The sequence below is a fragment of the Schistocerca americana genome, chromosome X, assembly GCF_021461395.2.
Source record: "Schistocerca americana isolate TAMUIC-IGC-003095 chromosome X, iqSchAmer2.1, whole genome shotgun sequence".
Lineage (NCBI taxonomy): Eukaryota > Metazoa > Arthropoda > Insecta > Orthoptera > Acrididae > Schistocerca > Schistocerca americana.
Genome location: NC_060130.1, coordinates 73,163,335 through 73,307,513, shown reverse-complemented (window position 1 = coordinate 73,307,513; position 144,179 = coordinate 73,163,335).

Sequence of the window (144,179 nt, the reverse complement as noted above, 5' to 3'; positions counted from 1 at the left end):
AAATTGCATCCGAATTAAATTCAAGAGGCACAGTGCCGACTTAAGTACAAGGTGACTGACACTCTAACTTTCTATGATTTGAACCTCTCCTGTGAGTCCAGTTTTAGCATCTGATGCTTCACTTCAGGTTTACTGAATCCCTTGGACCTTCTTATTGACGATGAAACACAGAAATTGCATCCGAATTTAATACAAAAGGCACAATGCCGACTTAAGTACAAGAAGACTGACACTATAACTTTCTATGATTTGAACCTCTCCTGTGAGTCCAGTTTTGGATTCCGATGCTTCACTTCAGGTTTACTGTATACCTTGGACCATCTTATTGGCGATGAAGCACAGAAATTGCATCTGAATTTAATACAAAAGGCACAAGGCCAACTTAAATACAAGAGGACTGACACTCTAACTTTCTATGATTTAAACCTCTGCTGTGAGTCCAGTTTTAGATTCCGATGCTTCACTTAAGGTTTACTGTATACCTTGGACCTTCTTATGGCCTTGAAGCACAGAAATTGCATCCGAATTTAATACAAAAGGCACAATGCCGACTTAAGTACAAGAGGACTGACACTCCAGCTTTCCATGATTTGATCCTCTACTGTGGGTCCAGTTTAAGATTCCGATGCTTCACTTCAGGTTTACTGTATCTCTTGTACCTTCTAATTGACGGTGAAACACAGAAATCGCATCCGAATTTAATACAAGAGGCCGAATACCGACTTAAGTACAAAAGGACTAACACTCTAAGTTTCTATGATTTGAACATCTCCTGTGAGTCCAGTTTTAGATTCCGACGCTTCACTTCAGGTTTAATGTATCCCTTGTACCTTCTTATTGATGATGAAACACAGAAATTGCATCCGAATTTAATACAAAAGGCACAATGCCGACTGAAGTACAAGAGGACAGACACTGCAACATTCTATGATTTGAACCTCACCTGTTAGTCCAGTTTTAGATTCCGATGCTTCACTTCAGGTTTACTGTATCCCTTGGACCCACTTATTGATGATGAAACACAGAAATTGCATCCGAATTCAATACAAAAGGCACAATGCCAACTTAAGTACAAGAGGACGAACACTCTAATTTTCTATGATTTGAACCTTTCTTGTGAGTCCAGTTTTAGCTTCCGATGCTTCACTTCATGTTTACTGTATCCCTTGGACCTTCTCATTGACGATGAAACACAGAAATTGCATCCGAATTTAATACAAGAGGCACATGGCCGACTTAAGTACAAGAGGACTGACACTCTAACTTTCTATGATTTGAACCTCTCCTGTGAGCCCAGTTTTAGATTCCGATGCTTCACTTCAGGTTTAGTGTATCCCTTGGACCTTCTTATTGATGATGAAACACAGAAATTGCATCCGAATTTAATACAAAAGGCACAATGCCGACTGAAGTACAAGAGGACTGACACTCCAACATTCTATGATTTGAACCTCACCTGTTAGTCCAGTTTTAGATTCCGATGCTTCACTTCAGGTTTACTGTATCCCTTGGACCCACTTATTGATGATGAAACACAGAAATTGCATCCAAATTTAATACAAAAGGCACAATGCCGACTTAAGTACAAGAGGACTGACACTCTAACTTTCTATGATTTGAACCACTCCTGTGATTCCAGTTTTAGATTCCGATGCTTCACTTCAGGTTTACTGTATACCTCGGAACTTCTTATTGGTGATGAAGCACAGAAATTGCATCCGAATTTAATACAAAAGGCACAATGCCGACTTAAGTACAAGAGGACTGACACTCTAACTTTCTATGATTTAAACCTCTCCTGTGAGTCCAGTGTTAGATTCCGATGCTTCACTTCAGGTTTACTGTATACCTTGGACCTTCTTATTGGCGATGGAGCACAGAAATTGCATCCGAATTTAATACAAAAGCACAATGCCAACTTAAGTACAAGAAGACGGACACTCTAATTTCCTATGATTTGAACCTCTCCTGTGAGTCCAGTTTTAGATTCCGACGCTTCACTTCTGGTTTACTGTATACCTTGGACCTTCTTAGTGGCGATGAAGCACAGAAATTGCATCCGAATTTAATACAAAAGGCACAATGCCGACTTAAGTACAAGACTACTGACACTCTAACTTTCTATGAATTGAACCTCTCCTGTGAGTCCAGTTTTAGATTCCGATGCTTCACTTCAGGTTTACTGTATACCTTGGACCTTCTCATTGGCGATGAAACACAGAAATTGCATCCGAATTTAATACAAAAGGCACAATGCTGACTTAAGTACAAGAGATCTGACACTCTAACACTGTATGATTTGAACCTCTCCTGTGAGTCCAGTTTTAGATTCCGATGCTTCACTTCAGGTTTACTGTATACTTTGGACCTTCTTATTGGCGATGAACCACAGAAATTGCATCCAAACTTAATACAAAAGGCACAATGCCGACTTAAGTACAAGAGCACTGACACTAGAACTTTCTATGATTTAAACCTCTCCTGTGAGTCCAGTTTTAGATTCCGATGCTTCACTTCAGGTTTAATGTTTCCCTTGGACCTTCTTATTGACAACGAAACACAGAAATTGCATCGGAATTAAATTCAAAAGGCACAATGCCGACCTAAGTACAAGAGGACTGACACTCTAAGTTTCTAAGATTTGAACCTCTCCTGAGAGTCCAGTTTTAGATTCTGACGCTTCACTTCAGGATTACTGTATACGTTGGACCTTCTTATTGGCGATGAAGCACAGAAATTGCATCCGAATTTAATACAAAACTCACAATGCCGACTTAAGTACAAGAGGACTGACACTCTAAATTTCTATGATTTGAACCTCACCTGTGAGTCCAGTTTTAAGTTCCGATGCTTCACTTCATGTTTACTGTATCCCTTGGACCCTCTTATTGACGATGAAACACAGAAATTGCATCCGAATTTAATACAAAAGGCACAATGCCGATTTAAGTACAAGAGGACTCTACACTCTAACTTTCTATGATTTGAACCTCTCCTGTGAGTCCAGTTTAAGATTCCGATGCTTCACTTCAGGTTTACTGTTTCCCTTGGACATTCTTATTGACGATGAAACACAGAAATTACATCCGAATTTAATACAAACGGCACAATGCCGGCTGAAGTACAAGAGGACTCTCTAACTTTCTATGATTTGAACCTCTCCTTTGAGTCCAGTTTCAGATTCCGATGCTTCACTTCAGGTTTACTGTATCCCTTGGACCTTCTTGTTGACGATGAAACACAGAAATTGCATCCGAATTTAATACAAAAGGCACAATGCTGAATTAAGTACGACCGGACTGACACTCTAACTTTCTATGATTTGAACCTCTCCTGTGAGTCCAGTTTTAGATTCCGATGCTTCACTTCAGGTTTACTGTATGCCTTGGACCTTCTTATTGATGATGAAACTCAGAAATTGCATCCGAACTTAATACAAAAGGCACAATGCCGACTTAAGTACAAGAGGACTGACACTCTAACTTTCTATGATTTGAACCTCTCCTGTGAGTCCAGTTTTAGATTCCGATGCTTCACTTCAGGTTTACTGTATCCCTTGGACCGTCTTATTGACGATGAAACACAGAATTTCCATTCGAATTTAATACAAAATGCACAATGCCGACTAAGTAAAAGAGCACTGACACCCTAACTTTCTATGATTTGAACCACTCCTGTGAGTCCAGTTTTAGATTCCGATGCTTCACTTCAGGTTTACTGTATACCTTGGACCTTCTTATTGACGATGAAACACAGAAGTTGAATCCGAATTTAATACAAAAGGCACAATGCCGACTTAAGTACAAGAGGACGGACACTCTAACTTTCTATGGGTTGAACCCCTCCTGTGAGTCCAGTTTTAGATTCCGATGCTTCACTTCAGGTTTAGTGTATACCTTGGACCGTCTCATTGACGATGAAGCACCGAAATTGCATCCGAATTTAATACAAAAGGCACGATGCCGACTTAAGTGCAAGAGGACTGACACTCTATCATTCTATGATTTGAACCTCTGCTGTGAGTCCAGTTTTAGATTCCAATGCTTCACTTCAGGTTTACTGTAACCATTGGACCTTCTTATTGATGATGAAACACAGAAATTGCATCCGAATTTTATACAAAAGGCACAATGCCGACTTAAGTACAAGAGGACTGACACTCTAACTTTCTATGATTTGAACCACACCTGTGGGTCCAGTTTTAGATTCCGATGCTTCACTTCAGGTTTACTGTATGCCTTAGACCCTGTAATTGACGATGAAACACAGAAATTGCATCCGAATTTAATACAAAAGGCACAATGTCGATTTAAGTACAAGAGGACTCTACACTCTATCTTTCTATGATTTGAACCTCTCCTGTGAGTCCAGTTTTAGATTCCGATGCTTCACTCAGGTTTACTGTTTCCCTTTGACATTCTTATTGACGATGAAGCACAGAAATTGCATCCGAATTTAATACAAAAGGCACAATGCCGACTGAAGTACAAGAGGTCTGACACTCTAACTTTTGATTTGAACCTCTCCTTTGAGTCCAGTTTCAGCTTCCGATGCTTCACATCAGGTTTACTGTATCGCTTGGACCTTCTTATTGACGATTAAACACAGAAATTGCATCCGAATTTAATACAAAAGGCACAATGTCGAAATACGTACAAGAGGACTGACACTCTAACTTTCTATGATTTGAACCTCTCCTGTGAGTCCAGTTTTGGATTCCGATGCTTCACTTCAGGTTTACTGTATCCCTTGGAACTTCTTATTGGCGATAAAGCACAGAAATTGCATCCGAATTTAATACGAAAGTCACAATGCCGACTTAGGTACAAGAGGACTGACACTTTAACTTTCTATGATTTAAACCAGTACTTCAAGTCCAGTTCTAGATGCCGATGCTTCACCTCAGGTTTACTGTATCCCTTGGACCTTCTTATTGACGATGAAACACAGAAATTGCATCGGAATTAAATTCAGGAGACACAGTGCCGACTTAAGTACAAGGTGAAAGACACTCTAATTTTCTATGATTTGAACCTCTCCTGTGAGTCCAGTTTTAGCTTCCGATGCTTCACTTCAGGTTTACTGTATCCCTTGGACCTTTTTATTGACGATGAAACACAGAAATTGCATCCGAATTTAATACAAAAGGCACATGGACGACTTAAGTACAAGAGGACTGACACTCTAAATTTCTATGATTTGAACCTCTCCTGTGAGTCCAGTTTTAGATTCCGATGCTTCACTTCAGGTTTACTGTATCCCTTGGACCTTCTTATTGAAGATGAAACACAGAAATTGCATCCGAATTTAATACAAAAGGCACAATGCCGAAGTAAGTACAAGAGGACTGACACTCTAACTTTCTATGATTTGAACCTCTCCTGAGAGTCCAGTTTTGGATTCCGATGCTTCACTTTACGTTTACTGTATCCCTTGGACCTTCTTATTGGCGATAAAGCACAGAAATTGCATCCGAATTTAATACAAAAGGCACAATGCAGACTTACGTACAAGAGGACTGACACTTAAACTTTCTATGATTTAAACCTCTACTTCGAGTACAGTTTTAGATTCCGATGCTTCACTTCAGGTTTACTGTATCCCTGGGACCTTCTTATTGACGATGAAACACAGAAATTGCATCGGAATTAAATTCAAGAGGCACAGTGAAGATTTAAGTACAAGGTGACTGACACTTTAACTTTCTATGATTTGAACCTCTCCTGTGAGTCCAGTTTTGGATTCCGATGCTTCACTTCAGGTTTACTGTATACCTTGGACCTCCTTATTGGCGATGAAGCACAGAAATTGCATCTGAATTTAATACAAAAGGCACAAGGCCAACTTAAGTACAAGAGGACTGACACTCTAACTTTCTATGATTTAAACCTCTGCTGTGAGTCCAGTTTTAGATTCCGATGCTTCACTTCAGGTTTACTGTATACCTTGGACCTTCTTATGGCCTTGAAGCACAGAAATTGCATCCGAATTAAATACAAAAGGCACAATGCCGACTTAAGTACAAGAGGACTGACACTCTAACTTTCTATGATTTGAACCTCTCCTGAGAGTCCAGTTTTGGATTCCGATGCTTCACTTCAGGTTTACTGTATCCCTTGGACCGTCTTATTGACGATGAAACACAGAATTTCCATTCGAATTTAATACAAAAAGCACAATGCCGACTTAAGTAAAAGAGCACTGACACCCTAATTTTCTATGATTTGAACCACTCCTGTGAGTCCAGTTTTAGATTCCGATGCTTCACTTCAGGTTTACTGTATACCTTGGACCTTCTTATTGACGATGAAACACAGAAGTTGAATCCGAATTTAATACAAAAGGCACAATGCCGACTTAAGTACAAGAGGACGGACACTCTAACTTTCTATGGGTTGAACCCCTCCTGTGAGTCCAGTTTTAGATTCCGATGCTTCACTTCAGGTTTAGTGTATACCTTGGACCGTCTCATTGACGATGAAGCACAGAAATTGCATCCGAATTTAATACAAAAGGCACAATGCCGACTTAAGTGCAAGAGGACTGACACTCTATCATTCTATGATTTGAACCTCTGCTGTGAGTCCAGTTTTAGATTCCAATGCTTCACTTCAGGTTTACTGTAACCCTTGAACCTTCTTATTGATGATGAAACACAGAAATTGCATCCGAATTTTATACAAAAGGCACAATGCCGACTTAAGTACAAGAGGACTGACACTGTAACTTTCTATGATTTGAACCTCACCTGTGGGTCCAGTTTTAGATTCCGATGCTTCACTTCAGGTTTACTGTATCCCTTGGACCTTCTTATTGACGATGAAACACAGAAATTGCATCCGAATTTAATACAAAAGGCACATGGCCGACTTAAGTACAAGAGGACTGACACTCTAAATTTCTATGATTTGAACTCTCCTGTGAGTCCAGTTTTAGATTCCGATGCTTCACTTCAGGTTTACTGTATCCCTTGGACCTTCTTATTGAAGATGAAAAACAGAAATTGCATCCGAATTTAATACAAAAGGCACAATGCCGAAGTAAGTACAAGAGGACTGACACTCTAACTTTCTATGATTTGAACCTCTCCTGAGAGTCCAGTTTTGGATTCCGATGCTTCACTTCAGGTTTACTGTATCCCTTGGACCTTCTTATTGGCGATAAAGCACAAAAATTGCATCCGAATTTAATACAAAAGGCACAATGCAGACTTACGTACAAGAGGACTGACACTTCAACTTTCTATGATTTAAACCTCTACTTCGAGTACAGTTTTAGATTCCGATGCTTCACTTCAGGTTTACTGTATCCCTTGGACCTTCTTATTGACGATGAAACACAGAAATTGCATCGGAATTAAATTCAAGAGGCACAGTGCCGATTTAAGTACAAGATGACTGACACTCTAACTTTCTATGATTTGAACCTCTCCTGTGAGTCCAGTTTTGGATTCCGATGCTTCACTTCAGGTTTACTGTATACCTTGGACCTTCTTATGGCCTTGAAGCACAGAAATTGCATCCGAATTTAATACAAAAGGCACAATGGCGACTTAAGTACAAGAGGACTGACACTCTAACTTTCTGTGATTTGAACCTATCCTGTGAGTCCAGTTTTAGCTTCCGATGCTTCACTTCAGGTTACTGTATCCCTTGGACCTTCTCATTGACGATGAAACACAGAAATTGCATCCGAATTTAATACAAGAGGCACATGGCCGACTTAAGTACAAGAGGACTGACACTCTAACTTTCTATGATTTGAACCTCTCCTGTGAGTCCAGTTTTAGATTCCGATGCTTCACTTCAGGTTTACTGTATCCCTTGGACCTTCTTATTGATGATGAAACACAGAAATTGCATCCGAATTTAATACAAAAGGCACAATGCCGACTGAAGTACAAGAGGACTGACACTCCAACATTCTATGATTTGAACCTCACCTGTTAGTCCAGTTTTAGATTAAGATGCTCCACTTCTGGTTTACTGTATCCCTTGGACCCACTAATTGATGATGAAACACAGAAATTGCATCCGAATTCAATACAAAAGGCACAATGCCAACTTAAGTACAAGAGGACGGACACTCTAATTTTCTATGATTTGAACCTCTCCTGTGAGTCCAGTTTTAGATTCCGACGCTTCACTTCTGGTTTACTGTATACCTTGGACCTTCGTAGTGGCGATGAAGCACAGAAATTGCATCGAATTTAATACAAAAGGCACAATGCCGACTTAAGTACAAGAGTACTGACACTCAAACTTTCTATGATTTGAACCTCTCCTGCGAGTCCAGTTTTAGATTCCAATGCTTCATTTCAGGTTTACTGTAACCCTTGGACCTTCTTATTGATGATGAAACACAGAAATTGCATCCGAATTTTATACAAAAGGCACAATGCCGACTTAAGTACAAGAGGACTGACACTTTAACTTTCTATGATTTGAACCTCACCTGTGAGTCCAGTTTTAGATTCCGATGCCTCACTTCAGGTTTACTGTATCCCTTAGACCCTCTAATTGACGATGAAACACAGAAATTGCATCCGAATTTAATACAAAAGGCACATTGTCGATTTAAGTTCAAGAGGACTATACACTCTATCTTTCTATGACTTGAACCTCTCCTGTGAGTCCAGTTTTAGATTCCGATGCTTCACTTCAGGTTTACTGTTTCCCTTTGACATTCATATCGACGATGAAACACAGAAATTGCATCCGAATTTAATACAAACGGCACAATGCCGAAATAAGTACAAGAGGACTGACACTCTAACTTTCTATGATTTGAACCGCTCCTGTGAGTCCAGTTTTGGATTCCGATGCTTCACTTCAGGTTTACTGTATCCCTTGGACCTTCTTATTGGCGATAAAGCACAGAAATTGCATCCGAATTTAATACAAAAGGCACAATGCCGAAATAAGTACAAGAGGACTGACACTCTAACTTATAATGATTTGAACCTCTCCTGTGAATCCAGTTTTGGATTCCGATGCTTCACTTCAGGTTTACTGTATCCCTTGGAACTTCTTATTGGCGATAAAGCACAGAAATTGCATCCGAATTTAATACAAAAGTCACAATGCCGACTTAAGTACAAGAGGACTGACACTTTAACTTTCTATGATTTAAACCTGTACTTCGAGTCCAGTTCTAGATTCCGATGCTTCATCTCAGGTTTACTGTATCCCTTGGACCTTCTTATTGACGATGAAACACAGAAATTGCATCGGAATTAAATTCAAGAGGCACAGTGCCGATTTAAGTACAAGATGACTGACACTCTAACTTTCTATGATTTGAACCTCTCCTGTGAGTCCAGTTTTGGATTCCGATGCTTCACTTCAGGTTTACTGTATACCTTGGACCTTCTTATTGGCGATGAAGCACAGAAATTGCATCTGAATTTAATACAAAAGGCACAAGGCCAACTTAAGTACAAGAGGACTGACACTCTAACTTTCTATGATTTAAACCTCTGCTGTGAGTCCAGTTTTAGATTCCGATGCTTCACTTCAGGTTTACTGTATACCTTGGACCTTCTTATGGCCTTGAAGCACAGAAATTGCATCCGAATTTAATACAAAAGGCACAATGGCGACTTAAGTACAAGAGGACTGACACTCCAACATTCTATGATTTGAACCTCACCTGTTAGTCCAGTTTTAGATTCCGATGCTCCACTTCTGGTTTACTGTATCCCTTGGACCCACTAATTGATGATGAAACACAGAAATTGCATCCGAATTCAATACAAAAGGCACAATGCCAACTTAAGTACAAGAGGACGGACACTCTAATTTTCTATGATTTGAACCTCTCCTGTGAGTCCAGTTTTAGATTCCGACGCTTCACTTCTGGTTTACTGTATACCTTGGACCTTCGTAGTGGCGATGAAGCACAGAAATTGCATCGAATTTAATACAAAAGGCACAATGCCGACTTAAGTACAAGAGTACTGACACTCGAACTTTCTATGATTTGAACCTCTCCTGCGAGTCCAGTTTTAGATTCCAATGCTTCATTTCAGGTTTACTGTAACCCTTGGACCTTCTTATTGATGATGAAACACAGAAATTGCATCCGAATTTTATACAAAAGGCACAATGCCGACTTAAGTACAAGAGGACTGACACTTTAACTTTCTATGATTTGAACCTCACCTGTGAGTCCAGTTTTAGATTCCGATGCTTCACTTCAGGTTTACTGTATCCCTTAGACCCTCTAATTGACGATGAAACACAGAAATTGCATCCGAATTTAATACAAAAGGCACAATGTCGATTTAAGTACAAGAGGACTCTACACTCTATCTTTCTATGATTTGAACCTCTCCTGTGAGTCCAGTTTTAGATTCCGATGCTTCACCTCAGGTTTACTGTTTCCCTTTGACATTCATATTGACGATGAAACACAGAAATTGCATCCGAATTTAATACAAACGGCACAATGCCGAAATAAGTACAAGAGGACTGACACTCTAACTTTCTATGATTTGAACCGCTCCTGTGAGTCCAGTTTTGGATTCCGATGCTTCACTTCAGGTTTACTGTATCCCTTGGACCTTCTTATTGGCGATAAAGCACAGAAATTGCATCCGAATTTAATACAAAAGGCACAATGCCGAAATAAGTACAAGAGGACTGACACTCTAACTTATAATGATTTGAACCTCTCCTGTGAGTCCAGTTTTGGATTCCGATGCTTCACTTCAGGTTTACTGTATCCCTTGGAACTTCTTATTGGCGATAAAGCACAGAAATTGCATCCGAATTTAATACAAAAGTCACAATGCCGACTTAAGTACAAGAGGACTGACACTTTAACTTTCTATGATTTAAACCTGTACTTCGAGTCCAGTTCTAGATTCCGATGCTTCACCTCAGGTTTACTGTATCCCTTGGACCTTCTTATTGACGATGAAACACAGATATTGCATCGGAATTAAATTCAAGAGGCACAGTGCCGACTTAAGTACAAGTGGACTGACACTCTAACTTTCTATGATTTGAACCTCTCCTGTGAGTCCAGTTTTAGCTTCCGATGCTTCACTTCAGGTTTACTGTATCCCTTGGACCTTCTTATTGACGATGAAAAACAGAAATTGCATCCGAATTTAATACAAAAGGCACATGGCCGACTTAAGTACAAGAGGATTGACACTCTAAATTTCTATGATTTGAACCTCTCCTGTGAGTCCAATTTTAGATTCCGATGCTTCACTTCAGGTTTACTGTATCCCTTGGACCTTCTTATTGAAGATGAAACACAGAAATTGCATCCGAATTTAATACAAAAGGCACAATGCCGAAATAACTACAAGAGGACTGACACTCTAACTTTCTATGATTTGAACCTCTCCTGTGAGTCCAGTTTTGGATTCCGATGCTTCACTTCAGGTTTACTGTATCCCTTGGACCTTCTTATTGGCGATAAAGCACAGAAATTGCATCCGAATTTAATACAAAAGTCACAATGCCGACTTAAGTACAAGAGGACTGACACTTCAACTTTCTATGATTTAAACCTCTACTTCGAGTACAGTTTTAGATTCCGATGCTTCACTTCAGGTGTACTGTATCCCTTGGACCTTCTTATTGACAATGAAACACAGAAATTGCATCGGAATTAAATTCAAGAGGCACAGTGCCGATTTAAGTACAAGATGACTGACACTCTAACTTTCTATGATTTGAACCTCTCCTGTGAGTCCAGTTTTGGATTCCGATGCTTCACTTCAGGTTTACTGTATACCTTGGACCTTCTTATTGGCGATGAAGCACAGAAATTGCATCTGAATTTAATACAAAAGGCACAAGGCCAACTTAAGTACAAGAGGACTGACACTCTAACTTTCTATGATTTAAACCTCTGCTGTGAGTCCAGTTTTAGATTCCGATGCTTCACTTCAGGTTTACTGTATACCTTGGACCTTCTTATGGCCTTGAAGCACAGAAATTGCATCCGAATTTAATACAAAAGGCACAATGGCGACTTAAGTACAAGAGGACTGACATTCTAACTTTCTGTGATTTGAACCTATCCTGTGAGTCCAGTTTTAGCTTCCGATGCTTCACTTCAGGTTTACTGTATCCCTTGGACCTTCTCATTGACGATGAAACACAGAAATTGCATCCGAATTTAATACAAGAGGCACATGGCCGACTTAAGTACAAGAGGACTGACACTCTAACTTTCTATGATTTGAACCTCTCCTGTGAGTCCAGTTTTAGATTCCGATGCTTCACTTCAGGTTTACTGTATCCCTTGGACTTTCTTATTGATGATGAAACACAGAAATTGCATCCGAATTTAATACAAAAGGCACAATGCCGACTGAAGTACAAGAGGACTGACACTCCAACATTCTATGATTTGAACCTCACCTGTTAGTCCAGTTTTAGATTCCGATGCTCCACTTCTGGTTTACTGTATCCCTTGGACCCACTAATTGATGATGAAACACAGAAATTGCATCCGAATTCAATACAAAAGGCACAATGCCAACTTAAGTACAAGAGGACGGACACTCTAATTTTCTATGATTTGAACCTCTCCTGTGAGTCCAGTTTTAGATTCCGACGCTTCACTTCTGGTTTACTGTATACCTTGGACCTTCGTAGTGGCGATGAAGCACAGAAATTGCATCGAATTTAATACAAAAGGCACAATGCCGACTTAAGTACAAGAGTACTGACACTCGAACTTTCTATGATTTGAACCTCTCCTGCGAGTCCAGTTTTAGATTCCAATGCTTCATTTCAGGTTTACTGTAACCCTTGGACCTTCTTATTGATGATGAAACACAGAAATTGCATCCGAATTTTATACAAAAGGCACAATGCCGACTTAAGTACAAGAGGACTGACACTTTAACTTTCTATGATTTGAACCTCACCTGTGAGTCCAGTTTTAGATTCCGATGCTTCACTTCAGGTTTACTGTATCCCTTAGACCCTCTAATTGACGATGAAACACAGAAATTGCATCCGAATTTAATACAAAAGGCACAATGTCGATTTAAGTACAAGAGGACTCTACACTCTATCTTTCTATGATTTGAACCTCTCCTGTGAGTCCAGTTTTAGATTCCGATGCTTCCCTTCAGGTTTACTGTTTCCCTTTGACATTCATATTGACGATGAAACACAGAAATTGCATCCGAATTTAATACAAACGGCACAATGCCGAAATAAGTACAAGAGGACTGACACTCTAACTTTCTATGATTTGAACCGCTCCTGTGAGTCCAGTTTTGGATTCCGATGCTTCACTTCAGGTTTACTGTATCCCTTGGACCTTCTTATTGGCGATAAAGCACAGAAATTGCATCCGAATTTAATACAAAATGCACAATGCCGAAATAAGTACAAGAGGACTGACACTCTAACTTATAATGATTTGAACCTCTCCTGTGAGTCCAGTTTTGGATTCCGATGCTTCACTTCAGGTTTACTGTATCCCTTGGAACTTCTTATTGGCGATAAAGCACAGAAATTGCATCCGAATTTAATACAAAAGTCACAATGCCGACTTAAGTACAAGAGGACTGACACTTTAACTTTCTATGATTTAAACCTGTACTTCGAGTCCAGTTCTAGATTCCGATGCTTCACCTCAGGTTTACTGTATCCCTTGGACCTTCTTATTGACGATGAAACACAGATATTGCATCGGAATTAAATTCAAGAGGCACAGTGCCGACTTAAGTACAAGTGGACTGACACTCTAACTTTCTATGATTTGAACCTCTCCTGTGAGTCTAGTTTTAGCTTCCGATGCTTCACTTCAGGTTTACTGTATCCCTTGGACCTTCTTATTGACGATGAAAAACAGAAATTGCATCCGAATTTAATACAAAAGGCACATGGCCGACTTAAGTACAAGAGGATTGACACTCTAAATTTCTATGATTTGAACCTCTCCTGTGAGTCCAGTTTTAGATTCCGATGCTTCACTTCAGGTTTACTGTATCCCTTGGACCTTCTTATTGAAGATGAAACACAGAAATTGCATCCGAATTTAATACAAAAGGCACAATGCCGAAATAACTACAAGAGGACTGACACTCTAACTTTCTATGATTTGAACCTCTCCTGTGAGTCCAGTTTTGGATTCCGATGCTTCACTTCAGGTTTACTGTATCCCTGGGACCTTCTTATTGGCGATAAAGCACAGAAATTGCATCCGAATTTAATACAAAAGTCACAATGCCGACTTAAGTACAAGAGGACTGACACTTCAACTTTCTATGATTTAAACCTCTACTTCGAGTACAGTTTTAGATTCCGATGCTTCACTTCAGGTGTACTGTATCCCTTGGACGTTCTTATTGACGATGAAACACAGAAATTGCATCCGAATTAAATTCAAGAGGCACAGTGCCGACTTAAGTACAAGGTGACTGACACTCTAACTTTCTATGATTTGAACCTCTCCTGTGAGCCCAGTTTTAGCATCCGATGCTTCACTTCAGGTTTACTGTATCCCTTGGACCTTCTTATTGACGATGAAACACAGAAATTGCATCCGAATTTAATACAAAAGGCACAATGCCGACTTAAGTACAAGAAGACTGACACTCTAACTTTCTATGATTTGAACCTCTCCTGTGAGTCCAGTTTTGGATTCCGATGCTTCACTTCAGGTTAACTGTATACCTTGGACCTTCTTATTGGCGATGAAGCACAGAAATTGCATCTGAATTTAATACAAAAGGCACAAGGCCAACTTAAGTACAAGAGGACTGACACTATAACTTTCTATGATTTAAACCTCTCCTGTGAGTCCAGTTTTAGATTCCGATGCTTCACTTCAGGTTTACTGTATCCCTTGGACCTTCTTATTGATGATGAAACACAGAAATTGCATCCGAATTTAATACAAAAGGCACAATGCCGACTGAAGTACAAGAGGACTGACACTCCAACATTCTATGATTTGAACCTCACCTGTTAGTCCAGTTTTAGATTCCGATGCTCCACTTCAGGTTTACTGTATCCCTTGGACCCACTTATTGATGATGAAACACAGAAATTGCATCCGAATTCAATACAAAAGGCACAATGCCAACTTAAGTACAAGAGGACGGACACTCTAATTTTCTATGATTTGAACCTCTCGTGTGAGTCCAGTTTTAGATTCCGACGCTTCACTTCTGGTTTACTGTATACCTTGGACCTTCTTAGTGGCGATGAAGCACAGAAATTGCATCGAATTTAATACAAAAGGCACAATGCCGACTTAAGTACAAGAGTACTGACACTCGAACTTTCTATGATTTGAACCTCTCCTGCGAGTCCAGTTTTAGATTCCAATGCTTCATTTCAGGTTTACTGTAACCCTTGGACCTTCTTATTGATGATGAAACACAGAAATTGCATCCGAATTTTATACAAAAGGCACAATGCCGACTTAAGTACAAGAGGACTGACACTTTAACTTTCTGTGATTTGAACCTCACCTGTGAGTCCAGTTTTAGATTCCGATGCTTCACTTCAGGTTTACTGTATCCCTTAGACCCTCTAATTGACGATGAAACACAGAAATTGCATCCGAATTTAATACAAAAGGCACAATGTCGATTTAAGTACAAGAGGACTCTACACTCTATCTTTCTATGTTTTGAACCTCTCCTGTGAGTCCAGTTTTAGATTCCGATGCTTCACTTCAGGTTTACTGTTTCCCTTTGACATTCATATTGACGATGAAACACAGAAATTGCATCCGAATTTAATACAAACGGCACAATGCCGAAATAAGTACAAGAGGACTGACACTCTAACTTTCTATGATTTGAACCTCTCCTGTGAGTCCAGTTTTGGATTCCGATGCTTCACTTCAGGTTCACTGTATCCCTTGGACCTTCTTATTGGCGATAAAGCACAGAAATTGCATCCGAATTTAATATAAAAGGCACAATGCCGAAATAAGTACAAGAGGACTGTCACTCTAACTTATAATGATTTGAACCTCTCCTGTGAGTCCAGTTTTGGATTCCGATGCTTCACTTCAGGTTTACTGTATCCCTTGGAACTTCTTATTGGCGATAAAGCACAGATATTGCATCCGAATTTAATACAAAAGTCACAATGCCGACTTAAGTACAAGAGGACTGACACTTAAACTTTCTATGATTTAAACCTGTACTTCGAGTCCAGTTCTAGATTCCGATGCTTCACCTAAGGTTTACTGTATCCCTTGGACCTTCGTATTGACGATGAAACACAGATATTGCATCGGAATTAAATTCAAGAGGCACAGTGCCGACTTAAGTACAAGTGGACTGACACTCTAACTTTCAATGATTTGAACCTCTCCTGTGAGTCCAGTTTTAGCTTCCGATGCTTCACTTCAGGTTTACTGTATACCTTGGACCTTCTTATTGACGATGAAAAACAGAAATTGCATCCGAATTTAATACAAAAGGCACATGGCCGACTTAAGTACAAGAGGATTGACACTCTAAATTTCTATGATTTGAACCTCTCCTGTGAGTCCAGTTTTAGATTCCGATGCTTCACTTCAGGTTTACTGTATCCCTTGGACCTTCTCATTGAAGATGAAACACAGAAATTGCATCCGAATTTAATACAAAAGGCACAATGCCGAAATAACTACAAGAGGGCTGACACTCTAACATTCTATGATTTGAACCTCTCCTGTGAGTCCAGTTTTGGATTCCGATGCTTCACTTCAGGTTTACTGTATCCCTTGGACCTTCTTATTGGCGATAAAGCACAGAAATTGCATCCGAATTTAATACAAATGTCACAATGCCGACTTCAGTACAAGAGGACTGACACTTCAACTTTCTATGATTTAAACCTCTACTTCGAGTACAGTTTTAGATTCCGATGCTTCACTTCAGGTTTACTGTATCCCTTGAACCTTCTTATTGACGATGAAACACAGAAATTGCATCCGAATTAAATTCAAGAGGCACAGTGCCGACTTAAGTACAAGGTGACTGACACTCTAACTTTCTATGATTTGAACCTCTCCTGTGAGTCCAGTTTTAGCATCCGATGCTTCACTTCAGGTTTACTGTATCCCTTGGACCTTCTTATTGACGATGAAACACAGAAATTGCATCCGAATTTAATACAAAAGGCACAATGCCGACTTAAGTACAAGAAGACTGACACTCTAACTTTCTATGATTTGAACCTCTCCTGTGAGTCCAGTTTTGGATTCCGATGCTTCACTTCAGGTTTACTGTATACCTTGGACCTTCTTATTGGCGATGAAGCACAGAAATTGCATCTGAATTTAATACAAAAGGCACAAGGCCAACTTAAGTACAAAGGACTGACACTCTAACTTTCTATGATTTAAACCTCTGCTGTGAGTCCAGTTTTAGATTCCGATGCTTCACTTAAGGTTTTACTGTATACCTTGGACCTTCTTATGGCCTTGAAGCACAGAAATTGCATCCGAATTTAATACGAAAAGCACAATGCCGACTTAAGTACGAGAGGACTGACACTCCAGCTTTCCATGATTTGATCGTCTACTGTGGGTCCAGTTTAAGATTCCGATGCTTCACTTCAGGTTTACTGTATCTGTTGTACCTTCTAATTGACGGTGAAACACAGAAATCGCATCCGAATTTAATACAAGAGGCCGAATACCGACTTAAGTACAAGAGGACTAACACTCTAAGTTTCTATGATTTGAACATCTCCTGTGAGTCCAGTTTTAGATTCCGATGCTTCACTTCAGGTTTAATGTATCCCTTGTACCTTCTTATTGATGATGAAACACAGAAATTGCATCCGAATTTAATACAAAAGGCACAATGCCGACTGAAGTACAAGAGGACAGACACTCCAACATTCTATGATTTGAACCTCACCTGTTAGTCCAGTTTTAGATTCCGATGCTTCACTTCAGGTTTACTGTATCCCTTGGACCCACTTATTGATGATGAAACACAGAAATTGCATCCGAATTCAATACAAAAGGCACAATGCCAACTTAAGTACAAGAAGACGGACACTCTAATTTTCTATGATTTGAACCTCTCCTGTGAGTCCAGTTATAGCTTCCGATGCTTCACTTCATGTTTACTGGATCCCTTGAACCTTCTCATTGACGATGAAACACAGAAATTGCATCCGAATTTAATACAAGAGGCACATGGCCGACTTAAGTACAAGAGGACTGACACTCTAACTTTCTATGATTTGAACCTCTAATGTGTGTCCAGTTTTGGATTCCGATGCTTCACTTCAGGTTTACTGTATCCCTTGGACCTTCTTATTGATGATGAAACACAGAAATTGCATCCGAATTTAATACAAAAGGCACAATGCCGACTGAAGTACAAGAGGACTGACACTCCAACATTCTATGATTTGAACCTCACCTGTTAGTCCAGTTTCAGATTCCGATGCTTCACTTCAGGTTTACTGTATCCCTTGGACCCACTCATTGATGATGAAACACAGAAATTGCATCCAAATTTAATACAAAAGGCACAATGCCGACTTAAGTACAAGAGGACTGACACTCTAACTTTCTATGATTTGAACCTCTCCTGTGATTCCAGTTTTAGATTCCGATGCTTCACTTCAGGTTTACTGTATACCTCGGAACTTCTTATTGGTGATGAAGCACAGAAATTGCATCCGAATTTAATACAAAAGGCACAATGCCGACTTAAGTACAAGAGGACTGACACTCTAACTTTCTATGATTTGAACCTCTCCTGTGATTCCAGTTTTAGATTCCGATGCTTCACTTCAGGTTTACTGTATACCTCGGAACTTCTTATTGGTGATGAAGCACAGAAATTGCATCCGAATTTAATAAAAAAGGCACAATGCCGACTTAAGTACAAGAGGACTGACACTCTAACTTTCTATGATTTAAACCTCTCCTGTGAGTCCAGTGTTAGATTCCGATGCTTCACTTCAGGTTTACTGTATACCTTGGACCTTCTTATTGGCGATGAAGCACAGAATTTGCATCCGAATTTAATACAAAAGCACAATGCCAACTTAAGTACAAGAAGACGGACACTCTAATTTCCGATGATTTGAACCTCTCCTGTGAGTCCAGTTTTAGATTCCGACGCTTCACTTCTGGTTTACTGTATACCTTGGACCTTCTTAGTGGCGATGAATCACAGAAATTGCATCCGAATTTAATACAAAAGGCACAATGCCGACTTAAGTACAAGACTACTGACACTTTAACTTTCTATGATTTGAACCTGTCCTGTGAGTCCAGTTTTAGATTCCAATGCTTCACATCAGGTTTACTGTATCCCTTGGACCTTCATATTGTCGATGAAACACAGATATTGCATCCGAATTTAATACAAAAGGCACAATGCCGACTTAAGTACAAGAGGACTGACACTCTAACTTTCTATGAATTGAACCTCTCCTGTGATTCCAGTTTCAGATTCCGATGCTTCACTTCAGGTTTACTGTATACTTTGGACCTTCTTATTGGCTATGAAGCACAGAAATTGCATCCAAACTTAATACAAAAGGCACAATGCCGACTTAAGTACAAGAGCACTGACACTAGAACTTTCTATGATTTAAACCTCTCCTGTGAGTCCAGTTTTAGATTCCGATGCTTCACTTCAGGTTTACTGTATCCCTTGCACCTTCTTATTGATGATGAAACACAGAACTTGCATCCGAATATAATACAAAAGGCACGATGCCGACTTAAGTACAAGAGGACTGACACTCTAACATTCTATGATTTGAACCTCTCCTGTGGGTCCAGTTTTAGATTCCGATGCTTCACCTCAGGTTTACTGTATCCCTTGGACATTCTTAATGATAATGAAACACAGAATTTCCATCCGAATTTAATACAAAATGCACAATGCCGCCTTAAGTACAAGAGGACTGACGCTGTAACTTTCTATGATTTGAACCTCTCCTGTGAGTCCAGTTTTAGATTCCGATGCTTCACTTCAGGTTTACTGTATCTCTTGGACCATCATTTTGACGATGAAACACAGAAATTGCATCCAAATTTAATACAAAAGGCACAATGCCGACTTAAGTACAAGAGGACTGACACTCTAACTGTCTATGATTTGGACCTCTCCTGTGAGTCCAGTTTTAGATTCCGATGCTTCACTTCAGGTTTACTGTATCCCTTGGACCATCTTATTGACGATGAAACAGTGAAATTGCATCCGAATTTGATACAAAAGGCACAATGCCGACTTAAGTACAAGAAGACTGACACTCTAACTTCCTATGATTTAAACCTCTCCTGTGAGTCCAGTGTTAGATTCCGATGCTTCACTTCAGGTTTACTGTATACCTCTGACCTTCTTATTGGCGATGAAGCACAGAAATTGCATCCGAATTTAATACAAAAGCACAATGCCAACTTAAGTACAAGAAGACGGACACTCTAATTTCCTATGATTTGAACCTCTCCTGTGAGTCCAGTTTTAGATTCCGACGCTTCACTTCTGGTTTACTGTATACCTTGGACCTTCTTAGTGGCGATGAAGCACAGAAATTGCATCCGAATTTAATACAAAAGGCACAATGCCGACTTAAGTACAAGACTACTGACACTCTAACTTTCTATGATTTGAACCTCTCCTGTGAGTCCAGTTTTAGATTCCAATGCTTCACTTCAGGTTTACTGTATCCCTTGGACCTTCTTATTGACGATGAAACACAGATATTGCATCCGAATTTAATACAAAAGGCACAATGCCGACTTAAGTACAAGAGGACTGACACTCTAACTTTCTATGAATTGAACCTCTCCTGTGATTCCAGTTTTAGATTCCGATGCTTCACTTCAGGTTTACTGTATACCTTGGACCTTCTTATTGGCGATGAAGCACAGAAATTGCATCCGAATTTAATACAAAAGGCACAATGCTGACTTAAGTACAAGAGAACTGACACTTTAACTCTGTATGATTTGAACCTCTCCTGTGAGTCCAGTTTTAGATTCCGATGCTTCACTTCAGGTTTACTGTATACTTTGGACCTTCTTATTGGCGATGAAGCACAGAAATTGCATCCAAACTAAATACAAAAGGCACAATGCCGACCTAAGTACAAGAGGACTGACACTCTAACTTTCTAAGATTTGAACCTCTCCTGAGAGTCCAGTTTTAGATTCTGACGCTTCACTTCAGGATTACTGTATACGTTGGACCTTCTTATTGGCGATGAAGCACAGAAATTGCATCCGAATTTAATACAAAAGGCACAATGCCGACTTAAGTACATAAGGACTGACACTCTAACTTTCTATGATTTGAACCTTTCCTGTGAGTCCAGTTTTAGATTCGATGCTTCACTTCAGGTTTACTGTATCCCTTGGACCTCCTTATTGACGATGAAACACAGAAATTGCAACCGAATTTAATACAAAAGGCACAATGGCGACTTAAGTACAAAAGGACTGACACTCTAACTTTCTATGATTTGAACCTCTCCTGTGAGTCCAGTTTTAGATTCCGATGCTTCACTTCAGGTTTACTGTATCCCTTGGACCTTCTTATTGGCGATGAAGCACAGAAATTGCATCCGAATTTAATACAAAAGGCACAATGCCGACTTAAGTACAAGACGACTGACACTCTAACTTTCTATGCTTTGAACCTCACCTGTGCGTCCAGTTTTAAGTTCCGATGCTTCACTTCAGGTTTACTGTATCCCTTGGACCTTTTTATTGATGATGAAACACAGAATTTGCATCCGAATTTAATACAAAAGGCACAATGCCGACTTAAGAACAAGAGGACTGACACTCTAACTTTCTATGATTTGAACCTCTCCTGTGAGTCCACTTTTAGGTTCCGATGCTTCACTTCAGGTTTACTGTATCCCTTGCACCTTCTTATTGATGATGAAACACAGAACTTGCATCCGAATATAATACAAAAGGCACGATGCCGACTTAAGTACAAGAGGACTGACACTCTAACTCTGTATGATTTGAACCTCTCCTGTGGGTCCAGTTTTAGATTCCGATGCTTCACCTCAGGTTTACTGTATCCCTTGGACATTCTTAATGATAATGAAACACAGAAATTGCATCCGAATTTAATACAAAAGGCACAATGCCGACTTAAATATAAGAGGTCTGACACTCTAACCTTCTATGATTTGAAACTCTCCTGTGAGTCCAGGTTTCGATTCCGATGCTTCACTTATGGTTTACTGTATCCCTTGGACCTTCTTATTGACGATGAAACACAGAATTTCCATCCGAATTTAATACAAAATGCACAATGCCGCCTTAAGTACAAGAGGACTGACGCTGTAACTTTCTATGATTTGAACCTCTCCTGTGAGTCCAGTTTTAGATTCCGATGCTTCACTTCAGGTTTACTGTATCTCTTGGACCATCATTTTGACGATGAAACACAGAAATTGCATCCAAATTTAATACAAAAGGCACAATGCCGACTTAAGTACAAGAGGACAGACACTCTAACTGTCTATGATTTGAACCTCTCCTGTGAGTCCAGTTTTAGATTCCGATGCTTCACTTCAGGTTTACTGTATCCCTTGGACCATCTTATTGACGATGAAACAGAGAAATTGCATCCGAATTGCATACAATAGGCACAATGCCGACTTAAGTACAAGAGGACAGACACTCTGACTTTCTATGACTTGAACCTCTCCTGTGAGTCCAGTTTCAGATTCCGATGCTTCACTTCAGGATTACTGCATCCCTTCGACCTTCTTATTGACGATGAAACACAGAAATTGCATCCGAATTTAATACAAAAGGCACAATGCCGACTTAAGTACAAGAGGACTGACATTCTAATTTTCTATGATTTGAACCTCTCCTGTGAGTCCAGTTTTAGATTCCGATGCTTCACTTCAGGTTTACTGTATCCCTTGGACCTTCTCGTTGTTGATGAAACACAGAATTTGCATCCGAATTTAATACAAAAGGCACAATGCCGACTTAAGTACAAGTGGACTGACACTCTAACTTTCTATGATTTGAACCTCTACTGTGAGTCTAGTTTTAGATTCCGATGCTTCACTTCAATTTTACCGTATCCCTTGGACCCTCTTATTGATGATGAAACACAGAAATTGCATCCGAATATAATACAAAATCCACAACGCCGACTTAAGAGCAAGAGGACTGACACTCTAACTTTCTATGATTTGAACCTCTCCTGTGAGTCCAGTTTTAGACTCCGATGCTTCACGTCAGGTTTACTGTATCCCTTGGACATTCTTATTGACGATGAAACACAGAAATTGCATCCGAATTTGATACAAAAGGCACAATGCCGACTTAAGTACAAGAAGACTGACACTCTAACTTCCTATGATTTAAACCTCTCCTGTGAGTCCAGTGTTAGATTCCGATGCTTCACTTCAGGTTTACTGTATACCTTGGACCTTCTTATTGGCGATGAAGCACAGAAATTGCATCCGAATTTAATACAAAAGCACAATGCCAACTTAAGTACAAGAAGACGGACACTCTATTTTCCTATGATTTGAACCTGTCCTGTGAGTCCAGTTTTAGATTCCGACGCTTCACTTCTGGTTTACTGTATACCTTGGACCTTCTTAGTGGCGATGAAGCACAGAAATTGCATCCGAATTTAATACAAAAGGCACAATGCCGACTTAAGTACAATACTACTGACACTCTAACTTTCTATGATTTGAACCTCTCCTGTGAGTCCAGTTTTAGATTCCAATGCTTCACTTCAGGTTTACTGTATCCCTTGGACCTTCTTATTGACGATGAAACACAGATATTGCATCCGAATTTAATACAAAAGGCACAATGCCGACTTAAGTACAAGAGGACTGACACTCTAACTTTCTATGAATTGAACCTCTCCTGTGATTCCAGTTTTAGATTCCGATGCTTCACTTCAGGTTTACTGTATACCTTGGACCTTCTTATTGGCGAGGAAGCACAGAAATTGCATCCGAATTTAATACAAAAGGCACAATGCTGACTTAAGTACAAGAGAACTGACACTCTAACTCTGTATGATTTGAACCTCTCCTGTGAGTCCAGTTTTAGATTCCGATGCTTCACTTCAGGTTTACTGTATACTTTGGACCATCTTATTGGCGATGAAGCACAGAAATTGCATCCAAACTAAATACAAAAGGCACAATGCCGACTTAAGTACAAGAGCACTGACACTAGAACTTTCTATGATTTAAACCTCTCCTGTGAGTCCAGTTTTAGATTCCGATGCTTCACTTCAGGTTTAATGTTTCCCTTGGACCTTCTTATTGACAACGAAACACAGAAATTGCATCGGAATTAAATTCAAAAGGCACAATGCCGACCTAAGTACAAGAGGACTGACACTCTAACTTTCTAAGATTTGAACCTCTCCTGAGAGTCCAGTTTTAGATTCTGACGCTTCACTTCAGGATTACTGTATACGTTGGACCTTCTTATTGGCGATGAAGCACAGAAATTGCATCCGAATTTAATACAAAAGGCACAATGCCGACTTAAGTACATAAGGACTGACACTCTAACTTTCTATGATTTGAACCTTTCCTGTGAGTCCAGTTTTAGATTCGATGCTTCACTTCAGGTTTACTGTATCCCTTGGACCTCCTTATTCACGATGAAACACAGAAATTGCAACCGAATTTAATACAAAAGGCACAATGGTGACTTAAGTACAAAAGTACTGACACTCTAACATTCTATGATTTGAACCTCTCATGTGAGTCCAGTTTTAGATTCCGATGCTTCACTTCAGGTTTACTGTATCCCTTGGACCTTCATATTGATGATGAAACACAGAAATTGCATCCGAATTTAATACAAAAGGCACAATGCCGACTAAAGTACAAGGGGACTGACACTCTAACTATCTATGATTTGATCCTCACTTGTAAGTCCAGTTTTAGATTCCGATGCTTCACTTCAGGTTTACTGTATCCCTTGGACCTTCTTATCGATGATGAAACACAGAAATTGCATCCGAATTTAATACAAGAGGCACAATGCCGACATAAAAACAAGAGGACTGACACTCTAATTTTCTATGATTTGAACCTCTCCTGTGAGTCCAGTTTTAGATTCCGATGCTTCACTTCAGGTTTACTGTATCCCTTGGACCTTCTTATTGATGATGAAACACAGAATTAACATCTGAATTTCAACCAAAAGGCACAATGCCGACTTAAGTGCAAAATGACTGACACTCTAACTTTCTATGATTTGAAACTCTCCTGTGAGTCCAGTTGTAGATTCCGATGCTTCACTTCAGGTTTACTGTATACCTTGCACCTTCTTATTGACGATGAAACACAGAAATTGCATCAGAATTTAATACAAAAGGCACAATGCCGACTTAAGTACAAGACGACTGACACTCTAACTTTCTATGCTTTGAACCTCACCTGTGCGTCCAGTTTTAAGTTCCGATGCTTCACTTCAGGTTTACTGTATCCCTTGGACCTTTTTATTGATGATGAAACACAGAATTTGCATCCGAATTTAATACAAAAGGCACAATGACGGCTTAAGAACAAGAGGACTGACACTCTAACTTTCTATGATTTGAACCTCTCCTGTGAGTCCACTTTTAGATTCCGATGCTTCACTTCAGGTTTACTGTATCCCTTGCACCTTCTTATTGATGATGAAACACAGAACTTGCATCCGAATATAATACAAAAGGCACGATGCCGACTTAAGAACAAGAGGACTGACACTCTAACATTCTATGATTTGAACCTCTCCTGTGGGTCCAGTTTTAGATTCCGATGCTTCACCTCAGGTTTTCTGTATCCCTTGGACATTCTTAATGATAATGAAACACAGAAATTGCATCCGAATTTAATACAAAAGGCACAATGCCGACTTAAATATAAGAGGTCTGACACTCTAACCGTCTATGATTTGAACCTCTCCTGTGAGTCCAGGTTTCGATTCCGATGCTTCACTTATGGTTTACTGTATCCCTTGGACCTTCTTATTGACGATGAAACACAGAATTTCCATCCGAATTTAATACAAAATGCACAATGCCGCCTTAAGTACAAGAGGACTGACGCTGTAACTTTCTATGATTTGAACCTCTCCTGTGAGTCCAGTTTTAGATTCCGATGCTTCACTTCAAGATTACTGTATCTCTTGGACCATCATTTTGACGATGAAACACAGAAATTGCATCCAAATTTAATACAAAAGGCACAATGCCGACTTAAGTACAAGAGGACTGACACTCTAACTTTCTATGATTTGAACCTCTCCTGTGAGACCAGTTTTAGATTCCGATGCTTCACTTCAGGTTTACTGTATCCCTTGGACCATCTTATTGACGATGAAACACAGAAATTGCATCCGAATTTCATACAATAGGCACAATGCCGACTTAAGTACAACAGGAAAGACACTCTGACGTTCTATCACTTGAACCTCTCCTGTGAGTCCAGTTTTAGATTCCGATGCTTCACTTCAGGATTACTGCATTCCTTCGACCTTCTTATTGACGATGAAACACAGAAATTGCATCCGAATTTAATACAAAAGGCACAATGCCGACTTAAGTACAAGAGGACTGACATTCTAATTTTCTATGATTTGAACCTCTCCTGTGAGTCCAGTTTTAGATTGCGATGCTTCACTTCAGGTTTACTGTATCCCTTGGACCTTCTTGTTGTTGATGAAACACAGAATTTGCATCCGAAATTAATACAAAAGGCACAATGCCGACTTAAGTACAAGTGGACTGACACTCTAACTTTCTATGATTTGAACCTCTACTGTGAGTCTAGTTTTAGATTCCGATGCTTCACTTCAATTTTACTGTATCCCTGGGACCCTCTTATTGATGATGAAACACAGAAATTGCATCCGAATATAATACAAAATCCACAACGCCGACTTAAGAGCAAGAGGACTGACACACTAACTTTCTATGATTTGAACCTCTCCTGTGAGTCCAGTTTTAGACTCCGATGCTTCACGTCAGGTTTACTGTATCCCTTGCACATTCTTATTGACGATGAAACACAGAAATTGCATCCGAATTTGATACAAAAGGCACAATGCCGACTTAAGTACAAGAAGACTGACACTCTAACTTCCTATGATTTGAACCACTCCTGTGAGTCCAGTTTTAGATTCCGATGCTTCCCTTCAGGTTTAATGTATCCCTTGGACTTTCTTATTGACGATGAAACACAGAAATTGCATTGGAATTAAATTCAAAAGGCACAATGACGACTTAAGTACAAGAGGAGCGACACTCTAACTTTCTATGATTTGAACCTCTCCAGTGAGTTGAGTTTTAGATTCCGATGCTTCACTTCAGGTTTACTGTATCCCTTGGACCTTCTTATTGATGATAAAACACAGAAATTGCATCGGAATTTAATACAAAAGGCACAATGCCGACTCAAGCACAAGAGGACTGACACTCTAACTTCCTATGATTTGAACCTCACCTGTGAGGCATTTTTTAGATTCCGATGCTTCACTTCAGGTTTACTGTATCCCTTGGACCTTCTTATTGATGATGAAACACAGAATTTGCATCCGAATTTCATACAAAACGCACAATGCCGACTTAAGTACAAGAGGACTGACACTCTAACTTTCTATGATTTGAACCTCTCCTGTGAGCCCAGTTTTAGATTCCGATACTTCACTTCAGGATTACTGTATACCTTGGACCATCTTATTGACGATGAAACACAGAAATTGCATCCGAATTTACTACAAAAGGCACAATGCCGACTGAAGAACAAGAGGACTGACACTCTAACTTTCTATGATTTGAACCTCTCCTGTGAGTCCACTTTTAGATTCCGATGCTTCACTTCAGGTTTACTGTATTCCTAGGACCTTCTTATTGACGATGACACACAGAAATTGCATCCGAATTTAATACAAAAGCCACAATGATGACTTAAGTACAAGAGGACTGACACTCTAACTTTCTATGATTTGAACCTCACCTGTGAGTCCAGATTTACATTCCGATGCTTCACTTCAGGTTTAAAGTATACCTTGGACCTTCTTATTGATGATGAAACACAGAAATGGCATCCGAATTTAATACAAAAGGCACAATGCCGACTTAAATACAAGAAGACTGACACTCTAACTTTCTATGATTTGAACCTCTACTGTGAGTCTAGTTTTAGTTTCCGATGCTTCACTTCAATTTTACTGTATCCCTTGGACCCTCTTATTGATGATGAAACACAGAAATTGCATCCGAATATATTACAAAAGGCACAACGCCGACTTAAGACCAAGAGGACTGACACTCTAACTTTCTATGATTTGAACCTCTCCTGTGAGTCCAGTTTTAGACTCCGATTCTTCACTTCAGGTATACTGTATCCCTTGGACATTCTTATTGACGATGAAACACAGAAATTGCATCCGAATTTGATACAAAAGGCACAATGCCGACTTAAGTACAAGAGGACTGACACTCTAAATTCCTATGATTTGAACCTCTCCTGTGAGTCCAGTTTTAGACTCCGATGCTTCACTTCAGGATTACTGTTTCCCTAGGACCTTCTTATTGACGATGACACACAGAAATTGCATCCGAATTTAATACAAAAGCCACAATGATGACTTAAGTACAAGAGGACAGACACTCTAACTTTCTGTGATTTGAACCTCACCTGTAAGTCCAGTTTTATATTCCGATGCTTCACTTCAGGTTTAGTGTATACCTTGGACCTTCTTATTGATGATGAAACACAGAAATGGCATCCGAATTTAATACAAAAGGCACAATGCCTTCTTATGTACAAGATGACTGACACTCTAGCTTTCTATGATTTGAACCTCTACTGTGAGTCTAGTTTTAGATTCCGATGCTTCACATCAATTTTACTGTATCCCTTGGACCCTCTTATTGATGATGAAACACAGAAATTGCATCCGAATATAATACAAAAGAAACAACGCCGACTTAAGACCAAGAGGACTGACACTCTAACTTTCTATGATTTGAACCTCTCCTGTGAGTCCAGTTTTAGACTCCGATGCTTCACTTCAGGTTTACTGTATCCCTTGGACATTCTTATTGACGATGAAACACAGAAATTGCATCCGAATTTGATACAAAAGGCACAATGCCGACTTAAGTACAAGAGAACTGACACTCTAACTTCCTATGATTTGAACCACTCCTGTGAGTTCAGTTTTACATTCCGATGCTTCACTTCAGGTTTAGTGTATCCCTTGGACTTTCTTATTGACGATGAAACACAGAAATTGCATTGGAATTAAATTCAAAAGGCACAATGACGACTTAAGTACAAGAGGACCGACACTCTAACTTTCTATGATTTGAACCTCTCCAGTGAGTTGATTTTTAGATTCCGATGCTTCACTTCAGGTTTACTGTATCCCTTGGACCTTCTTATTGATGATAAAACACAGAAATTGCATCGGAATTTAATACAAAAGGCACAATGCCGACTAATGCACAAGAGGACTGACACTCTAACTTCGTATGATTTGAACCTCAACTGTGAGGCCTTTTTTAGATTCCGATGCTTCACTTCAGGTTTACTGTATCCCTTGGACCTTCTTATTGATGATGAAACACAGAATTTGCATCCGAATTTCATACAAAACGCACAATGCCGACTTAAGTACAAGAGGACTGACACTCTAACTTTCTATGATTTGAACCTGTCCTGTGAGTCCAGTTTTAGATTCCGATGCTTCACTTCAGGATTACTGTATCCCTTGGACCATCTTATTGACGATGAAACACAGAAATTGCATCCTAATATATTACAAAAGGCACAACGCCGACTTAAGACCAAGAGGACTGACACTCTAACTTTCTATGATTTGAACCTCTACTGTGAGTCTAGTTTTAGATTCCGATGCTTCACTTCAATTTTACTGTATCCCTTGGACCCTCTTATTGATGATGAAACACAGAAATTGCATCCGAATATATTACAAAAGGCACAACGCCGACTTAAGGCCAAGAGGACTGACACTCTAACTTTCTATGATTTGAACCTCTCCTGTGAGTCCAGTTCTAGATTCCGATGCTTCACTTCAGGTTTACAGTATCCCTAGGACCTTCTTATTGACGATGAAACACAGAAATTGCATCCGAATTTACTACAAAAGGGACAATGCCGACTGAAGAACAAGAGGACTGACACTCTAACTATCTATGATTTGAACCCCTCCTGTGAGTCCAGTTTTAGATTCCGATGCTTCACTTCAGGTTTACTGTATCCCTAGGACCTTCTTATTGACGATGAGACACAGAAATTGCATCCGAATTTAATACAAAAGCCACAATGATGACTTAAGTACAAGAGGACAGACACTCTAACTTTCTATGATTTGAACCTCACCTGTGAGTCCAGTTTTATATTCCGATGCTTCACTTCAGGTTTAGTGTATACCTTGGACCTTCTTATTGACGATGAAACACAGAACTGGCATCCGAATTTAATACAAAAGGCACAATGCCGACTTAAGTACAAGAGGACTGACACTCTATCATTCTACGATTTGAGCCTCTGCTGTGAGTCCAGTTTTAGTTTCCAATGCTTCACTTCAGGTTTACTGTATCTCTTACACCTTCTTATTGACGATGAAACACAGAAATTGCATCAGAATTTAATACAAAAGGCACAAAGCCGACTTAAGTACAAGACGACTGACACTCTAACTTTCTATGCTTTGAACCTCACCTGTGCGTCCAGTTTTAAGTTCCGATGCTTCACTTCAGGTTTACTGTATCCCTTGGACCTTTTTATTGATGATGAAACACAGAATTTGCATCCGAATTTAATACAAAAGGCACAATGCCGACTTAAGAACAAGAGGACTGACACTCTAACTTTCTATGATTTGAACCTCTCCTGTGAGTCCACTTTTGGATTCCGATGCTTCACTTCAGGTTTACTGTATCCCTTGCACCTTCTTATTGATGATGAAACACAGAACTTGCATCCGAATATAATACAAAAGGCACGATGCCGACTTAAGTACAAGAGGACTGACACTCTAACATTCTATGATTTGAACCTCTCCTGTGGGTCCAGTTTTAGATTCCGATGATTCACTTCAGGTTTACTGTATCCCTTGGACATTCTTAATGATAATGAAACACAGAAATTGCATCCGAATTTAATACAACAGGCACAATGCCGACTTAAATACAAGAGGTCTGACACTCTAACCTTCTATGATTTGAACCTCTCCTGTGAGTCCAGGTTTAGATTCCGATGCTTCACTTATGGTTTACTGTATCCCTTGGACCTTCTTATTGACGATGAAACACAGAATCTCCATCCGAATTTAATACCAAATGCACAATACCGCCTTAAGTACAAGAGTACTGACGCTGTAACTTTCTATGATTTGATCCTCTCCTGTGAGTCCAGTTTTAGATTCCGATGCTTCACTTCAGGTTTACTGTATCTCTTGGACCATCATTTTGACGATGAAACACAGAAATTGCATCCGAATTTAATACAAAAGGCACAATGCCGACTTAAGTACAAGAGGACTGACACTCTAACTTTCTATGATTTGAACCTCTCCTGTGAGTCCAGTTTTAGATTCCGATGCTTCACTTCAGGTTTACTGTATCCCTTGGACCCTCTTATTGATGATGAAACACAGAAATTGCATCCGAATATAATACAAAATCCACAACGCCGACTTAAGAGCAAGAGGACTGACACTCTAACTTTCTATGATTTGAACCTCTCCTGTGAGTCCAGTTTTAGACTCCGATGCTTCACGTCAGGTTTACTGTATCCCTTGGACATTCTTATTGACGATGAAGCACAGAAATTGCATCCGAATTTGATACAAAAGGCGCAATGCCGACTTAAGTACAAGAAGACTGACACTCTAACATCCTATGATTTGAACCACTCCTGTGAGACCAGTTTTAGATTCCGATGCTTCACTTCAGGTTTAGTGTATTCCTTGGACCGTCATATTGACGATGAAGCACTGAAATTGCATCCGAATGTAATACAAAAGGCACAATGCCGACTTAAGTACAAGAGGACTGACACTCTAACTTCCTGTGATTTGAACCACTCCTGTGAGTCCAGTTTTAGAATCCGATGCTTCACTTCAGGTTTACTGTATTACTTGGACCTTCTTATTGATGATGAAACACAGAAATTGCATCCGAATTTAATACAAAAGGCACAATGCCGACTTAAGTACAAGAGGACTGACGCTCTAACTTCCTATGATTTGAACCACTTCTGTGAGTCCAGTTTTAGATTCCGATGCTTCACTTCAGGTTTAGTGTATACCTTGGACCGTCATATTGACGATGAAGCACTGAAATTGCATCCGAATATAATACAAAAGGCACAATGCCGACTTAAGTACAAGAGGACTGACACTCTATCATTCTACGATTTGAGCCTCTGCTGTGAGTCCAGTTTTGGATTCCAATGCTTCACTTCAAGTTTACTGTATCCCTTGGACCTTCTTTTTGATGATGAACCACAGAAATTGCATCCGAATTTAATACAAAAGGCACAATGAAGACTTAAGTACAAGAGGACTGACACTCTAACTTTCAATGATTTAAACCTCACCTGTGAGTCCAGTTTTAGATTCCGATGCTTCACTTCAGGTTTACTGTATCCCTAGGACCTTCTTATTGACGATGACACACAGAAATTGCATCCGAATTTAATACAAAGGCCACAAAGATGACTTAAGTACAAGAGGACTGACACTCTAACTTTCTATGATTTGAACCTCACCTGTGAGTCCAGTTTTATATTCCGATGCTTCACTTCAGGTTTAGTGTATACCTTGGACCTTCTTATTGATGATGAAACACAGAAATGGCATCCGAATTTAATACAAGAGGCACAATGCCGACTTAAGTACAAGAGGACTGACACTCTAGCTTTCTATGATTTGAACCTCTCCTGTGAGTCCAGTTGTAGATTCCGATGCTTCACTTCAGGTTTACTGTATCTCACTTGGACATTCTTATTGACGATGAAACACAGAAATTGCATCCGAATTTGATACTAAAGACACAATGCCGACTTAAGTACAAGAGGACTGACACTCTAACTTCCTGTGATTTGAAACACTCCTGTGAGTCCAGTTTTAGATTCCGATGCTTCACTTTAGGTTTACTGTATTACTTGGACCTTCTTATTGATGATGAAACACAGAAATTGCATCCGAATTTAATACAAAAGGCACAATGCCGACATAAGTGCAAGAGGACTGACACTCTAACTTTCTATGATTTGAACCTCTACTGTGAGTCTAGTTTTACATTCCGATGCTTCACATCAATTTTACTGTATCCCTTGGGCCCTCTTATTGATGATGAAACACAGAAATTGCATCCGAATTTAATACAAAAGGCACAATGCCGACTTAAATACAAGAGGTCTGACACTCTAACCTTCTATGATTTGAACCTCTCCTGTGAGTCCAGGTTTAGATTCCGATGCTTCACTTATGGTTTACTGTATCCCTTGGACCTTCTTATTGACGATGAAACACAGAATCTCCATCCGAATTTAATACCAAATGCACAATACCGCCTTAAGTACAAGAGTACTGACGCTGTAACTTTCTATGATTTGATCCTCTCCTGTGAGTCCAGTTTTAGATTCCGATGCTTCACTTCAGGTTTACTGTATCTCTTGGACCATCATTTTGACGATGAAACACAGAAATTGCATCCGAATTTAATACAAAAGGCACAATGCCGACTTAAGTACAAGAGGACTGACACTCTAACTTTCTATGATTTGAACCTCTCCTGTGAGTCCAGTTTTAGATTCCGATGCTTCACTTCAGGTTTACTGTATCCCTTGGACCTTCTTGTTGTTGATGAAACACAGAATTTGCATCCGAATTTAATACAAAAGGCACAATGCCGACTTAAGTACAAGTGGACTGACACTCTAACTTTCTATGATTTGAACCTCTACTGTGAGTCTAGTTTTAGATTCCGATGCTTCACTTCAATTTTACTGTATCCCTTGGACCCTCTTATTGATGATGAAACACAGAAATTGCATCCGAATATAATACAAAATCCACAACGCCGACTTAAGAGCAAGAGGACTGACACTCTAACTTTCTATGATTTGAACCTCTCCTGTGAGTCCAGTTTTAGACTCCGATGCTTCACGTCAGGTTAACTGTATCCCTTGGACATTCTTATTGACGATGAAGCACAGAAATTGCATCCGAATTTGATACAAAAGGCGCAATGCCGACTTAAGTACAAGAACACTGACACTCTAACATCCTATGATTTGAACCACTCCTGTGAGTCCAGTTTTAGATTCCGATGCTTCACTTCAGGTTTAGTGTATTCCTTGGACCGTCATATTGACGATGAAGCACTGAAATTGCATCCGAATGTAATACAAAAGGCACAATGCCGACTTAAGTACAAGAGGACTGACACTCTATCATTCTACGGTATGAGCCTCTGCTGTGAGTGCAGTTTTAGATTCCAATGCTTCACTTCAGGTTTACTGTATCCCTTGGACCTTCTTTTTGATGATGAAACACAGAAATTGCATCCGAATTTAATACAAAAGGCACAATGAAGACTTAAGTACAAGAGGACTGACACTCTAACTTTCAATGATTTAAACCTCTCCTGTGAGTCGAGTTTTAGATTCCGATGCTTCACTTCAGGTTTTATGTATCCCTTGGACTTTCTTATTGACGATGAAACACAGAAATTGCATTGGAATTAAATTCAAAAGGCACAATGACGACTTAAGTACAAGAGGACCGACACTCTAACTTTCTATGATTTGAACCTCTCCAGTGAGTTGAGTTTTAGATTCCGATGCTTCACTTCAGGTTTACTGTATCCCTTGGACCTTCTTATTGATGATAAAACACAGATATAGCATCGGAATTTAATACAAAAGGCACAATGCCGACTGAAGCACAAGAGGACTGACACTCTAACTTCCTATGATTTGAACCTCACCTGTGAGGCCTTTTTTAGATTCCGATGCTTCACTTCAGGTTTACCGTATCCCTTGGACCTTCTTATTGATGATGAAACGCAGAATTTGCATCCGAATGTCATACAAAACGCACAAAGCCGACTTAAGTACATAGGACTGACACTCTAACTTTCTATGATTTGAACCTCTCCTGTGAGTCCAGTTTTAGATTCCGATGCTTCACTTCAGGATTACTGTTTCCCTAGGACCTTCTTATTGACGATGACACACAGAAATTGCATCCGAATTTAATACAAAAGGCGCAATGCCGACTTAAGTACAAGAAGACTGACACTCTAACATCCTATGATTTGAAGCACTCCTGTGAGTCCAGTTTTAGATTCCGATGCTTCACTTCAGGTTTAGTGTATTCCTTGGACCGTCATATTGACGATGAAGCACTGAAATTGCATCCGAATGTAATACAAAAGGCACAATGCCGACTTAAGTACAAGAGGACTGACACTCTAACCTTCTATGATTTGAACCTCTCCTGTGAGTCCAGGTTTAGATTCCGATGCTTCACTTATGGTTTACTGTATCCCTTGGACCTTCTTATTGACGATGAAACACAGAATCTCCATCCGAATTTAATACCAAATGCACAATACCGCCTTAAGTACAAGAGTACTGACGTTGTAACTTTCTATCATTTGATCCTCTCCTGTGAGTCCAGTTTTAGATTCCGATGCTTCACTTCAGGTTTACTGTATCTCTTGGACCATCATTTTGACGATGAAACACAGAAATTGCATCCGAATTTAATACAAAAGGCACAATGCCGACTTAAGTACAAGAGGACTGACACTCTAACTTTCTATGATTTGAACCTCTCCTGTGAGTCCAGTTTTAGATTCCGATGCTTCACTTCAGGTTTACTGTATCCCTTGGACCTTCTTGTTGTTGATGAAACACAGAATTTGCATCCGAATTTAATACAAAAGGCACAATGCCGACTTAAGTACAAGTGGACTGACACTCTAACTTTCTATGATTTGAACCTCTACTGTGAGTCTAGTTTTAGATTCCGATGCTTCACTTCAATTTTACTGTATCCCTTGGACCCTCTTATTGATGATGAAACACAGAAATTGCATCCGAATATAATACAAAATCCACAACGCCGACTTAAGAGCAAGAGGACTGACACTCTAACTTTCTATGATTTGAACCTCTCCTGTGAGTCCAGTTTTAGACTCCGATGCTTGACGTCAGGTTTACTGTATCCCTTGGACATTCTTATTGACGATGAAGCACAGAAATTGCATCCGAATTTGATACAAAAGGCGCAATGCCGACTTAAGTACAAGAAGACTGACACTCTAACATCCTATGATTTGAACCACTCCTGTGAGTCCAGTTTTAGATTCCGATGCTTCACTTCAGGTTTAGTGTATTCCTTGGACCGTCATATTGACGATGAAGCACTGAAATTGCATCCGAATGTAATACAAAAGGCACAATGCCGACTTAAGTACAAGAGGACTGACACTCTATCATTCTACGGTATGAGCCTCTGCTGTGAGTGCAGTTTTAGATTCCAATGCTTCACTTCAGGTTTACTGTATCCCTTGGACCTTGTTTTTGATGATGAAACACAGAAATTGCATCCGAATTTAATACAAAAGGCACAATGAAGACTTAAGTACAAGAGGACTGACACTCTAACTTTCAATGATTTAAACCTCTCCTGTGAGTCGAGTTTTAGATTCCGATGCTTCACTTCAGGTTTTATGTATCCCTTGGACTTTCTTATTGACGATGAAACACAGAAATTGCATTGGAATTAAATTCAAAAGGCACAATGACGACTTAAGTACAAGAGGACCGACACTCTAACTTTCTATGATTTGAACCTCTCCAGTGAGTTGAGTTTTAGATTCCGATGCTTCACTTCAGGTTTACTGTATCCCTTGGACCTTCTTATTGATGATAAAACACAGATATAGCATCGGAATTTAATACAAAAGGCACAATGCCGACTGAAGCACAAGAGGACTGACACTCTAACTTCCTATGATTTGAACCTCACCTGTGAGGCCTTTTTTAGATTCCGATGCTTCACTTCAGGTTTACTGTATCCCTTGGACCTTCTTATTGATGATGAAACGCAGAATTTGCATCCGAATGTCATACAAAACGCACAAAGCCGACTTAAGTACATAGGACTGACACTCTAACTTTCTATGATTTGAACCTCTCCTGTGAGTCCAGTTTTAGATTCCGATGCTTCACTTCAGGATTACTGTTTCCCTAGGACCTTCTTATTGACGATGACACACAGAAATTGCGTCCGAATTTAATACAAAAGGCGCAATGCCGACTTAAGTACAAGAAGACTGACACTCTAACATCCTATGATTTGAAGCACTCCCGTGAGTCCAGTTTTAGATTCCGATGCTTCACTTCAGGTTTAGTGTATTCCTTGGACCGTCATATAGACGATGAAGCACTGAAATTGCATCCGAATGTAATACAAAAGGCACAATGCCGACTTAAGTACAAGAGGACTGACACTCTAACTTCCTGTGATTTGAACCACTCCTGTGAGTCCAGTTTTAGAATCCGATGCTTCACTTCAGGTTTACTGTATTACTTGGACCTTCTTATTGATGATGAAACACAGAAATTGCATCCGAATTTAATACAAAAGGCACAATGCCGACTTAAGTACAAGAGGACTGACACTCTAACTTCCTATGATTTGAACCACTCCTGTGAGTCCAGTTTTAGATTCCGATGCTTCACTTCAGGTTTAGTGTATACCTTGGACCGTCATATTGACGATGAAGCACTGAAATTGCATCCGAATATAATACAAAAGGCACAATGCCGACTTAAGTACAAGAGGACTGACACTCTATCATTCTACGATATGAGCCTCTGCTGTGAGTCCAGTTTTGGATTCCAATGCTTCACTTCAAGTTTACTGTATCCCTTGGACCTTCTTTTTGATGATGAACCACAGAAATTGCATCCGAATTTAATACAAAAGGCACAATGAAGACTTAAGTACAAGAGGACTGACACTCTAACTTTCAATGATTTAAACCTCACCTGTGAGTCCAGTTTTAGATTCCGATGCTTCACTTCAGGTTTACTGTATCCCTAGGACCTTCTTATTGACGATGACACACAGAAATTGCATCCGAATTTAATACAAAGGCCACAAAGATGACTTAAGTACAAGAGGACTGACACTCTAACTTTCTATGATTTGAACCTCACCTGTGAGTCCAGTTTTATATTCTGATGCTTCACTTCAGGTTTAGTGTATACCTTGGACCTTCTTATTGATGATGAAACACAGAAATGGCATCCGAATTTAATACAAAAGGCACAATGCCGACTTAAGTACAAGAGGACTGACACTCTAGCTTTCTATGATTTGAACCTCTCCTGTGAGTCCAGTTTTAGATTCCGATGCTTCACTTCAGGTTTACTGTATCTCACTTGGACATTCTTATTGACGATGAAACACAGAAATTGCATCCGAATTTGATACTAAAGACACAATGCCGACTTAAGTACAAGAGGACTGACACTCTAACTTCCTGTGATTTGAAACACTCCTGTGAGTCCAGTTTTAGATTCCGATGCTTCACTTTAGGTTTACTGTATTACTTGGACCTTCTTATTGATGATGAAACACAGAAATTGCATCCGAATTTAATACAAAAGGCACAATGCCGACATAAGTGCAAGAGGACTGACACTCTAACTTTCTATGATTTGAACCTCTACTGTGAGTCTAGTTTTACATTCCGATCCTTCACATCAATTTTACTGTATCCCTTGGACCCTCTTATTGATGATGAAACACAGAAATTGCATCCGAATATAATACAAAAGGCACAACGCCGACTTAAGACCAAGAGGACTGACACTCTAACTTTCTGTGATTTGAACCTCTCCTGTGAGTCCAGTTTTAGACTCCGATGCTTCACTTCAGGTTTACTGTATCCCTTGGACATTCTTATTGACGATGAAACACAGAAATTGCATCCCAATTTACTACAAAAGGCACAATGCCGACTGAAGAACAAGAGGACTGACACTCTAACTTTCTATGATTTGACCCTCTCCTGTGAGTCCAGTTTTAGATTCCGATGCTTCACTTCAGGTTTACTGTATCCCTAGGACCTTCTTATTGACGATGACACACAGAAATTGCATCCGAATTTAATACAAAAGCCACAATGATGACTTAAGTATAAGAGGACAGACACTCTAACTTTCTATGATTTGAACCTCACCTGTGAGTCCAGTTTTATATTCCGATGCTACACTTCAGGTTTAGTGTATACCTTGGACCTTCTTATTGATGATGAAACACAGAAATGGCGTCCGAATTTAATACAAAAGGCACAATGCCGACTTAAGTGCAAGAGGACTGACACTCTAGCTTTCTATGATTTGAACCTCTCCAGTGAGTCCAGTTTTAGATTCCGATGCTTCACTTCAGGTTTACTGTATCCCTTGGACATTCTTATTGACGATGAAACACAGAAATTGCATCCGAATTTGATACTAAAGACACAATGCCGACTTAAGTACAAGAGGACTGACACTCTAACTTCCTGTGATTTGAACCACTCCTGTGAGTCCAGTTTTAGATTCCGATGCTTCACTTCAGGTTTACTGTATTACTTGGACCTTCTTATTGATGATGAAACTCAGAAATTGCATCCGAATTTAATACAAAAGGCACAATGCCGACTTAAGTACAAGAGGACTGACACTCTAACTTTCTATGATTTGAACCTCAACTGTGAGTCTAGTTTTAGATTCCGATGCTTCACATCAATTTTACTGTATCCCTTGGACCCTCTTATTGATGATGAAACACAGAAATTGCATCCGAATATAATACAAAAGGCACAACGCCGACTTAAGACAAGAGGACTGACACTCTAACTTTCTATGATTTGAACCTCTCCTGTGAGTCCAGTTTTAGACTCCGATGCTTCACTTCAGGTTTACTGTATCCCTTGGACATTCTTATTGACGATGAAACACATAAATTGCATCCGAATTTGATACAAAAGGCACAATGCCGACTTAAGTACAAGAGGACTGACACTCTAACTTCCTATGATTTTAACCACTCCTGTGAGTTCAGTTTTAGATTCCGATGCTTCACTTCAGGTTTAGTGTATACCTTGGACCGTCATATTGACGATGAAGCACTGAAATTGCATCCGAATGTAATACAAAAGGCACAATGCCGACTTAAGTACAAGAGGACTGACACTCTATCATTCTACGATTTGAGCCTCTGCTGTGAGTCCAGTTTTAGTTTCCAATGCTTCACTTCAGGTTTACTGTATCCCTTGGAACTTCTTATTGATGATGAAACACAGAAATTGCATCAGAATTTAATACAAAAGGCACAATGAAGACTTAAGTACAAGAGGACTGACACTCTAACTTTCTATGCTTTGAACCTCTCCTGTGAGTCCACTTTTCGATTCCGATGCTTCACATCAATTTTACTGTTTCCCTTGGACCCTCTTATTGATGATGAAACACAGAAATTGCATCCGAATATAATACAAAAGGCACAACGCCGACTTAAGACCAAGAGGACTGACACTCTAACTTTCTATGATTTGAACCTCTCCTGTGAGTCCAGTTTTAGACTCCGATGCTTCACTTCAGGTTTACTGTATCCCTTGGACATTCTTATTGACGATGAAACACAGAAATTGCATCCGAATTTGATACAAAAGGCACAATGCCGACTTAAGTACAAGAGGACTGACACTCTAATTTTCTATGATTTGAACCTCTCCTGTGAGTCCAGTTTTAGATTCCGATGCTTCACTTCAGGTTTACTGTATCCCTTGGACCTTCTTGTTGTTGATGAAACACAGAATTTGCATCCGAATTTAATACAAAAGGCACAATGCCGACTGAAGTACAAGAGGACTGACACTCTAACTTTCTATGATTTGAACCTCTCCTGTGAGTCCAGTTTTAGATTCCGATGCTTCACTTCAGGATTACTGCATCCCATGGACCATTTTATTGACGATGAAACACAGAAATTGCATCCGAATTTACTACAAAAGGCACAATGCCGACTGAAGAACAAGAGGCCTGACACTCTAACTATCTATGATTTGAACCTCTCCTGTGAGTCCAGTTCTAGATTCCGATGCTTCACTTCAGGTTAACTGTATCCCTTGGACCTTCTTATTGACGATGACACACAGAAATTGCATCCGAATTTAATACTAAAGCCACAATGATGACTTAAGTACAAGAGGACAGACACTCTAACTTTCTATGATTTGAACCTCACCTGTGAGTCCAGTTTTATATTCCGATGCTTCAGTACAGGTTTAGTGTATACCTTGGACCTTCTTATTGATGATGAAACACAGAAATGGCATCCGAATTTAATAAAAAAGGCACATTGCCGACTTAAGTACAAGAGGACTGACACTCTAGCTTTCTATGATTTGAACCTCTACTGTGAGTCTAGTTTTAGATTCCGATGCTTCACATCAATTTTACTGTATCCGTTGGACCCTCTTATTGATGATGAAACACAGAAATTGCATCCGAATATAATACAAAGGGCACAACGCCGACTTAAGACCAAGAGGACTGACACTCTAACTTTCTATGATTTGAACCTCTCCTGTGAGTCCAGTTTTAGACTCCGATGCTTCACTTCAGGTTTACTGTATCCCTTTGACATTCTTATTGACGATGAAACACAGAAATTGCATCCGAATTTGATACAAAAGGCACAATGCCGACTTAAGTACAAGAGGACTGACACTCTAACTTCCTATGATTTGAACCACTATTGTGAGTTCAGTTTTACATTCCGATGCTTCACTTCAGGTTTAGTGTATACCTGGGACCGTCATATTGACGATGAAGCACTGAAATTGCATCCGAATGTAATACAAAAGGCACAATGCCGACTTAAGTACAAGAGGACTGACACTCTATAATTCTACGATTTGAGCCTCTGCTGTGAGTCCAGTTTTAGTTTCCAATGCTTCACTTCAGGTTTACTGTATCCCTTGGACCTTCTTGTTGTTGATGAAACACAGAATTTGCATCCGAATTTCATACAAAACGCACAATGCCGACTTAAGTACAAGAGGACTGACACTCTAACTTTCTATGATTTGAACCTCTACTGTGAGTCTAGTTTTACATTCCGATGCTTCACATCAATTTTACTGTATCCCTTGGACCCTCTTATTGATGATGAAACACAGAAATTGCATCCGAATATAATACAAAAGGCACAATGCCGACTTAAGTACAAGAGGACTGACACTCTAGCTTTCTATGATTTGAACCTCTCCTGTGAGTCCAGTTTTAGATTCCGATGCTTCACTTCAGGTTTACTGTATCTCACTTGGACATTCTTATTGACGATGAAACACAGAAATTGCATCCGAATTTGATACTAAAGACACAATGCCGACTTAAGTACAAGAGGACTGACACTCTAACTTCCTGTGATTTGAAACACTCCTGTGAGTCCAGTTTTAGATTCCGATGCTTCACTTTAGGTTTACTGTATTACTTGGACCTTCTTATTGATGATGAAACACAGAAATTGCATCCGAATTTAATACAAAAGGCACAATGCCGACATAAGTGCAAGAGGACTGACACTCTAACTTTCTATGATTTGAACCTCTACTGTGAGTCTAGTTTTACATTCCGATGCTTCACATCAATTTTACTGTATCCCTTGGACCCTCTTATTGATGATGAAACACAGAAATTGCATCCGAATATAATACAAAAGGCACAACGCCGACTTAAGACCAAGAGGACTGACACTCTAACTTTCTGTGATTTGAACCTCTCCTGTGAGTCCAGTTTTAGACTCCGATGCTTCACTTCAGGTTTACTGTATCCCTTGGACATTCTTATTGACGATGAAACACAGAAATTGCATCCGAATTTGATACAAAAGGCACAATGCCGACTTAAGTACAAGAGGACTGACTAACTTCCTATGATTTGAACCACTCCTGTGAGTTCAGTTTTAGATTCCGATGCTTCACTTCAGGTTTAGTGTATACCTTGGACCGTCATATTGACGATGAAGCACTGAAATTGCATTGGAATGTAATACAAAAGGCACAATGCCGACTTAAGTACAAGAGGACTGACACTCTATCATTCTACGAATTGAGCCTCTGCTGTGAGTCCAGTTTTGGATTCCAATGCTTCACTTCAGGTTTACTGTATCCCTTGGACCTTCTTTTTGATGATGAACCACAGAAATTGCATCCGAATTTAATACAAAAGGCACAATGAAGACTTATGTACAAGAGGACTGACACTCTAACTTTCAATGATTTAAACCTCTCCTGTGAGTCGAGTTTTAGATTCCGATGCTTCACTTCAGGTTTAATGTATCCCTTGGACTTTCTTATTGACGATGAAACACAGAAATTGCATTGGAATTAAATTCAAAAGGCACAATGACGACTTAAGTACAAGAGGACCGACACTCTAACTTTCTATGGTTTGAACCTCTCCAGTGAGTTGATTTTTAGATTCCGATGCTTCACTTCAGGGTTACTGTATCCCTTGGACCTTCTTATTGATGATAAAACACAGAAATTGCATCGGAATTTAATACAAAAGGCACAATGCCGACTGAAGCACAAGAGGACTGACACTCTAACTTCCTATGATTTGAACCACACCTGTGAGGCCTTTTTTAGATTCCGATGCTTCACTTCAGGTTTACTGTATCCCTTGGACCTTCTTATTGATGATGAAACACAGAATTTGCATCCGAATTTCATACAAAACGCACAATGCCGACTTAAGTACAAGAGGACTGACACTCTAACTTTCTATGATTTGAACCTCTCCTGTGAGTCCAGTTTTAGATTCCGATGCTTCACTTCAGGATTACTGTATCCCTTGGACCATCTGATTGACGATGAAACACAGAAATTGCATCCCAATTTACTACAAAAGGCACAATGCCGACTGAAGAACAAGAGGACTGACACTCTAACTTTCTATGATTTGAACCTCTCCTGTGAGTCCAGTTTTAGATTCCGATGCTTCACTTCAGGTTTACTGTATCCCTAGGACCTTCTTATTGACGATGACACACAGAAATTGCATCCGAATTTAATACAAAAGCCACAATGATGACTTAAGTATAAGAGGACAGACACTCTAACTTTCTATGATTTGAACCTCACCTGTGAGTAGAGTTTTATATTCCGATGCTTCACTTCAGGTTTAGTGTATACCTTGGACCTTCTTATTGATGATGAAACACAGAAATGGCATCCGAATTTAATACAAAAGGCACAATACCGACTTAAGTGCAAGAGGACTGACACTCTAGCTTTCTATGATTTGAACCTCTCCAGTGAGTCCAGTTTTAGATTCCGATGCTTCACTTCAGGTTTACTGTATCCCTTGGACATTCTTATTGACGATGAAACACAGAAATTGCATCCGAATTTGATACTAAAGACACAATGCCGACTTAAGTACAAGAGGACTGACACTCTAACTTCCTGTGATTTGAACCACTCCTGTGAGTCCAGTTTTAGATTCCGATGCTTCACTTCAGGTTTACTGTATTACTTGGACCTTCTTATTGATGATGAAACACAGAAATTGCATCCGAATTTAATACAAAAGGCACAATGCCGACTTAAGTACAAGAGGACTGACACTCTAACTTTCTATGATTTGAACCTCTACTGTGAGTCTAGTTTTAGATTCCGATGCTTCACATCAATTTTACTGTATCCCTTGGACCCTCTTATTGATGATGAAACACAGAAATTGCATCCGAATATAATACAAAAGGCACAACGCCGACTTAAGACAAGAGGACTGACACTCTAACTTTCTATGATTTGAACCTCTCCTGTGAGTCCAGTTTTAGACTCCGATGCTTCACTTCAGGTTTACTGTATCCCTTGGACATTCTTATTGACGATGAAACACATAAATTGCATCCGAATTTGATACAAAAGGCACAATGCCGACTTAAGTACAAGAGGACTGACACTCTATCATTCTACGATTTGAGCCTCTGCTGTGAGTCCAGTTTTAGTTTCCAATGCTTCACTTCAGGTTTACTGTATCCCTTGGAACTTCTTATTGATGATGAAACACAGAAATTGCATCAGAATTTAATACAAAAGGCACAATGAAGACTTAAGTACAAGAGGACTGACACTCTAACTTCCTATGATTTGAACCACTATTGTGAGTTCAGTTTTACATTCCGATGCTTCACTTCAGGTTTAGTGTATACCTGGGACCGTCATATTGACGATGAAGCACTGAAATTGCATCCGAATGTAATACAAAAGGCACAATGCCGACTTAAGTACAAGAGGACTGACACTCTATAATTCTACGATTTGAGCCTCTGCTGTGAGTCCAGTTTTAGTTTCCAATGCTTCACTTCAGGTTTACTGTATCCCTTGGACCTTCTTGTTGTTGATGAAACACAGAATTTGCATCCGAATTTCATACAAAACGCACAATGCCGACTTAAGTACAAGAGGACTGACACTCTAACTTTCTATGATTTGAACCTCTACTGTGAGTCTAGTTTTACATTCCGATGCTTCACATCAATTTTACTGTATCCCTTGGACCCTCTTATTGATGATGAAACACAGAAATTGCATCCGAATATAATACAAAAGGCACAATGCCGACTTAAGTACAAGAGGACTGACACTCTAGCTTTCTATGATTTGAACCTCTCCTGTGAGTCCAGTTTTAGATTCCGATGCTTCACTTCAGGTTTACTGTATCTCACTTGGACATTCTTATTGACGATGAAACACAGAAATTGCATCCGAATTTGATACTAAAGACACAATGCCGACTTAAGTACAAGAGGACTGACACTCTAACTTCCTGTGATTTGAAACACTCCTGTGAGTCCAGTTTTAGATTCCGATGCTTCACTTTAGGTTTACTGTATTACTTGGACCTTCTTATTGATGATGAAACACAGAAATTGCATCCGAATTTAATACAAAAGGCACAATGCCGACATAAGTGCAAGAGGACTGACACTCTAACTTTCTATGATTTGAACCTCTACTGTGAGTCTAGTTTTACATTCCGATGCTTCACATCAATTTTACTGTATCCCTTGGACCCTCTTATTGATGATGAAACACAGAAATTGCATCCGAATATAATACAAAAGGCACAACGCCGACTTAAGACCAAGAGGACTGACACTCTAACTTTCTGTGATTTGAACCTCTCCTGTGAGTCCAGTTTTAGACTCCGATGCTTCACTTCAGGTTTACTGTATCCCTTGGACATTCTTATTGACGATGAAACACAGAAATTGCATCCGAATTTGATACAAAAGGCACAATGCCGACTTAAGTACAAGAGGACTGACTAACTTCCTATGATTTGAACCACTCCTGTGAGTTCAGTTTTAGATTCCGATGCTTCACTTCAGGTTTAGTGTATACCTTGGACCGTCATATTGACGATGAAGCACTGAAATTGCATTGGAATGTAATACAAAAGGCACAATGCCGACTTAAGTACAAGAGGACTGACACTCTATCATTCTACGAATTGAGCCTCTGCTGTGAGTCCAGTTTTGGATTCCAATGCTTCACTTCAGGTTTACTGTATCCCTTGGACCTTCTTTTTGATGATGAACCACAGAAATTGCATCCGAATTTAATACAAAAGGCACAATGAAGACTTATGTACAAGAGGACTGACACTCTAACTTTCAATGATTTAAACCTCTCCTGTGAGTCGAGTTTTAGATTCCGATGCTTCACTTCAGGTTTAATGTATCCCTTGGACTTTCTTATTGACGATGAAACACAGAAATTGCATTGGAATTAAATTCAAAAGGCACAATGACGACTTAAGTACAAGAGGACCGACACTCTAACTTTCTATGGTTTGAACCTCTCCAGTGAGTTGATTTTTAGATTCCGATGCTTCACTTCAGGGTTACTGTATCCCTTGGACCTTCTTATTGATGATAAAACACAGAAATTGCATCGGAATTTAATACAAAAGGCACAATGCCGACTGAAGCACAAGAGGACTGACACTCTAACTTCCTATGATTTGAACCACACCTGTGAGGCCTTTTTTAGATTCCGATGCTTCACTTCAGGTTTACTGTATCCCTTGGACCTTCTTATTGATGATGAAACACAGAATTTGCATCCGAATTTCATACAAAACGCACAATGCCGACTTAAGTACAAGAGGACTGACACTCTAACTTTCTATGATTTGAACCTCTCCTGTGAGTCCAGTTTTAGATTCCGATGCTTCACTTCAGGATTACTGTATCCCTTGGACCATCTGATTGACGATGAAACACAGAAATTGCATCCCAATTTACTACAAAAGGCACAATGCCGACTGAAGAACAAGAGGACTGACACTCTAACTTTCTATGATTTGAACCTCTCCTGTGAGTCCAGTTTTAGATTCCGATGCTTCACTTCAGGTTTACTGTATCCCTAGGACCTTCTTATTGACGATGACACACAGAAATTGCATCCGAATTTAATACAAAAGCCACAATGATGACTTAAGTATAAGAGGACAGACACTCTAACTTTCTATGATTTGAACCTCACCTGTGAGTAGAGTTTTATATTCCGATGCTTCACTTCAGGTTTAGTGTATACCTTGGACCTTCTTATTGATGATGAAACACAGAAATGGCATCCGAATTTAATACAAAAGGCACAATACCGACTTAAGTGCAAGAGGACTGACACTCTAGCTTTCTATGATTTGAACCTCTCCAGTGAGTCCAGTTTTAGATTCCGATGCTTCACTTCAGGTTTACTGTATCCCTTGGACATTCTTATTGACGATGAAACACAGAAATTGCATCCGAATTTGATACTAAAGACACAATGCCGACTTAAGTACAAGAGGACTGACACTCTAACTTCCTGTGATTTGAACCACTCCTGTGAGTCCAGTTTTAGATTCCGATGCTTCACTTCAGGTTTACTGTATTACTTGGACCTTCTTATTGATGATGAAACACAGAAATTGCATCCGAATTTAATACAAAAGGCACAATGCCGACTTAAGTACAAGAGGACTGACACTCTAACTTTCTATGATTTGAACCTCTACTGTGAGTCTAGTTTTAGATTCCGATGCTTCACATCAATTTTACTGTATCCCTTGGACCCTCTTATTGATGATGAAACACAGAAATTGCATCCGAATATAATACAAAAGGCACAACGCCGACTTAAGACAAGAGGACTGACACTCTAACTTTCTATGATTTGAACCTCTCCTGTGAGTCCAGTTTTAGACTCCGATGCTTCACTTCAGGTTTACTGTATCCCTTGGACATTCTTATTGACGATGAAACACATAAATTGCATCCGAATTTGATACAAAAGGCACAATGCCGACTTAAGTACAAGAGGACTGACACTCTATCATTCTACGATTTGAGCCTCTGCTGTGAGTCCAGTTTTAGTTTCCAATGCTTCACTTCAGGTTTACTGTATCCCTTGGAACTTCTTATTGATGATGAAACACAGAAATTGCATCAGAATTTAATACAAAAGGCACAATGAAGACTTAAGTACAAGAGGACTGACACTCTAACTTTCTATGCTTTGAACCTCTCCTGTGAGTCCACTTTTCGATTCCGATGCTTCACATCAATTTTACTGTATCCCTTGGACCCTCTTATTGATGATGAAACACAGAAATTGCATCCGAATATAATACAAAAGGCAAAACGCCGACTTAAGACCAAGAGGACTGACACTCTAACTTTCTATGATTTGAACCTCTCCTGTGAGTCCAGTTTTAGACTCCGATGCTTCACTTCAGGTTTACTGTATCCCTTGGACATTCTTATTGACGATGAAACACAGAAATTGCATCCGAATTTGATACAAAAGGCACAATGCCGACTTAAGTACAAGAGGACTGACACTCTAATTTTCTATGATTTGAACCTCTCCTGTGAGTCCAGTTTTAGATTCCGATGCTTCACTTCAGGTTTACTGTATCCCTTGGACCTTCTTGTTGTTGATGAAACACAGAATTTGCATCCGAATTTAATACAAAAGGCACAATGCCGACTGAAGTACAAGAGGACTGACACTCTAACTTTCTATGATTTGAACCTCTCCTGTGAGTCCAGTTTTAGATTCCGATGCTTCACTTCAGGATTACTGCATCCCATGGACCATTTTATTGACGATGAAACACAGAAATTGCATCCGAATTTACTACAAAAGGCACAATGCCGACTGAAGAACAAGAGGCCTGACACTCTAGCTTTCTATGATTAGAACCTCTACTGTGAGTCTAGTTTTAGATTCCGATGCTTCACATCAATTTTACTGTATCCGTTGGACCCTCTTATTGATGATGAAACACAGAAATTGCATCCGAATATAATACAAAGGGCACAACGCCGACTTAAGACCAAGAGGACTGACACTCTAACTTTCTATGATTTGAACCTCTCCTGTGAGTCCAGTTTTAGACTCCGATGCTTCACTTCAGGTTTACTGTATCCCTTTGACATTCTTATTGACGATGAAACACAGAAATTGCATCCGAATTTGATACAAAAGGCACAATGCCGACTTAAGTACAAGAGGACTGACACTCTAACTTCCTATGATTTGAACCACTATTGTGAGTTCAGTTTTACATTCCGATGCTTCACTTCAGGTTTAGTGTATACCTTGGACCGTCATATTGACGATGAAGCACTGAAATTGCATCCGAATGTAATACAAAAGGCACAATGCCGACTTAAGTACAAGAGGACTGACACTCTATAATTCTACGATTTGAGCCTCTGCTGTGAGTCCAGTTTTAGTTTCCAATGCTTCACTTCAGGTTTACTGTATCCCTTGGACCTTCTTGTTGTTGATGAAACACAGAATTTGCATCCGAATTTCATACAAAATGCACAATGCCGACTTAAGTACAAGAGGACTGACACTCTAACTTTCTATGATTTGAACCTCTACTGTGAGTCTAGTTTTACATTCCGATGCTTCACATCAATTTTACTGTATCCCTTGGACCCTCTTATTGATGATGAAACACAGAAATTGCATCCGAATATAATACAAAAGGCACAATGCCGACTTAAGTACAAGAGGACTGACACTCTAGCTTTCTATGATTTGAACCTCTCCTGTGAGTCCAGTTTTAGATTCCGATGCTTCACTTCAGGTTTACTGTATCTCACTTGGACATTCTTATTGACGATGAAACACAGAAATTGCATCCGAATTTGATACTAAAGACACAATGCCGACTTAAGTACAAGAGGACTAACACTCTAACTTCCTGTGATTTGAAACACTCCTGTGAGTCCAGTTTTAGATTCCGATGATTCACTTTAGGTTTACTGTATTACTTGGACCTTCTTATTGATGATGAAACACAGAAATTGCATCCGAATTTAATACAAAAGGCACAATGCCGACATAAGTGCAAGAGGACTGACACTCTAACTTTCTATGATTTGAACCTCTACTGTGAGTCTAGTTTTACATTCCGATGCTTCACATCAATTTTACTGTATCCCTTGGACCCTCTTATTGATGATGAAACACAGAAATTGCATCCGAATATAATACAAAAGGCACAACGCCGACTTAAGACCAAGAGGACTGACACTCTAACTTTCTGTGATTTGAACCTCTCCTGTGAGTCCAGTTTTAGACTCCGATGCTTCACTTCAGGTTTACTGTATCCCTTGGACATTCTTATTGACGATGAAACACAGAAATTGCATCCGAATTTGATACAAAAGGCACAATGCCGACTTAAGTACAAGAGGACTGACTAACTTCCTATGATTTGAACCACTCCTGTGAGTTCAGTTTTAGATTCCGATGCTTCACTTCAGGTTTAGTGTATACCTTGGACCGTCATATTGACGATGAAGCACTGAAATTGCATTGGAATGTAATACAAAAGGCACAATGCCGACTTAAGTACAAGAGGACTGACACTCTATCATTCTACGAATTGAGCCTCTGCTGTGAGTCCAGTTTTGGATTCCAATGCTTCACTTCAGGTTTACTGTATCCCTTGGACCTTCTTTTTGATGATGAACCACAGAAATTGCATCCGAATTTAATACAAAAGGCACAATGAAGACTTATGTACAAGAGGACTGACACTCTAACTTTCAATGATTTAAACCTCTCCTGTGAGTCGAGTTTTAGATTCCGATGCTTCACTTCAGGTTTAATGTATCCCTTGGACTTTCTTATTGACGATGAAACACAGAAATTGCATTGGAATTAAATTCAAAAGGCACAATGACGACTTAAGTACAAGAGGACCGACACTCTAACTTTCTATGGTTTGAACCTCTCCAGTGAGTTGATTTTTAGATTCCGATGCTTCACTTCAGGGTTACTGTATCCCTTGGACCTTCTTATTGATGATAAAACACAGAAATTGCATCGGAATTTAATACAAAAGGCACAATGCCGACTGAAGCACAAGAGGACTGACACTCTAACTTCCTATGATTTGAACCACACCTGTGAGGCCTTTTTTAGATTCCGATGCTTCACTTCAGGTTTACTGTATCCCTTGGACCTTCTTATTGATGATGAAACACAGAATTTGCATCCGAATTTCATACAAAACGCACAATGCCGACTTAAGTACAAGAGGACTGACACTCTAACTTTCTATGATTTGAACCTCTCCTGTGAGTCCAGTTTTAGATTCCGATGCTTCACTTCAGGATTACTGTATCCCTTGGACCATCTAATTGACGATGAAACACAGAAATTGCATCCCAATTTACTACAAAAGGCACAATGCCGACTGAAGAACAAGAGGACTGACACTCTAACTTTCTATGATTTGAACCTCTCCTGTGAGTCCAGTTTTAGATTCCGATGCTTCACTTCAGGTTTACTGTATCCCTAGGACCTTCTTATTGACGATGACACACAGAAATTGCATCCGAATTTAATACAAAAGCCACAATGATGACTTAAGTATAAGAGGACAGACACTCTAACTTTCTATGATTTGAACCTCACCTGTGAGTCCAGTTTTATATTCCGATGCTTCACTTCAGGTTTAGTGTATACCTTGGACCTTCTTATTGATGATGAAACACAGAAATGGCATCCGAATTTAATAGAAAAGGCACAATGCCGACTTAAGTGCAAGAGGACTGACACTCTAGCTTTCTATGATTTGAACCTCTCCAGTGAGTCCAGTTTTAGATTCCGATGCTTCACTTCAGGTTTACTGTATCCCTTGGACATTCTTATTGACGATGAAACACAGAAATTGCATCCGAATTTGATACTAAAGACACAATGCCGACTTAAGTACAAGAGGACTGACACTCTAACTTCCTGTGATTTGAACCACTCCTGTGATTCCAGTTTTAGATTCCGATGCTTCACTTCAGGTTTACTGTATTACTTGGACCTTCTTATTGATGATGAAACACAGAAATTGCATCCGAATTTAATACAAAAGGCACAATGCCGACTTAAGTACAAGAGGACTGACACTCTAACTTTCTATGATTTGAACCTCTACTGTGAGTCTAGTTTTAGATTCCGATGCTTCACATCAATTTTACTGTATCCCTTGGACCCTCTTATTGATGATGAAACACAGAAATTGCATCCGAATATAATACAAAAGGCACAACGCCGACTTAAGACAAGAGGACTGACACTCTAACTTTCTATGATTTGAACCTCTCCTGTGAGTCCAGTTTTAGACTCCGATGCTTCACTTCAGGTTTACTGTATCCCTTGGACATTCTTATTGACGATGAAACACATAAATTGCATCCGAATTTGATACAAAAGGCACAATGCCGACTTAAGTACAAGAGGACTGACACTCTAACTTCCTATGATTTGAACCACTCCTGTGAGTTCAGTTTTAGATTCCGATGCTTCACTTCAGGTTTAGTGTATACCTTGGACCGTCATATTGACGATGAAGCACTGAAATTGCATCCGAATGTAATACAAAAGGCACAATGCCGACTTAAGTACAAGAGGACTGACACTCTATCATTCTACGATTTGAGCCTCTGCTGTGAGTCCAGTTTTAGTTTCCAATGCTTCACTTCAGGTTTACTGTATCCCTTGGAACTTCTTATTGATGATGAAACACAGAAATTGCATCAGAATTTAATACAAAAGGCACAATGAAGACTTAAGTACAAGAGGACTGACACTCTAACTTTCTATGCTTTGAACCTCTCCTGTGAGTCCACTTTTCGATTCCGATGCTTCACATCAATTTTACTGTATCCCTTGGACCCTCTTATTGATGATGAAACACAGAAATTGCATCCGAATATAATACAAAAGGCAAAACGCCGACTTAAGACCAAGAGGACTGACACTCTAACTTTCTATGATTTGAACCTCTCCTGTGAGTCCAGTTTTAGACTCCGATGCTTCACTACAGGTTTACTGTATCCCTTGGACATTCTTATTGACGATGAAACACAGAAATTGCATCCGAATTTGATACAAAAGGCACAATGCCGACTTAAGTACAAGAGGACTGACACTCTAATTTTCTATGATTTGAACCTCTCCTGTGAGTCCAGTTTTAGATTCCGATGCTTCACTTCAGGTTTACTGTATCCCTTGGACCTTCTTGTTGTTGATGAAACACAGAATTTGCATCCGAATTTAATACAAAAGGCACAATGCCGACTGAAGTACAAGAGGACTGACACTCTAACTTTCTATGATTTGAACCTCTCCTGTGAGTCCAGTTTTAGATTCCGATGCTTCACTTCAGGATTACTGCATCCCATGGACCATTTTATTGACGATGAAACACAGAAATTGCATCCGAATTTACTACAAAAGGCACAATGCCGACTGAAGAACAAGAGGCCTGACACTCTAACTATCTATGATTTGAACCTCTCCTGTGAGTCCAGTTTTAGATTCCGATGCTTCACTTCAGGTTTACTGTATCCCTTGGACCTTCTTATTGACGATGACACACAGAAATTGCATCCGAATTTAATACTAAAGCCACAATGATGACTTAAGTACAAGAGGACAGACACTCTAACTTTCTATGATTTGAACCTCACCTGTGAGTCCAGTTTTATATTCCGATGCTTCAGTACAGGTTTAGTGTATACCTTGGACCTTCTTATTGATGATGAAACACAGAAATGGCATCCGAATTTAATAAAAAAGGCACATTGCCGACTTAAGTACAAGAGGACTGACACTCTAGCTTTCTATGATTTGAACCTCTACTGTGAGTCTAGTTTTAGATTCCGATGCTTCACATCAATTTTACTGTATCCGTTGGACCCTCTTATTGATGATGAAACACAGAAATTGCATCCGAATATAATACAAAGGGCACAACGCCGACTTAAGACCAAGAGGACTGACACTCTAACTTTCTATGATTTGAACCTCTCCTGTGAGTCCAGTTTTAGACTCCGATGCTTCACTTCAGGTTTACTGTATCCCTTTGACATTCTTATTGACGATGAAACACAGAAATTGCATCCGAATTTGATACAAAAGGCACAATGCCGACTTAAGTACAAGAGGACTGACACTCTAACTTCCTATGATTTGAACCACTATTGTGAGTTCAGTTTTACATTCCGATGCTTCACTTCAGGTTTAGTGTATACCTTGGACCGTCATATTGACGATGAAGCACTGAAATTGCATCCGAATGTAATACAAAAGGCACAATGCCGACTCAAGTACAAGAGGACTGACACTCTATAATTCTACGATTTGAGCCTCTGCTGTGAGTCCAGTTTTAGTTTCCAATGCTTCACTTCAGGTTTACTGTATCCCTTGGACCTTCTTGTTGTTGATGAAACACAGAATTTGCATCCGAATTTCATACAAAACGCACAATGCCGACTTAAGTACAAGAGGACTGACACTCTAACTTTCTATGATTTGAACCTCTCCTGTGAGTCCAGTTTTAGATTCCGATGCTTCACTTCAGGATTACTGTATCCCTTGGACCATCTTATTGACGATGAAACACAGAAATTGCATCCGAATTTGCTACAAAAGGCACAATGCCGACTGAAGAACAAGAGGACTGACACTCTAACTATCTATGATTTGAACCTCTCCTGTGAGTCCAGTTTTAGATTCCGATGCTTCACTTCAGGTTTACTGTATCCCTAGGACCTTCTTATTGACGATGACACACAGAAATTGCATCCGAATTTAATACAAAAGCCACAATGATGACTTAAGTACAAGAGGACAGACACTCTAACTTTCTATGATTTGAACCTCACCTGTGAGTCCAGTTTTATATTCCGATGCTTCACTTCAGGTTTAGTGTATACCTTGGACCTTCTTATTGATGATGAAACACAGAAATGGCATCCGAATTTAATACAAAAGGCACAATGCCGACTTAAGTACAAGAGGACTGACACTCTAGCTTTCTATGGTTTGAACCTCTCCTGTGAGTCCAGTTTTAGATTCCGATGCTTCACTTCAGGTTTACTGTATCCCTTGGACATTCTTATTGACGATGAAACACAGAAATTGCATCCGAATTTGATACTAAAGACACAATGCCGACTTAAGTACAAGAGGACTGACACTCTAACTTCCTGTGATTTGAAACACTCCTGTGAGTCCAGTTTTAGATTCCGATGCTTCACTTTAGGTTTACTGTATTACTTGGACCTTCTTATTGATGATGAAACACAGAAATTGCATCCGAATTTAATACAAAAGGCACAATGCCGACATAAGTACAAGAGGACTGACACTCTAACTTTCTATGATTTGAACCTCTACTGTGAGTCTAGTTTTACATTTCGATGCTTCACATCAATTTTACTGTATCCCTTGGACCCTCTTATTGATGATGAAACACAGAAATTGCATCCGAATATAATACAAAAGGCACAACGCCGACTTAAGACCAAGAGGACTGACACTCTAACTTTCTATGATTTGAACCTCTCCTGTGAGTCCAGTTTTAGACTCCGATGCTTCACTTCAGGTTTTCTGTATCCCTTGGACCATCTTTTTGATGATGAAACACAGAAATTGCATCCGAATTTAATACAAAAGGCACAATGAAGACTTATGTACAAGAGGACTGACACTCTAACTTTCAATGATTTAAACCTCTCCTGTGAGTCGAGTTTTAGATTCCGATGCTTCACTTCAGGTTTAATGTATCCCTAGGACTTTCTTATTGACGATGAAACACAGAAATTGCATTGGAATTAAATTCAAAAGGCACAATGATGACTTAAGTACAAGAGGACCGACACTCTAACTTTCTATGGTTTGAACCTCTGCAGTGAGTTGATTTTTAGATTCCGATGCTTCACTTCAGGTTTACTGTATCCCTTGGACCTTCTTATTGATGATAAAACACAGAAATTGCATCGGAATTTAATACAAAAGGCACAATGCCGACTGAAGCACAAGAGGACTGACACTCTAACTTCCTATGATTTGAACCACACCTGTAAGGCCTTTTTTAGATTCCGATGCTTCACTTCAGGTTTGCTGTATCCCTTGGACCTTCTTGTTGTTGATGAAACACAGAATTTGCATCCGAATTTCATACAAAACGCACAATGCCGACTTAAGTACAAGAGGACTGACACTCTAACTTTCTATGATTTGAACCTCTCCTGTGAGTCCAGTTTTAGATTCCGATGCTTCACTTCAGGATTACTGTATCCCTTGGACCATCTTATTGACGATGAAACACAGAAATTGCATCCGAATTTGCTACAAAAGGCACAATGCCGACTGAAGAACAAGAGGACTGACACTCTAACTATCTATGATTTGAACCTCTCCTGTGAGTCCAGTTTTAGATTCCGATGCTTCACTTCAGGTTTACTGTATCCCTAGGACCTTCTTATTGACGATGACACACAGAAATTGCATCCGAATTTAATACAAAAGCCACAATGATGACTTAAGTACAAGAGGACAGACACTCTAACTTTCTATGATTTGAACCTCACCTGTGAGTCCAGTTTTATATTCCGATGCTTCACTTCAGGTTTAGTGTATACCTTGGACCTTCTTATTGATGATGAAACACAGAAATGGCATCCGAATTTAATACAAAAGGCACAATGCCGACTTAAGTACAAGAGGACTGACACTCTAGCTTTCTATGGTTTGAACCTCTCCTGTGAGTCCAGTTTTAGATTCCGATGCTTCACTTCAGGTTTACTGTATCCCTTGGACATTCTTATTGACGATGAAACACAGAAATTGCATCCGAATTTGATACTAAAGACACAATGCCGACTTAAGTACAAGAGGACTGACACTCTAACTTCCTGTGATTTGAAACACTCCTGTGAGTCCAGTTTTAGATTCCGATGCTTCACTTTAGGTTTACTGTATTACTTGGACCTTCTTATTGATGATGAAACACAGAAATTGCATCCGAATTTAATACAAAAGGCACAATGCCGACATAAGTACAAGAGGACTGACACTCTAACTTTCTATGATTTGAACCTCTACTGTGAGTCTAGTTTTACATTTCGATGCTTCACATCAATTTTACTGTATCCCTTGGACCCTCTTATTGATGATGAAACACAGAAATTGCATCCGAATATAATACAAAAGGCACAACGCCGACTTAAGACCAAGAGGACTGACACTCTAACTTTCTATGATTTGAACCTCTCCTGTGAGTCCAGTTTTAGACTCCGATGCTTCACTTCAGGTTTTCTGTATCCCTTGGACCATCTTTTTGATGATGAAACACAGAAATTGCATCCGAATTTAATACAAAAGGCACAATGAAGACTTATGTACAAGAGGACTGACACTCTAACTTTCAATGATTTAAACCTCTCCTGTGAGTCGAGTTTTAGATTCCGATGCTTCACTTCAGGTTTAATGTATCCCTAGGACTTTCTTATTGACGATGAAACACAGAAATTGCATTGGAATTAAATTCAAAAGGCACAATGATGACTTAAGTACAAGAGGACCGACACTCTAACTTTCTATGGTTTGAACCTCTCCAGTGAGTTGATTTTTAGATTCCGATGCTTCACTTCAGGTTTACTGTATCCCTTGGACCTTCTTATTGATGATAAAACACAGAAATTGCATCGGAATTTAATACAAAAGGCACAATGCCGACTGAAGCACAAGAGGACTGACACTCTAACTTCCTATGATTTGAACCACACCTGTAAGGCCTTTTTTAGATTCCGATGCTTCACTTCAGGTTTACTGTATCCCTTGGACCTTCTTATTGATGATGAAACACAGAATTTGCATCCGAATTTCATACAAAACGCACAATGCCGACTTAAGTACAAGAGGACTGACACTCTAACTTTCTATGATTTGAACCTCTCCTGTGAGTCCAGTTTTAGATTCCGATGCTTCACTTCAGGTTTACTGTATCCCTAGGACCTTCTTATTGACGATGACACACAGAAATTGCATCCGAATTTAATACAAAAGCCACAATGAAGACTTAAGTATAAGAGGACAGACACTCTAACTTTCTATGATTTGAACCTCACCTGTGAGTAAAGTTTTATATTCCGATGCTTCACTTCAGGTTTAGTGTATACCTTGGACCTTCTTATTGATGATGAAACACAGAAATGGCATCCGAATTTAATACAAAAGGCACAATGCCGACTTAAGTGCAAGAGGACTGACACTCTAGCTTTCTATGATTTGAACCTCTCCAGTGAGTCCAGTTTTAGATTCCGATGCTTCACTTCAGGTTTACTGTATCCCTTGGACATTCTTATTGACGATGAAACACAGAAATTGCATCCGAATTTGATACTAAAGACACAATGCCGACTTAAGTACAAGAGGACTGACACTCTAACTTCCTGTGATTTGAACCACTCCTGTGAGTCCAGTTTTAGATTCCGATGCTTCACTTCAGGTTTACTGTATTACTTGGACCTTCTTATTGATGATGAAACACAGAAATTGCATCCGAATTTAATACAAAAGGCACAATGCCGACTTAAGTACAAGAGGACTAACACTCTAACTTTCTATGTTTTGAACCTCTACTGTGAGTCTAGTTTTAGATTCCGATGCTTCACATCAATTTTACTGTATCCCTTGGACCCTCTTATTGATGATGAAACACAGAAATTGCATCCGAATATAATACAAAAGGCACAACGCCGACTTAAGACAAGAGGACTGACACTCTAACTTTCAATGATTTGAACCTCTCCTGTGAGTCCAGTTTTAGACTCCGATGCTTCACTTCAGGTTTACTGTATCCCTTGGACATTCTTATTGACGATGAAACACAGAAATTGCATCCGAATTTGATACAAAAGGCACAATGCCGACTTAAGTACAAGAGGACTGACACTCTAACTTCCTATGATTTTAACCACTCCTGTGAGTTCGGTTTAGATTCCGATGCTTCACTTCAGGTTTAGTGTATACCTTGGACCGTCATATTGACGATGAAGCACTGAAATTGCATCCGAATGTAATACAAAAGGCACAATGCCGACTTAAGTACAAGAGGACTGACACTCTATCATTCTACGATTTGAGCCTCTGCTGTGAGTCCAGTTTTAGTTTCCAATGCTTCACTTCAGGTTTACTGTATCCCTTGGAACTTCTTATTGATGATGAAACACAGAAATTTCATCAGAATTTAATACAAAAGGCACAATGAAGACTTAAGTACAAGAGGACTGACACTCTAACTTTCTATGCTTTGAACCTCTCCTGTGAGTCCAGTTTTCGATTCCGATGCTTCACATCAATTTTACTGTATCCCTTGGACCCTCTTATTGATGATGAAACACAGAAATTGCATCCGAATATAATACAAAAGGCACAACGCCGACTTAAGACCAAGAGTACTGACACTCTAACTTTCTATGATTTGAACCTCTCCTGTGAGTCCAGTTTTAGACTCCGATGCTTCACTTCAGGTTTACTGTATCCCTTGGACATTCTTATTGACGATGAAACACAGAAATTGCATCCGAATTTGATACAAAAGGCACAATGCCGACTTAAGTACAAGAGGACTGACACTCTAATTTTCTATGATTTGAACCTCTCCTGTGAGTCCAGTTTTAGATTCCGATGCTTCACTTCAGGTTTACTGTATCCCTTGGACCTTCTTGTTGTTGATGAAACACAGAATTTGCATCCGAATTTAATACAAAAGGCACAATGCCGACTGAAGTACAAGAGGACTGACACTCTAACTTTCTATGATTTGAACCTCTCCTGTGAGTCCAGTTTTAGATTCCGATGCTTCACTTCAGGATTACTGCATCCCATGGACCATCTTATTGACGATGAAACACAGAAATTGCATCCGAATTTACTACAAAAGGCACAATGCCGACTGAAGAACAAGAGGCATGACACTCTAACTATCTATGACTTGAACCTCTCCTGTGAGTCCAGTTTTAGATTCCGATGCTTCACTTCAGGTTTACTGTATCCCTTGGATCTTCTTATTGACGATGACACACAGAAATTCATCCGAATTTAATACTAAAGCCACAATGATGACTTAAGTACAAGAGGACAGACACTCTAACTTTCTATGATTTGAACCTCACCTGTGAGTCCAGTTTTATATTCCGATGCTTCAGTACAGGTTTAGTGCATACCTTGGACCTTCTTATTGATAATGAAACACAGAAATGGCATCCGAATTTAATAAAAAACTCACATTGCCGACTTAAGTACAAGAGGACTGACACTCTAGCTTTCTATGATTTGAACCTCTACTGTGAGTCTAGTTTTAGATTCCGATGCTTCACATCAATTTTACTGTATCCCTTAAACCCTCTTATTGATGATGAAACACAGAAATTGCATCCGAATATAATACAAAAGGCACAACGCCGACTTAAGACCAAGAGGACTGACACTCTAACTTTCTATGATTTGAACCTCTCCTGTGAGTCCAGTTTTAGACTCCGATGCTTCACTTCAGGTTTACTGTATCCCTTGGACATTCTTATTGACGATGAAACACAGAAATTGCATCCGAATTTGATACAAAAGGCACAATGCCGACTTAAGTACAAGAGGACTGACACTCTAACTTTCTATGATTTGAACCTCTCCTGTGAGTCCAGTTTTAGATTCCGATGCTTCACTTCAGGATTACTGTATCCCTTGGACCATCTTATTGACGATGAAACACAGAAATTGCATCCGAATTTACTACAAAAGGCACAATGCCGACTGAAGAACAAGAGGACTGACGCTCTAACTATCTATGATTTGAACCTCTCCTGTGAGTCCAGTTTTAGATTCCGATGCTTCACTTCAGGTTTACTGTATCCCTAGGACCTTCTTATTGACGATGACACACAGAAATTGCATCCGAATTTAATACAAAAGCCACAATGATGACTTAAGTACAAGAGGACATACACTCTAACTTTCTATGATTTGAACCTCACCTGTGAGTCCAGTTTTATATTCCGATGCTTCACTTCAGGTTTAGTGTATACCATGGACCTTCTTATTGATGATGAAACACAGAAATGGTATCCGAATTTAATACAAAAGCACAATGCCGACTTAAGTGCAAGAGGACTGACACTCTAGCTTTCTATGATTTGAACCTCTCCAGTGAGTCCAGTTTTAGATTCCGATGCTTCACTTCAGGTTTACTGTATCCCTTGGACATTCTTATTGACGATGAAACACAGAAATTGCATCCGAATTTGATACTAAAGACACAATGCCGACTTAAGTACAAGAGGACTGACACTCTAACTTCCTGTGATTTGAACCACTCCTGTGAGTCCAGTTTTAGATTCCGATGCTTCACTTCAGGTTTACTGTATTACTTGGACCTTCTTATTGATGATGAAACACAGAAATTGCATCCGAATTTAATACAAAAGGCACAATGCCGACTTAAGTACAAGAGGACTGACACTCTAACTATCTATGATTTGAACCTCTACTGTGAGTCTAGTTTTAGATTCCGATGCTGCACATCAATTTTACTGTATCCCTTGGACCCACTTATTGATGATGAAACACAGAAATTGCATCCGAATATAATACAAAAGGCACAACGCCGACTTAAGACCAAGAGGACTGACACTCTAACTTTCTATGATTTGAACCTTTCCTGTGAGTCCAGTTTTAGACTCCGATGCTTCACTTCAGGTTTACTGTATCCCTTGGACATTCTTATTGACGATGAAACACAGAAATTGCATCCGAATTTGATACAAAAGGCACAATGCCGACTTAAGTACAAGAGGACTGACACTCTAACTTCCTATGATTTTAACCACTCCTGTGAGTTCAGTTTCAGACTCCGATGCTTCACTTCAGGTTTAGTGTATACCTTGGACCGTCATATTGACGATGAAGCACTGAAATTGCATCCGAATGTAATACAAAAGGCACAATGCCGACTTAAGTACAAGAGGACTGACACTCTATCATTCTACGATTTGAGCCTCTGCTGTGAGTCCAGTTTTAGTTTCCAATGCTTCACTTCAGGTTTACTGTATCCCTTGGACCTTCTTATTGATGATGAAACACAGAATTTGCATCAGAATTTAATACAAAAGGCACAATGAAGACTTAAGTACAAGAGGACTGACACTCTAACTTTCTATGATTTGAACCTCTCCTGTGAGTCCAGTTTTCGATTCCGATGCTTCACATCAATTTTACTGTATCCCTTGGACCCTCTTATTGATGATGAAACACAGAAATTGCATCCGAATATAATACAAAAGGCACATCGCCGACTTAAGACCAAGAGGACTGACACTCTAACTTTCTATGATTTGAACCTCTCCTGTGAGTCCAGTTTTAGATTCCGATGCTTCACTTCATGTTTACTGTATCCCTTGAACCTTCTTGTTGTTGATGAAACCCAGAATTTGCATCCGAATTTAATACAAAAGGCACAATGCCGACTTAAGTACAAGAGGACTGACACTCTAACTTTCTATGATTTGAACCTCTCCTGTGAGTCCAGTTTTAGATTCCGATGCTTCACTTCAGGTTTATTGTATCCCTTGGACCTTCTTATTGACGATGACACACAGAAATTGCATTCGAATTTAATACTAAAGCCACAATGATGACTTAAGTACAAGAGGACAGACACTCTAACTTTCTATGATTTGAACCTCACCTGTGAGTCCAGTTTTATATTCCGATGCTTCAGTTCAGGTTTAGTGTATACCTTGGACCTTCTTATTGATGATGAAACACACAAATGGCATCCGAATTTAATAAAAAAGGCACATTGCCGACTTAAGTACAAGAGGACTGACACTCTAACTTTCTATGATTTGAACCTCTACTGTGAGTCTAGTTTTAGATTACGATGCTTCACATCAACTTTACTGTATCCCTTGGACCCTCTTATTGATGATGAAACACAGAAATTGCATCCGAATATAATACAAAAGGCACAACGCCGACTTAAGACCAAGAGGACTGACACTCTAACTTTCTATGATTTGAACCTCTCCTGTGAGTCCAGTTTTAGACTCCGATGCTTCACTTCAGGTTTACTGTATCCCTTGGACATTCTTATTGACGATGAAACACAGAAATTGCATCCGAATTTGATACAAAAGGCACAATGCCGACTTGAGTACAAGAGGACTGACACTCTAACTTCCTATGATTTGAACCTCTCCTGTGAGTCCAGTTTTAGATTCCGATGCTTCACTTCAGGTTTACTGTATCCCTTGGACCATCTTATTGACGATGAAACACAGAAATTGCATCCGAATTTCATACAATAGGCACAATGCCGAGATAAGTACAACAGGACAGACACTCTGACTTTCTATGACTTGAACCTCTCCTGTGAGTCCAGTTTTAGATTCCGATGCTTCACTTCAGGATTACTGTATCCCTTCGACCTTCTTATTGACGATGAAACACAGAAATTGCATCCAAATTTAATACAAAAGGCACAATGCCGACTTAAGTACAAGAGGACTGACACTCTAATTTTCTATGATTTGAACCTCTCCTGTGAGTCCAGTTTTAGATTCCGATGCTTCACTTCAGGTTTACTGTATCCCTTGGACCTTCTTGTTGTTGATGAAACACAGAATTTGCATCCGAATTTAATACAAAAGGCACAATGCCGACTTAAGTACAAGAGGACTGAGACTCTAACTTTCTATTATATGAACCTCTCCTGTGAGTCCAGTTTTAGATTCCGATGCTTCAGTTCAGGTTTAGTGTATACCTTGGACCTTCTTATTGATGATGAAACACAGAAATGGCATCCGAATTTAATACAAAAGGCAAATTGCCGACTTAAGTACAAGAGGACTGACACTCTAACTTTCTATTATTTGAACCTCTCCAGTGAGTCCAGTTTTAGATTCCGATGCTTCACTTCAGGTTTACTGTATCCCTTGGACATTCTTATTGACAATGATACACAGAAATTGCATCCGAATTTGATACAAAAGACACAATGCCGACTTAAGTACAAGAGGACTGACACTCTAACTTCCTGTGATTTGAACCACTCCTGTGAGTCCAGTTTTAGATTCCGATGCTTCACTTCAGGTTTACTGTATTACATGGACCTTCTTATTGATGATGAAACACAGAAATTGCATCGGAATTAAATTCAAAAGGCACAATGACGTCTTAAGTACAAGAGGACTGACACTCTCACTTTCTATGATTTGAACCTCTCCTGTGAGTCCAGTTTTAGCTTCCGATGCTTCACGTCAGGTTTAGTGTATACCTTGGACCGACTTATTGACGATGAAGCACAGAAATTGCATCCGAATTTAATTCAACAGGCACAATGCCGACTTAAGTACAAGAGGACTGACACTCTATAATTCTACGATTTGAGCCTCTGCTGTGAGTCCAGTTTTAGATTCCAATGCTTCACTTCAGGTTTACTGCATTACTTGGACCTTCTTACTGATGATGAAACACAGAAATTGCATCCGAATTTAATACAAAAGGCACAATGCCGACTTAAGTACAAGAGGACTGACACTCTAACTTTCAATGATTTAAGCCTCTCCTGTGAGTCCAGTTTTGGATTCCAATGCTTCACTTCTGGTTTAATGTATCCCTTGGACCTTCTTATTGACGATGAAACACAGAAATTGCATCGGAATTAAATTCAAAAGGCACAATGACGACTTAAGTACAACTGGACTGACACTCTCACTTTCTATGATTTGAACCTCTCCTGTGAGTACAGTTTTAGATTCCGTCGCTTCACTTCAGGTTTGCTGTATACCTTGGACCTTCTTATTGGCGATGAAGCACAGAAATTGAATCCGAATTTAATACAAAAGGCACAATGCCGTCTCATGTACAAGAGGACTGTCACTCTAACTTTCTATTTTTTGAACCTCTCCTGTGACTCCAGTTTGAGATTGCGATGCTTCACTTCAGGTTTACTGTATCCCTTGGACCTTCATATTGACGATGAAACACAGAAATTGCATCCGAATTTAATACAAAAGCCACAATGATGACTTAAGTACAAGATAACAGACACTCTAACTTTCTATGATTTGAACCTCACCTGTGAGTCCAGTTTTAGATTCCGATGCTTCACTTCAGGTTTACTGTAGCCCTTGGACCTTCTTATTGATGATGAAACACAGAAATTGCATCCGAATTTAATACAAAAGGCACAATGCCGGCTTAAGTACATGAGGACTGATACTCTAACTTTCTATGATTTGAACCTCTCCTGTGAGTCCAGTTTTAGTTTCCGATGCTTCACTTCAGGTTTACTGTATCCCTTGGACCTTCTTATTGATGATGAAACACAGAATTTTTATCCGAATTTAATACAAAATGCACAATGCCGACTTAAATACAACAGGACTGACACTCTAACATTCTTTGATTTGAACTTCCCCGTGTGAGTCCAGTTCTAGATTCCGATGCTTCACTTCAGGTTTACTGTTTCCCTTGGACCTTCTTATTGACGATGAAACACAGAAATTGCATCCGAATTTCATACAAAACGCACAATGCCGTCTCAAGTACACTAGGACTGTCACTCTAACTTTCTATGTTTTGAACCTCTGCTGTGAGTCGAGTTTTAGATTCCGATGCTTCACTTCATGTTTACTGTATCCCTTGAACCTTCTTGTTGTTGATGAAACACAGAATTTGCATCCGAATTTAATACAAAAGGCACAATGCCGACTTAAGTACAAGAGGACTGACACTCTAACTTTCTATGATTTGAACCTCTCCTGTGAGTCCAGTTTTAGATTCCGATGCTTCACTTCAGGTTTATTGTATCCCTTGGACCTTCTTATTGACGATGACACACAGAAATTGCATTCGAATTTAATACTAAAGCCACAATGATGACTTAAGTACAAGAGGACAGACACTCTAACTTTCTATGATTTGAACCTCACCTGTGAGTCCAGTTTTATATTCCGATGCTTCAGTTCAGGTTTAGTGTATACCTTGGACCTTCTTATTGATGATGAAACACACAAATGGCATCCGAATTTAATAAAAAAGGCACATTGCCGACTTAAGTACAAGAGGACTGACACTCTAACTTTCTATGATTTGAACCTCTACTGTGAGTCTAGTTTTAGATTACGATGCTTCACATCAACTTTACTGTATCCCTTGGACCCTCTTATTGATGATGAAACACAGAAATTGCATCCGAATATAATACAAAAGGCACAACGCCGACTTAAGACCAAGAGGACTGACACTCTAACTTTCTATGATTTGAACCTCTCCTGTGAGTCCAGTTTTAGACTCCGATGCTTCACTTCAGGTTTACTGTATCCCTTGGACATTCTTATTGACGATGAAACACAGAAATTGCATCCGAATTTGATACAAAAGGCACAATGCCGACTTGAGTACAAGAGGACTGACACTCTAACTTCCTATGATTTGAACCTCTCCTGTGAGTCCAGTTTTAGATTCCGATGCTTCACTTCAGGTTTACTGTATCCCTTGGACCATCTTATTGACGATGAAACACAGAAATTGCATCCGAATTTCATACAATAGGCACAATGCCGAGATAAGTACAACAGGACAGACACTCTGACTTTCTATGACTTGAACCTCTCCTGTGAGTCCAGTTTTAGATTCCGATGCTTCACTTCAGGATTACTGTATCCCTTCGACCTTCTTATTGACGATGAAACACAGAAATTGCATCCAAATTTAATACAAAAGGCACAATGCCGACTTAAGTACAAGAGGACTGACACTCTAATTTTCTATGATTTGAACCTCTCCTGTGAGTCCAGTTTTAGATTCCGATGCTTCACTTCAGGTTTACTGTATCCCTTGGACCTTCTTGTTGTTGATGAAACACAGAATTTGCATCCGAATTTAATACAAAAGGCACAATGCCGACTTAAGTACAAGAGGACTGAGACTCTAACTTTCTATTATATGAACCTCTCCTGTGAGTCCAGTTTTAGATTCCGATGCTTCAGTTCAGGTTTAGTGTATACCTTGGACCTTCTTATTGATGATGAAACACAGAAATGGCATCCGAATTTAATACAAAAGGCAAATTGCCGACTTAAGTACAAGAGGACTGACACTCTAACTTTCTATTATTTGAACCTCTCCAGTGAGTCCAGTTTTAGATTCCGATGCTTCACTTCAGGTTTACTGTATCCCTTGGACATTCTTATTGACAATGATACACAGAAATTGCATCCGAATTTGATACAAAAGACACAATGCCGACTTAAGTACAAGAGGACTGACACTCTAACTTCCTGTGATTTGAACCACTCCTGTGAGTCCAGTTTTAGATTCCGATGCTTCACTTCAGGTTTACTGTATTACATGGACCTTCTTATTGATGATGAAACACAGAAATTGCATCGGAATTAAATTCAAAAGGCACAATGACGTCTTAAGTACAAGAGGACTGACACTCTCACTTTCTATGATTTGAACCTCTCCTGTGAGTCCAGTTTTAGCTTCCGATGCTTCACGTCAGGTTTAGTGTATACCTTGGACCGACTTATTGACGATGAAGCACAGAAATTGCATCCGAATTTAATTCAACAGGCACAATGCCGACTTAAGTACAAGAGGACTGACACTCTATAATTCTACGATTTGAGCCTCTGCTGTGAGTCCAGTTTTAGATTCCAATGCTTCACTTCAGGTTTACTGCATTACTTGGACCTTCTTACTGATGATGAAACACAGAAATTGCATCCGAATTTAATACAAAAGGCACAATGCCGACTTAAGTACAAGAGGACTGACACTCTAACTTTCAATGATTTAAGCCTCTCCTGTGAGTCCAGTTTTGGATTCCAATGCTTCACTTCTGGTTTAATGTATCCCTTGGACCTTCTTATTGACGATGAAACACAGAAATTGCATCGGAATTAAATTCAAAAGGCACAATGACGACTTAAGTACAACTGGACTGACACTCTCACTTTCTATGATTTGAACCTCTCCTGTGAGTACAGTTTTAGATTCCGTCGCTTCACTTCAGGTTTGCTGTATACCTTGGACCTTCTTATTGGCGATGAAGCACAGAAATTGAATCCGAATTTAATACAAAAGGCACAATGCCGTCTCATGTACAAGAGGACTGTCACTCTAACTTTCTATTTTTTGAACCTCTCCTGTGACTCCAGTTTGAGATTGCGATGCTTCACTTCAGGTTTACTGTATCCCTTGGACCTTCATATTGACGATGAAACACAGAAATTGCATCCGAATTTAATACAAAAGCCACAATGATGACTTAAGTACAAGATAACAGACACTCTAACTTTCTATGATTTGAACCTCACCTGTGAGTCCAGTTTTAGATTCCGATGCTTCACTTCAGGTTTACTGTAGCCCTTGGACCTTCTTATTGATGATGAAACACAGAAATTGCATCCGAATTTAATACAAAAGGCACAATGCCGGCTTAAGTACATGAGGACTGATACTCTAACTTTCTATGATTTGAACCTCTCCTGTGAGTCCAGTTTTAGTTTCCGATGCTTCACTTCAGGTTTACTGTATCCCTTGGACCTTCTTATTGATGATGAAACACAGAATTTTTATCCGAATTTAATACAAAATGCACAATGCCGACTTAAATACAACAGGACTGACACTCTAACATTCTTTGATTTGAACTTCCCCGTGTGAGTCCAGTTCTAGATTCCGATGCTTCACTTCAGGTTTACTGTTTCCCTTGGACCTTCTTATTGACGATGAAACACAGAAATTGCATCCGAATTTCATACAAAACGCACAATGCCGTCTCAAGTACACTAGGACTGTCACTCTAACTTTCTATGTTTTGAACCTCTGCTGTGAGTCGAGTTTTAGATTCCGATGCTTCACTTCAGGTTTAGTGTATACCTTGGACCTTCTTATTGACGATGAAGCACAGAAATTGAATCCGAATTTAATAAAAAATGCACAATGCCGACTTAAGTACCTGAGGACTGACACTCTATCATTCTATGATTTGAACCTCGGCTGTGAGTCCAGTTTTAGATTCCAATGCATCACTTCAGGTTTACAGTATCCCTTGGACCTTCTTATTGATGATGAAACACAGAAACTGCATCCGAATTTGATACAAAAGGCACAATGCCGACTTAAGTACAAGAGGACTGACACTCTATCATTCTATGATTTGAACCTCAACTGTGCGTCCAGTTTTAAGTTCCGATGCTTCACTTATGGTTCACAGTATCCCTTGGACCCTCTTATTCACGATGAAACACAGAAATTGCATTCGAATTTAATACAAAAGGCACAATGTCGACTTAAGTACAAGAGGACTCTACACTCTAACTTTCTATGATTTGAACCTCTCCTGTGAGTCCAGTTTTAGATTCCGATGCTTCACTTCAGATTTACTGTATCCCTTGGACCTTCTTATTGATGATGAAACACAGAAATTGCATCGGAATTTATTACAAAAGGCACAATGCCGACTTAAATACAAGAGGACTGACACTCTAATTTTCTATGTTTTGAACCTCTCCTGTGAGTAAAGTTTTATATTCCGATGCTTCACCTCAGGTTTACTGTATCCCTTTGACCTTCTTGTTGTTGATGAAACACAGAATTTCCATCCGAATTTAACAAAAAAGGCACATTGCCGACTTAAGTACAAGAGGACTGACACTCTAACTTTCTATTATTTGAACCTCTCCAGTGAGTCCAGTTTTAGATTCCGATGCTTCACTTCAGGTTTACTGTATCCCTTGGACTTTCTTATTGACTATGATACACAGAAATTGCATCCGAATTTGATACAAAAGACACAATGCCGACTTAAGTACAAGAGGACTGACACTCTAACTTCCTGTGACTTGAACCACTCCTGTGAGTCCAGTTTTAGATTCCGATGCTTCACTTCAGGTTTACTGTATTACTTGGACCTTCTTATTGATGATGAAACACAGAAATTGCATCGGAATTAAATTCAAAAGGCACAATGACGACTTAAGTACAAGAGGACTGACACTCTCACTTTCTATGATTTGAACCTCTCCTGTGAGTCCAGTTTTAGCTTCCGATGCTTCACTTCAGGTTTAGTGTATACCTTGGACCGACTTATTGACGATGAAGCACAGAAATTGCATCCGAATTTAATACAAAAGGCACAATGCCGACTTAAGTACAAGAGGACTGACACTCTATCATTCTACGATTTGAGCCTCTGCTGTGAGTCCAGTTTTAGATTCCAATGCTTCACTTCAGGTTTACTGTATTACTTGGACCCTCTTACTGAAGATGAAACACAGAAATTGCATCCGAATTTAATACAAAAGGCACAATGCCGACTTAAGTACAAGAGGACTTACACTCTAACTTTCAATGATTTAAGCCTCTCCTGTGAGTCCAGTTTTGGATTCCGATGCTTCACTTCTGGTTTAATGTATCCCTTGGACCTTCTTATTGACGATGAAACACAGAAATTGCATCGGAATTAAATTCAAAAGGCACAATGACGACTTAAGTACAAGAGGACTGACACTCTCACTTTCTATGATTTGAACCTCTCCTGTGAGTACAGTTTTAGATTCCGACGCTTCACTTCAGGTTTGCTGTATACCTTGGACCTTCTTATTGGCGATGAAGCAAAGAAATTGCATCCGAATTTAATACAAAAGGCTCAATGCCGTCTCATGTACAAGAGGACTGTCACTCTAACTTTCTATTTTTTGAACCTCTCCTGTGACTCCAGTTTTGGATTGCGATGCTTCACTTCAGGTTTACTGTATCCCTTGGACCTTCTTATTCACGATGAAACACAGAAATTGCATCCGAATTTAATACAAAAGCCACAATGATGACTTAAGTACAAGATAACAGACACTCTAACTTTCTATGATTTGAAACTCTCCTGTGAGTCCAGTTTTAGATTCCGATGCTTCACTTCAGGTTTACTGTATCCCTTGGACCTTCTTATTGACGATGAAACACAGAAATTGCATCCGAATTTCATACAAAACGCACAATGCCGTCTCAAGTACACGAGGACTGTCACTCTAACTTTCTATGTTTTGAACTACTGCTGTGAGTCGAGTTTTAGATTCCGATGCTTCACTTCAGGTTTAGTGTATACCTTGGACCTTCTTATTGACGATGAAGCACAGAAATTGAATCCGAATTAATTACAAAATGCACAATGCCGACTTAAGTACAAGAGGACTGACACACTATCATTCTATGATTTGAACCTCTGCTGTGAGTCCAGTTTTAGATTCCAATGCATCACTTCAGGTTTACAGTATCCCTTGGACCTTCTTATTGATGATGAAACACAGAAATTGCATCCGAATTTGATACAAAAGGCACAATGCCGACTTAAGTACAAGAGGACTGACACTCTATCATTCTATGATTTAAACCTCAACTGTGCGTCCAGTTTTAAGTTCCGATGCTTCACTTATGGTTCACTGTATCCCTTGGACCCTCTTATTCACGATGAAACACAGAAATTGCATTCGAATTTAATACAAAAGGCACAATGTCGACTTAAGTACAAGAGGACTCTACACTCTAACTTTCTATGATTTGAACCTCTCCTGTGAGTACAGTTTTAGATTCCGATGCTTCACTTCAGATTTACTGAATCCCTTCGACCTTCTTATTGACGATGAAACACACAAATTGCACCTGAATTAAATACAAAAGCCACAATGATGACTTAAGTACAAGAGGGCTAACACTCTAACATTCTATGATTTGAACCTCACCTGTGAGTCCAGTTTTAGATTCCGATGCTTCACTTCAGATTTACTGTATCCCTTGGACCTTCTTATTGATGATGAAACACAGAAATTGCATCGGAATGTAATACAAAAGGCACAATGCCGACTTAAATACAAGAGGACTGACACTCTAATTTTCTATGTTTTGAACCTCTCCTGTGAGTAAAGTTTTATATTCCGATGCTTCACCTCAGGTTTACTGTATCCCTTGGACCTTCTTGTTGTTGATGAAACACAGAATTTGCATCCGAATTTAATACAAAAGGCACAATGCCGACTTAAGTACAAGAGGACTGACACTCTAACTTTCTATGATTTGAACCTCTCCTGTGAGTCCAGTTTTAGATTCCGATGCTTCACTTCAGGATTACTGTATCCCTTGGACCTTCTTATTGACGATGAAACACAGAAATTGCATCCGAATTTAATACAAAAGGCACAATGCCGACTTAAGTACAAGAGGACTGACACTCTAACTGTCTATGATTTGAACCTCACCAGGACGTCCAGTTTTCAGTTCCGATACTTCACTTCAGGTTTACTGTATCCCTTGGACCCACTTATTCACGATAAAAACACAGAAATTGCATCCGAATTTAATACAAAAGGCACAATGCCGACTTAAGTACAAGAGGACTCTACACTCTAACTTTCTATGATTTAAACCTCTCCTGTGAGTACAGTTTTAGAATCTGATGCTTCACTTCAGGTTTACTGTATCCCTTGGACCATCTTATTGACGATGATACTCAGAAATTGCATCCGAATTTACTACAAAAGGAACAATGCCGACTGAAGAACAAGAGGACTGACACTCTAACTATCTATGATTTGAACCTCTCCTGTGAGTCCAATTTTAGATTCCGATGCTTCACTTCAGGTTTACTGTATCCCTTGGACCTTCTTAATGAAGATGAAACACAGAAATTGCATCCGAATTTAATACAAAAGCCACAATGATGACTTACGTACAAGAGGGCAGACAATATAACTTTCTATGATGTGAACCTCACCTGTGAGTCCAGTTTTAGATTCCGATGCTTCACTTCAGGTTTACTGTATCCCTTGGACATTCTTATTGATGATGAAACACAGAAATTGCATCCGAATTTAATACAAAAGGCACAATACCGGCTTAAGTACAAGAGGACTGATACTCTAATTTTCTATGATTTGAACCTCTCCTGTGAGTCCAGTTTTAGATTCTGATGCTTCACTTCAGGTTTCCTGTATCCCTTGAACCTTCTTATTGATGATGAAACACAGAATATCCATCCGAATTTAATACAAAATGCACAATGCCGACTTAAGTAAATGAGGACTGACACTTAAACTTTCTATGATTTGAACCTCTCCTGTGCGTCCAGTTTTAGATTCCGATGCTTCACTTCAGGTTTACTGTATACCTTGGACCTTCTTATTGACGATGAAACATAGAAATTGCATCCGAAATTAATACAAAAGGCACAATGCCGACTTAAGTACAAGAGGACTGACACTCTAACTTTCTATGATCTGAACCTCTCCTGTGAGTCCAGTTTTAGATTCCGATGCTTCACTTCAGGTTTAGTGTATACCTTGGACCTTCTTATTGACGATGAAGCACAGAAATTGCATCCGAATTTAATACAAAAGGCACAATGCCGACTTAAGTACAAGACGAGTGACACTCTATCATTCTATAGTTTGAACCTCTGCTGTGAGTCCAGTTTTAGATTCCAATGCTTCACTTCAGGTTTACTGTATCCCTTGGACCTTCTTATTGATGATGAAACACAAAAATTGCATTCGAATGTAATACAAAAGGCACAAAGCCGACTTAAATACAAGAGGACTGACACTCTAACTTTCTATGTTTTGAACCTCACCTGTGCGTCCAGTTTTAAGTTCCGATGCTTCACTTCAGGTTTACTGTATAACTTGGACCCTCTTATTAACGATGAAACACAGAAATTGCATCTGAATTTAATACAAAAGGCACAATGCCGACTTAAGTACAAGAGGACTCTACACTCTAACTTTCTATGATTTGAACCTCTCCTGTGTGTCCAGTTTTAGATTCCGATGCTTCACATCAGGTTTACTGTATCCCTTGGACCATCTCATTGACGATGAAACAGAGAAATTGCATCTGAATTTAATACAAAAGGCACAATGAGGACTTAAGTACAAGAGGACTGACACTCTAACTTTCTATGATTTGAACCTCTCCTGTGAGTCCAGTTTTCGATTCCGATGCTTCACATCAATTTTACTGTATCCCTTGGACCCTCTTATTGATGATGAAACACATAAATTGCATCCGAATATAATACAAAAGGCACAACGCCGACTTAAGACCAAGAGGACTGACACTCTAACTTTCTATGATTTGAACCTCTCCTGTGAGTCCAGTTTTAGACTCCGATGCTTCACTTCAGGTTTACTGTATCCCTTGGACAATCTTATTGACGATGAAACACAGAAATTGCATCCGAATTTGATACAAAAGGCACAATGCCGACTTAAGTACAAGAGGACTGACACTCTAATTTTCTATGATTTGAACCTCTCCTGTGAGTCCAGTTTTAGATTCCGATGCTTCACTTCAGGTTTACTGTATCCCTTGGACCTTCTTGTTGTTGATGAAACACAGAATTTGCATCCGAATTTAATACAAAAGGCACAATGCCAACTTAAGTACAAGAGGACTGACACTCTAACTTTCTATGATTTGAACCTCTCCTGTGAGTCCAGTTTTAGATTCCGATGCTACACTTCAGGATTACTGCATCCCTTGGACCATCTTATTGACGATGAAACACAGAAATTGCATCCGAAATTACTACAAAAGGCACAATGCCGACTGAAGAACAAGAGGCCTGACACTCTAACTATCTATGATTTGAACCTCTCCTGTGAGTCCAGTTTTAGATTCCGATGCTTCACTTCAGGTTTACTGTATCCCTTGGACCTTCTTATTGACGATGACACACAGAAATTGCATCCGAATTTAATACTAAAGCCACAATGATGACTTAAGTACATGAGGACAGACACTCTAACTTTCTATGATTTGAACCTCACCTGTGAGTCCAGTTTTATATTCCGATGCTTCAGTTCAGGTTTAGAGTATACCTTGGACCTTCTTATTGATGATGAAACACAGAAATGGCATCCGAATTTAATAAAAAAGGCACATTGCCGACTTAAGTACAAGAGGACTGACACTCTAACTTTCTATGATTTGAACCTCTACTGTGAGTCTAGTTTTAGATTCCGATGGTTCACATCAATTTTACTGTATCCCTTGGACCCTCTTATTGATGATGAAACACAGAAATTGCATCCGAATGTAATACAAAAGGCACAACGCCGACTTAAGACCAAGAGGACTGACACTCTAACTTTCTATGATTTGAACCTCTCCTGTGAGTCCAGTTTTAGACTCCGATGCTTCACTTCAGGTTTACTGTATCCCTTGGACATTCTTATTGACGATGAAACACAGAAATTGCATCCGAATTTAATACAAAAGGCACAATGCCGACTTAAGTACAAGAGGACTGACACTCTAACTTCCTATGATTTGAACCACTCCTGTGAGTTCAGTTTTACATTCCCATGCTTCACTTCAGGTTTAGTGTATACCTTCGACCGTCATAGTGACGATGAAGCACAAATTGCATCCGAATGTAATACAAAAGGCACAATGCCGACTTAAGTACAAGAGGACTGACACTCTATCATTCTACGATTTGAGCCTCTGCTGTGAGTCCAGTTTTAGTTTCCAATGCTTCACTTCAGGTTTACTGTATCCCTTGGACCTTCTTATTGATGATGAAACACAGAAATTGCATCCGAATTTAATACAAAAGGCACAATGCCGACTGAAGAACAAGAGGACTGACACTCTAACTTTCTATGATTTGAACCTCTCCTGTGAGTCCAGTTTTCGATTCCGATGCTTCACTTCAGGTTTACTGTATCCCTTGGAACTTCTTATTGACGATGAAACACAGAAATTGCATCCGAATTTAATAAAAAAGGCACAAAGCCGACTGAAGCACAAGAGGACTGACACTCTATCTTCCTATGATTTGAACCTCTACTGTGAGTCCAGTTTTAGATTCCGATGCTTCACTTCAGGTTTACTGTATCCCTTGGACCATCTTATTGACGATGAAACACAGAAATTGCATCCGAATTTCATACAATAGGCACAATGCCGACTTAAGTACAACAGGACAGACACTCTGACTTTCTATGACTTGAACCTCTCCTGTGAGTCCAGTTTTAGATTCCGATGCTTCACTTCAGGATTACTGTATCCCTTCGACCTTCTTATTGACGATGAAACACAGAAATTGCATCCCAATTTAATACAAAAGGCACAATGCCGACTTAAGTACAAGAGGACTGACACTCTAATTTTCTATGATTTGAACCTCTCCTGTGAGTCCAGTTTTAGATTCCGATGCTTCACTTCAAGTTTACTGTAGCCCTTGGACCTTCTTGTTGTTGATGAAACACAGAATTTGCATCCGAATTTAATACAAAAGGCACAATGCCGACTTAAGTACAAGAGGACTGAGACTCTAACTTTCTATTATTTGAACCTCTCCTGTAAGTCCAGTTTTATATTCCGATGCTTCAGTTCAGGTTTAGTGTATACCTTGGACCTTCTTATTGATGATGAAACACAGAAATGGCATCCGAATTTAATAAAAAAGGCACATTGCCGACTTAAGTACAAGAGGACTGACACTCTAACTTTCTATTATTTGAACCTCTCCAGTGAGTCCAGTTTTAGATTCCGATGCTTCACTTCAGGTTTACTGTATCCCTTGGACATTCTTATTGACTATGATACACAGAAATTGCATCCGAATTTGATACAAAAGACACAATGCCGACTTAAGTACAAGAGGACTGACACTCTAACTTCCTGTGATTTGAACCACTCCTGTGAGTCCTGTTTTAGATTCCGATGCTTCACTTCAGGTTTACTGTATTACTTGGACCTTCTTATTGATGATGAAACACAGAAATTGCATCGGAATTAAATTCAAAAGGCACAATGACGACTTAAGTACAAGAGGACTGACACTCTCACTTTCTATGATTTGAACCTCTCCTGTGAGTCCAGTTTTAGCTTCCGATGCTTCACTTCAGGTTTAGTGTATACCTTGGGCCGACTTATTGACGATGAAGCACAGAAATTGCATCCGAATTTAATACAAAAGGCACAATGCCGACTTAAGTACAAGAGGACTGACACTCTATCATTCTACGATTTGAGTCTCTGCTGTGAGTCCAGTTTTAGATTCCAATGCTTCACTTCAGGTTTACTGTATTACTTGGACCTTCTTACTGATGATGAAACACAGAAATTGCATCCGAATTTAATACAAAAGGCACAATGCCGACTTAAGTACAAGAGGACTGACACTCTAACTTTCAATGATTTAAGCCTCTCCTGTGAGTCCAGTTTTGGATTCCGATGCTTCACTTCTGGTTTAATGTATCCCTTGGACCTTCTTATTGACGATGAAACACAGAAATTGCATCGGAATTAAATTCAAAAGGCACAATGACGACATAAGTACAAGAGGGCTGACACTCTCACTTTCTATGATTTGAACCTCTTCTGTGAGTACAGTTTTAGATTCCGACGCATCACTTCAGGTTTGCTGTATACCTTGGACCTTCTTATTGGCGATGAAGCACAGAAATTGCATCCGAATTTACTACAAAAGGCACAATGCCGTCTCATGTACAAGAGGACTGTCACTCTAACTTTCTATTTTTTGAACCTCTCCTGTGACTCCAGGTTTAGATTGCGATGCTTCACTTCAGGTTTACTGTATCCCTTGGACCTTCTTATTGACGATGAAACACAGAAATTGCATCCGAATTTAATACAAAAGGCACAATGCCGGCTTAAGTACAAGAGGACTGATACTCTAACTTTCTTTGATTTGAACCTCTCCTGTGAGTCCAGTTTTAGTTTCCGATGCTTCACTTCAGGTTTACTGTATCCCTTGGACCTTCTTATTGATGATGAAACACAGAATTTCCATCCGAATTTAATACAAAATGCACAATGCCGACTTAAATACAACAGGACTGACACTCTAACATTCTTTGATTTGAACTTCCCCGTGTGAGTCCAGTTTTAGATTCCGATGCTTCACTTCAGGTTTACTGTATACCTTGGACCTTCTTATTGACGATGAAACACAGAAATTGCATCCGAATTTCATACAAAACGCACAATGCCGTCTCAAGTACACGAGGACTGTCACTCTAACTTTCTATGTTTTGAACCTCTGCTGTGAGTCGAGTTTTAGAATCCGATGCTTCACTTCAGGTTTAGTGTATACCTTGGACCTTCTTATAGACGATGAAGCACAGAAATTGAATCCGAATTTAATACAAAATGCACAATGCCGACTTAAGTACAAGAGGACTGACACTCTATCATTCTATGATTTGAACCTCTGCTGTGAGTCCAGTTTTAGATTCCAATGCATCACTTCAGGTTTACAGTATCCCTTGGACCTTCTTATTGATGATGAAACACAGAAATTGCATCCGAATTTGATACAGAAGGCACAATGCCGACTTAAGTACAAGAGGACTGACACTCTATCATTCTATGATTTGAACCTCTCCTGTGAGTACAGTTTTAGATTCCGATGCTTCACTTCAGATTTACTGAATCCCTTCGACCTTCTTATTGACGATGAAACACAGAAATTGCATCTGAATTAAATACAAAAGCCACAATGATGACTTAAGTACAAGAGGACTAACACTCTAACATTCTATGATTTGAACCTCACCTGTGAGTCCAGTTTTAGATTCCGATGCTTCACTTCAGATTTACTGTATCCCTTGGACCTTCTTATTGATGATGAAACACAGAAATTGCATCGGAATTGAATACAAAAGGCACAATGCCGACTTAAATACAAGAGGACTGACACTCTAATTTTCTATGTTTTGAACCTCTCCTGTGAGTAAAGTTTTATATTCCGATGCTTCACCTCAGGTTTACTGTATCCCTTGGACCTTCTTGTTGTTGATGAAACACAGAATTTGCATCCGAATTGAATACAAAAGGCACAATGCCGACTTAAGTACAAGAGGACTGACACTCTAACTTTCTATGATTTGAACCTCTCCTGTGAGTCCAGTTTTAGATTCCGATGCTTCACTTCAGGATTACTGTATCCCTTGGACCTTCTTATTGACGATGAAACACAGAAATTGCATCCGAATTTAATACAAAAGGCACAATGCCCGACTTAAGTACAAGAGGACTGGACACTCTAACTTTCTGTAACTTGAATCTCTCCTGTGAGTCCAGTTTTAGATTCCGATGCTTCACTTCAGGTTTAGTGTATACCTTGGACCTTCTTATTGACGATGAAGCTCAGATATTGCATCCGAATTTAATAAAAAAGGCACAATGCCGACTTAAGTACAAGAGCACTGACACTCTATCATTCTATGATTTGAACCTCTGCTGTGAGTTCAGTTTTAGATCCCAATGCTTCACTTCAGGTTTACTGTATCCCTTGGACCTTCTTATTGAAGATGAAACACAGAAATTGCATCCTAATTTAATACAAAAGGCATAAAGCCGACTTAAGTACAACAGGACTGACACTCTAACTGTCTATTGATTTGATCCTCAACCAGTACGTCCAGTTTTAAGTTCCGATACTTCACTTCAGGTTTACTGTATCCCTTGGACCCACTTATTCACGATAAAAACACAGATATTGCATCCGAATTTAATACAAAAGGCACAATGTCGACTTAAGTACAAGAGGACTCTACACTCTAACTTTCTATGATTTAAACCTCTCCTGTGAGTCCAGTTTTAGATTTCTGATGCTTCACTTCAGGTTTACTGTATCCCTTGGACCATCTTATTGACGATGATACTCAGAAATTGCATCCGAATTTACTACAAAAGGAACAATGCCGACTGAAGAACAGGAGGACTGACACTCTAACTATCTATGATTTGAACCTCTCCTGTGAGTCCAGTTTTAGATTCCGATGCTTCACTTCAGGTTTACTGTATCCCTTGGACCTTCTTATTGACGATGAAACACAGAAATTGCATCCGAATTTAATACAAAAGCCACAATGATGACTTACGTACAAGAGGGCAGACAATATAACTTTCTATGATGTGTACCTCACCTGTGAGTCCAGTTTTAGATTCCGATGATTCACTTCAGGTTTACTGTATCCCTTGGACATTCTTATTGATGATGAAACACAGAAATTGCATCCGAATTTAATACAAAAGGCACAATACCGGCTTAAGTACAAGAGGACTGATACTCTAATTTTCTATGATTTGAACCTCTCCTGTGAGTCCAGTTTTAGATTCTGATGCTTCACTTCAGGTTTCCTGTATCCCTTGAACCTTCTTATTGATGATGAAACACAGAATATCCATCCGAATTCAATACAAAATGCACAATGCCGACTTAAGTACAAGAGGACTGACACTTAAACTTTCTATGATTTGAACCTCTCCTGTGAATCCAGTTTAAGATTCCGATGCTTCACTTCAGGTTTACTGTATCCCTTGGACCTTCTTATTGACGATGAAACACAGAAATTGCATCCGAATTTAATACAAAAGGCACAATGCCGACTTAAGTACAAGAGGACTGACACTCTAACTTTCTATGATCTGAACCTCTCCTGTGAGTCCAGTTTTAGATTCCGATGCTTCACTCCAGGTTTAGTGTATACCTTGGACCTTCTTATTGACGATGAAGCACAGAAATTGCATCCGAATTTAATACAAAAGGCACAATGCCGACTTAAGTACAAGACGAGTGACACTCTATCATTCTATGATTTGAACCTCTGCTGTAAGTCCAGTTTTAGATTCCAATGCTTCACGTCGGGTTTACTGTATCCCTTAGACCTTCTTATTGATGATGAAACACAAAAATTGCATCCGAATGTAATACAAAAGGCACAAAGCCGACTTAAGTACAAGAGGACTGACACTCTAACTTTCTATGTTTTGAACCTCACCTGTGCGTCCAGTTTTAAGTTCCGATGCTTCACTTCAGGTTTACTGTATAACTTGGACCCACTTATTAACGATGAAACACAGAAATTGCATCTGAATTTAATACAAAAGGCACAATGCCGACTTAAGTACAAGAGGACTCTACACCCTAAATTTCTATGATTTGAACCTCTCCTGTGTGTCCAGTTTTAAATTCCGATGCTTCACATCAGGTTTACTGTATCCCTTGGTCCATCTCATTGACGATGAAACACAGAAATTGCATCTGAATTTAATACAAAAGGCACAATGCCGACTGAAGGACAAGAGGACTGACACTCTAACTTTCTAAGAATTGAACCTCTCCTGTGAGTCCAGTTTTAGATTCCGATGCTACACTTCAGGTTTACTGTATCCCTTCGACCTTCTAATTGACGATGAAACACAGAAATTGCATCCGAATTAAATAAAAAAGCCACAATGATGACTTAAGTACAAGAGGACAGACACTCTAACTTTCTATGATTTGAACCTCACCTGTGAGTCCAGTTTTAGATTCCGATGCTTCACTTCAGGTTTACTGTATCCCTTGGACCTTCTTATTGATGATGAAACACAGAAATTGCATCCGAATTTAATACAAAAGGCACAATGCCGACTTAAGTACAAGAGGACTGACACTCTAATTTTCTATGATTTGAACCTCTCCTGTGAGTCCAGTTTTTGATTCCGATGCTTCACTTCAGGTTTGCTGTACCCCTTGGACCTTCTTGTTGTTGATGAAACACAGAATTTGCATCCGAAATTAATACAAAAGGCAAAATGCCGACTTAAGTACAAGAGGACTGACACTCTAACTTTCTACGATTTGAACCTCTCTTGTGAGTCCAGTTTTAGATTCCGATGCTTCACTTCAGGTTTACTGGATCCCTTGGACCCTCTTATTGAAGATGAAAGACAGAAATTGCATCCGAATAGAATACAAAAGGCAAATGCCGACTTACGTACAAGACGACTGACACTCTAACTCTCTATGATTTGAACCTCTCCTGTGAGTCCAGTTTTAGATTCCGACGCTTCACTTCAGGTTTACTGTGTCCCTTGGACATTCTTATTGACTATGAAACACAGAAATTGCAACCAAATTTGATACAAAAGGCAAAATGCCGACGTAAGTACAAGGGGATTGACACTCTAACTTTCTATGATTTGAACCACTCCTGTGAGTCCAGTTTTAGATTCCGATGCTTCATTTCAGGTTTACTGTATCCCTTGGACCTTCTTATTTACGATGAAACACAGAAATTGCATCCTAATTTAGTACAAAAGGCACTATGCCGACTTAAGTACAAGAGGACTGACACTCTAACTTTCTTAGATATGAACCTCTCCAGTGAGTCCAGTTTTAGCTTCCGATGCTTCACTTCAGGTTTAGTGTATCCCTTGGACCTTCTTATTGATGATGAAACACAGAAATTGCATCCGAATTTAATACAGAAGGCACAATGCCGACTTAAGTACAAGAGGACTGACACTCTAACTTTCAATGATTTAAACCTCTCCTGTGAGTCCAGATTTAGATTCCGATGCTTCACTTCAGGTTTAATGTATCCCTTGGACCTTCTTATTGGCGATGAAACACAGAATTTGCATCGGAATTGAATTTAAAAGACACAATGCCGGCTTAAGTACAAGAGGACTGACACTCTCACTTTCTATGACTTAAACCTCTCCTGTGAGTCCAGTTTTAGATTCCGATGCTTCACTTCAGGTTTACTGTATCCCTTGGACATTCTTATTGACGATGAAACACAGAAATTGCAACCGAATTTGATACAAAAGGCACAATGCCGACGTAAGTACAAGAGGACTGACACTCTTACTTCCTATGATTTGAACCACTCCTGTGAGTCCAGTTTTAGATTCCGATGCTTCATTTCAGGTTTACTGTATCCCTTGGACCTTCTTATTTACGATGAAACACAGAAATTGCATCTGAATTTAATACAAAGGCACAATGCCGACTTAAGTACAAGAGGACTGACACTCTATCATTCTACGATTGGAGCCTCTGCTGTGAGTCCAGTTTTAGATTCCAATGCTTCACTTCAGGTTTACTGTATCCGTTTTACCTTCTTATTGATGATGAAACACAGAAATTGCATCCTAATTTAATACAAAAGGCATAATGCCGACTTAAGTACAAGAGGACTGACACTCTAACTGTCTATGATTTGATCCTCACCAGTACGTCCAGTTTTAAGTTCCGATACTTCACTTCAGGTTTACTGTATCCCTTGGACCCACTTATTCACGATAAAAACACAGAAATTGCATCCGAATTTAATACAAAAGGCACTATGCCGACTTAAGTACAAGAGGACTGACACTCTAACTTTCTTAGATATGAACCTCTCCAGTGAGTCCAGTTTTAGCTTCCGATGCTTCACTTCAGGTTTAGTGTATCCCTTGGACCTTCTTATTGATGATGAAACACAGAAATTGCATCCGAATTTAATACAAAAGGCACAATGCCGACTTAAGTACAAGAGGACTGACACTCTAACTTTCAATGATTTAAACCTCTCCTGTGAGTCCAGATTTAGATTCCGATGCTTCACTTCAGGTTTAATGTATCCCTTGGACCTTCTTATTGGCGATGAAACACAGAATTTGCATCGGAATTGAATTTAAAAGACACAATGCCGGCTTAAGTACAAGAGGACTGACACTCTCACTTTCTATGACTTAAACCTCTCCTGTGAGTCCAGTTTTAGATTCCGATGCTTCACTTCAGGTTTACTGTATCCCTTGGACATTCTTATTGACGATGAAACACAGAAATTGCATCCGAATTTACTACAAAAGGAACAATGCCAACTGAAGAACAGGAGGACTGACACTCTAACTATCTATGATTTGAACCTCTCCTGTGAGTCCAGTTTCAGATTCCGATGCTTCACTTCAGGTTTACTGTATCCCTTGGACCTTCTTAATGAAGATGAAACACAGAAATTGCATCCGAATTTAATACAAAAGCCACAATGATGACTTACGTACAAGAGGGCAGACAATATAACTTTCTATGATGTGTACCTCACGTGTGAGTCCAGTTTTAGATTCCGATGCTTCACTTCAGGTTTACTGTATCCCTTGGACATTCTTATTGATGATGAAACACAGAAATTGCATCCGAATTTAATACAAAAGGCACAATACCGGCTTAAGTACAAGAGGACTGATACTCTAATTTTCTATGATTTGAACCTCTCCTGTGAGTCCAGTTTTAGATTCTGATGCTTCACTTCAGGTTTCCTGTATCCCTTGAACCTTCTTATTGATGATGAAACACAGAATATCCATCCGAATTTAATACAAAATGCACAATGCCGACTTAAGTACAAGAGGACTGACACTTAAACTTTCTATGATTTGAACCTCTCCTGTGAACCCAGTTTTAGATTCCGATGCTTCACTTCAGGTTTACTGTATCCCTTGGACCTTCTTATTGACGATGAAACACAGAAATTGCATCCGAATTTAATACAAAAGGCACAATGCCGACTTAAGTACAAGACGACTGACACTCTAACTTTCTATGATCTGAACCTCTCCTGTGAGTCCAGTTTTAGATTCCGATGCTTCACTCCAGGTTTAGTGTATACCTTGGACCTTCTTATTGAAGATGAAGCACAGAAATTGCATCCGAATTTAATACAAAAGGCACAATGCCGACTTAAGTACAAGACGAGTGACACTCTATCATTCTATGATTTGAACCTCTGCTGTGAGTCCAGTTTCAGATTCCAATGCTTCACTTCAGGTTTACTGTATCCCTTGGACCTTCTTATTGATGATGAAACACAAAAATTGCATCCGAATGTAATACAAAAGGCACAAAGCCGACTTAAGTACAAGAGGACTGACACTCTAACTTTCTATGTTTTGAACCTCACCTGTGCGTCCAGTTTTAAGTTCCGATGCTTCACTTCAGGTTTACTGTATAACTTGGACCCTCTTATTAACGATGAAACACAGAAATTGCATCTGAATTTAATACAAAAGGCACAATGCCGACTTAAGTACAAGAGGACTCTACACCCTAAATTTCTATGATTTGAACCTCTCCTGTGTGTCCAGTTTTAGATTCCGATGCTTCATATCAGGTTTACTGTATCCCTTGGACCATCTCATTGACGATGAAACACAGAAATTGCATCTGAATTTAATACAAAAGGCACAATGCCGACTGAAGGACAAGAGGACTGACACTCTAACTTTCTATGAATTGAACCTCTCCTGTGAGTCCAGTTTTAGATTCCGATGCTACACTTCAGGTTTACTGTATCCCTTGGACCTTCTTATTGATGATGAAACACAGAAATTGCATCCGAATTTAATACAAAACGCACAATGCCGACTTAAGTACAAGAGGACTGACACTCTAATTTTCTATGATTTGAACCTCTCCTGTGAGTCCAGTTTTTGATTCCGATGCTTCACTTCAGGTTTGCTGTATCCCTTGGACCTTCTTGTTGTTGATGAAACACAGAATTTGCATCCGAAATTAATACAAAAGGCAAAATGCCGACTTAAGTACAAGAGGACTGACACTCTAATTTTCTATGATTTGAACCTCTCCTGTGAGTCCAGTTTTTGATTCCGATGCTTCACTTCAGGTTTGCTGTATCCCTTGGACCTTCTTGTTGTTGATGAAACACAGAATTTGCATCCGAAATTAATACAAAAGGCAAAATGCCGACTTAAGTACAAGAGGACTGACACTCTAACTTTCTACGATTTGAACCTCTCTTGTGAGTCCAGTTTTAGATTCCGATGCTTCACTTCAGGTTTACTGGATCCCTTGGACCCTCTTATTGAAGATGAAAGACAGAAATTGCATCCGAATAGAATACAAAAGGCAAATGCCGACTTACGTACAAGACGACTGACACTCTAACTCTCTATGATTTGAACCTCTCCTGTGAGTCCAGTTTTAGATTCCGACGCTTCACTTCAGGTTTACTGTATCCCTTGGACATTCTTATTGACTATGAAACACAGAAATTGCAACCAAATTTGATACAAAAGGCAAAATGCCGACGTAAGTACAAGAGGATTGACACTCTAACTTTCTATGATTTGAACCACTCCTGTGAGTCCAGTTTTAGATTCCGATGCTTCATTTCAGGTTTACTGTATCCCTTGGACCTTCTTATTTACGATGAAACACAGAAATTGCATCCTAATTTAGTACAAAAGGCACTATGCCGACTTAAGTACAAGAGGACTGACACTCTAACTTTCTTAGATATGAACCTCTCCAGTGAGTCCAGTTTTAGCTTCCGATGCTTCACTTCAGGTTTAGTGTATCCCTTGGACCTTCTTATTGATGATGAAACACAGAAATTGCATCCGAATTTAATACAAAAGGCACAATGCCGACTTAAGTACAAGAGGACTGACACTCTAACTTTCAATGATTTAAACCTCTCCTGTGAGTCCAGATTTAGATTCCGATGCTTCACTTCAGGTTTAATGTATCCCTTGGACCTTCTTATTGGCGATGAAACACAGAATTTGCATCGGAATTGAATTTAAAAGACACAATGCCGGCTTAAGTACAAGAGGACTGACACTCTCACTTTCTATGACTTAAACCTCTCCTGTGAGTCCAGTTTTAGATTCCGATGCTTCACTTCAGGTTTACTGTATCCCTTGGACATTCTTATTGACGATGAAACACAGAAATTGCAACCGAATTTGATACAAAAGGCACAATGCCGACGTAAGTACAAGAGGACTGACACTCTTACTTCCTATGATTTGAACCACTCCTGTGAGTCCAGATTTAGATTCCGATGCTTCACTTCAGGTTTAATGTATCCCTTGGACCTTCTTATTGGCGATGAAACACAGAATTTGCATCGGAATTGAATTTAAAAGACACAATGCCGGCTTAAGTACAAGAGGACTGACACTCTCACTTTCTATGACTTAAACCTCTCCTGTGAGTCCAGTTTTAGATTCCGATGCTTCATTTCAGGTTTACTGTATCCCTTGGACCTTCTTATTTACGATGAAACACAGAAATTGCATCTGAATTTAATACAAAGGCACAATGCCGACTTAAGTACAAGAGGACTGACACTCTATCATTCTACGATTGGAGCCTCTGCTGTGAGTCCAGTTTTAGATTCCAATGCTTCACTTCAGGTTTACTGTATCCGTTTTACCTTCTTATTGATGGTGAAACACAGAAATTGCATCCTAATTTAATACAAAAGGCATAATGCCGACTTAAGTACAAGAGGACTGACACTCTAACTGTCTATGATTTGATCCTCACCAGTACGTCCAGTTTTAAGTTCCGATACTTCACTTCAGGTTTACTGTATCCCTTGGACCCACTTATTCACGATAAAAACACAGAAATTGCATCCGAATTTAATACAAAAGGCACTATGCCGACTTAAGTACAAGAGGACTGACACTCTAACTTTCTTCGATATGAACCTCTCCAGTGAGTCCAGTTTTAGCTTCCGATGCTTCACTTCAGGTTTAGTGTATCCCTTGGACCTTCTTATTGATGATGAAACACAGAAATTGCATCCGAATTTAATACAAAAGGCACAATGCCGACTTAAGTACAAGAGGACTGACACTCTAACTTTCAATGATTTAAACCTCTCCTGTGAGTCCAGATTTAGATTCCGATGCTTCACTTCAGGTTTAATGTATCCCTTGGACCTTCTTATTGGCGATGAAACACAGAATTTGCATCGGAATTGAATTTAAAAGACACAATGCCGGCTTAAGTACAAGAGGACTGACACTCTCACTTTCTATGACTTAAACCTCTCCTGTGAGTCCAGTTTTAGATTCCGATGCTTCACTTCAGGTTTACTGTATCCCTTGGACATTCTTATTGACGATGAAACACAGAAATTGCATCCGAATTTACTACAAAAGGAACAATGCCAACTGAAGAACAGGAGGACGGACACTCTAACTATCTATGATTTGAACCTCTCCTGTGAGTCCAGTTTTAGATTCCGATGCTTCACTTCAGGTTTACTGTATCCCTTGGACCTTCTTAATGAAGATGAAACACAGAAATTGCATCCGAATTTAATACAAAAGCCACTATGATGACTTACGTACAAGAGGGCAGACAATATAACTTTCTATGATGTGTACCTCACGTGTGAGTCCAGTTTTAGATTCCGATGCTTCACTTCAGGTTTACTGTATCCCTTGGACATTCTTATTGATGATGAAACACAGAAATTGCATCCGAATTTAATACAAAAGGCACAATACCGGCTTAAGTACAAGAGGACTGATACTCTAATTTTCTATGATTTGAACCTCTCCTGTGAGTCCAGTTTTAGATTCTGATGCTTCACTTCAGGTTTCCTGTATCCCTTGAACCTTCTTATTGATGATGAAACACAGAATATCCATCCGAATTTAATACAAAATGCACAATGCCGACTTAAGTACAAGAGGACTGACACTTAAACTTTCTATGATTTGAACCTCTCCTGTGAACCCAGTTTTAGATTCCGATGCTTCACTTCAGGTTTACTGTATCCCTTGGACCTTCTTATTGACGATGAAACACAGAAATTGCATCCGAATTTAATACAAAAGGCACAATGCCGACTTAAGTACAAGAGGACTGACACTCTAACTTTCTATGATCTGAACCTCTCCTGTGAGTCCAGTTTTAGATTCCGATGCTTCACTCCAGGTTTAGTGTATACCTTGGACCTTCTTATTGAAGATGAAGCACAGAAATTGCATCCGAATTTAATACAAAAGGCACAATGCCGACTTAAGTACAAGACGAGTGACACTCTATCATTCTATGATTTGAACCTCTGCTGTGAGTCCAGTTTCAGATTCCAATGCTTCACTTCAGGTTTACTGTATCCCTTGGACCTTCTTATTGATGATGAAACACAAAAATTGCATCCGAATGTAATACAAAAGGCACAAAGCCGACTTAAGTACAAGAGGACTGACACTCTAACTTTCTATGTTTTGAACCTCACCTGTGCGTCCAGTTTTAAGTTCCGATGCTTCACTTCAGGTTTACTGTATAACTTGGACCCTCTTATTAACGATGAAACACAGAAATTGCATCTGAATTTAATACAAAAGGCACAATGCCGACTTAAGTACAAGAGGACTCTACACCCTAAATTTCTATGATTTGAACCTCTCCTGTGAGTCCAGTTTTAGATTCCGATGCTTCATATCAGGTTTACTGTATCCCTTGGACCATCTCATTGACGATGAAACACAGAAATTGCATCTGAATTTAATACAAAAGGCACAATGCCGACTGAAGGACAAGAGGACTGACACTCTAACTTTCTATGAATTGAACCTCTCCTGTGAGTCCAGTTTTAGATTCCGATGCTACACTTCAGGTTTACTGTATCCCTTGGACCTTCTTATTGATGATGAAACACAGAAATTGCATCCGAATTTAATACAAAACGCACAATGCCGACTTAAGTACAAGAGGACTGACACTCTAATTTTCTATGATTTGAACCTCTCCTGTGAGTCCAGTTTTTGATTCCGATGCTTCACTTCAGGTTTGCTGTATCCCTTGGACCTTCTTGTTGTTGATGAAACACAGAATTTGCATCCGAAATTAATACAAAAGGCAAAATGCCGACTTAAGTACAAGAGGACTGACACTCTAACTTTCTACGATTTGAACCTCTCTTGTGAGTCCAGTTTTAGATTCCGATGCTTCACTTCAGGTTTACTGGATCCCTTGGACCCTCTTATTGAAGATGAAACACAGAAATTGCATCCGAATATAATACAAAAGGCAAATGCCGACTTACGTACAAGACGACTGACACTCTAACTCTCTATGATTTGAACCTCTCCTGTGAGTCCAGTTTTAGATTCCGATGCTTCACTTCAGGTTTACTGTATCCCTTGGACATTCTAATTGACTATGAAACACAGAAATTGCAACCGAATTTGATACAAAAGGCACAATGCCGACGTAAGTACAAGAGGATTGACACTCTAACTTTCTATGATTTGAACCACTACTGTGAGTCCAGTTTTAGATTCCGATGCTTCATTTCTGGTTTACTGTATCCCTTGGACCTTCTTATTTACGATGAAACACAGAAATTGCATCCTAATTTAGTACAAAAGGCACTATGCCGACTTAAGTACAAGAGGACTGACACTCTAACTTTCTTAGATATGAACCTCTCCAGTGAGTCCAGTTTTAGCTTCCGATGCTTCACTTCAGGTTTAGTGTATCCCTTGGACCTTCTTATTGATGATGAAACACAGAAATTGCATCCGTATTTAATACAAAAGGCACAATGCCGACTTAAGTACAAGAGGACTGACACTCTAACTTTCAATGATTTAAACCTCTCCTGTGAGTCCAGATTTAGATTCCGATGCTTCACTTCAGGTTTAATGTATCCCTGGGACCTTCTTATTGGCGATGAAACACAGAATTTGCATCGGAATTGAATTTAAAAGACACAATGCCGGCTTAAGTACAAGAGGACTGACACTCTCACTTTCTATGACTTAAACCTCTCCTGTGAGTCCAGTTTTAGATTCCGATGCTTCACTTCAGGTTTACTGTATCCCTTGGACATTCTTATTGACGATGAAACACAGAAATTGCAACCGAATTTGATACAAAAGGCACAATGCCGACGTAAGTACAAGAGGACTGACACTCTAACTTTCTATGATTTGAACCACTCCTGTGAGTCCAGTTTTAGATTCCGATGCTTCATTTCAGGTTTACTGTATCCCTTGGACCTTCTTATTTACGATGAAACACAGAAATTGCATCCTAATTTAATACAAAAGGCACTATGTCGACTTAAGTACAAGAGGACTGACACTCTAACTTTCTATGATTTGAACCTCTCCTGTGAGTCCAGTTTTAGCTTCCGATGCTTCACTTCAGGTTTAGTGTATACCTTGGACCGTCTTATTGACGATGAAGCGCAGAAATTGCATCCGAATTTAATACAAAGGCACAATGCCGACTTAAGTACAAGAGGACTGACACTCTATCATTCTACGATTGGAGCCTCTGCTGTGAGTCCAGTTTTAGATTCCAATGCTTCACTTCAGGTTTACTGTATCCGTTGGACCTTCTTATTGATGATGAAACACAGAAATTGCATCCGAATTTAATACAAAAGGCACAATGCCGACTTAAGTACAGGAGGACTGACACTCTAACTTTCAATGATTTAAACCTCTCCTGTGAGACCAGATTTAGATTCCGATGCTTCTTTTCAGGTTTAATGTATTCCTTGGACCTTCTTATTGGCGATGAAACACAGAAATTGCATCGGAATTGAATTTAAATGTACAATGCCGACTTAAGTACAAGAGGACTGACACTCTCACTTTCTATTATTTGAACCTCTCCTGTGAGTCCAGTTTTAGATTCGGACGCTTCACTTCAGGCTTACTGTATACCTTGGACCTTCTTATTGGCGATGAAGCACAGAAATTGCATCCGAATTTAATACAAAAGGCACAATGCCGTCTCAAGTTCAAGAGCACTGACACTCTAACTTTCTATCATTTGAACCTCTCCTGTGAGTCCAGTTTTAGACACCGATGCTTCACTTCAGGTTTACTGTATATCTTGGACCTTCTTATTGCCGATGAAACACAGAAATTGCATCCGAATTTAATACAAAAGGCACAATGCCGACAAGAGGACTGACACTCTCACTATCTATGATTTGAAGCTCTCCTGTGAGTCCAGTTTTAGATTCCGATGCTTCACCTCAGGTTTACTGTATCCCTTGGACCTTCTTATTGATGATGAAACAGAGAAATTGCATCCGAATTTAATACAAAAGGCATAATGCCGGCTTAAGTACAAGAGGACTGATACTCTAATTTTCTATGATTTGAACCTCTCCTGTGAGTCCAGTTTTAGATTCTGATGCTTCACTTCAGGTTTCCTGTATCCCTTGAACCTTCTTATTGATGATGAAACACAGAATATCCATCCGAATTTAATACAAAATGCACAATGCCGACTTATGTACAAGAGGACTGACACTTAAACTTTCTATGATTTGAACCTCTCCTGTGAGTCCAGTTTTAGATTCCGATGCTTCAGTTCAGGTTTACTGTATCCCTTGGACCTTCTTATTGACGATGTAACACAGAAATTGCATCCGAATTTAATACAAAAGGCACAATGCCGACTTAAGTACAAGAGGACTGACACTCTAACTTTCTATGATCTGAACCTCTCCTGTGAGTCCAGTTTTAGATTCCGATGCTTCACTTCAGGTTTAGTGTATACCTTGGACCTTCTTATTGACGATGAAGCACAGAAATTGCATCCGAATTTAATACAAAAGGCACAATGCCGACTTAAGTACAAGACGAGTGACACACTATCATTCTATGATTTGAACCTCTGCTGTGAGTCCAGTTTTAGATTCCAATGTTTCACTTCAGGTTTACTGTATCCCTTGGACCTTCTTATTGATGATGAAACACAAAAATTGCATCCGAATGTAATACAAAAGGCACAAAGCCGACTTAAGTACAAGAGGACTGACACACTAACTTTCTATGTTTTGAACCTCACCTGTGCGTCCAGTTTTAAGTACCGATGCTTCACTTCAGGATTACTGTATAACTTGGACCCTCCTATTAACGATGAAACACAGAAATTGCATCTGAATTTAATACAAAAGGCACAATGCCGACTTAAGTACAAGAGGACTCTACACTCTAACTTTCCATGATTTGAACCTCTCCTGTGTGTCCAGTTTTAGATTCCGATGCTTCACATCAGGTTTACTGTATCCCTTGGACCATCTCATAGACGATGAAACACAGAAATTGCATCTGAATTTAATACTAAAGGCACAATGCCGACTGAAGGACAAGAGGACTGACACTCTAACTTTCTATGATTTGAACCTCTCCTGTGAGTCCAGTTTTAGATTCCGATGCTACACTTCAGGTTTACTGTATCCCTTCGACCTTCTTATTGACGATGAAACACAGAAATTGCATCCGAATTAAATAAAAAAGCCACAATGATGACTTAAGTACAAGAGGACAGACACTCTAACTTTCTATGATTTGAACCTCACCTGTGAGTCCAGTTTTAGATTCCGATGCTTCACTTCAGGTTTACTGTATCCCTTGGACCTTCTTATTGATGATGAAACACAGAAATTGCATCCTAATTTAGTACAAAAGGCACTATGCCGACTTAAGTACAAGAGGACTGACACTCTAACTTTCTTAGATATGAACCTCTCCAGTGAGTCCAGTTTCAGCTTTCGATGCTTCACTTCAGGTTTAGTGTATACCTTGGACCGTCTTATTGACGATGAAGCGCAGAAATTGCATCCGAATTCAATACAAAGGCACAATGCCGACTTAAGTACAAGAGGACGGACACTCTATCATTCTACGATTTGAGCCTCTGCTGTGAGTCCAGTTTTAGATTCCAATGCTTCACTTCAGGTTTACTGTATCCCTTGGACCTTCTTATTGATGATGAAACACAGAAATTGCATCCCAATTTAATACAAAAGGCACAATGCCGACTTAAGTACAAGAGGACTGACACCCTAACTTTCAATGATTTAAACCTCTCCTGTGAGTCCAGATTTAGATTCCGATGCTTCACTTCAGGTTTAATGTATCCCGTGGACCTTCTTATTGGCGATGAAACACAGAATTTGCATCGGAATTGAATTTAAAAGACACAATGCCGGCTTAAGTACAAGAGGAGTGACTCTCTCACTTTCTATGACTTAAACCTCTCCTGTGAGTCCAGTTTTAGATTCCGATGCTTCACTTCAGGTTTACTGTATCCCTTGGACATTCTTATTGACGATGAAACACAGAAATTGCAACCGAATTTGATACAAAATGCACAATGCCGACGTAAGTACAAGAGGACTGACACTCTAACTTTCTATGATTTGAACCACTCCTGTGAGTCCAGTTTTAGACTCCGATGCTTCATTTCAGGTTTACTGTATCCCTTGGACCTTCTTATTTACGATGAAACACAGAAATTGCATCCTAATTTAATACAAAAGGCACTTTGCCGACTTAAGTACAAGAGGACTGACACTCTAACTTTCTATGATTTGAACCTCTCCTGTGAGTCCAGTTTTAGCTTCCGATGCTTCACTTCAGGTTTAGTGTATACCTTGGACCATCTTATTGACGATGAAGCGCAGAAATTGCATCCGAATTTAATACAAAGGCACAATGCCGACTTAAGTACAAGAGGACTGACACTCTCACTTTCTATGATTTGAACCTCTCCTGTGAGACCAGATTTAGATTCCGATGCTTCACTTCAGGTTTAATGTATCCCTTGGACCTTCTTATTGGCGATGAAACACAGAAATTGCATCGGAATTGAATTTAAAAGGTACAATGCCGACTTAAGTACAGGAGGACTGACACTCTCACTTTCTATGATTTGAACCTCTCCTGTGAGTCCAGTTTTAGATTCGGACGCTTCACTTCAGGTTTACTGTATACCTTGGACCCTCTTATTGGCGATGAAGCACAGAAATTGCATCCGAATTTAATACAAAAGGCACAATGCCGACAAGAGGACTGACACTCTAACTTTCTATGATTTGAACCTCTCCTGTGAGTCCAGTTTTTGATTCCGATGCTTCACCTCAGGTTTACTGTATCCCTTGCACCTTCTTATTGATGATGAAACAGAGAAATTGCATCCGAATTTAATACAAAAGGCGCAATGCCAGCTTAAGTACAAGAGGACTGATATTCTAATTTTCTATGATTTGAACCTCTCCTGTGAATCCAGTTTTAGATTCCGATGCTACACTTCTGGTTTACTGTATCCCTTGGAGCTTCTTATTGATGATGAAACATAGAATTTCCATCCGAATTTAATACAAAATGCACAATGCCGACGTAAGTACAAGAGGACTGACACTCTTACTTTCTATGATTTGAACCTTTTCTGTGAGCCCAGTTTCAGATTCCGATGCTTCACTTCAGGTTTACTGTATCCCTTGGACCTTCTTATTGACGATGAAACACAGAAATTGCATCCGAATGTAATACAAAAGGCACAATGCCGACTTAAGTACAACAGGACTGACACTCTAACTTTCTAAGATCTGAACCTCTCCTGTGAGTCCAGTTTTAGATTCCGATGCTTCACTTCAGGTTTAGTGTATACCTTGGACCTTCTTATTGACGATGAAGCACAGAAATTGCATCCGAATTTAATACAAAAGGCACAATGCCGACTTAAGTACAAGACGAGTGACACACTATCATTCTATGATTTGAACCTCTGCTGTGAGTCCAGTTTTAGATTCCAATGCTTCACTTCAGGTTTACTGTATCCCTTGGACCTTCTTATTGATGATGAAACACAAAAATTGCATCCGAATGTAATACAAAAGGCACAAAGCCGACTTAAGTACAAGAGGACTGACACTCTAACTTTCTATGTTTTGAACCTCACCTGTGCGTCCAGTTTTAAGTACCGATGCTTCACTTCAGGTTTACTGTATAACTTGGACCCTCTTATTAACGATGAAACACAGAAATTGCATCTGAATTTAATACAAAAGGCACAATGCCGACTGAAGGACAAGAGGACTGACACTCTAACTTTCTATGATTTGAACCTCTCCTGTGAGTCCAGTTTTAGATTCCGATGCTACACTTCAGGTTTACTGTATCCCTTCGACCTTCTTATTGACGATGAAACACAGAAATTGCATCCGAATTAAATAAAAAAGCCACAATGATGACTTAAGTACAAGAGGCCAGACACTCTAACTTTCTATGATTTGAACCTCACCTGTGAGTCCAGTTTTAGATTCCGATGCTTCACTTCAGGTTTACTGTATCCCTTGGACCTTCTTATTGATGATGAAACACAGAAATTGCATCCTAATTTAGTACAAAAGGCACTATGCCGACTTAAGTACAAGAGGACTGACACTCTAACTTTCTTAGATATGAACCTCTCCAGTGAGTCCAGTTTCAGCTTTCGATGCTTCACTTCAGGTTTAGTGTATACCTTGGACCGTCTTATTGACGATGAAGCGCAGAAATTGCATCCGAATTTAATACAAAGGCACAATGCCGACTTAAGTACAAGAGGACGGACACTCTATCATTCTACGATTTGAGCCTCTGCTGTGAGTCCAGTTTTAGATTCCAATGCTTCACTTCAGGTTTACTGTATCCCTTGGACCTTCTTATTGATGATGAAACACAGAAATTGCATCCCAATTTAATACAAAAGGCACAATGCCGACTTAAGTACAAGTGGACTGACACTCTAACTTTCAATGATTTAAACCTCTCCTGTGAGTCCAGATTTAGATTCCGATGCTTCACTTCAGGTTTAATGTATCCCTTAGACCTTCTTATTGGCGATGAAACACAGAATTTGCATCGGAATTGAATTTAAAAGACACAATGCCGGCTTAAGTACAAGAGGAGTGACTCTCTCACTTTCTATGACTTAAACCTCTCCTGTGAGTCCAGTTTTAGATTCCGATGCTTCACTTCAGGTTTACTGTATCCCTTGGACATTCTTATTGACGATGAAACACAGAAATTGCAACCGAATTTGATACAAAAGGCACAATGCCGACGTAAGTACAAGAGGACTGACACTCTAACTTTCTATGATTTGAACCACTCCTGTGAGTCCAGTTTTAGACTCCGATGCTTCATTTCAGGTTTACTGTATCCCTTGGACCTTCTTATTTACGATGAAACACAGAAATTGCATCCTAATTTAATACAAAAGGCACTATGCCGACTTAAGTACAAGAGGACTGACACTCTAACTTTCTATGATTTGAACCTCTCCTGTGAGTCCAGTTTTAGCTTCCGATGCTTCACTTCAGGTTTAGTGTATACCTTGGACCGTCTTATTGACGATGAAGCGCAGAAATTGCATCCGAATTTAATACAAAGGCACAATGCCGACTTAAGTACAAGAGGACTGACACTCTATCATTCTACGATTGGAGCCTCTGCTGTGAGTCCAGTTTAAGATTCCAATGCTTCACTTCAGGTTTACTGTATCCGTTGGACCTTCTTATTGATGATGAAACACAGAAATTGCATCCGAATTTAATACAAAAGGCACAATGCCGACTTAAGTACAAGAGGACTGACACTCTAACTTTCAATGATTTGAACCTCTCCTGTGAGACCAGATTTAGATTCCGATGCTTCACTTCAGGTTTAATGTATCCCTTGGACCTTCTTATTGGCGATGAAACACAGAAATTGCATCGGAATTGAATTTAAAAGGTACAATGCCGACTTAAGTACAAGAGGACTGACACTCTCACTTTCTATGATTTGAACCTCTTCTGTGAGTCCAGTTTTAGATTCGGACGCTTCACTTCAGGTTTACTATATACCTTGGACCCTCTTATTGGCGATGAAGCACAGAAATTGCATCCGAATTTAATACAAAAGGCACAATGCCGACTCAAGTTCAAGAGCACTGACACTCTAACTTTCTATCATTTGAACCTCTCCTGTGAGTCCAGTTTTAGACACCGACGCTTCACTTCAGGTTTACTGTATCCCTTGGACCTTCTTATTGCCGATGAAACACAGAAATTGCATCCGAATTTAATACAAAAGGCACAATGCCGACAAGAGGACTGACACTCTAACTTTCTATGATTTGAACCTCTCCTGTGAGTCCAGTTTTAGATTCCGATGCTTCACCTCAGGTTTACTGTATCCCTTGGACCTTCTTATTGATGATGAAACAGAGAAATTGCATCCGAATTTAATACAAAAGGCACAATGCCAGCTTAAGTACAAGAGGACTGATATTCTAATTTTCTATGATTTGAACCTTTCCTGTGAATCCAGTTTTAGATTCCGATGCTACACTTCTGGTTTACTGTATCCCTTGGAGCTTCTTATTGATGATGAAGCATAGAATTTCCATCCGAATTTAATACAAAATGCACAATGCCGACGTAAGTACAAGAGGACTGACACTCTTACTTTCTATGATTTGAACCTCTTCTGTGAGCCCAGTTTCAGATTCCGATGCTTCACTTCAGGTTTACTGTATCCCTTGGACCTTCTTATTGACGATGAAACACAGAAATTGCATCCGAATGTAATACAAAAGGCACAATGCCGACTTAAGTACAAGAGGACTGACACTCTAACTTTCTATGATTTGAACCTCTCCTGTGAGTCCAGTTTTAGATTCCGATGCTTCACTTCAGGTTTAGTGTATACCTTGGACCTTCTTATTGACGATGAAGCACAGAAATTGCATCCGAATTTAATACAAAAGGCACAATGCCGTCTTAAGTACAAGAGGACTGACAATCTATCATTCTATGATTTGAACCTCTGCTGTGAGTCCAGTTTTAGATTCCAATGCTTCACTTGAGGTTTACTGTATCCCTTAGATCTTCTTATTGATGATGAAACACAGAAGTTGCATCCGAATTTCATACAAAAGGCACAATGCCGACTTACGTACAAGAGGACTGACATTCTACCTTTCTATGATTTGAACCTCACCTGTGAGTCCAGTTTTAAGTTCCGATGCTTCACTTCAGGTTTACTGTTTCCCTTGGACCCTCTTACTCTCGATGAAATACAGAAATTGCATCCGTATTTAATTCAAAAAGCACAATGCCGACTTAAGTACAAGAGGACTCTACACTCTAACTTTCTATGATTTGAACATCACCTGTGAGGCCAGTTTTAGATTCCGATGCTTCACTTCAGGTTTACTGTATCCCTTGGACCATCTTATTGACGATGACACACAGAAATTGCATCCGAATTTAATACAAAAGGCACAATGATGACTTAAGTACAAGAGGACAGACAATCTAACTTTCTATGATTTGAACCTCACCTGTGAGTCCAGTTTTAGATTCCGATGCTTCAGTTCTGGTTTACTGTATCCCTTGGCCCTTCTTATTGATGATGAATCACAGAAATTGCAACCGAATTTAATACAGAAGGCGCAATGCCGGCTTAAGTACAAGAGGACTGATACTCTAATTTTCTGTGATTTGAACCTCTCCTGTGAGTCCAGTTTTAAATTCCGATGCTTCACTTTGGGTTTACTGTATCCCTTGGTGCTTCTAATTGATGATGAAACATAGAATTTCCATCCGAATTTAATACAAAATGCACAATGCCGACCTAAGTACAAGAGGACTGACACTCTAACTTTCTATGATTTGAACCTCTCCTGTGAGTCCACTTTTAGATTCCGATGCTTCACTTCAGGTTTACTGTATCCCTAGGACCTTCTTATTGACGATGAAACACAGAAATTGCATCCGAATTTAATACAAAAGGCACAATGATGACTTAAGTACAAGAGGACAGACACTCTAACTTTCTATGATTTGAACCTCACCTGTGAGTCCAGTTTTAGATTCCGATGCTTCACTTCAGGTTTACTGTATCCCTTGGACCTTTTTATTGATGATGAAACACAGAAATTGCATCCTAATTTAGTACAAAAGGCACTATGCCGACTTAAGTACAAGAGGACTGACACTCTAACTTTCTTAGATATGAACCTCTCCAGTGAGTCCAGTTTCAGCTTTCGATGCTTCACTTCAGGTTTAGTGTATACCTTGGACCGTCTTATTGACGATGAAGCGCAGAAATTGCATCCGAATTTAATACAAAGGCACAATGCCGACTTAAGTACAAGAGGACGGACACTCTATCATTCTACGATTTGAGCCTCTGCTGTGAGTCCAGTTTTAGATTCCAATGCTTCACTTCAGGTTTACTGTATCCCTTGGACCTTCTTATTGATTATGAAACACAGAAATTGCATCCCAATTTAATACAAAAGGCACAATGCCGACTTAAGTACAAGAGGACTGACACTCTAACTTTCAATGATTTAAACCTCTCCTGTGAGTCCAGATTTAGATTCCGATGCTTCACTTCAGGTTTAATGTATCCCTTGGACCTTCTTATTGGCGATGAAACACAGAATTTTCATCGGAATTGAATTTAAAAGGCACAATGCCGGCTTAAGTACAAGAGGAGTGACTCTCTCACTTTCTATGACTTAAACCTCTCCTGTGAGTCCAGTTTTAGATTCCGATGCTTCACTTCAGGTTTACTGTATCCCTTGTACATTCTTATTGACGATGAAACACAGAAATTGCAACCGAATTTGATACAAAAGGCACAATGCCGACGTAAGTACAAGAGGACTGACACTCTAACTTTCTATGATTTGAACCTCTCCTGTGAGTCCAGTTTCAGCTTCCGATGCTTCACTTCAGGTTTAGTGTATACCTTGGACCGTCTTATTGATGATGAAACAGAGAAATTGCATCCGAATTTAATACAAAAGGCACAATGCCGTCTCAAGTTCAAGAGCACTGACACTCTAACTTTCTATCATTTGAACCTCTCCTGTGAGTCCAGTTTTAGACACCGACGCTTCACTTCAGGTTTACTGTATCCCTTGGACCTTCTTATTGCCGATGAAACACAGAAATTGCATCCAATTTTAATACAAAAGGCACAATGCCGACAAGAGGACTGACACTCTAACTTTCTATGATTTGAACCTCTCCTGTGAGTCCAGTTTTAGATTCCGATGCTTCACCTCAGGTTTACTGTATCCCTTGGACCTTCTTATTGATGATGAAACAGAGATATTGCATCCGAATTTAATACAAAAGGCACAATGCCAGCTTAAGTACAAGAGGACTGATATTCTAATTTTCTATGATTTGAACCTCTCCTGTGAATCCAGTTTTAGATTCCGATGCTACACTTCTGGTTTACTGTATCCCTTGGAGCTTCTTATTGATGATGAAACATAGAATTTCCATCCGAATTTAATACAAAATGCACAATGCCGACGTAAGTACAAGAGGACTGACACTCTTACTTTCTATGATTTGAACCTCTTCTGTGAGCCCAGTTTCAGATTCCGATGCTTCACTTCAGGTTTACTGTATCCCTTGGACCTTCTTATTGACGATGAAACACAGAAATTGCATCCGAATGTAATACAAAAGGCACAATGCCGACTTAAGTACAAGAGGACTGACACTCTAACTTTCTATGATTTGAACCTCTCCTGTGAGTCCAGTTTTAGATTCCGATGCTTCACTTCAGGTTTAGTGTATACCTTGGACCTTCTTATTGACGATGAAACACAGAAATTCCATCCGAATTTACTACAAAATGCACAATGCCGACTGAAGAACAAGAGGACTGACACTCTAACTATCTAAGATTTAAACCTCTCCTGTGAGTCCACTTTTTGTTTCCGATGCTTCACTTCAGGTTTACTGTATCCCTTGGATCTTCTTATTGACGATGAAACACAGAAATTGCATCCGAATTTAATACAAATGGCACAATGCCGACCTAAGTACAAGAGGACTGACACTCTAAATTTCTATGATTTGAACCTCACCTGTGAGTCCAGTTTTAAGTTCCGATGCTTCACTTCAGGTTTACTGTATCCCTTGGACCCTCTTATTCACGATGAAACACAGAAATTGCATCCGAATTTAATACAAAAGGCACAATGCCGACTTAAGTACAAGAGGACTGACACTCTATCGTTCTACGATTTGAGCCTCTGCTGTGAGTCCAGTTTTAGGTTCCAATGCTTCACTTCAGGTTTACTGTATTCCTTGGACCTTCTTATTGATGATGAAACACAGAAATTGCATCCGAATTTAATACAAAAGGCACAATGCCGACTTAAGTACAAGAGGACTGACACTCTAACTTTCAATGATTTATACCTCTCCTGTGAGTCCAGATTTAGATTCCGATGCTTCACTTCAGGTTTAATGTATCCCTTGGACCTTCTTATTTACGATGAAACACAGATATTGCATCGGAATTAAATCCAAAATGCACAATGCCGACGTAAGTACAAGAGGACTGACACTCTCACTTTCTATGATTTGAACCTCTCCTGTGAGTCCAGTTTTAGATTCCGACGCTTCACTTCAGGTTTACTGTTTAAATTGGGCCTTCTTATTGGCGATGAAGCACAGAAATTGCATCCGAATTTAATACAAAAGGCACAATGCCGACTGAAAAACTAGAGGACTGACACTCTAACTATCTATGATTTGAACCTCTCCTGTGAGTCGAGTTTTAGAGTCCGATGCTCCACTTCAGGTTTACTGTATCCCTTGGACCTGCTTATTGACGATTAAACACAGATAATGCATCCGAATTTAATACAATAGGCACAATGATGACTTAAGTACAAGAGGACAGACACTCTAACTTTCTATGATTTGAACCCCACCTGTGAGTCCAGTTTGAGATTCCGATGCTTCACTTCTGGTTTACTGTATCCCTTGGACCTTCTTATTGATGATGAAACACAGAAATTGCAACCGAATTTAATACAAAAGGCGCAATGCCGGCTTAAGTACAAGAGGTCTGATACTCTAATTTTCTGTGATTTGAACCTCTCCTGTGAGTCCAGTTTTAGATTCCGATGCTTCACTTTGGGATTACTGTATCCCTTGGAGCTTCCTATTGATGATGAAACATAGAATTTCCATCCGAATTTAATACAAAATGCACAATGCCGACCTAAGTACAAGAGGACTGACACTCTAATTTTCTATGATTTGATCCTCTCCTGTGAGTCCACTTTTAGATTCCGATGTTTCACTTCAGGTTTACTGTATCCCTAGGACCTTCTTATTGACGATGAAACACAGAAATTGCATCCGAATTTAATACAAAAGGTACAATGCCGACTTAAGTACAAGAGGACTGAGACTCTAGCTTTCTATGATATGAACCTCTCCTGTGAGTCCAGTTTTAGATTCCGATGCTTCACTTCAGGTTTAGTGTATACCTTGGACCTTCTTATTGACGATGAAGCACAGAAATTGCATCCGAATTTAATACAAAAGGCACAATGCCGTCTTAAGTACAAGAGGACTGACAATCTATCATTCTATGATTTGAACCTCTGCTGTGAGTCCAGTTTTAGATTCCAATGCTTCACTTCAGGTTTACTGTATCCCTTAGACCTTCTTATTGATGATGAAACACAGAAGTTGCATCCGAATTTCATACAAAAGGCACAATGCCGACTTAAGTACAAGAGGACTGACATTCTAACTTTCTATGATTTGAACCTCACCTGTGAGTCCAGTTTTAAGTTCCGATGCTTCACTTCAGGTTTACTGTTTCCCTTGGACCCTCTTACTCTCGATGAAATACAGAAATTGCATCCGTATTTAATACAAAAAGCACAATACCGACTTAAGTACAAGAGGACTCTACACTCTAACTTTCTATGATTTGAACATCACCTGTGAGTCCAGTTTTAGATTCCGATGCTTCACTTCAGGTTTACTGTATCCCTTGGACCATCTTATTGACGATGACACACAGAAATTGCATCCGAATTAATACAAAAGGCACAATGATGACTTATGTACAAGAGGACAGACACTCTAACTTTCTATGATTTGAACCTCACCAGTGAGTCCAGTTTTAGATTCCGATGCTTCACTTCTGGTTTACTGTATCCCTTGGACCTTCTTATTGATGATGAAACACAGAAATTGCAACCGAATTTAATACAAAAGGCGCAATGCCGGCTTAAGTACAAGAGGACTGATACTCTAATTTTCTGTGATTTGAACCTCTCCTGTGAGTCCAGTTTTAGATTCCGATGCTTCACTTTGGGTTTACTGTATCCCTTGGTGCTTCTAATTGATGATGAAACATAGAATTTCCATCCGAATTTAATACAAAATGCACAATGCCGACCTAAGTACAAGAGGACTGACACTCTAACTTTCTATGATTTGATCCTCTCCTGTGAGTCCACTTTTAGATTCCGATGCTTCACTTCAGGTTTACTGTATCCCTAGCACCTTCTTATTGACGATGAAACACAGAAATTGCATCCGAATTTAATACAAAAGGCACAATGCCGACTTAAGTACAAGAGGACTGAGACTCTAGCTTTCTATGATTTGAACCTCTCCTGTGAGTCCAGTTTTAGATTCCGATGCTTCACTTCAGGTTTAGTGTATACCTTGGACCTTCTTATTGACGATGAAGCACAGAAATTGCATCCGAATTTAATACAAAAGGCACAATGCCGTCTTAAGTACAAGAGGACTGACAATCTATCATTCTATGATTTGAACCTCTGCTGTGAGTCCAGTTTTAGATTCCAATGCTTCACTTCAGGTTTACTGTATCCCTTAGACCTTCTTATTGATGATGAAACACAGAAGTTGCATCCGGATTTCATACAAAAGGCACAATGCCGACTTAGGTACAAGAGAACTGACATTCTAACTTTCTATGATTTGAACCTCACCTGTGAGTCCAGTTTTAAGTTCCGATGCTTCACTTCAGGTTTACTGTTTCCCTTGGACCCTCTTACTCTCGATGAAATACAGAAATTGCATCCATATTTAATACAAAAAGCACAATGCCGACTTAAGTACAAGAGGACTCTACACTCTAACTTTCTATGATTTGAACATCACCTGTGAGTCCAGTTTTAGATTCCGATGCTTCACTTCAGGTTTACTGTATCCCTTGGACCATCTTATTGACGATGACACACAGAAATTGCATCCGAATTTAATACAAAAGGCACAATGATGACTTAAGTACAAGAGGACAGACACTCTAACTTTCTATGATTTGAACCTCACCTGTGAGTCCAGTTTTAGATTCCGATGCTTCACTTCTGGTTTACTGTATCCCTTGGACCTTCTTATTGATGATGAAACACAGAAATTGCAACCGAATTTAATACAAAAGGCGCAATGCCGGCTTAAGTACAAGAGGACTGACACTCTAACTTTCTATGATTTGAACCTCACCTGTGAGTCCAGTTTTAAGTTCCGATGCTTCACTTCAGGTTTACTGTTTCCCTTGGACCCTCATATTCTCGATGAAACACAGAATTTGCATCCGAATTTAATACAAAATCCACAATAATGACTTAAGTACAAGAGGACAGACACTCTAACTTTCTATGATTTGATCCTCTCCTGTGAGTCCAGTTTTAGATTCCGATGCTTCACTTCAGGTTTAGTGTATCCCTTGGACCCTCATATTCTCGATGAAACACATAATTTGCATCCGAATTTAATACAAAATCCACAATAATGACTTAAGTACAAGAGGACAGACACTCTAACTTTCTATGATTTGATCCTCTCCTGTGAGTCCAGTTTTAAGTTCCGATGCTTCACTTCAGGTTTATTGTTTCCCTTGGACCCTCATATTCTCGATGAAACACAGAATTTGCATCCGAATTTAATACAAAATCCACAATAATGACTTAAGTACAGGAGGACTGACAATCTAACGTTCTATGATTTGAACCTCTCCTGTGAGTCCAGTTTTAGATTCCGATGCTTCACTTCAGGTTTAGTGTATCCCTTGGACGTTCTTATTGACGATGAAACACAGAAATTGCATCCGAATTTAATACAAAAGGCACAATGCCGACTTAAGTACAAGATGACTGACACTCTAATTTTCTATGATTTGAACCTCTCTTGTAAGTCCAGTTTTAGATTCCGATGCTTCACTTCAGGTTTACTGTATCCCTTGGACCATCTTGTTGTTGATGAAACACAGAATTAGTATACGAATTTAATACAAAAGGCACAATGTCGACTTAAGTACGAGAGGACTGACACTCTAACTTTCTATGCTTTGAACCTCTCCTGTGAGTCCAGTTTTAGATTCCGATGCTTCATCTCACGTTTACTGTATCCCTTGGACCTTCTTATTGATGATGAAACACAGAAATTGCATCCGAATATAATACAAAAGGCACAATGCCGACTTAAGTACAAGAGGACTGACACTCTAACTTTCTATGATTTGAACCTCTCCTGCGAGGCCAGTTTTAGATACCGATGCTTCACTTCAGGCTTACTGTATCCCTTGGACATTCTTATTGACGATGAAACACAGAAATTGCATCCGAATGTACTACAAAAGGCACAATGTCGTCTGAAGAACAAGAGGACTGACACTCTAACTATCTATGATTTGAACCTCACCTGTGAGTCCAGTTTTCGATTCCGATGCTTCACTTCAGGTTTATTGTATCCCTTGGACCTTCTTATTGACGATGGAACACAGATATTGCATCCGAATTTAATTCAAAGCCACAATAATGACTTAAGTACAAGAGGACAGACACTCTAACTTTCAATGATTTGAACCTCACCTGTGAGTCCAGTTTTAGATTCCGATGCTTCACTTCTGGTTTACTGTATCCCTTGGACCTTCTTATTGATGATGAAACACAGAAATTGCAACCGAATTTAATACAAAAGGCGCAATGCCGGCTTAAGTACAAGAGGACTGACACTCTAACTTTCTATGATTTGAACCTCACCTGTGAGTCCAGTTTTAAGTTCCGATGCTTCACTTCAGGTTTACTGTTTCCCTTGGACCCTCATATTCTCGATGAAACACAGAATTTGCATCCGAATTTAATACAAAATCCACAATAATGACTTAAGTACAAGAGGACTGACAATCTAACATTCTATGATTTGAACCTCTCCTGTGAGTCCAGTTTTAGATTCCGATGCTTCACTTCAGGTTTAGTGTATCCCTTGGACGTTCTTATTGACGATGAAACACAGTAATTGCATCCGAATTTAATACAAAAGGCACAATGCCGACTTAAGTACAAGAGGACTGACACTCCAACTTTCTATGATTTGAACCTCTCCTGTGAGTCCAGTTTTAGATTCCGATGCTTCACTTCAGGTTTACAGTTTCCCTTGGACTATCTTATTGACGATGAAACACAGAAATTGCATCCGAATTTAGTACAAAAGGCACAATGCCGACTGAAGAACAAGAGGACTGACACTCTAACTTTCTATGATTTGAACCTCTCCTGTAAGTCCAGTTTTAGATTCCGATGCTTCACTTCAGGTTTACTGTATCCCTTGGACCTTCTTATTGACGATGAAACACAGAAATTGCATCCGAATTTAATACAAAAGCCACAATGATGACTTAAGTACAAGAGGACAGACACTCTAACTTTCTATGATTTGAACCCCACCTGTGAGTCCAGTTTTAGATTCCGATGCTTCACTTCAGGTTCACTGTATCCCTTGGACCTTCTTATTGACGATGAAACACAGAATTTGCATCCGAATTTAATACAAAATCCACAATAATGACTTAAGTACAAGAGGACAGACACTCTAACTTTCTATGATTTGATCCTCTCCTGTGAGTCCAGTTTTAGATTCCGATGCTTCACTTCAGATTTAGTGTATCCCTTGGACCTTCCTATTGACGATAAAACACAGACATTGCATCCGAATTTAATACAAAAGGCACAATGCCGACTTAAGTACAAGAGGACTGACACTCTAACTTTCTATAATTTGAACCTCTCCTGTGAGTCCAGTTTTAGATTCCGATGCTTTACTTTAGGTTAACAGTATCCCTTGGACTATCTAATTGACGATGAAACACAGAAATTGCATCCGAATTTAATACAAAATGCACAATGCCGACTAAAGAACAAGAGGACTGACACTCTAACTTTCTATGATTTGAACCTCTCCTGTGAGTCCAGTTTTGGATTCCGATGCTTCACTTCAGGTTTACTGCATCCCTTGGACCTTCTTATTGACGATGAAACACAGAATTAGTATACGAATTTAATACAAAAGGCACAATGTCGACTTAAGTACGAGAGGACTGACACTCTAACTTTCTATGCTTTGAACCTCTCCTGTGAGTCCAGTTTTAGATTCCGATGCTTCACCTCACGTTTACTGTATCCCTTGGACCTTCTTATTGATGAAGAAACACAGAAGTTGCATCCGAATATAATACAAAAGGCACAATGCCGACTTAAGTACAAGAGGACTGACACTCTAACTTTCTATGATTTGAACCTGTCCTGTGAGGCCAGTTTTAGATACCGATGCTTCACTTCAGGTTTACTGTATCCCTTGGACTTTCTTATTGACGATGAAACACAGAAATTGCATCCGAATGTACTACAAAAGGCACAATGTCGTCTGAAGAACAAGAGGACTGACACTCGAACTATCTATGATTTGAACCTCACCTCCGAGTCCAGTTTTAGATTCCGTTGCTTCACTTCAGGTTTATTGTATCCCTTGGACCTTCTTATTGACGATGGAACACAGATATTGCATCCGAATTTAATTCAAAGCCACAATAATGACTTAAGTACAAGAGGACAGTCACTCTAACTTTCAATGATTTGAACCTCACCTGTGAGTCCAGTTTTAGATTCCGATGCTTCACTTCAGGTTTACTGTATCCCTTGGACATTCTTATTGACGATGAAACACAGAAATTGCATCCGAATGTACTACAAAAGGCACAATGTCGTCTGAAGAACAAGAGGACTGACACTCTAACTATCTATGATTTGAATCTCACCTGTGAGTCCAGTTTTCGATTCCGATGCTTCACTTCAGGTTTATTGTATCCCTTGGACCTTCTTATTGACGATGGAACACAGATATTGCATCCGAATTTAATTCAAAGCCACAATAATGACTTAAGTACAAGAGGACAGACACTCTAACTTTCAATGATTTGAACCTCACCTGTGAGTCCAGTTTTAGATTCCGATGCTTCACTTCAGGTTTACTGTATCCCTTGGACCTTCTTATTGATGATGAAACACAGAAATTGCATCCGAATTTAATACAAAAGGCATAATGCCGGCTTAAGTACAAGGGGATTGATACTGTAATTTTCTATGATTTGAACCTCTCCTGTGAGTCCAGTTTTAGATTCCGATGCGTCACTTCAGGTTTACTGTATCCCTTGGACCTTCTTATTGATGATGAAACACAGAGTTTCCATCCGATTTTAATACAAAATGCACAATGCCGACTTAAGTACAAGAGGACTGACAATCTAACTTTCTATGATTTGAACCTCTCCTGTGAGTCCAGTTTTAGATTCCGATGCTTCACTTCAGGTTTAGTGTATCCCTTGGACGTTCTTATTGACGATGAAACACAGAAATTGCATCCGAATTTAATACAAAAGGCACAATGCCGACGTAAGTACAAGAGGACTGACACTCCAACTTTCTATGATTTGAACCTCTCCTGTGAGTCCAGTTTTAGATTCCGATGCTTCACTTCAGGTTTACAGTTTCCCTTGGACTATCTTATTGACGATGAAACACAGAAATTGCATCCGAATTTAGTACAAAAGGCACAATGCCGACTGAAGAAAAAGAGGACTGACACTCTAACTTTCTATGATTTGAACCTCACCTGTGAGTCCAGTTTTAGATTCCGATGCTTCACTTCAGGTTCACTGTATCCCTTGGACCTTCTTATTGACGATGAAACACAGAATTTGCATCCGAATTTAATACAAAATCCGCAATAATGACTTAAGTACAAGAGGACAGACACTCTAACTTTCTATGATTTGATCCTCTCCTGTGAGTCCAGTTTTAGATTCCGATGCTTCACTTCAGGTTTAGTGTATCCCTTGGACCTTCTTATTGACGATGAAACACAGACATTGCATCCGAATTTAATACAAAAGGCACAATGCCGACTTAAGTACAAGAGGACTGACACTCTAACTTTCTATGATTTGAACCTCTCCTGTGAGTCCAGTTTCAGATTCCGATGCTTTACTTCAGGTTTACAGTATCCCTTGGACTATCTAATTGACGATGAAACACAGAAATTGCATCCGAATGTACTACAAAAGGCACAATGTCGTCTGAAGAACAAGAGGACTGACACTCGAACTATCTATGATTTGAACCTCACCTGTGAGTCCAGTTTTAGATTCCGATGCTGCACTTCAGGTTTATTGTATCCATTGGACCTTCTTATTGATGATGAAACACAGAAATTGCATCCGAATTTAATACAAAAGGAACAATGCCGACTTAAGTACAAGATGACTGACACTCTAATTTTCTATGATTTGAACCTCTCTTGTAAGTCCAGTTTTAGATTCCGATGCTTCACTTCAGGTTTACTGTATCCCTTGGACCTTCTTGTTGTTGATGAAACACAGAATTAGTATACGAATTTAATACAAAAGGCACAATGTCGACTTAAGTACGAGAGGACTGACACTCTAACTTTCTATGCTTTGAACCTCTCCTGTGAGTCCAGTTTTAGATTCCGATGCTTCACCTCACGTTTACTGTATCCCTTGGACGTTCTTATTGATGATGAAACACAGAAATTGCATCCGAATATAATACAAAAGGCACAATGCCGACTTAAGTACAAGAGGACTGACACTCAAACTTTCTATGATTTGAACCTCTCCTGCGAGGCCAGTTTTAGATACCGATGCTTCACTTCAGGTTTACTGTATCCCTTGGACATTCTTATTGACGATGAAACACAGAAATTGCATCCGAATGTACTACAAAAGGCACAATGTCGTCTGAAGAACAAGATGACTGACACTCTAAATATCTATGATTTGAACCTCTCCTGTGAGTCCAGTTTTGGATTCCGATGCTTCACTTCAGGTTTACTGCATCCCTTGGACCTTCTAATTGACGATGAAACACAGAATTAGTATACGAATTTAATACAAAAGGCACAATGTCGATTTAAGTACGAGAGGACTGACACTCTAACTTTCTATGCTTTGAACCTCTCCTGTGAGTCTAGTTTTAGATTCCGATGCTTCACCTCACGTTTACTGTATCCCTTGGACCTTCTTATTGATGATGAAACACAGAAATTGCATCCGAATATAATACAAAAGGCACAATGCCGACTTAAGTACAAGAGGACTGACACTCTAACTTTCTATGATTTGAACCTCTCCTGTGAGGCCAGTTTTAGATACCGATGCTTCACTTCAGGTTTACTGTATCCCTTGGACATTCTTATTGACGATGAAACACAGAAATTGCATCCGAATGTACTACAAAAGGCACAATGTCGTCTGAAGAACAAGAGGACTGACACTCGAACTATCTATGATTTGAACCTCACCTGTGAGTCCAGTTTTAGATTCCGATGCTTCACTTCAGGTTTATTGTATCCCTTGGACCTTCTTATTGACGATGGAACACAGATATTGCATCCGAATTTAATTCAAAGCCACAATAATGACATAAGTACAAGAGGACAGTCACTCTAACTTTCAATGATTTGAACCTCACCTGTGAGTCCAGTTTTAGATTCCGATGCTTCACTTCAGGTTTACTGTATCCCTTGGACCTTCTTATTGATGATGAAACACAGAAATTGCATCCGAATTTAATACAAAAGGCATAATGCCGGCTTAAGTACAAGGGGACTGATACTGTAATTTTCTATGATTTGAACCTCTCCTGTGAGTCCAGTATTAGATTCCGATGCTTCACTTCAGGTTTAGTGTATCCCTTGGACGTTCTTATTGACGATGAAACACAGAAATTGCATCCGAATTTAATACAAAAGGCACAATGCCGACGTAAGTACAAGAGGACTGACACTCCAACTTTCTATGATTTGAACCTCTCCTGTGAGTCCAGTTTTAGATTCCGATGCTTCACTTCAGGTTTACAGTTTCCCTTGGACTATCTTATTGACGATGAAACACAGAAATTGCATCCGAATTTAGTACAAAAGGCACAATGCCGACTGAAGAAAAAGAGGACTGACACTCTAACTTTCTATGATTTGAACCTCACCTGTGAGTCCAGTTTTAGATTCCGATGCTTCACTTCAGGTTCACTGTATCCCTTGGACCTTCTTATTGACGATGAAACACAGAATTTGCATCCGAATTTAATACAAAATCCACAATAATGACTTAAGTACAAGAGGACAGACACTCTAACTTTCTATGATTTGATCCTCTCCTGTGAGTCCAGTTTTAGATTCCGATGCTTCACTTCAGGTTTAGTGTATCCCTTGGACCTTCTTATTGACGATGAAACACAGACATTGCATCCGAATTTAATACAAAAGGCACAATGCCGACTTAAGTACAAGAGGACTGTCACTCTAACTTTCTATGATTTGAACCTCTCCTGTGAGTCCAGTTTCAGATTCCGATGCTTTACTTCAGGTTTACAGTATCCCTTGGACTATCTAATTGACGATGAAACACAGAAATTGCATCCGAATGTACTACAAAAGGCACAATGTCGTCTGAAGAACAAGAGGACTGACACTCGAACTATCTATGATTTGAACCTCACCTGTGAGTCCAGTTTTAGATTCCGATGCTGCACTTCAGGTTTATTGTATCCATTGGACCTTCTTATTGATGATGAAACACAGAAATTGCATCCGAATTTAATACAAAAGGAACAATGCCGACTTAAGTACAAGATGACTGACACTCTAATTTTCTATGATTTGAACCTCTCTTGTAAGTCCAGTTTTAGATTCCGATGCTTCACTTCAGGTTTACTGTATCCCTTGGACCTTCTTGTTGTTGATGAAACACAGAATTAGTATACGAATTTAATACAAAAGGCACAATGTCGACTTAAATACGAGAGGACTGACACTCTAACTTTCTATGCTTTGAACCTCTCCTGTGAGTCCAGTTTTAGATTCCGATGCTTCACCTCACGTTTACTGTATCCCTTGGACCTTCTTATTGATGATGAAACACAGAAATTGCATCCGAATATAATACAAAAGGCACAATGCCGACTTAAGTACAAGAGGACTGACACTCTAACTTTCTATGATTTGAACCTCTCCTGCGAGGCCAGTTTTAGATACCGATGCTTCACTTCAGGTTTACTGTATCCCTTGGACATTCTTATTGACGATGAAACACAGAAATTGCATCCGAATGTACTACAAAAGGCACAATGTCGTCTGAAGAACAAGAGGACTGACACTCTAAATATCTATGATTTGAACCTCTCCTGTGAGTCCAGTTTTGGATTCCGATGCTTCACTTCAGGTTTACTGCATCCCTTGGACCTTCTAATTGACGATGAAACACAGAATTAGTATACGAATTTAATACAAAAGGCACAATGTCGATTTAAGTACGAGAGGACTGACACTCTAACTTTCTATGCTTTGAACCTCTCCTGTGAGTCCAGTTTTAGATTCCGATGCTTCACCTCACGTTTACTGTATCCCTTGGACCTTCTTATTGATGATGAAACACAGAAATTGCATCCGAATATAATACAAAAGGCACAATGCCGACTTAAGTACAAGAGGACTGACACTCTAACTTTCTATGATTTGAACCTCTCCTGTGAGGCCAGTTTTAGATACCGATGCTTCACTTCAGGTTTACTGTATCCCTTGGACATTCTTATTGACGATGAAACACAGAAATTGCATCCGAATGTACTACAAAAGGCACAATGTCGTCTGAAGAACAAGAGGACTGACACTCGAACTATCTATGATTTGAACCTCACCTGTGAGTCCAGTTTTAGATTCCGATGCTTCACTTCAGGTTTATTGTATCCCTTGGACCTTCTTATTGACGATGGAACACAGATATTGCATCCGAATTTAATTCAAAGCCACAATAATGACATAAGTACAAGAGGACAGTCACTCTAACTTTCAATGATTTGAACCTCACCTGTGAGTCCAGTTTTAGATTCCGATGCTTCACTTCAGGTTTACTGTATCCCTTGGACCTTCTTATTGATGATGAAACACAGAAATTGCATCCGAATTTAATACAAAAGGCATAATGCCGGCTTAAGTACAAGGGGACTGATACTGTAATTTTCTATGATTTGAACCTCTCCTGTGAGTCCAGTATTAGATTCCGATGCTTCACTTCAGGTTTAGTGTATCCCTTGGACGTTCTTATTGACGATGAAACACAGAAATTGCATCCGAATTTAATACAAAAGGCACAATGCCGACTTAAGTACAAGAGGACTGACACTCTAACTTTCTATGATTTGAACCTCTCCTGTGAGTCCAGTTTTAGATTCCGATGCTTCACTTCAGGTTTACAGTATCCCTTGGACTATCTTATTGACGGTGAAACACAGAAATTGCATCCGAATTTAGTACAAAAAGCACAATGCCGACTGAAGAACAAGAGGACTGACACTCTAACTTTCTATGATTTGAACCTCTCCTGTGAGTCCAGTTTTAGATTCCGATGCTTCACTTCAGGTTTACTGTATCCCTTGGAAGTTCTTATTGACGATGAAACACAGAAATTGCATCCGAATTTAAGACAAAAGGCACAATGCCGACTTAAGTACAAGAGGACTGACACTCTAATTTTAAATGATTTGAACCTCTCCTGTGAGTCCAGTTTTAGATTCCGATGCTTCACTTCAGGTTTACTGTATCCCTTGGACCTTCTTGTTGTTGATGAAACACAGAATTTGCATCCGAATTTAATACAAAAGGCACAATGCCGACTTAAGTACAAGAGGACTGACAGTCTAACTTTCTATGATTTGAACCTCTCCTGTAAGTCCAGTTTTAGATTCCGATGCTTCACTTCAGGTTTACTGTATCCCTTGGACCTTCTTATTGACGATGCAAAACAGAAATTGCATCCGAATTTAATACAAATGCCACAATGATGACTTAAGTACAAGGGGACAGACACTCTAACTTTCAATCATTTGAACCTCACCTGTGAGTCCAGTTTTAGATTCCGATGCTTCACTTCAGGTTTACTGTATCCCTTGGACCTTCTTATTGATGATGAAACACAGAAATTGCATCCGAATTTAATACAAAAGGCATAATGCCGGCTCAAGTACAAGGGCACTGATACTGTAATTTTCTATGATTTGAACCTCTGCTGTGAGTCCAGTTTTAGATTCCGATGCTTCACTTCAGGTTTACTGTATCCCTTGGACCTTCTTATTGATGATGAAACACAGAGTTTCCATCCGATTATAATACAAAATGCACAATGCCGACTTAAGTACAAGAGGACTGACAATCTAACTTTCTATGATTTGAACCTCTCCTGTGAGTCCAGTTTTAGATTCCGATGCTTCACTTCAGGTTTAGTGTATCCCTTGGACGTTCTTATTGACGATGAAACACAGAAATTGCATCCGAATTTAATACAAAAGGCACAATGCCGACTGAAGAACAAGAGGACTGACACTCTAACTTTCTATGATTTGAACCTCTCCTGTGAGTCCAGTTTTAGATTCCGATGCTTCACTTCAGGTTTACTGTATCCCTTGGACCTTCTTATTGACGATGAAACACAGAAATTGCATCCGAATTTAATACAAAAGCCACAATGATAACTTAAGTACAAGAGGACAGACACTATAACTTTCTATGATTTGAACCTCACCTGTGAGTCGAGTTTTAGATTCCGATGCTTCACTTCAGGTTCACTGTATCCCTTGGAAGTTCTTATTGACGATGAAACACAGAAATTGCATCCGAATTTAAGACAAAAGGCACAATGCCGACTTAAGTACAAGAGGACTGACACTCTAATTTTCTATGATTTGAACCTCTCCTGTGAGTCCAGTTTTAGATTCCGATGCTTCACTTCAGGTTTACTGTATCCCTTGGACCTTCTTGTTGTTGATGAAACACAGAATTTGCATCCGAATTTAATACAAAAGGCACAATGCCGACTTAAGTACAAGTGGACTGACAGTCTAACTTTCTATGATTTAAACGTCTCCTGTAAGTCCAGTTTTAGATTCCGATGCTTCACTTCAGGTTTACTGTATCCCTTGGACATTCGTATCGAAGATGAAACACAGAAATTGCATCGGAATTTAATACAAAAAGCACAATGCCGACTTAAGTACAAGAGGACTGACACTCTAACTTTCTATGATTTGAACCACTCCTGTGAGTCCAGGTTTAGATTCCGATGCTTCACTTCAGGTTTACTGTATCCCTTGGACCTTCTTATTGACGATGAAACACAGAAATTGCATCCGAATTTAATACAAAGCCACAATGATGACTTAAGTACAAGAGGACAGACACTCTAACTTTCAATGATTTGAACCTCACCTGTGAGTCCAGTTTTAGATTCCGATGCTTCACTTCAGGTTTACTGTATCCCTTGGACCTTCTTATTGATGATGAAACACAGAAATTGCATACGAATTTAATACAAAAGGCATAATGCCGGCTTAAGTACAAGAGGACTGATACTGTAATTTTCTATGATTTGAACCTCTCCTGTGAGTCCAGTTTTAGATTCCGATGCTTCACTTCAGGTTTACTGTATCCCTAGGACCTTATTGTTGTTGATGAAACACAGAATTTGCATCCGAATTTAATACAAAAGGCACAATGCCGACTTAAGTACAAGAGGACTGACAGTCTAACTTTCTATGATTTGAACCTCTCCTGTAAGTCCAGTTTTAGATTACGATGCTTCACTTCAGGTTTACTGTATCCCTTGGACATTCGTATTGACGATGAAACACAGAAATTGCATCCGAATTTGATACAAAAGGCACAATGCCGACTTAAGTACAAGAGGACTGACACTCTAACTTTCTATGATTTGAACCACTCCGGTGAGTCCAGTTTTAGATTCCGATGCTTCACTTCAGGTTTACTGTATCCCTTGGACCTTCTTATTGACGATGAAACACAGATATTGCATCCGAATTTAATACAAAAGCCACAATGATGACTTAAGTAAAAGAGGACAGACACTCTAACTTTCCATGATTTGATCCTCACCTGTAAGTCCAGTTTTAGATTTCGATGCTTCACTTCAGGTTTACTGTATCCCTTGGACCTTCTTATTGATGATGAAACACAGAAATTTCATCCGAATTTAATACAAAAGGCACAATGCCGGCTTAAGTACAAGAGGACTGATACTCAAATTTTATATGATTTGAACCTCTCCTGTGAGTCCAGTTTTAGATTCCGATGCATCACTTCAGGTTTACTGTATCCTTTGGACCTTCTTATTGATGATGAAAGACATAGTTTCCATTGGAATTTAGTACAAAATGCACAATGCCGACTTAAGTACAAGAGGACTGACACTCTAACTTTCTATGATTTGAACCTCTCCTGTGAGTCCAGTTTTAGATTCCGATGCTTCACTTCAGGTTTACTGAATCCCTTGGACCATCTTATTGACGATGAAACACAGAAATTGCATCCGAATTTAATACAAAAGGCACAATGCCGACTTAAGTACAAGAGGACTTACACTCAAACTTTCTATGATTTGAACGTCTCCTGTGAGTCCAGTTTTAAATTCCGATGCTTCACTTCAGATATACTGTAACCCTTGGTTCTTCTTATTGACGATGAAACACAGAATATCCATCCGAATTTAATACAAAATGCACAATGCCGACTTAAGTTCAAGAGGACTGACACTCTATCATTCTATGATTTGAACCTCTGCTGTGAGTCCAGTTTTAGATTCCAATGCTTCACTTCAGGTTTACTGTATCCCTTGGACCTTCTTATTGCTGATGAAACACAAAAATTGCATCCGAATGTAATACAAAAGGCACAAAGCCGAGTTAAGTACAAGAGGACTGACACTCTAACTTTCTATGTTTTGAACCTCACCTGTGCGTCCAGTTTTAAGTTCCGATGCTTGACTTCAGGTTTACTGTATCCCTTGGACCCTCTTATTCACGATGAAACACAGAAATTGCATCCGAATTTAATACAAAAGGCTCAATGCCGACTTAAGTACAAGAGGACTCCACACTCTAACTTTCTATGATTTGAACCTCTCCTGTGAGTCCAGTTTTAGATTCTGATGCTTCACTTCAGGTTTACTGTATCTCTTGGACCATCTCATTGACGATGAAACACAGAATATGCTTCTGAATTTAATACAAAAGGCACAATGCCGACTGAAGAACAAGAGGACTGACACTCTAATTTTATATGATTTGAACCTCTCCTGTGAGTCCACTATTAGATTCCGATGCTTCACTTCAGGTTTACTATATCCCTTGGACCATCTTATTGATGATGAAACACAGAAATTTCATCCGAATTTAATACAAAAGGCACAATGCCGGCTTAAGTACAAGAGGACTTATACTCTAATTTTATATGATTTGAACCTCTCCTGTGAGTCCAGTTTTAGATTCCGATGCATCACTTCAGGTTTACTGTATCCCTTGGACCTTCTTATTGATGATGAAAGACAGAATTTCCATCCGAATTTAATATAAAATGCACAATGCCGACTTAAGTACAAGAGGACTGACACTCTAACTTTCTATGATTTGAACCTCCCCTGTGAGTCCAGTTTTAGATTCCGATGCTTTAATTCAGGTTTACTGAATCCCTTGGACCATCTTATTGACGATGAAACACAGAAATTGCATCCGAATTTAATACAAAAGGCACAATGCCGACTTAAGTACAAGAGGACTTACACTCTAACTTTCTATGATTTGAACGTCTCCTGTGAGTACAGTTCTAAATTCCGATGCTTCACTTCAGGTTTACTGTATCCCTTGGACCATCTTATTGACGATGAAACACAGAAATTGCATCCGAATTTACTACAAAAGGCACAATGCCGACTGAAGAACAAGAGGACTTTCACTCTAAATATCTATGATTTGAACCTCTCCTGTGAGTCCAGTTTTAGCTTCTGATGCTTCACTTCAGGTTTACTGTATCCCTTGGACCTTCTTATTGACGATGAAACACAGAAATTGCATCCGAATTTAATACAAAAGCCACAATGATGACTTAAGTACAAGTGGACAGATACTCTAACTTTCTATGATTTGAACCTCACCTGTGAGTCCAGTTTTAGATTCCGATGCTTCACTTCAGCTTCACTGTATCCCTTTGACATTCTTATTGATGATGAAACACAGAAATTGCATCCGAATTTAATACAAAAGGCACAATGCCGGCTTAAGTACAAGAGGACTGATACTCTAATTTTCTATGACTTGAACCTCTCCTGTGAGTCCAGTTTTAGATTCCGATGCTTCACTTCAGGTTTCCTGTATCCCTTGGACCTTCTTATTGATGATGAAACTCAGAATATCCATCCGAATTTAATACAAAATGCACAATGCCGACTTAAGTACAAGTGGACTGACACTCTATCATTCTATGATTTGAACCTCTGCTGTGAGTCCAGTTTTAGATTCCAATGCTTCACTTCAGGTTTACTGTATCCCTTGGACCTTCTTATTGCTGATGAAACACAAAAATTGCATCCGAATGTAATACAAAAGGCACAAAGCCGAGTAAAGTACAAGAGGACTGACACTCTAACTTTCTATGTTTTGAACCTCACCTGTGCGTCCAGTTTTAAGTTCCGATGCTTCACTTCAGGTTTACTGTATCCCTTGGACCCTCTTATTCACGATGATACACAGAAATTGCATCCGAATTTAATACAAAAGGCTCAATGGCGACTTAAGTACAAGAGGACTCCACACTCTAACTTTCTATGATTTGAACCTCTCCTGTGAGTCCAGTTTTAGATTCTGATGCTTCACTTCAGGTTTACTGTATCTCTTGGACCATCACATTGACGATGAAACACAGAATATGCTTCTGAATTTAATACAAAAGGCTCAATGCCGACTGAAGAACAAGAGGACTGACACTCTAATTTTATATGATTTGAACCTCTCCTGTGAGTCCAGTTTTAGATTCCGATGCTTCACTTCAGGTTTACTATATCCCTTGGACCATCTTATTGATGATGAAACACAGAAATTGCATCCGAATTTAATACAAAAGGCACAATGCCGACTGAAGAACAAGACGACTGACACTCTAACTTTCTATGATTTGAACCTCTCCTGTGAGTCCAGTTTTGGATTCCGATGCTTCACTTCAGGTTTACTGTATCCCTTGGACCTTCTTATTGATAATGAAACACAGAAATTGCATCCGAATTTAATACAAAAGCCACAATGATGACTTAAGTACAAGAGGACAGACACTCTAACTTTCTATGATTTGAACCTCACCTGTGAGTCCAGTTTTAGATTCCGATGCTTCACTTCAGGTTCACTGTATCCCTTGGAAGTTCTTATTGACGATGAAACACAGAAATTGCATCCGAATTTAAGACAAAAGGCACAATGCCGACTTAAGTACAAGAGGACTGACACTCTAATTTTCTATGATTTGAACCTCTCCTGTGAGTCCAGTTTTAGATTCCGATGCTTTAATTCAGGTTTACTGAATCCCTTGGACCATCTTATTGACGATGAAACACAGAAATTGCATCCGAATTTAATACAAAAGGCACAATGCCGACTTAAGTACAAGAGGACTTACACTCTAACTTTCTATGATTTGAACGTCTCCTGTGAGTACAGTTCTAAATTCCGATGCTTCACTTCAGGTTTACTGTATCCCTTGGACCATCTTATTGACGATGAAACACAGAAATTGCATCCGAATTTACTACAAAAGGCACAATGCCGACTGAAGAACAAGAGGACTGACACTCTAAATATCTATGATTTGAACCTCTCCTGTGAGTCCAGTTTTAGCTTCTGATGCTTCACTTCAGGTTTACTGTATCCCTTGGACCTTCTTATTGACGATGAAACACAGGAATTGCATCCGAATTTAATACAAAAGCCACAATGATGACTTAAGTACAAGTGGACAGATACTCTAACTTTCTATGATTTGAACCTCACCTGTGAGTCCAGTTTTAGATTCCGATGCTTCACTTCAGCTTTACTGTATCCCTTGGACATTCTTATTGATGATGAAACACAGAAATTGCATCCGAATTTAATACAAAAGGCACAATGCCGGCTTAAGTACAAGAGGGCTGATACTCTAATTTTCTATGACTTGAACCTCTCCTGTGAGTCCAGTTTTAGATTCCGATGCTTCACTTCAGGTTTCCTGTATCCCTTGGACCTTCTTATTGATGATGAAACTCAGAATATCCATCCGAATTTAATACAAAATGCACAATGCCGACTTAAGTACAAGAGGACTGACACTCTATCATTCTATGATTTGAACCTCTGCTGTGAGTCCAGTTTTAGATTCCAATGCTTCACTTCAGGTTTACTGTATCCCTTGGACCTTCTTATTGCTGATGAAACACTAAAATTGCATCCGAATGTAATACAAAAGGCACAAAGCCGAGTAAAGTACAAGAGGACTGACACTCTAACGTTCTATGTTTTGAACCTCACCTGTGCGTCCAGTTTCAAGTTCCGATGCTTCACTTCAGGTTTACTGTATCCCTTGGATCCTCTTATTCACGATGAAACACAGAAAATGCATCCGAATTTAATACAAAAGGCTCAATGCCGACTTAAGTACAAGAGGACTCCACACTCAAACTTTCTATGATTTGAACCTCTCCTGTGAGTCCAGTTTTAGATTCTGATGCTTCACTTCAGGTTTACTGTATCTCTTGGACCATCTCATTGACGATGAAACACAGAATATGCTTCTGAATTTAATACAAAAGGCACAATGCCGACTGAAGAACAAGAGGACTGACACTCTAATTTTATATGATTTGAACCTCTCCTGTGAGTCCAGTTTTAGATTCCGATGCTTCACTTCAGGTTTACTATATCCCTTGGACCATCTTATTGATGATGAAACACAGAAATTGCATCCGAATTTAATACAAAAGGCACAATGCCGACTGAAGAACAAGAGGACTGACACTCTAACTTTCTATGATTTGAACCTCTCCTGTGAGTCCAGTTTTGGATTCCGATGCTTCACTTCAGGTTTACTGTATCCCTTGGACCTTCTTATTGACGATGAAACACAGAAATTGCATCCGAATTTAATACAAAAGCCACAATGATGACTTAAGTACAAGAGGACAGACACTCTAACTTTCTACGAATTGAACCTCACCTGTGAGTCCAGTTTTAGATTCCGATGCTTCACTTCAGGTTCACTGTATCCCTTGGAAGTTCTTATTGACGATGAAACACAGAAATTGCATCGGAATTTAAGACAAAAGGCACAATGCCGACTTAAGTACAAGAGGACTGACACTCTATTTTTCTATGATTTGAACTCTCCTATGAGTCCAGTTTTAGATTCCGATGCTTCACTTCAGGTTTACTGTATCCCTGGACCTTCTTGTTGTTGATGAAACACAGAATTTGCATCCGAATTTAATACAAAAGGCACAATGCCGACTTAAGTACAAGAGGACTGACAGTCTAACTTTCTATGATTTAAACCTCTCCTGTGAGTCCAGTTTTGGATTCCGATGCTTCACTTCAGGTTTACTGTATCCCTTGGACCTTCTTATTGATGATGAAACACAGAAATTGCATACGAATTTAATACAAAAGGCATAATGCCGGCTTAAGTACAAGAGGACTGATACTGTAATTTTCTATGATTTGAACCTCTCCTGTGAGTCCAGTTTTAGATTCCGATGCTTCACTTCAGGTTTACTGTATCCCTTGGACCTTCTTGTTGTTGATGAAACACAGAATTTGCATCCGAATTTAATACAAAAGGCACAGTGCCGACTTAAGTACAAGAGGACTGACAGTCTAACTTTCTACGATTTGAACCACACCTGTAAGTCCAGTTTTTGATTCCGATGCTTCACTTCAGGTTTACTGTATCCCTTGGACATTCGTATTGACGATGAAACACAGAAATTGCATCCGAATTTGATACAAAAGGCACAATGCCGACTTAAGTACAAGAGGACTGACACTCTAACTTTCTATGATTTGAACCACTCCGGTGAGTCCAGTTTTAGATTCCGATGCTTCACTTCAGGTTTACTGTATCCCTTGGACCTTCTTATTGACGATGAAACACAGATATTGCATCCGAATTTAATACAAAAGCCACAATGATGACTTAAGTAAAAGAGGACAGACACTCTAACTTTCCATGATTTGATCCTCACCTGTAAGTCCAGTTTTAGATTTCGATGCTTCACTTCAGGTTTACTGTATCCCTTGGACCTTCTTATTGATGATGAAACACAGAAATTTCATCCGAATTGAATACAAAAGGCACAATGCCGGCTTAAGTACAAGAGGACTGATACTCAAATTTTATATGATTTGAACCTCTCCTGTGAGTCCAGTTTTAGATTCCGATGCTTCACTTCAGGTTTACTGAATCCCTTGGACCATCTTATTGACGATGAAACACAGAAATTGCATCCGAATTTAATACAAAAGGCACAATGCCGACTTAAGTACAAGAGGACTTACACTCAAACTTTCTATGAATTGAACGTCTCCTGTGAGTACAGTTTTAGATTCCGATGCTTCACTTCAGGTTTACTGTATCCCTTGGACCATCTTATTGACGATGAAATACAGAAATTGCATCCGATGTTACTACAAAAAGCACAATGCCGACTGAAGAACAAGAGGACTGACACTCTAACTATCTATGATTTGAACCTCTCCTGTGAGTCCAGTTTTAGATTCCGATGCTTCACTTCAGATATACTGTATCCCTTGGTTCTTCTTATTGACGATGAAACACAGAATATCCATCCGAATTTAATACAAAATGCACAATGCCGACTTAAGTACAAGAGGACTGACACTCTAACTTTCTATGATTTGAACCTCTCCTGTGAGTCCAGTTTTAGATTCCGATGCTTTAATTCAGGTTTACTGAATCCCTTGGACCATCTTATTGACGATGAAACACAGAAATTGCATCCGAGCTTAATACAAAAGGCACAATGCCGACTTAAGTACAAGAGGACTTACACTCTAACTTTCTATGATTTGAACGTCTCCTGTGAGTACAGTCTAAATTCCGATGCTTCACTTCAGGTTTACTGTATCCCTTGGACCATCTTATTGACGATGAAACACAGAAATTGCATCCGAATTTACTACAAAAGGCACAATGCCGACTGAAGAACAAGAGGACTGACACTCTAAATATCTATGATTTGAACCTCTCCTGTGAGTCCAGTTTTAGATTCTGATGCTTCACTTCAGGTTTACTGTATCCCTTGGACCTTCTTATTGACGATGAAACACAGAAATTGCATCCGAATTTAATACAAAAGCCACAATGATGACTTAAGTACAAGTGGACAGATACTCTAACTTTCTATGATTTGAACCTCACCTGTGAGTCCAGTTTTAGATTCCGATGCTTCACTTCAGCTTTACTGTATCCCTTGGACATTCTTATTGATGATGAAACACAGAAATTGCATCCGAATTTAATACAAAAGGCACAATGCCGGCTTAAGTACAAGAGGACTAATACTCTAATTTTCTATGACTTGAACCTCTCCTGTGAGTCCAGTTTTAGATTCCGATGCTTCACTTCAGGTTTACTGTATCCCATGGACCCTCCTATTCACGATGAAACACAGAAATTGCATCCGAATTTAATACAAAAGGCTCAATGCCGACTTAAGTACAAGGGGACTCCACACTCTAACTTTCTATGATTTGAACCTCTCCTGTGAGTCCAGTTTTAGATTCTGATGCTTCACTTCAGGTTTACTGTATCTCTTGGACCATCTCATTGACGATGAAACACAGAATATGCTTCTGAATTTAATACAAAAGGCACAATGCCGACTGAAGAACAAGAGGACTGACACTCTAATTTTATATGATTTGAACCTGTCCTGTGAGTCCAGTTTTAGATTCCGATGCTTCACTTCAGGTTTACTATATCCATTGGACCATCTTATTGATGAAGAAACACAGAAATTTCATCCGAATTTAATACAAAAGGCACAATGCCGGCTTAAGTACAAGAGGACTGATACTCTAAATTTTATATGATTTGAACCTCTCCTGTGAGTCCAGTTTTAGATTCCGTGCATCACTTCAGGTTTACTGTATCCCTTGGACCTTCTTATTGATGATGAAAGACAGAGTTTCCATTCGAATTTAATACAAAATGCACAATGCCGACTTAAGTACAAGAGGACAGACACTCTATCTTTCTATGATTTGAACCTCACCTGTGAGTCCAGTTTTAGATTCCGATGCTTCACTTCAGGTTTACTGTATCCCTTGGACCTTCTTATTGATGATGAAACACAGAAATTGCATCCGAATTTAATACAAAAGGCACAATGCCGACTTAAGTACAAGAGGACTGACACTCTAACTTTCTATGATTTGAACCTCTCCTGTGAGTCCAGTTTTAGCTTCCGATGCTTCACTTCAGGTTTAGTGTATACCTTGGACCGTCTTATTGACGATGAAGCGCAGAAATTGCATCCGAATTTAATACAAAAGGCACAATGCCGACTTAAGTACAAGAGGACTGACACACTATCATTCTTCGATTTGAGCCTCTGCTGTGAGTCCAGTTTTAAATTCCAATGCTTCACTTCAGGCTTACTGTATCCCTTGGACCTTCTTATTGATGATGAAACACAGAAATTGCATTCGAATTTAATACAAAAGGCACAATGCCGACGTAAGTACAAGAGGACTGACACTCTAACTTTCTATGATTTGAACCACTCCTGTGAGTCCAGTTTTAGATTCCGAAGCTTCATTTCAGGTTTACTGTATCCCTTGGACCTTCTTATTTACGATGAAACACAGAAATTGCATCCTAATTTAATACAAAAGGCACTATGCCGACATAAGTACAAGAGGACTGACACTCTAACTTTCTATGATTTGAACCTCTCCTGTGAGTCCAGTTTTAGCTTCCGATGCTTCACTTCAGGTTTAGTGTATACCTTGGACCGTCTTATTGACGATGAAGCGCAGAAATTGCATCCGAATTTTATACAAAAGGCACAATGCCGACTTAAGTACAAGAGGACTGACACACTATCATTCTACGATTTGAGCCTCTGCTGTGAGTCCAGTTTTAGATTCCAATGCTTCACTTCAGGTTTACTGTATCCCTTGGACCTTCTTATTGATGATGAAACACAGTAATTGCATCCGAATTTAATACAAAAGGCACAATGCCGTCTTAAGTAGAAGAGGACTGACACTCTAACTTTCAATGATTTAAACCTCTCCTGTGAGTCCAGATTTAGATTCCGATGCTTCACTTCAGGTTTAATGTATCCCTTGGACCTTCCTATTGGCGATGAAACACAGAAATTGCATCGGAATTAAATTTAAAAGGCACAATGCCGACTTAAGTACAAGTGGACTGACACTCTCACTATCTATGATTTGAACCTCTCCTGTGAGTCCAGTTTTAGATTCCGACGCTTCATTTCAGGTTTACTGTATACCTTGGACCTTCTTATTGGCGATGAAGCACAGAAATTGCATCCGAATTTAATACAAAAGGCACAATGCCGTCTCAAGTACAAGAGGACTGACACTCTATCATTCTATGATTTGAACCTCTGCTGTGAGTCCAGTTTTAGATTCCGATGCTTCACCTCAGGTTTACTGTATCCCTTGGACCTTCTTATCGATGATGAAACAGAGAAATTGCATCCGACTTTAATACAAAAGGCACAATGCCGGCTTAAGTACAAGAGGTCTGATACTCTAATTTCCTATGATTTGAAACTCTCCTGTGAGTCCAGTTTTAGATTACGATGCTACACTTCTGGTTTACTGTATCCCTTGGAGCTTCTTATTGATGATGAAACACAGAATTTCCATCCGAATTTAATAGAAAATGCACAATGCCGACTTAAGTACAAGAGGACTGACACTCTAACTTTCTATGATTTGAACCTCTCCTGTGAGTCCAGGTTTAGAATCCGATGCTTCACTTCAGGTTTAATGTATCCCTTGGACCTTCTTATTGACGATGAAACACAGAAATTGCATCCGAATTTAATACAAAAGGCACAATGCCGACTTAAGTACAAGAGGACTGACACTCTAACTTTCTATGATTTGAACCTCTCCTGTGAGTCCAGTTTTAGATTCCGATGCTTCACTTAAGGTTTAGTGTATACCTTGGACCTTCTTATTGACGATGAAACACAGAAATTGCATCCGAATTTACTACAAAAGGCACAATGCCGACTGAAGATCAAGGGGACTGACACTCCAACTATCTAAGATTTGAACCTCTCCTGTGAGTCCAGTTTTTGATTACGATGCTTCACTTCAGGTTTACTGTATCCCTTGGATCTTCTTATTGACGATGAAACACAGAAATTGCATCCGAATTTAATACAAAAGGCTCAATGCCGACTTAAGTACAAGAGGACTGACACTCTAAACTTCTATGATTTGAACCTGACCTGTGAGTCCAGTTTTAAGTTCCGATGGTTCACTTCAGATTTACTGTATCCCTTGAACCCTCTTATTCACGATGAAACACAGAAATTGCATCCCAATTTAATACAAAAGGCACAATGCCGACTTAAGTACAAGAGGACTGACACTCTAAATTTCTATGATTTGAACCTCTCCTGTGAGTCCAGTTTTAGCTTCCGATGCTTCACTTCAGGTTTAGTGTATACCTTGGACAGTCTTATTGACGATGAAGCACAGAAATTGCATCCGAATTTAATACAAAAGCCACAATGCCGACTTAAGTACAAGAGGACTGACACTCTATCGTTCTACGATTTGAGCCTCTGCTGTGAGTCCAGTTTTAGATTCCAATGCTTCACTTCAGGTTTACTGTATCCCTTGGACCTTCTAATTGATGATGAAACACAGAAATTGCATCCGAATTTAATACAAATGGCACAATGCCGACTGAAGTACAGGAGAACTGACACTCAAACTTTCTATGATTTAAACCTCAGCTGTGAGTCCAGATTTAGATTCCGATGCTTCACTTCAGGTTTAATGTATCCCTTGGACCTTCTTATTTACGATGAAACACAGATATTGCATCGGAATTAAATTCAAAAGGCACAATGCCGACATAAGTACAAGAGGACTGACACTCTCACTTCCGATGATTTGAACCTCTCCTGTGAGTCCAGTTTTAGATTCCGACGCTTCACTTCAGGTTTAATGTATCCCTTGGACCTTCTTATTGACGATGAAACACAGAAATTGCATCCGAATTTAATACAAAAGGCACAATGCCGACAAGAGGACTGGCACTCTAACTTTCTATGATTTGAACCTCACCTGTTAGTCCAGTTTTAGATTCCGATGCTTCACCTCAGGTTTACTGTATCCCTTGGACCTTCTTATTGACGATGAAACACAGAAATTGCATCCGAATTTAATACAAAAGGCACAACGCCGACTGAAAAACTAGAGGACTGAAACTCTACCTATCTATGATTTGAACCTCTCCTGTGAGTCCAGTTTTAGATTCCGATGCTTCACTTCAGGTTTACTGTATCCCTTGGACCTTCTTATTGATGATGAAACGCAGAATTTGCATCCGAATTTCATACAAAAGGCACAATGCCGACTTAAGTTCAAGAGGACTGACACTCTAACTTTCAATGGTTTGAACCTCTCCTGTGTATCCTGTATTGGATTCCGATGCTTCACTTCAACTTTACTGTATCCCTTGGACCATCTTATTGACGGTGAAACACAGAAATTGCATCAGAATTTAATACAAAAGGCACAATGCCGACTGAAAAACTAGAGGACTGACACTCTAACTATCTATGATTTGAACCTTTCCTGTGAGTCCAGTTTTAGATCCCGATCCTTCACTTCAGGTTTACTGTATCCCTGGGACCTTCTTATTGACGATGAAACACAGAAATTGCATCCGAATTTAATACAAAAGCCACAATGATGACTTAAGTACAAGAGGACAGACACACTAATTTTCTATGATTTGAACCTCTCCTGTGAGTCCAGTTTTAGATTCCGACGCTTCACTTCAGGTTTGCTGTATCCCTTGGACCTTCTTGTTGTTGATGAAACACAGAATTTGCATCCGAAATTAATACAAAAGGCACAATGCCGACTTAAGTACAAGAGGACTGACACTCTAACTTTCTATGATTTGAACCACTCTTGTGAGTCCAGTTTTAGATTCCGATGCTTCACTTCCGGTTTACTGGATCCCTTGGACCCTCTTATTGAAGATGAAACACAGAAATTGCATCCGAATATAATACAATAGGCACAATGCCGAATTAGTACAAGAGGTCTGACACTCTAAATCTCTATGATTTGAACCTCTCCTGTGAGTCCAGTTTTAGATTCCGATGCTTCATTTCAGGTTTCCTGTATCCCCTGGACATTCTTACTGACGATGAAACACTGAAATTGCAACCGAATTTGATACAAAAGGCACAATGCCGACGTAAGTACAAGGGGACTGACACTCTAATTTTCTATGATTTGAACCACTCCTGTGAGTCCAGTTTTAGATTCCGATGCTTCATTGCAGGTTTACTGCATCCCTTGGACCTTCTTATTGACGATGAAACACAGAAATTGCATCCTAATTTAATACAAAAGGCACTATGCCGACCTAAGTACAAGAGGACTGACACTCTAACTTTCTATGATTTGAACCTCTCCTGTGAGTCCAGTTTTAGCTTCCAATGCTTCACTTCAGGTTTACTGTATCCCTTGGACCTTCTTATTGATGATGAAACACAGAAATTGCATCCGAATTTAATACAAAAGGCACAATGCCGACTTTAGTACAAGAGGACTGACACTCTAATTTCAATGATTTAAACCTCTCCTGTGGGTCCAGATTTAGATTCCGATGCTTCACTTCAGGTTTAATGTATACCTTGGACCTTCTTATTGGCGATGAAACACAGAAATTGCATCGGAATTAAATTTAAAAGGCACAATGCCGACTTAAGTACAAGAGGACTGGCACTCTCACTTTCTATGATTTGAACCTCTCCTGTGAGTCCAGTTTTAGATTCCTACGCTTCACTTCAGGTTTACTGTATACCTTGGACCATCTTATTGGCGATGAAGCACAGAAATTGCATCCGAATTTAATACAAAAGGCACAATGTCGTCTTAAGTACAAGAGGACTGACACTCTAACTTTCTATGATTTGAACCTCTCCTGTGAGTGCAGTTTTTGATTCCGATGCTTCACCTCAGGTTTACTGTATCCCTTGGACCTTCTTATTGATGATGAAACAGAGAAATTGCATCCGACTTTAATACAAAAGGCACAATGCCGGCTTAAGTACAAGAGGTCTGATACTCTAATTTTCTATGATTTGAACCTCTCCTGTGAGTCCAGTTTTAGATTCCTATGCTACACTTCTGGTTTACTGTATCCCTTGGAGCTTCTTATTAATGATGAAACATAGAATATCCATCCGAATTTAATAGAAAATGCACAATGCCGACTTAAGTACAAGAGGACTGACACTCTAACTTTCTATGATTTGAACCCCTCCTGTGAGTCCAGTTTTAGATTCCGATGCTTCACTTCAGGTTTACTGTATCCCTTGGACCTCCCTATTGACGATGAAACACAGAAATTGCATCCGAATTTAATACAAAAGGCACAATGCCGACATAACTACAAGAGGACTGACACTCTAACTTTCTATGGTTTGAACCTCTCCTGTGAGTCCAGTTTTAGATTCCGATGCTTCACTTCAGGTTTAGTGTATACCTTGGACCTTCTTATTGACGCTGAAACACAGAAATTGCATCCGAATTTACTACAAATGGCACAATGCCGTCTGAAGAACAAGAGGACTGACACTCTAACTATTTAAGATTTGAACCTCTCCTGTGAGTCCAGTCTTTTATTCCGATGCTTCACTTCAGGTTTAGTGTATACCTTGGACCGTCTTATTGACGATGAAGCACAGAAATTGCATCCGAATTTAATACAAAAGCCACAATGCCGACTTAAGTACAAGAGGACTGACACTCTATCGTTCTACGATTTGAGCCTCTGCTGTGAGTCCAGTTTTAGATTCCAATGCTTCACTTCAGGTTTACTGTATCCCTTGGACCTTCTAATTGATGATGAAACACAGAAATTGCATCCGAATTTAATACAAAAAAAATCACAATGCCGACTTAAGTACAAGAGAACTCACATTCTAACTTTCAATGATTTAAACCTCTCCTGTGAGTCCAGATTTAGATTCCGATGCTTCACTTCAGGTTTAATGTATCCCTTGGACCTTCTTATTTACGATGAAACACAGAAATTGCATCGGAATTAAATTCAAAAGGCACAATGCCGACTTAAGTACAAGAGGACTGACACTCTCACTACCTATGATTTGAAACTCTCCTGTGAGTCCAGTTTTAGATTCAGACGCTTCACTTCAGGTTTACTGTATCCCTTGGACCTTCTTATTGACGATGAAACACAGAAATTGCATCCGAATTTATTACAAAAGGCACAATGCCGACAAGAGGACTGACACTCTAATTTCTCTGATTTGAACCTCACCTGTTAGTCCAGTTTTAGATTCCGATGCTTCACCTCAGGTTTACTGTATCCCTTAGACCTTCTTATTGATGATGAAACACAGAAATTGCATCCGAATTTAATACAAAAGGCACAATGCCGACCGAAGTACAAGAGAACTGACACTCAAACTTTCTATGATATAAACCTCAGCTGTGAGTCCAGTTTTAGATTCCGATGCTTCACTTCAGGTTTACTGTATCCCTTGGACCTTCTTATTGATGATGAAACACAGAAATTGCATCTGAATTTAATACAAAAGGCACAATGCCGACTGAAAAACTAGAGGACTGACACTCTACCTATCTATGATTTGAACCTCTCCTGTGAGTCCAGTTTTAGATTCCGATGCTTCACTTCAGGTTTACTGTATCCCTTGGACCTTCTTATTGATGATGAAACACATAATTTGCATCCGAATTTCATATAAAAGGCACAATGCCGACATAAGTACAAGAGGACTGACACTCTAACTTTCTATGGTTTGAACCTCTCCTGTGGGTCCTGTTTCGGATTCCGATGCTTCACTTCAGGTTTACTGTATCCCTTGGACCTTCTTATTGATGATGAAACACAGAAATTGCAACCGAATTTAATACAAAAGGCGCAATGCCGGCTTAAGTACAAGAGGACTGATACTCTAATTATCTGCGATTTGAACCTCTCCTGTGAGTCCAGTTTTAGATTCCGATGCTTCACTTCGGGTTTACTGTATCCCTTGGCGCTTCTTATTGATGATGAAACATAGAATTTCCATCCGAATTTAATACAAAATGCACAATGCCGACTTAAGTACAAGAGGACTGACGTTCTAACTTTCTATGATTTGAACCTCTCCTGTGAGTCCAGTTTTAGATTCCGATGCTTCACTTCAGGTTTAGTGTATACCTTGGACCTTCTTATTGACGATGAAGCACAGAAACTGCATCCGAATTTAATACACAATTCACAATGCCGTCTTAAGTACAAGAGGACTGACAATCTATCATTCTATGATTTGAACCTCTGCTGTGAGTCCAGTTTTAGATTCCGATGCTTAACTTCAGGTTTACTGAATCCCTTGGACCATCGTATTGACGATGACACACAGAAATTGCATCCGAATTTAATACAAAAGGCACAACGCCGACTGAAGGACAAGAGGACTGACACTCTAACTTTCTATGATTTGAACCTCTCCTGTGAGTCCAGTTTTAGATTCCGATGCTTCACTTCAGGTTTACTGTATCCCTACGACCTTCTTTTTGACGATGAAACACAGATATTGCATCCTTATTTAATACAAAAGCCACAATGATGACTTAAGTACAAGTGGACAGACACTCTAACTTTCTACGATTTGAACCACGCCTGTGAGTCCAGTTTTAGATTCCAATGATTCACTTCAGGTTTACTGTATCGCTTGGACCTTCTTATTGATGATGAAACACAGAAATTGCATCCGAATTTAATACAAAAGGAACAATGCCGACTTAAGTACAAGATGACTGACAATCTAATTTTCTATGATTTGAACCTCTCTTGTAAATCCAGTTTTAGATTCCGATGCTTCACTTCAGGTTTACTGTATCACTTGGACCTTCTTGTTGTTGATGAAACACAGAATTTGCATACGAATTTAATACAAAAGGCACAATGTCGACTTAAGTACCAGAGGACTGACAGTCTAACTTTCTATGATTAGAACCTCTCCTGTGAGTCCAGTTTTAGATTCCGATGCTTCACTTCAGGTTTAGTCTATACCTTGGACCTTCTTATTGACGATGAAACACAGAAATTGCATCCGAATTTAATACAAAAGGCACAATGCCGACTTAAGTACAAGAGGACTGACACTCCAACTTTCTATGATTTGAACCTCTCCTGTGAGTCCAGTTTTAGATTCCGATGCTTCACTTCAGGTTTGCAGTATCCTTGGACCATCGTGTTGATGATGAAACACAGAAATTGCTTCCGAATTTAATACAAAAGCACAATGCCGACTGAAGAACAAGAGGACTGACACTCTAACTTTCTATGATTTGAACCTCTCCTGTGAGTCCAGTTTTAGATTCCGATGCTTCACTTCAGGTTTACTGTATCCCTTCGACCTTCTTATTGACGATGAAACACAGAAATTGCATCCGAATTTAATACAAAAGCCACAATGATGACTTAAGTACAAGAGGACAGACACTCTAACTTTCTATGATTTGAACCTCACCTGTGAGTCCAGTTTTAGATTCCGATGCTTCACTTCAGGTTCACTGTATCCCTTGGAACTTCTTATTGATTATGAAACACAGAAATTGCATCCGAATTTAAGACAAAAGGCACAATGCCAACTTAAGTACAAGAGGACTGACACTCTAATTTTCTATGATTTGAACCTCTCCTGTGAGTCCAGTTTTAGATTCCGATGCCTCACTTCAGATTTACTGTATCCCTTGGACCTTCTTGTTGTTAATGAAACACAGAATTTGCATTCGAATTTAATACAAAAGGCACAATGCCGACTTAAGTAAAAGAGGACTGACACTCTAATTTTCTATGATTTGAACCTCTCCTGTGAGTCTAGTTTTAGATTCCGATGCTTCACTTCAGGTTTACTGTATCCCTTGGACCTTCTTATTGATGATGAAACACAGAAATTGCATCCGAATTTAATACAAAAGGCACAATGCCGACTTTAGTACAAGAGGACTGACACTCTGACTTTCAATGATTTAAACCTCTCCTGTGGGTCCAGATTTAGATTCCGATGCTTCACTTCAGGTTTAATGTATACCTTGGACCTTCTTATTGGCGATGCAACACAGAAATTGCATCGGAATTAAATTTAAAAGGCACAATGCCGACTTAAGTACAAGAGGACTGACACTCTCACTTTCAATGATTTGAACCTCTCCTGTGAGTCCAGTTTTAGATTCCTACGCTTCACTTCAGGTTTACTGTATACCTTGGACCATCTTATTGGCGATGAAGCACAGAAATTGCATCCGAATTTAATACAAAAGGCACAATGCCGTCTTAAGTACAAGAGGACTGACACTCTAACTTTCTATGATTTGAACCTCTCCTGTGAGTCCAGTTTTAGACACCGATGCTTCACTTCAGGTTTACTGTATCCCTTGGACCGTCTTATTGACGATGAAACACAGAAATTGCATCCGAACTTAATACAAATGGCACAATGCCGACAAGAGGACTGACACTCTAACTTTCTATGATTTTAACCTCTCCTGTGAGTCCAGTTTTTGATTCCGATGCTTCACCTCAGGTTTACTGTATCCCTTGGACCTTCTTATTGATGATGAAACAGAGAAATTGCATCCGACTTTAATACAAAAGGCACAATGCCGGCTTAAGTACAAGAGGTCTGATACTCTAATTTTCTATGATTTGAACCTCTCCTGTGAGTCCAGTTTTAGATTCCTATGCTACACTTCTGGTTTACTGTATCCCTTGGAGCTTCTTATTGATGATGAAACATAGAATATCCATCCGAATTTAATAGAAAATGCACAATGCCGACTTAAGTACAAGAGGACTGACACTCTAACTTTCTATGATTTGAACCTCTCCTGTGAGTCCAGTTTTAGATTCCGATGCTTCACTTCAGGTTTACTGTATCCCTTGGACCTCCTTATTGACGATGAAACACAGAAATTGCATCCGAATTTAATACAAAAGGCACAATGCCGACTTAAGTACAAGAGGACTGACACTCTAACTTTCTATGGTTTGAACCTCTCCTGTGAGTCCAGTTTTAGATTCCGATGCTTCACTTCAGGTTTAGTGTATACCTTGGACCTTCTTATTGACGATGAAACACAGAAATTGCATCCGAATTTACTACAAAAGGCACAATGCCGTCTGAAGAACAAGAGGACTGACACTCTAACTATTTAAGATTTGAACCACTCCTGTGAGTCCAGTTTTTGATTCCGATGCTTCACTTCAGGTTTAGTGTATACCTTGGACCGTCTTATTGACGATGAAGCACAGAAATTGCATCCGAATTTAATACAAAAGCCACAATGCCGACTTAAGTACAAGAGGACTGACACTCTATCGTTCTACGATTAGAGCCTCTGCTGTGAGTCCAGTTTTAGATTCCAATGCTTCACTTCAGGTTTACTGTATCCCTTGGACATTCTAATTGATGATGAAACACAGAAATTGCATCCGAATTTAATAAGAAAGGCACAATGCCGACTTAAGTACAAGAGAACTCACATTCTAACTTTCAATGATTTAAACCTCTCCTGTGAGTCCAGATTTAGATTCCGATGCTTTACTTCAGGTTTAATGTATCCCTTGGACCTTCTTATTTACGATGAAACACAGAAATTGCACCGGAATTAAATTCAAAAGGCACATTGCCGACTTAAGTACAAGAGGACTGACACTCTCACTACCTATGATTTGAAACCCTCCTGTGAGTCCAGTTTTAGATTCAGACGCTTCACTTCAGGTTTACTGTATCCCTTGGACCTTCTTATTGACGATGAAACACAGAAATTGCATCCGAAGTTAATACAAAAGCACAATGCCGACAAGAGGACTGACACTCTAATTTCTCTGATTTGAACCTCACCTGTTAGTCCAGTTTTAGATTCCGATGCTTCACCTCAGGTTTACTGTATCCCTAAGACCTTCTTATTGATGATGAAACACAGAAATTGCATCCGAATTTAATACAAAAGGCACAATGCCGACCGAAGTACAAGAGAACTGACACTCAAACTTTCTATGATTTAAACCTCAGCTGTGAGTCCAGTTTTAGATTCCGATGCTTCACTTCAGGTTTACTGTATCCCTTGGACCTTCTTATTGATGATGAAACACAGAAATTGCAACCGAATTTAATACAAAATGCACAATGCCGACTTAAGTACAAGAGGACTGACGTTCTAACTTTCTATGATTCGAACCTCTCCTGTGAGTCCAGTTTTAGATTCCGATGCTTCACTTCTGGTTTAGTGTATACCTTGGACCTTCTTATTGACGATGAAGCACAGAAATTGCATCCGAATTTAATACACAATTCACAATGCCGTCTTAAGTACAAGAGGACTGACAATCTATCATTCTATGATTTGAACCTCTGCTGTGAGTCCAGTTTTAGATTCCGATGCTTAACTTCAGGTTTACTGAATCCCTTGGACCATCGTATTGACGATGACACACAGAAATTGCATCCAAATTTAATACAAAAGGCACAACGCCGACTGAAGAACAAGAGGACTGACACTCTAACTTTCTATGATTTGAACCTCTCCTGTGAGTCCAGTTTTAGATTCCGATGCTTCACTTCAGGTTTACTGTATCCCTTCGACCTTCTTTTTGACGATGAAACACAGATATTGCATCCTTATTTAATACAAAAGCCACCATGATGACTTAAGTACAAGAGGACTGACAATCTAATTTTCTATGATTTGAACCTCTCTTGTAAATCCTGTTTTAGATTCCGATGCTTCACTTCAGGTTTACTGTATCCCTTGGACCTTCTTGTTGTTGATGAAACACAGAATTTGCATACGAATTTAATACAAAAGGCACAATGTCGACTTAAGTACCATAGGACTGACAGGTTAACTTTCTATGATTAGAACCTCTCCTGTGAGTCCAGTTTTAGATTCCGATGCTTCACTTCAGTTTTAGACTATCCCTTGGACCTTCTTATTGACGATGAAACACAGAAATTGCATCCGAATTTAATACAAAAGGCACAATGCCGACTTAAGTACAAGAGGACTGACACTCTAACTTTCTATGATTTGAACCTCTCCTGTGAGTCCAGTTTTAGATTCCGATGCTTCACTTCAGGTTTACAGTATCCCTTGGACCATCGTATTGACGATGAAACACAGAAGTTGCATCCGAATTTAATACAAAAGGCACAATGCCGACTGAAGAACAAGAGGACTGACACTCTAACTTTCTATAATTTGAACCTCTCCTGTGAGTCCAGTTTTAGATTCCAATGCTTCACTTCAGGTTTACTGTATCCCTTCGACCTTCTTATTGACGATGAAACGCAGAAATTGCATCCGAATTTAATACAAAAGCCACAATGATGACTTAAGTACAAGAGGACAGACACTCTAACTTTCTATGATTTGAACCTCACCTGTGAGTCCAGTTTTAGATTCCGATGCTTCACTTCAGGTTCACTGTATCCCTTGGACCTTCTTATTGATTATGAAACACAGAAATTGCATCCGAATTTAAGACAAAAGGCACAATGCCGACTTAAGTACAAGAGAACTGACACTCTAATTTTCTATGATTTGAACCTCTCCTGTGAGTCCAGTTTTAGATTCCGATGACTCACTTCAGGTTTACTGTATCCCTTGGACCTTCTTGTTGTTAATGAAACACAGAATTTGCATTCGAATTTAATACAAAAGGCACAATGCCGACTTAAGTACAAGAGGACTGACGATCTAACTTTTTATGATTTGAAGTTCTCCTGTGAGTCCAGTTTTAGATTCCGATGCTTCACTTCAGGTTTACTGTGTCCCTTCGACCTTCTTATTGACGATGAAACACAGAAATTGCATCCGAATTTAATACAAAAGCCACAATGATGACTTCAGTACAGGAGGACAGACACTCTAACTTTCTATGATTTGAACCTCGTCTGTGAGTCCAGTTTAGATTCCGATGCTTCACTTCAGGTTTACTGTATCCCTTGGACCTTCTTATTGATGATGAAACACAGAAATTGCATCCGAATGTAATACAAAATTCACAATGCCAACTTAAGTACAAGAGGACTGACACTCTAACTTTCGATGATTTAAACCTCTCCTGTGAGTCCAGTTTTAGATTCCGATGCTTCACTTCAGGTTTAATGTATCCCTTGGACCTTCTTATTGACGTAGAAACACAGAAATTGCATCGGAATTAAATTCAAAAGGCACAATGCCAACTGAAGTACAAGAGGACTGACACTCTCACTTTCTATGATTTGAACCTCTCCTGTGAGTCCAGTTTTAGATTCTGACGCTTCACATCAGTTTTACTGTAGACCTTGGAACTTCTTATTGGCGATGAAGCACAGAAATTGCATCCGAATTTAATACAAAAGCCACAATGATGACTTAAGTACAAGAGGACAGACAATCTAACTTTCTATGATTTGAACCTCACCTGTGAGTCCAGTTTTAGATTCCGATGCTTCACTTCAGGTTTACTGTATCCCTTGGACCTTCGTATTGATGATGAAACACAGAAATTGCATCCGAATTTAATACAAAGGGCATAATTCCGGCTTAAGTACAAGAGGACTGATACTGTAATTTTCTATGATTTGAACCTCTCCCGTGACCCAGTTTTAGATTCCGATGCTTCACTTCAGGTTTACTGTATCCCTTGGACCTTCTTATTGATGATGAAACACAGAGTTTCCATCCGAATTTAATACAAAATGCACAATGCCGACTTAAGTACAAGAGGACTGACACTCTAACTTTCTATGATTTGAACCGCTCCTGTGAGTCCAGTTTTAGATTCCGATGCCTCACTTCAGGTTTACTGTATCCCTTGGACCTTCTTATTGACGATGAAACACAGAAATTGCATCCGAATTTAATACTAAATTCACAATGCCGTCTTAAGTACAAAAGGACTGACAATCTATCATCCTATGAATTGAACCTCTGCTGTGAGTCCAGTTTTAGATTCCAATGCTTCACTTCAGGTTTACTGTATCCCTTGGACCTTCTTATTGAAGATGAAACACAGAAATTGCATCCGAATTTAATACAAAAGGCACAACGCCGACTGAAGAACAAGAGGACTGACACTCTAACTTTCTATGATTTGAACCTCTCCTGTGAGTCCAGTTTTAGATTCCGATGCTTCACTTCAGGTTTACTGTATCCCTTCGACCTTCTTTTTGACGATGAAACACAGAAATTGCATCCTTATTTAATACAAAAGCCACATTGATGACTTAAGTACAAGAGGACAGACACTCTAACTTTCTACGATTTGAACCACACCTGTGAGTCCAGTTTTAGATTCCGATGCTTCACTTCAGGTTTACTTTACCCCTTGGACCTTCTTATTGATGATGAAACACAGAAATTGCATACGAATTTAATACAAAAGGGACAATGCCGACTTAAGTACAAGATGACTGACACTCTAATTTTCTATGATTTGAACCTCTCTTGTAAGTCCAGTTTTAGATTCCGATGCTTCACTTCAGGTTTACTGTATGCCTTGGACCTCCTTGTTGTTGATGAAACACAGAATTTGCATACGAATTTAATACAAAAGGCACAATGTCGACTTAAGTACCAGAGGACTGACAGTCTAACTTTCTATGATTTGAACCTCTCCTGTGAGTCCAGTTTATATTCCGATGCTTCACTTCAGGTTTAGTGTATCCCTTAGACCTTCGTATTGACGATGAAACACAGAAATTGCATCCGAATTTAATACAAAAGGCACAATGACGACTTAAGTACAAGAGGACTGACACTCTAACTTTCTATGATTTGAACCTCTCCTGTGAGTCCAGTTTTAGATTCCGATGCTTCACTTCAGGTTTACAGTATCCCTTGGACCATCGTATTGACGATGAAACACAGAAATTACATCCGAATTTAATACAAAAGGCACAATGCCGACTGAAGAACAAGAGGACTGACACTCTAACTTTCTATGATTTGAACCTCTCCTGTGAGTCCAGTTTTAGATTCCGATGCTTCACTTCAGGTTTACTGTATCCCTTCGACCTTCTTATTGACGATGAAACACAGAAATTGCATCCGAATTTAATACAAAAGCCACAATGATGACTTAAGTACAAGAGGACAGACACTCTAACTTTCTATGATTTGAACCTCACCTGTGAGTCCAGTTTTAGATTCCGATGCTTCACTTCAGGTTCACTGTATACCTTGGACCTTCTTATTGATTATGAAACACAGAAATTGCATCCGAATTTAAGACAAAAGGCACAATGCCGACTTAAGTACAAGAGAACTGACACTCTAATTTTCTATGATTTGAACCTCTCCTGTGAGTCCAGTTTTAGATTCCGATGCCTCACTTCTGGTTTACTGTATCCCTTGGGCCTTCTTGTTGTTAATGAAACACAGAATTTGCATTCGAATTTAATACAAAAGGCACAATGCCGACTTAAGTACAAGAGGACTGACGATCTAACTTTCTATGATTTGAAGCTCTCCTGTGAGTCCAGTTTTAGATTCCGATGCTTCACTTCAGGTTTACTGTGTCCCTTCGACCTTCTTATTGACGATGAAACACAGAAATTGCATCCGAATTTAATACAAAAGCCACAATGATGACTTCAGTACAGGAAGACAAACACTCTAACTTTCTATGATTTGAACCTCGTCTGTGAGTCCAGTTTAGATTCCGATGCTTCACTTCAGGTTTACTGTATCCCTTGGACCTTCTTATTGATGATGAAACACAGAAATTGCATCCGAATGTAATACAAAATTCACAATGCCAACTTAAGTACAAGAGGACTGACACTCTAACTTTCGATGATTTAAACCTCTCCTGTGAGTCCAGTTTTAGATTCCGATGCTTCACTTCAGGTTTAATGTATCCCTTGGACCTTCTTATTGACGAAGAAACACAGATATTGCATCGGAATTAAATTCAAAAGGCACAATGCCGACTGAAGTACAAGAGGACTGACACTCTCACTTTCTATGATTTGAACCTCTCCTGTGAGTCCAGTTTTAGATTCTGACGCTTCACATCAGTTTTACTGTAGACCTTGGAACTTCTTATTGGCGATGAAGCACAGAAATTGCATCCGAATTTATTACAAAAGCCACAATGATGACTTAAGTACAAGAGGACAGACAATCTAACTTTCAATGATTTGAACCTCACCTGTGAGTCCAGTTTTAGATTCCGATGCTTCACTTCAGGTTTACTGTATCCCTTGGACATTCTTATTGATGATGAAACACAGAAATTGCATCCGAATTTAATACAAAGGGCATAATTCCGGCTTAAGTACAAGAGGACTGATACTGTAATTTTCTATGATTTGAACCTCTCCCGTGAGTCCAGTTTTAGATTCCGATGCTTCACTTCAGGTTTACTGTATCCCTTGGACCTTCTTATTGATGATGAAACACAGAGTTTCCATCCGAATTTAATACAAAATGCACAATGCCGACTTAAGTACAAGAGGACTGACACTCTAACTTTCTATGATTTGAACCGCTCCTGTGAGTCCAGTTTTAGATTCCGATGCCTCACTTCAGGTTTACTGTATCCCTTGGACCTTCTTATTGACGATGAAACACAGAAATTGCATCCGAAATTAATACTAAATTCACAATGCCGTCTTAAGTACAAGAGGACTGACAATCAATCATTCTGTGAATTGAACCTCTGCTGTGAGTCCAGTTTTAGATTCCAATGCTTCACTTCAGGTTTACTGTATCCCTTGGACCTTCTTATTGATGATGAAACACAGAAATTGCATCCGAATTTAATACAAAGGCACAATGCCGACTTAAGTACAAGAGGACTGACACTCAAACTTTCTATGATTTGAACCTCACCTGTGAGTCCAGTTTTAAGTTCCGATGCTTCACTTCAGGTTTACTGTATCCCTTGGACCCTCTTATTCACGACGAAACACAGAAATTGCATCCGAATTTAATACAAAAAGCACAATGCCGACTTGAGTACAAGAGGACTCTACACTCTAACACTCTATGATTTGAACCTCTCCTGTGAGTCCAGTTTTAGATTCCGATGCTTCACTTCAGGTTTACTGTATCCCTTGGACAATCTTATTGACGATGACACACAGAAATTGCATCCGAATTTAATACAAAAGGCACAACGCCGACTGTAGAACAAGAGGACTGACACTCTAACTTTCTATGATTTGAACCTCTCCTGTGAGTCCAGTTTTAGATTCCGATGCTTCACTTCAGGTTTACTGTATCCCTTCGACCTTCTTTTTGACGATGAAACACAGAATTTGCATCCTTATTTAATACAAAAGCCACATTGATGACTTAAGTACAAGAGGACAGACACTCTAACTTTCTACGATTTGAACCACACCTGTGAGTCCAGTTTTAGATTCCGATGCTTCACTTCAGGTTTACTTTACCCCTTGGACCTTCTTATTGATGATGAAACACAGAAATTGCATACGAATTTAATACAAAAGGGACAATGCCGACTTAAGTACAAGATGACTGACACTCTAATTTTCTATGATTTGAACCTCTCTTGTAAGTCCAGTTTTAGATTCCGATGCTTCACTTCAGGTTTACTGTATGCCTTGGACCTCCTTGTTGTTGATGAAACACAGAATTTGCATACGAATTTAATACAAAAGGCACAATGTCGACTTAAGTACCAGAGGACTGACAGTCTAACTTTCTATGATTTGAACCTCTCCTGTGAGTCCAGTTTATATTCCGATGCTTCATTTCAGGTTTAGTGTATCCCTTAGACCTTCTTATTGACGATGAAACACAGAAATTGCATCCGAATTTAATACAAAAGGCACAATGCCGACTTAAGTACAAGAGGACTGACACTCTAACTTTCTATGATTTGAACCTCTTCTGTGAGTCCAGTTTTAGATTCCGATGCTTCACTTCAGGTTTACAGTATCCCTTGGTCTATCTTATTGACGATGAAACACAGAAATTGCATCCGAATTAAATACAAAAGGCACAATGCCGACTGAAGAACAAGAGGACTGACACTCTAACTTTCTATGATTTGAATCTCTCCTGTGAGTCCAGTTTTAGATTCCGATGCTTCACTTCTGGTTTACTGTATCCCTTCGACCTTCTTATTGACGATAAAACACAGAAATTGCATCCGAATTTAATACAAAAGCCACAGTGATGACTTAAGTACAAGAGGACAGACACTCTAATTTTCTATGATTTGAACCCCACCTGTGAGTCCAGTTTTAGATTCCGTGCTTCACTTCAGGTTCACTGTATCCCTTGGACCTTCTTATTAATGATGAGACACAGAAATTGCATCCGAAATTATGACAAAAGGCACAATGCCGACTGAAGAACAAGAGGACTGACACTCTAACTTTCTATGATTTGAACCACTCCTGTGAGTCCAGTTCTAGATTCCGATGCTTCACTTCAGGATTACTGTATCCCTTGGACCCTCTTATTGACGATCAAACACAGAAATTGCATCCGAACTTAATACAAAAGCCACAATGATGACTTAAGTACAAGGGGACAGACACTCTAACTTTCTATGATTTGAACCACTCCTGTGAGTCCAGTTTTAGATTCCGATGCTTCACTTCAGGTTCACTGTATCCCTTGGACCTTCTTATTGATGATGAAACACAGAAATTGCATCCGAATTTAAGACAAAAGGCACAATGCCGACTTAAGTACAAGAGGACTGACACTCTAATTTTCTATGATTTGAACCTTTCCTGTGAGTCCAGTTTTAGATTCCGATGCTTCACTTCTGGTTTACTGTATCCCTAGGTCCTTCTTATTGACGATGAAACACAGAAATTGCATCCGAATTTAATACAAAAGGCACAATGCCGACTTAAGTACAAGAGGACTGACACTCTAACTTTCTATGATTTGAAGCTCTCCTGTGAGTCCAGTTTCAGATTCCGATGCTTCACTTCAGGT